The sequence below is a fragment of the Telopea speciosissima genome, unplaced genomic scaffold, assembly GCF_018873765.1.
Source record: "Telopea speciosissima isolate NSW1024214 ecotype Mountain lineage unplaced genomic scaffold, Tspe_v1 Tspe_v1.0101, whole genome shotgun sequence".
Classification (NCBI taxonomy): Eukaryota; Viridiplantae; Streptophyta; class Magnoliopsida; order Proteales; family Proteaceae; genus Telopea; species Telopea speciosissima.
In genome coordinates this window covers 1-114,274 of record NW_025317437.1, presented here as the reverse complement: position 1 = coordinate 114,274, position 114,274 = coordinate 1, and the positions used below count along the sequence as shown (strand labels likewise).

At 41.5% G+C, this 114,274-nt stretch overlaps 2 protein-coding genes across 8 annotated transcripts; one reads left to right on the top strand and one right to left on the bottom strand.

Annotated features, from left to right (window-relative positions):
- Positions 1–9,932: 9,932 nt before the first annotated feature.
- LOC122647637 (light-mediated development protein DET1-like) lies at positions 9,933–31,901 on the bottom strand. Of its 2 annotated transcripts, XM_043840991.1 has the most exons (4): positions 31,802–31,901; positions 10,481–10,908; positions 10,335–10,365; positions 10,125–10,240 (listed from the first exon to the last, which is right to left on the bottom strand). In XM_043840991.1, the coding sequence occupies exons 1-4, from the start codon at positions 31,871–31,873 to the stop codon at positions 10,202–10,204; spliced, it is 570 nt and encodes a 189-aa protein (XP_043696926.1). In that variant the 5' UTR covers positions 31,874–31,901; the 3' UTR covers positions 10,125–10,201. The 2 variants fall into 2 exon arrangements, with proteins under 2 accessions (XP_043696925.1, XP_043696926.1); XM_043840990.1 differs by having other exon boundaries at positions 9,933–10,365; positions 31,802–31,900.
- A 20,376-nt stretch (positions 31,902–52,277) lies between these two features.
- Positions 52,278–109,552, top strand: LOC122647638 (probable plastid-lipid-associated protein 10, chloroplastic). Of its 6 annotated transcripts, none has more exons than XM_043840993.1 (11): positions 52,278–52,281; positions 52,527–52,532; positions 62,744–62,923; positions 63,020–63,124; positions 63,304–63,438; positions 68,416–68,511; positions 97,369–97,449; positions 98,627–98,713; positions 108,762–108,817; positions 108,907–109,024; positions 109,498–109,552. In XM_043840993.1, the coding sequence occupies exons 3-10, from the start codon at positions 62,762–62,764 to the stop codon at positions 109,019–109,021; spliced, it is 837 nt and encodes a 278-aa protein (XP_043696928.1). In that variant the 5' UTR covers positions 52,278–52,281; positions 52,527–52,532; positions 62,744–62,761; the 3' UTR covers positions 109,022–109,024; positions 109,498–109,552. The 6 variants fall into 6 exon arrangements, with proteins under 6 accessions (XP_043696928.1, XP_043696930.1, XP_043696927.1 ...); XM_043840995.1 differs by having other exon boundaries at positions 109,473–109,517; XM_043840992.1 differs by lacking the exon at positions 109,498–109,552 and having other exon boundaries at positions 108,907–109,032.
- Positions 109,553–114,274: the final 4,722 nt, after the last annotated feature.

Here is a 114,274-nt window from a genome sequence, read left to right as displayed (position 1 = left end):
GAATTAAGATCCTCATCCAACTCCGAGGAAACAAAAGATGTATCATCACAAGCAGTGGACTCAAAAAAGTTAACATCAGCAGAGACAAAGTACTTTCGAAGAACTGGTGAATAACACCGATAACCTTTTTGACTGCGTTAATAACCCAAGAAAATACATTTAATAGCCCGGGGATCTAACTTGGACAGACCTAGAAGATGGTCACGGATAAAGCAAACACACCCAAAAATTCTAGGTGGTAAAACAAAGAGAGGTTCAATAGGAAACAAAAGAGAATGAGGAATCCCACCCTGTAACACAGAAGATGGCATACAATTTGTAAGGAAACAGGCAGTCAAGACAGCATCAGCCCAAAAGATTTTTGGTACTTTTATCTCAAAAAGAATTGAACGGGTCACTTCCATTAAATGTCTATTCTTCCATTTAGCTACACCATTTTGTTGGGGTGTATTTGAACAAGAAGACTGGTGCAACATGCCACGGTCAGCCATAAAAGAATTAAATGGAGCAGAAAAATATTCAAGGGCATTATCACTACGTAAAACACAAATATTCTTATTAAACTGAGTCTGAATTTCAGTAACAAATGCACGAAATATGGCAAACAGCTCAGAACGACTTTTCATTAAATAAATCCAGGTGACTCTAGAATAATCATCAACAAAAGTAACAAAATATTTAAATCCCATCTTAGAAGTAACAGGGCAAGGCCCCCATTCATCAGAATGCACTAAAGAAAAAGGGTACGCAGACCGTTTATTGACTCTGGGGGGGATAACTCACACGGGGAAGCTTTCCAAACTGACATGACTCACACTCTAAACTAGAAAGGGAACTAAAACGAGGATCCAACTTCTGTAAACTCTGCAAAGACGGATGGCCCAGCCGACAATGAACTTGGTGTGGAGACAAAACACTGGAATAAGCAACTGAAGGAGAGTCTTCAAGATGATACAACCCCCCCTTGCTCACGTCCCCTACCAAGCATCTTCTTCGTCATAAGATCCTGAAAAACACAGGAATCAGGATAAAAGGTCACTGAACAATTGTAGGCTTTAGTAATTTTACTAACAGAAAGCAGGTTACAAGGGAAGTCAGGTAAATGGAGAACAGAAGATAAGGACAAGGACTTAGTTGGGTTGACAGTACCCGTGCCAGTGACTTTGGCAAGGGAACCATCAGCCAATGTAACACTAGACTCTGAAGACCGAAAGGAAGAAAAATTACCTGACACACCAGACATGTGATCAGAAGCACCTGAATCAATGATCCAGGGACGAGAAGTGGAGAAACACGCAGTGGCAGGTGGAGAAACACGCAGTGGCATTACCTGCCTGGGAAAAAGTAGCCGTGGAGGAAGATGTAGAAGGCCGAGAAATCAGAAACTTTGTGAACTGAGCATAATCCTCATCAGATAACCTTACCAACTTACCCTCAGAAGGTGTAGCCGGAGACTCGGTACTAGCTGCTGAATTAGCATACTGCTGTTGCAGTAGCTTCCCATGAAGTTTCCAACAAAAGCGTTGGATGTGTCCTGGTCGACCAAAATGATTACAAGTCTTCACAGAACCAGAATTTTCACCACCATTACCACTACCACTGCCTCTTTCACCTCCACGGCCAGCTATACCACCACCACGGCCCCCATTACGTCCACCATTACCTCTCCCTTGACTAGAAGCAACAAGGGCAATCTCTCACCAGGAGCAGCTGCTGGTTCATGGGAACTATCACAAGAAACATGAAGAACGCAAGAAAAGTTTCTGCAAGTAAGGCAATTTTATCTCCTCCAAGTATAGTAGAGCGTACTGAGTCATATTCCAGGCCCAATCCTCCCAAAAATCCCATTATGGCAAGTTGTTCACGTTGATCTCGCATCTGTTTCACATCCGAACTAATGGGCAGCATGCATTTAACTCTTCAAACATTCATTTATAATCGGCAAAATATTGGGTCAACGGACGTCCCTTCCTATCAGCACGATAGAACTCCTATGACAGCTCATATATACGGGATAGATTATTTTGTCCACAATACAAAACATGTAAGTAATCCCATAACTCCTTCACAGTATCTATGTGAGTCACTAAGTCAACAATCTGTGAATCCATACTATTCAACATTTGTCCCAGAATGCGTGCATCTACAATTTCCCACGCTTCATCATCCTCTGGTTTGGCCTTTGTAAGATGTTTCTGTTGGCCACGACCAGTCAAAACAACCCACAAAAAAATTCTTCCATTGCTGGAAATTATTTACCCCTTCCAATCTCTTCTCTGTAATAGATTTGGAAGAGCCCGAAACAACCTCAGAGATAACACCTTTAGAATCTTCAGTTGGGTCAACCATTTCGATCAAGCAAACCAATGCAGAAATTCACCAACAACTATTAAAAACTGAGCAAAAGTGATGAGCCAGCAAGCAAACACGATCGCCAACAGCCAACGAAAAATTTAGAGATCGATTTTAGAACAAAAAATCGATGCAATCTCAATATCCAGCAAGGATCGATTCAGGGAAAACCTTACAAAGAACCTTCAAACCACCAAAAAGAAGAACTGAAATCGAAAAGTAATCACCTCCCAAAACCCTGAATCGATATCAAGCAATCACTACAAAATCGAGACTAGGTTCCTTTATATAATCATGAACCAGTCCCAGCAAACTCCACCAAAACGCAGCATAGGGTGCTGCAGCCCCTTCAAACTATGGTCACGAAAACCTTCAAACGTGAAGCCTTCAAAACCGCAACACTGTCTTGATCAATTTGAGAGTAATCGAGTAGGTCCTAGGATGTAGAATCGACTCCTAAGATCCTAGCTCTGATACCATGTAAATAAAACCAGATTTAATGGAGAAGATGGAGAGGAAGAAGATGAAGAAGATGAAGAAGAAGCCAAGTGGCTGTAATCCCTTAGGGAGAACTATCGAACGAAATTGTTCTCCCCTCTTCACCAATATTATTAATAATAGGGTAGAGCTAACACACAAGAGAAATTCCCAAACTGCCCTTGACTAACAACTCTCATCTCTAGTTACTATTCATGTGAACAGTGTATGCTATTGTTCATGTGAATAGTGCACGGTACTTTTCACGACACTGTTCATGTCAACAGTACCCAAAGCACATTAACAACATTAAGATACCGAAATTTCACGAAATTTCGGCTCGACGATATTTCACGAAATATACCGAAATTTCATGAAATATACCAAAATTTGGACTCTTTTCATTCCGTATGGTCATCTCGTCTCGGCAGTGTCGAGATATCCGAAATATACCGAAATATCGGTGATATATCGCGAGATTTTGAACCATGCCTGACAAAGGAGAGTATTGGGAAAATTGAGTGGGAGAACCTGAAAGAAGCGCTCCTACTGTCGTACTGCAGAGACCACTCCTTTCTGCTTTTCACTGGTCTATTACTAAGGTTAGGAAAATGGTAGATGGTAAATTCCTGAGCCATTATTTACCCATCCTCATAATTGGAGCTCACCAGAGACGGCTAAACAAATTAAGGAAGCGACAGGTGAGATGTGCGCTCTTCAGCAATTAGGATTTTCTTGTCCGCATGCTAGCTACATCCATGATCGCGTTATGGAAGCTTCCACCGAGCCGGAAGTCTATGATCTGCTCGGATTAAAATCAAGCGCTCGCACTGTCGGTTTAGCTGTATTGATAGGAGTCATGGTAGTTAGTTTCGCTTTGGGAGATTCTGTAACGGAGGTGGGAACTCACTTGTAGAGCATTTTATTAATATATTGGCATGCGTGGAAGCGCACCTACTCTCTTCTCTTTTACTTTGTTTTCGAAGGAAGTTGAAGACAATCTTGTCCATTTAGTTGAAGTACCGAACAAAGAACCACCACTGAGGCATTCAGTATTTAAGCGCGCTGTTCCTAAATTTTTTCACCTGACTTGCAGATAAAAATCGTATATCGAAATGACTTCTGGCATCACCGAAAGGATCGAAACCACAATCGTGGGCCAACAATTTTTCTAGATAGGTAGAACAATTGGAAGCAAATGGAAAAGGAACACCGAGTGGGATCAAAGAAACTAGCTGACTGATCACTAAATAGATACAAATAGGTGCAAATTCTGACATCACCATAGCCGGTCATATGGTCAGTAGCCCCTGAGTCAATTATCCATGAATCGTACCACACAGGAACTATGGCCACAAAAAGAAATATATGGGTGGTCAGACAAAGAAGAAGGCAGTTCAAAGGTCCCTGGCAAGGAGGTGGCCAAGGCTACAGATGGAGCCGGTGAAGAAGGTGAGTCCAACCGAGTCACCAGACTTCACAAGGCATAGAGAACCTCAATGAGAAAGAGATTGAAAGAAGATGAATATGATGTGCTCTAGCAGAAGGAAGACTCTATCCACGACCATAAGTATCAGCGGGACGCCCATGCAATTTCCAACACTTTTCACAGGTGTGTCATTCCTTGCCACAATAGTCACACTTTACTACAGCCCGATCAGAAGTTGGACGATCACCAGTACCACGAGAGAGTCCACCACAGGATGGAATTTGAGGACTAGTGGACAATAATGATCGTTCCTGAGAAACTGGGTGAACCATAGCATTATGACGACTGTCCTCTGATTGCACCATGGCATAAGCCTGCTCAAGTGTTGGAAAGGGATCCCGATTTAGGACATGAGCTCAAATCTGATCAAACTCAATATTTTTTTTTGGGTGAATAAATAAATTCATTACCAAAGAGGAAAGAAAGAAAAACAAGGGGCCTCAAAGGGGAGAAAGAAAAATACAGCAAGCCCAAGCCTTAGCTAAGGCTGACTGGAGCAACTAAAGATACATTGGAGACACCCTAGGAATCAACAATGAGCATGTTCCTTAGGGTGTCTACACAATGGGAGGGAGGAGCTAGCGATAACTTAGCATTAATTTCAAAAGAAATGGAATCCTAAATCTTCTGGTAAGATCGAGAATTGTTGGTCCATTTCCTGATATTGGCGTTCCATCCAAATATGGTTGAGAGTTGCACAAAAAGCCATCTCTCTAACCAAATCGCAAATAGAGGAACCAGCATAGGTCGTATCAATCCAGATCCACTCTCTAGAGAAAGGGAGAATTCTTCTGCGGGCAGGCCAGCATTTTCTCAAAATGCCTTTCCAAATGGCAGCGGCAATAGGGCAATCAAAGAAAAGGTGATTCAAGTTTTCAGCATTGTTCCAACAAACGCAGCAAGCAGAGGAGACTAAGATCTGCCGGCAGCGGAGAAAGGCCTGAGTAGGAAGACAATTGGTGAAGACCCTCCAGGCCGTGAAGCAACGATGAGGAATGTGACGCTTGAACCATAGAAGATTACGCCAAGAAACCAATGGGTCTTCCAAACGAATGAGATTCCAAGCAGCTTGAGTTGTTTGACGACCAAGTAACACAATCACCTCTTACCACAGGCCTTCTTGGAATGGATTGAAGCTCATTCCAAATAAGGTTAAAGGAGGAAGCAGAAAAGGAGGAGGGAGCCCAGCTAGCTTGATCAAGGATGTCAGCCACCAAGGAGAGTCTGTGGAAACTTGAAGCATAAATGGTTCTCGGAGTGATCAAGGGGAGAAGAATTCCTATTGGGTGCCAGTGGTCCAACCAAAGGTAGGAAGAGAGACCATCACCAGTCTTGGAGCGAATGACCTGAAGCACCAGGTGGCGGTTAGCAAGAATTTTACGCCAGACCAAAGAAGCATCCGATAAGGCTGAGGCAGTCCAAATTGAAAACACATAGACCATCTTCCCATTTTTTAAATGTAGTAGCATCAGTATCACATATAGTAAAAAAGGTCTCATAAAAATCTAACTGTTGCCACATGCTACGCAGAGTTGAATCACACTAGGCAGCATTACCAACCTTGGAATATGTGTCTTTGGCTGTCTTCCAAATTTTGGCAGCAGTGCCAAGAAGTAAATAGCCCCAGCTATGGTAGCACTAGAATCCATGGAGTTGATGAGATACGACATCACAAGAAAATTAGACGTCATCCATTTGTCTTGGGCAGGACAAGCAGCAGAGGCATAACAGCAGTGTCGGTAAGCTAGCCAAAAAGACCATGAGCACCAACGGCAAGGTAGCAAGATCTCGCCCACATCAAATAATTGATCCCATTTTATTTAATGGAGCTAGTAGGGAATGGAAGAAGACCGTGTTGATTAACTCCTTCCTGTCCGGTAGATGTTGAGGAGATCTCGGAATCACCCATGGTTGCTGGTTAGAGAAAAATTACCAATACATCAACATGGCATGGATCCGAAAGAGAACAGCAAACTCCTAGGGTCAAAAGAAAATCAGACCATGGAATGATAAAAAAATCCCCTTGGTGGGAGAAAAAAGCTCACCACCTAGGGTGAAACCGAGAGAGATGCGAGAGCGGTGGAGCCGCTAGAAGATGTGGGAGGCGAAGCCGGTGGTTGTTGTAGGTGGTGGTGGTGGCAGTGAAAGGTTTAGGTAGATGAGGCTGTGGTTGTTGGAGGTGGCGGTGGTGGTGGTGGTGGCTAAAACCGAGAAGAGAAGGGGCGGAGAGAGAGAGATGATTGGTGCTTGCGGCACAAAACCCGAGAAGGAGAAAGAGAAAGAGATGAAGGAGAGAGCCTAGAATTTTGAGACGAGAACCATTAGGGTTCGGATCCCAAAGTGGATCTCCGCCCTATTACCACGTGGAAAATTGAGAATAATGGCTTGTGACTTCACGATCACAGCCCCTCTTGATTTATAATAGACGAGAGAACATTCTAGAATACGTACAACGACAAAAATACACCTAGGACAAAAATACCCTTGAACCCATTCTACAACAGATATGGCTTGGCTTCACCACCAAAGCCTGCGGTTAGGCTTCACCACCTTGGCTGCAACTGAATCACCACAGTTCGCATACTCAACAAGAGTTTAATTGATTAAACAACCAAATTGTGGGAGGATGCTGTACCCTCTTCATTTATAAGCAATAATCATTACAACTAAATTGAAACTCTCCAATATAGTAAGAGATCTTTTACTACTAAGCAACAGTGAGAATCTAGCAACTCCCTAAAATAAAGAGTCCTACACAACAAAGAAACAATACAGTTTAGGAACTCTCTACAAAATAGAAAGTCTCAAAATAACAACTAATAAGTAAGCCTACTTGCTTACAAACAAAGGAACAGTAAATTTGAAATAAACAACTACTAAACAAAATAGAACTTGCTATTTTAGACTCCACAGAATATTGCAGTAGCAAACAAAGATCTTCCTACAGGATCCTCCACCAAAGTTGGGCCCACATATGCTAAGAATGTAGGTCGATCAACATCAGTCTCTTCTTGAAGACCTCAAATAAGCAACCATACACAGGCCCTGTTTTGCCTCTTCTCTCAGAACTGAACTACATCAGCTCTTCCTGGCTTTGAAAAAACTCATCCTCAAGCTTTAGTAAGTCAAGGGATAAGCTTGGTATGGTGCACGTCCAACTTCAGCCCGTACAAGCACTCTGACAATTCACGATAGCTAGGGATGAGGTCCTCAAGACCTGGCCCTTTCTCCTCAAGGAACTTGGGTGGAATCACAAATTATATGTTCTCCATCTCAGGATCAAATGATCAATAGCAGCTGCGAAGGGTGCATCTGTAGGAGTCTTCGGAACTGTTTCATTAACCTCCACTTCAACTATAGTGCTGGATTCCTTACTCACAACCACACTGTCCGTTGTCTTAACCTCATTTACTTCAACCACTTCAATGTAAGCCTCTACAGTAGTAACATCAAGCACCGTCTCTTCCTTGTCGTCACCGGTTGCTGGAATCTATGCAACTTTAACCTCGACTTCAGGCTCCTATTCTTTGATTGGTGCTCTCCTCTCTTCCTGTGGAGGTGTAAAGTTAAGATCAATATATAAAGCAAAGGGTAACTCTGGTATGCCCCAACTTTTGCTGAATTCGAGTCAATCAAGTATCCAGTTGCCTCAGTCTCTCCAGTATGTAGTTCAACTTGTCATAAGTGTTAGGTGATTGTAAAGGCTGTGGCTCTATGTGATTGACACGTTGAGTGAGTTGTGTCATCATCTCTATAAGGTGATCCAATTTTTCATCAGCACTAAGTGACTAAGAGGGTTGTGGATCACTGTCGGCCATAGCTCTGACACTAATTGATGAAGTTTATCAAGCAGAAAAGGAAATTAAAACACTAGAAGCCAACTAAAAACCAGAATCGCAGTGAACCTTAAGACTGAGAAATAGGGCAGAAACTGAAAGGATTAGAACTAACAAACCATAAATCTAATGGGGCTGAAATTAACATATAATAGACTAAGAGAAGTTTTTTTTTTTTTTTTTTTTTAAATATTAGACTAATAGAAGTTTTAATGAGGTAATTATGTGATTAAAATATTAGACCAAAATGATGGTTAAATTAGGAGAAACGCTTATGGACAGAAAATAGAAAGTAAAGAGAACTAACATAACTTTCAATCTATCAGTCCGACGGACACCAAGTTTGGGTCAAGTAGAGTAGAAGGGAAAGCGATTAACATAATCAAAACTCAGCCCAATCTGATGGTTAGATACTGTGAAAACAGACGGTGAACTTGACAATTACTCCTATCACCGACCTGAAACAGCAGATAAAATTTATAAGAGACGGAGGAGATTATGAGAGTAACAAAAAGGGATCATTAAGACACAAAAGAGGTTTAGAAATCACACAATAAGAGTCCAAGATAGAGAGAGAGAGAGAGAGAGAGAGAGAGAAGCAGCTGGAACGCCTGCGAAACAGTAATGGAAGAAAAAGAAAAGAAGAAGATATGGCTGGGCTTCACCACCGTGGCTGCAACTGAAATCACCAATTCACCACAGTGCACACACTCACAAGAAGTAAAGAACTTGATTGACTAACAACCAAATCGTGGGAGACAGCTGTTCCCACTTTATTTATAAGCTGTGATCATTACAACCAAATAGAAAACTCTCTAATATAGTGAGAGATCCTTCACTATTAAGCAACAATTAAAATTTAGTAACTTCCTAAAATATATAGTCCTAAACAACTAAGAAATAATAGAGTATAAGAACTCTCTACAAAATAGAAAGTCCCAAAATAACAACTACTAAGTAGCATACTTGCTCACTAACAAAGGAACTACTAACTTTGAAATAAACAACTAAAATAAAAATCTACTAACAGGATCCTCCACCAAACTTGGGATCACATATGCTAAGAAAGTAGGCTGATAGACATCAGTATCTTCTTGAAGATCTCAAATAAGCAGCCATAAGCAGGCCCTGTTTTGCCTCTTCTCTCAGGACCGAACTGCATCAAAGAATCAATCAAAAAGTTTTGCCCAGGAACACAGGATTCAAAAGAATAACATTGTTGATTAGCCACGTCTAGGTTTCCAGCTGCCCAATCATGGTGAGGTTTAACTCTTGGTAAGGTACAAAGGTATACTTTTAAGTGCCTGAAATGTGTAACAATCGAACAGAGACTTCTAGGTTTTGATCAGGTTCTCAATTGCTGTTTTCTTTATTATCCAGAAAATACAAGTTGTTGCGACTTCCTTTGCAAGAAAGATATGGGATCACAGTTTTAGAATCGCCTACTCAACTGAACATGGGATTTATTTTTTAAATAAGGGATATATAGTGGACTATACAAACCCCCAATACTACATATAGGACTACGAGAGTACATCTCACAAAGGATGCTAAGCCCAAAGGGTGCTCAATGATGAAAAAGAATCTACTCTCTAACAAGATGGGAGGAGCAACCACGCGTTTCAGGCTGATCCTGAGTCTCTTACATTCGCCGGGTATAAGTATTGAAAAATCCTTGCATCGTTTTCTCTCATGTGCCCCAAGGGAAGCCATAAGGATGCTCCTCCCAATGCATTTATGGTAGATCTAAGATTTTTTTTAAAAAAAGGGTGCTCTCACTGGCCTGAGAAAAACACTCAACCTCACTTATAAACAGTATCACAGCTAGGCAATGAGATCATAAATCCATGATATAAATGAGGACAGAGTCAGGGGGGAGAGGAAAAACAATGAATTTGACCATTCAGGTTAGAGCAATGTATTTTGAGATTGAGCACACTCTATCAAGCTATTGAAAATATATCACCAAGTGATTTACTTGCCTGAGCATGGGAATTAAGAAAAAGTTCATCATCTTCTCGGCAAAATGTCCCAATAGCTCGCACATCTACAAAGTTCCCGGAATCCCGGATTTGGAGAATATGTACAGTTTGATACCGAAGGGACACAATAGCCAGTAGATCATCATATAAGAAAACGCCCATGCTATGGGCCAAATTCACAAAATCATTGCAGAATACCTTCTCATCCAGTATGACCCCATCTTCCATTCTAATTATTACAAAGGATATCAGGAAAAAAAAAAAGTACCCTATCATGAACAGGCTAAAATACAATTTAAAGGATATCTGAAAAATTACTGATGGAATCATCTACCAAAACAAACCTCACAAGGTGAAAAGTTATCTTTTCTATAGATGGAATTCCCTGAATAGCTCCTCCAATAGCAGGTGCATCATGAACTTGTGCAGTGGAAGTTGCAAACAATCCAAACTTATTACTCTCCACATACAGAAAGAAGTCTTTGCAGATAAGCTCATTACTAGATGCGAGTGACACACAGTACAATTGAGTGAAGAAGCTCTCAAATCTCTTTGCTTTTGAGGGTAGATCACAAGAATCACAATCTTCTTCGTTGCATGAAAACGACAACCATGTTGGTCGATAGACAATCAGATCTTGATGATTCCTGCTGAAACTTATGAGGTACTGACCATCATCGGTGAACTTGCGGAACGAAAGATCTGGACATTCAATATCATATATGGTACAACTTGGGACTAAATTTTCATAGAATTGCCTAGTACAATAAACCTGTCAGCATCAAAATTATGTCTTAGGTTGGTACTGACCTGCTGCAACATGGCTGTTTATCAAATGCATGCTTATACAATGGTGCAAGAGGCAGCAACACAGAATAAGCCTAAATAAATGGACTGACATTCCAAAAGTGTTAAAAATCTGCATAATGGCAGGTAATACAATTTTTCTTCTGAACTTAGCCAGAAAAATCAAAAAATAAATGTAAAGATTTTTTTTTTTTTTTGGATGAATAAAAAAATCATTATCAACGGAGAAAAAAAGGGCGCACAACACAAACCAAAAGAAAGCCCCAGCCAACAAAAGAGAAGGCAAAGGCCTGCAAAAAGAGGGGGGAGAGCCCAAATCAATTATAATACAGTAAAAGGGAAAAAAACCCGGGCCACAACAAGCCAACCAAACCCAATCTCAATTCTCAATAAAAGCGCGCTATCCAGGAGTATAAGAATCCGAAGTGCCACAACAGAGGGCATGACCTCTTATATCCATCCTCAGAGGCATAACCTTCTCGAGGTTGGACAAAGAATAGGCTATGTAAGGCCGCTTCTTAGGAAAGGAGGGGAGCTAAAACCGCGCCGATGGTAAACAAGAAGGGGGGTATGAGGGACAATAGGCGATCAAGGAGGTAATGTAGTCCTAGATTGGTAGAAGACCAATTAGGGGCCAATAAACCAGGATCTGTCATGAACAGGTGAATCGGCTAGATCAAAAATAGATTTTTTGGTGAATTAGGGTTAGGGTTTGGTTAGGGTTAGGATTCGATGTATGGGTTAAGTCAAGTTGAAGTAGGGGAGTAAAATAGTCCTAGGTAGGACAAGTCCCACTAGGAACCAGGGGAATAGGGTAAGTAATAGGATTGGCCGAATGGGACAGATTTGGCTAATTAGGTCAAAATTTAGGGTTAGGGTTAGGTTTTCGAGCTAGAGTTTTATTTAATAAAGATGTGCAGCTTTTTAGGAGTCTATTGGTGTAGGTTTGGATGGATTTGGATAAGGTTGGAAATCTAGGGTTTCGGGTTAGAGGCCTTGTGAAAATGGACTGTTTGTGAGATCTAGGGTTTAGGGGCGGATTTTAGGAAAGGGGCTTATAGGGTTTTAATATGCAAGTTTAGGGGATCCTAATGATGTAAAGAGGTTAGGGTTTGGATAGGTTTTCAAATTCTGCTGTAGGGAGCAGAATTGAGTTGCAGGTTTAGGGTTTAATGGAGTGGGGGAATGGAGGGGTTAGAGTGAATACTAAAGGCTAGGGTTAAGGTCGAGTGTGGGAAGCAAGGCAGGGAATGAGGGCTGGAAGTAGGGTTTAAGGGTGAAGGTTAAATCTGGAACTATAAGGGAGTCCTAGTTAAGGAAGGAGTTGCAGGTTTAATGGACTTTATGGTTTGATGGAAGGAGGGGGTGTGGATTAGATCTAAGGGAAGGTAAAGGAAGGTTAGGAGGAAGAGGGGAAATAATAAAAACAATATATTAACTTACTGAATTACAGGTTCTTCAATGGCAGCTTGGAGAAACTTGATTGAAGAAGAAGGACCTCCCGATCTACAAGATGCAAGGAGTCGCCGGAGTCCACCAGCCCTAACCCTTGATATGACTCACAAGGGGTCTTGATATGACACACAAGACAGTCTCTGAAGAGAGAAGCAGCAGCAATGGCAGCAAGCATAAAGCTAATTTTTATTAATCAAATTCGTATACAATGCTAGCCTCCCTTACAAACTTATATAGAAGACTCAAAAATAGACTTAGACACTAAAAAGGAATGGCCTAACCCAATCTTTAACCTATTAGCTAACTTAAACTGACTAGGAAACTGAAATAGACTCAAAATAGAGTCCTAATGACTTAAAAACAACTTAAACTACTTAAAATAAAAGAAGATTCCCTATTAGCCAATAGGATCACTTCACTTAAATTAGACCAATTGAACCAATTGGATGCAACCAATTTAAACCGGTTCAATTAAAAACACAAAATAAAAATTAAGTATAGAACTAAAATAAACTAAGCTAAGGCTCCTACTAAAACCCTAGGCTTAGGGTGGCTTCTTCAATTTGAGGAGACTAGGATCTGCATCAACTCTCCCCGACTTAGAAACATTCATCTCCGATGAATGGGTGAAATCCATGCAACACTCTGGCAACTTGGGGCTGAGCTTATTGACATCATGAGTGGGAGTCCAAGTACCATGCTTGTGTGAAGAAACTCGTCCACGAACCTTGTGATGAGGAGGGGAAAGCAACATGTGGGCAGCAGCTTCAACACTTCCCTGGCAGAATTCTATTGAGGGTAGAACAGTGGGAATATGGTCTTTAAGTCGTGGGGCCTTCTCTTCGAAGAACCAAGGGGGCATCATAAAGTCAATGTGTTCAACCGCCATAGGGTCTTCAATATTGATAACTTTCTCATTCAGCCCCACCTCTTCAAATACAGCAACTTGCTTGTCATTGTCTCCCTGTGAAATGTTCCCAATTACCTCGTCACAATCAACCACACCATCCATGAGAACTGGAGCAATCGTATGGACACCTTGAGCACCACCATCCATATCTTCTAGGTAACATTCGTAGTCTTCATCACTATCAGGGGATAGTGCATATACACCTTGCTCATCGTGCCTTTCAGGGGTTTCCTCTGCCTTGGCAGCCACATTAACTGGTCTATGCTTTTGTGGGCATTCATTGGCATAGTGTCCAGGCTCGTTGCAGTGGAAACACTTGTAGGGTTCATTGCTGTCCATGGAAGCTTTACCTTTATGATCAGCACGTGGAGGGCCTGTAGGGCGGGAAGAACTACCAACAGAGTAGCCTGATCGAGTAGGACCAGCAGCAGAGTTTCTAACTCGATTGTGACCATTGGTAGTAGACTTGAATGCTGAAAAAGTCTTGATAGTACCCTCAGTGGACGAGTCAAATCTTCTATTTCCAGCCAATAATTCTTCAGCCTTCAATGCCTTCTCGAAACAGTCCTTGATGTCCAGAACATCAACAACTCCAATAGCCCTAACAATATCCGATCTCAATCCCAGCCGAAATCGAGATAACATCTGAGTAGCACTCTCTCTGGTATCAGTACGAGAGGAAAGAGAATCGAATTTCTGCATATACTGGGATACAGTCATAGTCCCTTGCCGAAGGGAATTGAGTTGATCTTGCATCTGAGCTCTGTAATGTCTAGGCAAATATTTCTCCTTCAAGTCATACTTCATGTCCTCCCAATTAGTAAGTGCATCACCTATGCGTTCCAAGTCTCTCTCTGTCTTTCGCCACCATTCTCGAGCAGAGCCAATTAGTTTAGTACGTGCCAATCTCATCTTTCGATCTTCAGGCAAGTCATACCAGTCAAAATAATCATCTAGGGCAGCAAGCCAATCATAGAATTTCTGTGGATCACCATGCCCATCATACTCTTTCAACTCTAGTTTGACCTTCTGTGTATCAAGCCTCCTGTTAGTAGCTTCATCTCTAGTGAAGTAGGACCTCAAGTATTCCTCAAAGTTAGGTCTTCGAGGTGCTTCAGTAGTTCTGTCCCTATCTTCTCTGTAGTCATCTATGTCATACCTACGTCGATCTCTGTAATCTCTGTCATGTCTAGAATGGTCTTTGTGGTCCCTGTGACGTCTGGGATGACCTCTATGATATTCATCCCTTCCCAGAGTTCTATGTACTTCAGAATGAACTTGGAATCTGTCTTCCTCTACATATAGAGGGTTGCTTACAAGAGGCACAGCTTGCCTTTGTTCTATTGTTGTCATTCGATTACCAAGTGCTTGCTGGTCCGTGGAAATCTTTTGCAGCATAGTCATGATTACAGCAAGGGAATCGGGTGGGGGTGGTTGTGTGGGGTCCACAGCAGGGTTGCCATGTTCTTCCATGGCTCTGATACCAATTTAATGTAGTCCTAGGTAGGACAAGTCCCACTAGGAACCAGGGGAATAGGGTAAGTAATAGGATTGACCGAATGGGACAGATTTGGCTAATTAGGTCAAAATTTAGGGTTAGGGTTAGGGTTTCGAGCTAGAGTTTTATTTGGTAAAGATGTGCAGGTTTTTAGGAGTCTATTGGTGTAGGTTTGGATGGATTTGGATAAGGTTGGAAATCTAGGGTTTCGGGTTAGAGGCCTTGTGAAAAATGGACTGTTTGTGAGATCTAGGGTTTAGAGGCGGATTTTAGGAAAGGGACTTATAGGGTTTTAATATGCAGGTTTAGGGGATCCTAATGATGTAAAGAGGTTAGGGTTTGGATAGGTTTTCAAATTCTGCTGTAGGGGGCAGAATTGAGTTGCAGGTTTAGGGTTTAATGGAATGGGGGAATGGGGGAATGGAGGGGTTAGAGTGAATACTAAAGGCTAGGGTTAAGGTCGAGTGTGCGAAGTAATGTAGGGAATGAGGGCTGGAAGTATGGTTTAAGGGTGCAGGTTAAATCTGGAACTATAAGGGAGTCCTACTTGAGGAAGGAGTTGCAGGTTTAATGGAGTTTATGGTGTGATGGAAGGAGGGGGTGTGGATTAGATCTAAGGGAAGGTAAAGGAAGGTTAGGAGGAAGAGGGGAAATAATAAAAACAGTAAATTAACTTACTGAATTGCAGGTTCTTCAATGGCAGCTCGGAGAAACTTGATTGAAGAAGAAGGACCTCCCGATCTACAAGATCCAAGGAGTCGCCGGAGTCCACCAGCCCTAACCCTTGATATGACTCACAAGGGGTCTTGATATGACACACAAGACAGTCTCTGAAGCATAGTACTATATCTCGCAATATATCGGTATCTCGGGCCTACCGAGATATCCGATATATCCGAGATATCGCGAAATATGACCGAAATATTGCATTTTTTTTGCAATATTTCGGGGGTCCATCTCGGGGGGTATTTGGCCATATCTAGGCCTGAAACTTCATGGATAGCCTTATTTGAGCTTAATAAACACATTTAAACCATAAAATTGTAAAAATGTGAATTCAAATTGGTGTTTTGGGCTTGCATCCTTGATTGACATACGGTCGCCGACCCTAATGTATAAATAATTAAATACACATAGATTAGGCAGTTAACATTTAATAATAGTATTTAACTTCATCACATATCAAATTAAAGCCAATACACATTGATGAGTGCCATGATTCTCATAAACTCCATAATATTCAATAACTCGCTTGAAGCCTTAAAGGTAATACACTAAGTGTCAAAGTTAGTAAGTCACAAGACTCGCAACTCGCAAGTCACAACTCACAAGTTCATGATCAATGAAATCACAACTTAAGTTACAAATTACAAGTGCTAAACCGCTAATAGTAGTTCTTTGTGCCTCCCCGGATCAATCCCACTCATGCCTCGCCGAATCGACGTCCATTGCTCTCCTCTCGCTTCAAGGACATATGTGGACCACGGTATAGAATCGGAGAAGAAACGAGTGTAGTCATCCACAAGTGTCACGTAAATGGAATCATCAACATACTGTAGGTAACCTATCCTAGGATATAAACTAGGGTTACCAATCGATCCAGTCCGTGAAGAAGATGATCCACTGTGATATGATGTTGGCGCCGGCGCAAGAGGCGATGGCATTGGCTGCATGTATGGCTGGTGAGGTTGGTAGCTAGGTCCACTAGGGTATGCAAAGATGTTATCTACAAAAGATGATCCAGTATGTCCCTGGGACTAGGACTGGTAGTCATAGTCCCCTACCCCACTAAACTGCCCATATGATGATGATTCATATCCATATCCACCGTAAGGTTGTGATGCACCATAATCCGATGCCAATGGAGTGGTATGTGCGAAAATTAAAATAATTATTTAAGAGCAGAAAAATAAATCCGACACCGTGAAGCCGTAGATCGGCCATTGGTGTCTAACATATATTTAATTCATTACCATCTAAGTCATATTACCCCTAATTATTTTCTATTTTAATTATAGGAAAATGAATTTTTAAAACTAGAAAATTAAAAAAAAAAAATTTCGACACCGTGAGGCTATAGATCGACCTCCGGTGTCTAACATATATTAATATCATCACCATCCAACAAAATTTGTACATAGTCTTTTCAAAAAAATAGTTTTAGAGGAATAGAATTTACCTTAAATAGTGGAAAAGGCTTGGATGATGAGCTTAAATGACCCTCAGATGAGTTTACCGGCGAAAATCCGACAACAATGTGCTTGAACAATGGCTAGAGTGTTGGATGAGAGCTTGGAAGAGTGGAAGAATAGGCAAAAGACTGAAATTCCTTAGCAAATGCAGCTCTCGGTCGAAATATGGACCGAAATCTGCGAAATATTGTATTAAAGCCCCCCTTCACGTGACACTTTAAGCCAAAATACCATATTTCGTCGATATCTCACGAGATATCGAGATATCGTCGATATCTCACGATATCTCACGAGATATCGACGAAATATGGTATTTTTTCATTTCGACCTGATTTCGCATCTCGGTAAGCTCGAGATATACGAAATTAACCGCGCGAGATTTTGAACCATGCTCTGAAGAGAGAAGCAGCAGCAATGGCAACAAGCATAAAGCTAATTTTTATTAATCAAATTCGTATACAATGCTAGCCTCCCTTACAAACTTATATAGAAGACTCAAAAATAGACTTAGACACCAAAAAGGAATGGCCTAACCCAATCCTTAACCTATTAGCTAACTTAAACTGACTAGGAAACTGAAATAGACTCAAAATAGAGTCCTAATGACTTAAAAACAACTTAAACTACTTAAAATAAAAGAAGATTCTTTACTAGCCAATAGGATATAAGAACCTCTTAGCTAATAGGATCATTTCACTTAAATTACACCAATTGAACCAATTGGATGCAACCAATTTAAACCAGTTCAATTATAAACACAAAATAAAAATTAAGTATAGAACTAAAATAAATTAAGCTAAGGCTCCTACTAAAACCCTAGGCTTAGGGTGGCTTCTTCAATTCATGGAGGCTAGGATCTGCATTAGGGAGTCTATCAGACAAAAATCTTCAATGGAGAAGAACAACAAAAAGCTTTTCAATAATCAAAATTCGTGTTCAATACTTGGCCCCCTTACAACCTTATAAGGCTTATATAAAAGACTCCAAAATAAACTCCTACACTAAAAAGAAAGGCCTAACCCAATCCTTAACCTATTAGGTAACTTAAACTGACTAGGAAAGTGAAATAACAAAGGAAATAGACTCAAAACATGGTTGGACTTATGGATTCCTTATCTAGCCCAACTTAAATAACAATTAAATAGTCACATGACCACTTAACCAAGTCACACGGTCACTTAAGTGATCACATTACCACTAACCAAATAAAAATAAATCTACTAACTAATCCCGTATGTAACCTTATTATCCATATTTTAGGCCCATAAAAGTGGCCTATTACATAGACTCATGGGATCAAAGGCCCAACATGTATATAACTAAACCCTAAACTTATTCTTAATAAAATAAGGGCCCATTTGGAAACTCTTTTGGCTTCCTTTCTCTGGAAGGGTAATGATTCTTCAAGGTTCCTTCACCCTCTTAGCTGGGCAGCTATATGTCTCCCTAAGAAGGAAGGTGGTTTGGTAATTAGAAGAATCAAAGAAGTGAATTCTGCTAGAATCATCAAGCTCATTTGGAAGATTGTCTCTAAATAGAAAAGCATCTGGGTTGACTGGATTTACTCAGGCCTCCTTTGTCAGGACTCCATCTGGACGGCTTCAGCTTCCTCTGATTCTTCTTGGGTCTAGCGCAAGATCTTAGACTCCCGCCATCTAGTTCTTCACAAAATTCACTCTGAGATTGGTGATGGTCTCACTTCCTATCTTTGGCTGGCCCACTGGCACCCAAGGGGGATCCTCATCCACCCGATAACCTCGCAAATCATTTAAGCTTCTCGTCTTCACATGCTCTCCTTGGTAGCTGACATCTTAGATCAGACTGGCTGGTCCTCTCCGGAGCTTAATCTCATCTGGAACGAGCTTCGCTCCATTTCTAGCAGGCATATGGGTAGAGGTGACTGTGTTTCTTGGCTAGGAAGCAATTCCAGTTCCTTCTCCTCTAAATCAGCTTGAGATCTTATTCGTCTGAAGGGTCAATTGGTCCCTTGAAGAAAGCTTCTTTGGTTCAAGCATCACATCCCTTGGCACTGCTCCACTGCTTGGAGGATTTTCTCCAATTGTCTTCCAACTCAGGCCTTTCTTCATCACCGCCAGATTCTTGTTTCGCCCTCTTGCTGCCTCTGTTGGAACAATGTAGAAGACACTGATCATTTCTTCTTTGAGTGTCCTACTGCAGCAGCAATTTGGAAAGGTATCTGACCAAATGCTGGCCTACCCCTAGAAGAATCCTTCCCTTCTCCCGCGAAAGGATTTGGATCGACATGACCTTTGCCAGTTCCTCTATCTGTGACACGGTTGGAAAGCTTGCTTTTTGTGCAACTCTTAACCATATTTGGATGGAGCATAATATCAAGAAATGGACCTCCAACTCTAGGTCTTATCAGCAGATTTAGGATTCCATTTCTTTTGAAATTAAGGCGAAATTATCGTCAACTCCTCCATCTTCTTGCCTTGACACCCCAAGAATAGGCTCATTGTTGTCTCCTGTAACAAATCTTGCAAGTTTGATGCAAATTGGATGCTAATTGACGTCTCCGGCAAGTTTTCCATCGAAACAAGGTAGCAAAAGCTCAAAAATCACCTCACCAGCCCCTTTCCTTGTCGAGTTCACCGGGACAGTTGAGTTTCTGGCGAGATCTCAGATCGGTCGAGATCTGCCCCTTTTAAACATTGATTTGGTCAAATCTCGGTCGAACTGAGATCTCGACCGAGTTCGTGCACTTTTGCATTTGGCCTACCATCTCGACTCGGTAAATGAAAAAACCGAGTTTTAAGTGAGGTCTCACCGAGTTCTTGAACTAGATCCTACTGTACTTCCTCATTTATGTTGATGATTTAGTAGCTACAAGGAACTCAAATGATTTAATTCGAGCTCTAATAAACATCTTACCTAAATGGTTTTCCTTGAAGGATCTTAGTGATCACCAATATTTTCTGGGTCTTAAGGTCTTGCGTACATCTTCTGGTTTGTTTTTTAGCCAACGGAAATATATCTCTGACCTCTTACAAAGCACCATTATGGCTGGTGCAAAACCTATTCACAACACCAGTAAGCTCTTCATCTTCTCTATTGGCTAAATGTGGTGTTCCTCTTAGTGAGGGAACTGAATATCGTTGGGTCGTTGGAGCACTTCAGTATTTTTAACATGACTCGCCCAGACATTGGATTTGTTGTGAAAAAGGCAGCTCAATTTATGCATTGTCCAACTGATCTGCATTGGACAGCTGCTAAACGTATCTTATGATACCTCAAGCACACTCTTACTGATGGTATTTTGTTTGATCGTTTTGGCTCTCCATCCTCGCTATCTCTTACAATCTACTCTGACATTGATTGGGCAGGTTGCCCTATTGATAGAGAATCGACTACTGGTTATAGTATTTTTCTTAGTAAACACTTAGTTTCTTGGTGTTCTCGAAAGCAGAAGACTCTCTCTCGCTCTTCAACAGAGGCTGAGTACATAGCTGTAGCTACTATTGCCACTGAGCCGCTATGGTTACAGTTCGGAATCAGAGGTGGGAGAATGATTTGACTTGTCATTAATGACAGAGGTCCTCTTATTTATAATGAGATTACAACCCTAAGAGGGCAAAAAGAGAAATATTATAAAACCCTAATATAAAGAGATGAAATACTGATCCCACGGTTCTCAACACTCCCCCTCAAGTTGCTGCAAATACATCATACATGCCCAACTTGGAGACCAATGGATGAAACACTTTACAGTTTAATCCCTTGGTGAACACATCAGCTAGCTAATTAGAAGAACTAACAAATGGGACACAAATAAGGCCTTACTCCAACAGCTCTTTAATGAGGTAGCAATCAATCTCGATGAGTTTAGTCCTGTCATGCTGAACTGGATTATGGGGAATACTGATGGCAGCCTTGTTCCCACTGTAGAGGCACATAGGAGCTTCAGTAGTAACACCCAGACCTCCCAATAATCCTTTAAGCCATATTAACTCACAATTGCCTTGAGCCATACCAGGATACTCTACCTCTATACTGCGACGGACGTACCATGGTCACCTATCCACGTCCAACTGATATGGGTATGATTCTTCCAGTTTCATCCTCGAATGACTGGCTTGATCAGGCTGATGATCTTGATGACTCTCCTCCTCCTACGCCGCCTCCGAAACCTAAAGCGAAGAAGCGCGGCCTGGACTCTCTTTGGCTTCGTTATCAGGCAGGTTGCCCTAACGTTGGCCCTCTTGGTGAAGATCGTAGACGTTATCAGTTCATCGTTGAGTATGGCAACAGCAAACCCTGTTCAGTGGGTTGTTGTTCGGCTCCTGACTCCCCGGTGACTCCCCAACCGTCCACTCCCTACTGCAAGCCAGATCTGCCACCCGCTCCTCCATCTCCACCCGGTAGAACCTCCGCTCGTACTTTAGCGGCGGCAACGCCCCATTCCATGTTTTATGGCTACCGGTTCGAAGGCATCGGCCGAGAAATTTCCCTCCTACAGTTGATTATGAGGATCGATCGCCGCCATCACAAATGGAAGATCATCCCCCCTCAATGTTCTTGACAACAATGGCCTGATGGCTCATAATTCTTGACTGTTGAAGCACGACTTAATTGGCGGTGAGAATGCTTTGGTTGAAATCGATATCTCACCCAGCTTCTCTCATATCGGGAACATCATCGCTTGCTCTCGTCGGAGCAGAAGGCGACATCCGTTACCAAAATCGCGGTTGAATCCCTCCGCTTTGAGGAGCTTATGACTATAGCTATGGCGGTGAAGGATTTAAGCTTCTTATCTTATTTACGGCGAAAAGGAAAAGCGTCTTACGGAAGAACAGCTCCGTCCAGCCCCGAGCTTCGAGCTTATCCGCTGCTAGTCCGAGCATGTTCCTGACTGCCATGCGGCCCGATTTTTCATGACTATCGGACACCACATAGCTTTCCCTACGACTATGTTGAAAGAACTCGAGATCGGCAAAGGCATCTGGCTGCACACAAAGCGAGTCCGCTAAACCAGCGGTCTCGTGGCTTCATGTACTGTCATCATCGGCCCGTTTTCCAACCTTCCCTATTAATATTGCTAAGCTTATGGTGCAACCCGGCTTCCAACCTTTACCGAGCAATCTTGAGGACCCCTGGTTTTGTCCCACAGGTTCCTCCCGGATCTAAACCATCGCCTCTTGACTACACCTCACGGTTGTCCCGGCGCTGCGCATCCAAATTCCCTTAGCAATTACTTAACCCAGTTAACCTTGGCCCCGCCGGACATTCCTGCTTTATCCCTCTCTAGGGTTTCCTCTTGTCGCTTTCTTTACTAGGACGTGGACTCCTAGTCTTCATGAAGTCCTTTGCCCATCTATCGAGACTAAGGCACCGAGATGATCCTCGGCGGCCCGAGCCTATCATCTACCTGGCTGGTGATAGTGAGAGTGAATCTTGCTCCGGCATACACCGCGCCAACAGCAGCGGCCTCGAGCCCGGCATCCCTGATGCACTCCTCCGATTCGAGCTCGAAGCCCTTTTAGCGATCGGGGACCCCCAAACAATGCCCATTTTACCTTTGGCGGTCTTCCCTTTCCGCGAAATGGCACGAGCGTATTTCCGAGTTTCATGCACAGCTCGCTGCGAAATGTTAATTGCTTTGGTGCTACGACAATCTTGTCCTCACGAGTTTTGGCCCGTTCCCATGGCGCTCGACCGAGAGTGGTTTATGGCCCTTGGTAGTTATAAATCGGCTTGATGGACTCAGATCCCCATCGATGTTTTCATCGCCCAATTATACAATGAAATGATTGGCCCTATTGAAAACAACCGCATCAAAGCTCGTGAAGAATACTTCCAGATGAAGTGCTGCTCTTTCCACAAAGCAGATCTTGCCAAACATTACACCCGCATCTTTGGACCTTCTACATCCTAAGAGGGTGGATGATCTAACATGAACATGAAGCGGGTTTTCCTCAACTCTTTCCACGAACCTTTGGGAAAAGAGGCTACAAAGGCTTTACAGCAGTTTGGTCTTCGTATTGATCAGGCCCCTATAGGACGTCTCTACCAGGAGATCCTAAGTGCCCTACAAAAGCTTTGTGATCAACAGCTCTTCTTCAAGCAATGGGAGAAGACTACCCGTAAGCTCACGAATCGTGTGGCGCCTCGTATCTCAAGATCAAATGTAAAGATAAGAATTTGCTCATGTCCTTCGAAGAAATCCCATTTCTCGAGGTCGACGGAAGCGAATTCCGTTCTAAACACGGCCGGCCTCGCCGGTTCAAATCGGACATCACGCTTGGCAACGCGACCTTACAAATTCTTCAAGCGGAAGAGTTCGAGGCCAAGAACTTCCGCGAGTGCTATGCTGCCAGCGAGCTTAGCCATTTGCTCGGACGCCCTGGCAAGCTAATGAAGCCGGCTTCGTGCATATGCTTGCCCCCTTTTCCATCCGCGGATGATCGATGCGAGACATTGAATCTCTACTGCATGAGCGATGATTTCACACGGATCTCTGTTCGTTCTTGAAAATTGGGCGAAGATCCGGACTCTTCTTCACCTATACCGAACCCGAGTCGATGGATTTGACCCCATCTACCCGATTACTTCTTTTAGCCCTCCTAAGTCACCAGTTTTGGCTATCACCAAAACCCCATTAACAATGATGCTGCTGAACGGTTGCAAAATCATGCTATAACGCCAATATGGATTCTCCAAAGAATGATCTTGCTCTCTTCTGCCCGACGGCCCGACAGATTCAGACGTATCACTCATGTCCCCTACAGTTGATCGCGACACTCATCAAACTTATTCCAGATCCTGGATCACAAAGATGTCACCTAATCTACCCACAACATCCCCGCTGCAACACCACCGCGATGCAAAAGCAACAAATCCCCGCCTTCACAAATCACTATCACCCGGGACGCATTCGCATATGGTCACCTATCCACTAACCAATGAGCATGGTACGATTCTTTCCCGGGGCCATCCTCGAACGATCGTTTGACCAGTGCTGATAGCCAAAATCGCACTTAGGAGGGCTAAAAGAAGCACTCCGTGATGGGGGTCAAACTACTCCACTCGGGTTCGATATAGCGAAGCTAGAGTCCGGATCTTCGCTCCACCTCAAGAACGACCAGAGATCTCGGTGCGAATCATCGTCTACAAGAGGTAGAGATTCAATGTCTCGTGACTGTGATCATCCGTGATGGAAAAGGGGGCAGTATGCACGTAGTCAGCTTCGCTAGCCACAGCAGCCCGAGCAAATGGCTGTAGGTTTCACGGCAGTAGTTAGCACTTCGTGAAGTTCATGCCCGAACTTCTTGGGCTTCGTCAATTTTAAGGCTCGCCCCGGAGTCCGTTAACCGAGAGGTCGGGCCGGTTAGAACGGAATTCCCGGGGACTCGAGAAATGGGATTTTTCGAAGGACAGAGCGCATTATTTTACATTCGATAGATACGCGCACACGATCCGCGAGCGGGAGTCTCCCCATTCAAGAAGAGCCTTGATCACAAAGCTTGGAGGGCATAGATCTCCCCCGCAGAGACGCCCCTAGGCCCCGATCAATACGAAGACCAAACTCGCAGAAGCCTCCAGAGCCTCTTTTCCCAAAGGTTCAGGAAAGAGTCGAGGAAAACCGCTTCACGTTCTGTTAGGATCATCCACCCTTTAGATGAGGGTACCAAAGAGCGGGGGGCCTGCAAGATCGCCAGGAAAGAGCAAAGACTTCATCCTAAGTATTTTCACGAAGCTAGCGTTTTCAATAGGAATCATTTCATCAGATAATCAGGAGAAAACATCGAGGGGATCGAGTCCATCAAGCCGACTAAACCACCAAGGGCCATAAACCACAGAGCGCATGGAACGGGCCAAAAATCACGAGGACAAGTGCGGCACCAAGAATTAACATTCGCAGCGAGCCGTAAACTCCAAATAGCTCGCGCCATTTGGAAAGGAAGACCGCCAAAGGTAAACAGTGTTCGGGGGTCCCGACCGAAAAAGGGCTTCGAGCTAACCGAGGAGGCATCACGGGAGCCGGGCCGAGGTCAGGCAGCAGCGGAGGAGCAAGATTCACCACTTCACCGCCAGAGTGGCCGCCGCCGAGGATCTCTCGGCGCCAGTCCGGCAGATAGGCAAAGGACAGAAGACTAGAGTCCACGTCCGAAAGAGCGACAGAGGAAACCCCAAGAGGGATAAAGGAAGCCAAGGCCAAGGTTAATCAAGGAAGTAATTGCGAATTGGATGCCAGCGCCGGACAACCGGAGAAGGTAGCAAGAGGCGATGGTTTAGATCTGGGAGGAACCCGGGACAAAACCAGGGGGTCCTCAAAGGCCAGAGGGTCGACACTAGCTAGCAATATTAAGGGGGTCGAAAACGGCCGGGATGACGACGGGACGGCGACCGCCGGTTTAGCGGACCGCGCGCATGCCTCAGATCGAGTTCTTCAAGCCAGGGGAAAGCACACGGGTGAGCGAAATCGGGCCATGACAGATCGTGAACATGGGACACCGGATAAGCTGAGATTGGGCTAGACTGAGTTGTTTCTTCCGTAAGACGCTTCTTTCTCGCCAAAATAAGATAAGAAGCCAGCAAATCCTTCACCGCCATAGTATAGTCATAAGCCCCAAGCGAGGGATAATCTCTTCCATTGCAGATACTCCCAACCAAAGCATTCTCACCGCTAATTGCGCCGCTTCAAAGGAATTAGAGCCATCGGCCATCCTGTCAAGAATTCGAGGGGGATGATCTTCCTTCGCGGATGGCGGGCATCCTATAATCAATCAGGAGGGAAATTCACGCCTTCGAATCTAGCCATAAAAACACGGAATGGGCGTGGCGCCAAAGCACGAAGGAGGTTACCGGAGACGGGAGGAGCAGCGGACCGGTGGCAGAGGGAGCGGACGTCAGGAGTCACCGGGAGTCGAGCCGAACAACCCACCACATGGCTGCTGCCCCTGTAATCCTTCCATCAGCGGAGAAAAAACCCGGTGATTAGATTACCTCCAAGAAATGAACAATAACCAGAGGTAAATCCTCTATCATCAATGAATCCAGCCCAATCAGCATCAGTGAAAGCTTCAAGCCGCAGGTTCCCATTGTTGGAAAAAAGACGACCTTTCCAAGGGGCACATTTCAAGTACCTCAAAATCCGCTAAACAGAATCATAATGAGATGTCCTAGGGTCATGAAGGAAGCGGCCAACAATGCCCACGGCATAGGCAATATCAAGTCTGGTGTGAGATAAATAAATCAACCGACCAACAAGCCTCTGGTATTGTTCCCTGTCAACATTATCTCCCACAGCATTGCATAACTGATGGTTGATGCTAAACTTCAATAGGAGAGTCAGCAGGCTTACAACCAAGCATACTTATTTCACTAAGGAGGTCGAGGACATATTTTCGTTGAGAAATAAAAATCCCCTTGTCAGATCTTGCAACTTTGATTCCAAGAAAATATCGTAGGGGTCCAAGACCCTTGGTTTTAAACTCAGTAGCTAACAAATCGACGAGATGGGAGATCTACGTATCACTATTCCAATTGATCACTATGTCATCCACATATACAATCAGGGCTGTGATTTGGGATCCATTTCGCTTCACAGAGTATGATCAGCTTTGCTTTGATGGTACCCAAATTTCTTCATGTCCATGAAGAATCGACCAAACCAGGCCCTAGGAGATTGTTTGAGTCCATAAAGGGATTTTTGTAACCTACATACTTTGCCAATTGTGGAGGTTAAATCAAACCCAGGAAGCAAATCCATGTAAACCTCCTCTTCAAGGTCAATATTCAATAAGGCATTTTTTACGTCTAGTTGTTGCAGGTTCCATCCTAGGTTAGCAACACATGACAGTAAAGCTCTAACCGAGTTCATCTTTGCCACAGGTGCACAGGTTTCTTGGTAGTCTATCCTGTAGGTCTAGATAAAGCCCTAGGCAATCAAACGAGTCTTGTAACTTCCAACCGCACCATCAGCCCTTTGCTTGATTGTAAACACCCACTTCCACCCAACTAATTTCTTCCCTTAGGGACGTGGAACAAGTTCCCATGTGCCATTCTTGTCCAAAATTTGCATCTCTTCTACCATGGCCGCCTTCCACTTTGGATCTTTAATGGCTTCCATCCAATCCTGTGGAACAGACACAGAAGATAAGGAAGAGACAAAAGCAAAATGGGAAGGAGAAAAGCCCACATAAGATTCAAAATGAGAAATAGGGTGTTGAGTGCAAGAACAAACACCTTTTCTTAAGGCAATGGGAAGATCATCAGTGTTATCAAATATCAATAGCAAGAGAAAAATTACGTGATGGAGAGGTCGCATTTAGGGAGGGCCCCACAATGGGTAATGGTTGGTCTCTCATGGTCTCCTTGTGCTTGGATCTATTCCGAGTATAGGTTATTACATCAAAGGGGGCAGGAACGGAATCATTCTTATTATTATTGTTACTAGGAGGCTCCCCCTGAAATGTAATGTTAGACTCCCCCTGAACTGGGATGTCAGAAATATCAGGAATATTAGCAAAAACCATAGGAGAAACAAGGCACGCTTGCTCTTCCTCAAGACTCTCCCCCAGAAAAGGAAGCGTGAAATAGGGATCCTGCTCGTGGAAAGTGACATCCATGGTAATATAGAGACGGCGAGATGGAGGGTGATAGCATTTATAACCCTTTTGAGAGGCCAAGTATCTTAGGAAAACACACTTAAAAGCACGATGATCCAACTTAGAACAAGTAAGGGAGGAGTTGTAAACAAAGAACACATAGCCAAAAACTTTGGGAGGTAGGGAAGTAGCAATGGCAAGATCAGGGAGAAAGGACAACGGTGCCTTATCGTTAAGAACACTAGAGGGAAGCCGATTACTAAGGTAGGCTGTTTAGGACAGCATCTCCCCAATAGTGTATTGGGACAAACGTGGTAAATATCAAGGCATGGGCAACATCCAGGAGATGGTGATTTTTCCTTTCAGGGATGCCATTCTGCTCTAAAGTCCTAACACAAAAAATTAGGGAGAGAATGCCATAGGAAGAGACGTACTACTGAAAAGCATGGTCAAGGTATTCAGTGCCATTATCACTGCGTAAGATCCTAACAGAGGCATTAAACTGAGTACGAAGCATAGCACGAAAAGACTTAAAGCAAGAAAAACATTAGACATATTGTGGAGGAGATAAACCCATGTGACGCGAGTATAATTATCAATAAAAATTATAAACCAGCGAAAACCATTGCGATCAATGGTAGAGGGACCCCAAACATCAAAATGAATAATAGAAAATGGAATTTTACTATTACTATCACTTGGAAAATAAGATGTTCGGGTAGGCTTAGAAAATTCGCGCATCTCACAATTAAGTTGTTCCACACCATAATGTTTAACTAAATCGGGAAACATAGAACGCAAAACATGAAAAGAGGGGTATCCCAAGCAACGATGCCAATGGAGGAAGTTGGTCAAAGTACTATCAAAACGACGGATATAAGCAGAAGAGGGAGCCAAAATGGTTGATGCAAAATCCAAATAGTAGAGACCATCACGGACCCGACCATACCCAATCGTTACACCTGTCACCAGATCCTGAAACACACAATGAGTAGAAAAGAAATGAACTGAACAATTTAACTCACTGGTTAAACGATATATGGACAATAAATTAGCACATAACTTGGGAACATGTAAAACAGAAGACTGAGAGAGATGGGAGGTACAGGATACGGAACCTTAACCCGAAATGGACGATAGGGAGCCATCGGCAACACATACCTTATCCCGCCCAGAGCAAGGAGGGTAGGTACGTAAAACCTCAGAGTTGGTAGTCATGTGATCGGTGGCCCAAGAATCAATTAACCATAAAGGACTAGCAGAAGAAATATGAAAAATAACTAACTGAGAAATGTTGAAAATAGGGGAATGAGAAGGTACCGTAGTCAACTATCACTACTTTTTTAAGGGCAACCATTTAATTCGGAGAGAAGGGTGTCGGGGCAGCAGTAGCAGGGATAGCGTCAGAAACATTAGAAAGATTGGCCTGGGAATAGGCAGTGCCAGGCTTAGCATTGTGCCCATTTTTCGAGCGCCCATGGAGCTTCCAACAAGTCTCACGCATGTGGCGAGGACTACCACAGTAATCGCACTACACTGGTACACGAGCTGTAGGACCTTTAAAGGAATTGGCAGGAAGAGGTGCAGGTGGTGTAGTGAGTAGGGCAGATTGAATCGGAGTAGTAGTAGGCAGCATAACTGTTGGGCGATGTTCTTCAGATTGAGCCATATTGTATGCCTAAAGAAGTGTGGGGAATGTATCACGCCCTAAAATCTGCACACGAACCTGATCATACTCAGGATTAAGTCCTGTCAAGAAATCATAGACCCGTTCCTTCTCCCTCTCTTTCTGGAAAGTACCAGCATCATCAGGGCTAACCATGGGAACTGGGTGATAGAAGTCTAGATGTTGCCACAGATAAGTGAGGGTAGTGTAGTATGTAATAAGAGAGAGCTACTTCTGAGTAGTGGCCCATGCTTGACGGCTGACCTAATAGATCTGAGCATAATTCCCTGCCTGGGAAGAGGTCTGGCGTACAACATCCCATAATTCCTTTGCCTACTTAAAAAGAACAAAGTTTGGACTCATAGAGGCTTCCATGGAATTAATGAGAAAAGACATCACTAGAGTATCATTAGATGACCATGTAGCAGTAGAAGTCGGATCTGTAGGCTTGGGAGATTCTCCAGTACCAAATCCCGCATAATTATTTCCGCGCAGGGTGAGAAGACAGGCGCGTGACCATGTTAGATAACTCCGGCCATTTAACTTGATAGGGCCAAGTTGAAGGGTAGTTGAATGCTCCGTGGAGGTTGAACATCCAAGAGGAGGCAAAGGGAGAGTACCCGTCGAAGTAACACTGGTATTATCGTCGCCCATGGGAACAAGCACGGGAAATTACTAACGCCGGAAAAAGTGGGCAGCAACCTAAGATAAAAGAACTGGCGGCAAAGAGGAACGGTGACTAGGCAGGTCGCAGTGGCAGCATCGAGAGAAGGCTGATGAAAGGAGGCACGGCGACAGAGGGTCGCGACGGAGATTGACACAAGGGGGTCGCGACAGTAGCACCGAGAGAAGACCGGCAGGAAGAGGCGCAGCGACGGAATATCGCGGTGGAGATTGGCATGATGACGGAGTCTTGGGGGCAGCACGGCCAAGACGAGGGGCCACGGTAGACGCGCGGTGACCTGCGGGTCATGGTGATGGCAATGCCGGCAAAAGGAGGCCAGCGGTAGGTAGCGCGGCATGTGCAACACAGGCAAGACGAGGCTAGCGGAAAATGGTGCAGCAACTTGGGTCACGGCGGCAGCGCAGCCAAGAGAGGGGCCACGAGAATGGCGCAGCGACCTGCGGGTCACGGCGGTAGGCAGTACCGGCGAGAGAGAGAGAGAGAGTCGGGCAGTAGAGAGGGAGTTACAAGGTCTGGCGGTGAGGGGGAAGACCGGGAACCAAGTGGCAACGGCAATGGAAAGTAACGCGTAGTGAGGAGGCATGGCGGAAGAGAATTTTAATGTCGCACGGTGCTGAGAACGTCTACAAGCAACGGCAGCGGTAGCAGCGGTAGAGAGAGTGATGCTGAAAACCAAAAAGATTTTCTAAGATTTTGAGCTTTGATACCAAGTTCGAAATCAGAGTTGCGAGAATGAATTGACTTGTCATTAATGACAGAGGTCCTCTTATTTATAATGAGAGTACAACCCTAAGAGGGCAAAAAGAAAAATAATATAAAACTATGGAAATAATACAAAACCCTGATATAAAGAGATAAAATATTGATCCCACGGTTCTCAACAGTTACGATCTTTGATTCAAGAACTATGTTTTCCTTCCATTGCTCCGATTATTTGGTGTGATAATATCGGAGCAAAATATCTCACAGCCAATCCCGTATTTCATTCACGGACAAAGCATATCGAAATCAACTTCCACTTTGTCTGTGATATGGCTGCCAACAAACAATTAATGGTTCGATATATCTCCACTATGGATTAATTAGCTGATATACTAACCAAGGGTTTCTCTCAAATACATTTCCATTAGCTTAAGGGCAAGCTCACTGTGGGCTCGACCCTGTTGTGCTTGAGGGGGCATGATAAGGATAGTAATGCTACACCTCAGCACACTAACCTTACCCACTTAAATACCAATCCACTTGTACAACTAACATTTTTCCGTTCACATGAGTTGGTTAGGCTGTTGAGGTTCTATATGTAAAACTATATATGTAACACCTTTTCAATGCAATAAATCAATGAGAAAATCTCTTCTTACAGTCTTCAACTCAATTGGTAAGATCTTCCTCCAAGCTAATTTATGCGGTAAGGAACAGCCTCAGTCAACTTCTAACCACCCTTCTGATACTAAATGACTAGGCAGAAAAAATATGCTTAATTTGAAGTTATAAGCATCATATTCAACACTTTTAGTGGCTCTGGCCAACGGACAACTAATGGAATGGAGGATATGCATAAAATACTAGAAAATCAGAAGAAATCACCGAATTGTTAGGATTCAGGGGTAGAGTACCGCGAATTATCATAAAGGTCAGGAATTTTTTTCGCGTTCTAGCCAAAATAATAGCATAACATGATCGACCTTTATATTCAAACCATTATTGAGACGACACTAATCCAAGAGAAGACATATCAGAGACTAGCAATAACTATTTTAATACTCCTTATATATACCAAAGATGAGTATCAAGTGTATCCATGCAAAAAACGACTGAGACAATGCATCACCTACATATAAGCCTCAAAAAAGGAGAGGGGACAACGAAAAAGAAAACCCATACACTGGTGCCGGGAGGGGGCGTGCGAATTTGGCCCTCGAAAATCCTGGAGGTGAGGTTGTTGCCCTTGAACATCAGTACCGACGCACCACACTGTTTCTTCCTCCTTGATTGGGATTGGGAAAACCAGGAGATCTGCCGTTGAGATTTACACTGAGCTAGGTCACGAGAGGTCGCCAGAGAAACAAGAGTGGATGGATCAAGTTACACAGCTGCAAAGGCAGGTTGCAATCGGTACTTAGTGCTTGGAGTTCGACCCCTCTACAGTAGAGATAACCTAGCAAGGCGCAATAGGTCAATGGGAGGGGGAGACGCTGAGTAGATCTCCAGCAAGTCTACCGGCACCAAACACAAAACCAGATCTTCTTCAACGCTTACACAGGCAGCACCACCACCACCACAAGCGCCCGCAAGACGGTAAGAATTCCAACACCTCACTCTCCGGTCTTTGATAGTTAGCGAAGCTCTGTTGATGCAGGGCAGATCAGAGAAACTCCATAGCAAACCACCTAACCGAACCAAGAAGAGAGGTCTCTTCTTATCAAAAAGACAAAAGCCAAGAAGGTCTCTCTAAAGAAGAGCAGGGCAGAGCAGATTTGAGTGTTTCACTTTTTAGCGTTGTACTCCCGTGGTTCACGAGAGTAATCACGAGAGTGGTTAGAAGGAGACCCAAGGATGTCGTGAATCAGGTGATCAGGGTTTTCGAAATCGGTATTGGTAAGATGACTAAGATCCGAATCAGGCCGGATACAGACAAAATTTATTCGTTTCCTTTCAAAAATTAAGATTTTTTTATAATTTTACCCTTGTGTACCGATCCGATATATGATCAATCGGATAAGAATTGGTATCGATCTCTATCGATATTGATACAAATTGATCGATCCAATTGATCCGATACCAATATCAATACCTCAATCCATAGTTGTGATCCCCTTTCGTGCTGTCCTCTTATTTTTTACTTTTTAATCGATGGTTTAACTATTTAAGAAACCCGTTTTTGTTTCAAAAATGTGTTTTAGCGGATTTTGGAATTGTACTTGCTCTTTGCCGTTCAATTAGTTTCAATTTAAGAGTAGACGTTTTATACAATAAAATACGAGGAAATCCTATTCAATGCATATAACACTTGAAGTAACTTGAATTAACTAACAAAAGCCACAAAAGCCACACTTAAGCCTTACCAAAAACAAAAAGCCACACTTTTTTAGACGCAAAGCGATGTGGTGAAGAGGTCTGGCCAGGCCTGCTTGAAGTATGAGGCATGTTTGTTTGACAAGGTTTTGTGGGATGAGATTTAATCACTTTTTTAAGGGTAAAGTACACGTACCCCCTATAATGCACCCAATATTCCTCGTACCCCTCTAAGCGGCTTAATATTCCACGTACCACCCTTCAATATTCCATATACCACCCCTGCTTTACACCCTAAATGCCAAATAGGTCCAATCCGTTAAATACCACCGTTAGATGCCAAAATTTTGACCATTTTACCCTTTGCTCTATTTTCTTAAATCTGAAAAAGACTTAATTACCCTCACTTATTTATTGTCCTAAACTAATTGAAAATGACTATTTTATCCTTTGTTTTATTTTTATAAATGAAAGACCTAATTGCCCTCATTTATGTATTACCTTAATCTAATTTGAAAAGACTATTTTACCCTTAAATATTTGTTCTTATAAAAACCCCAAAATATCTTCCTCAAATCATCATCTTCTTTTACATACCCACCACCACCACCACCGCCGCCACCAACACCACCACATTATTTGGTTTTGTTTGTGAAAAGGGTATTTGGTTTTGTTTGTGAAAAGGGTTCGAAGCATCAGAAGAGGCAAACGGATCTTTATCACCTCTAGTTTGCTGACCGGCCTAGTTCCCCAATTCCTCTAACAAAGGGGGGCTGAAATGACCTCTCTACCCATGCCCAAACACCCTGCCCGGGTGGGATCCACCATCCCCCTATTAGAGGAACTGGGGAACTGGGCCGATCAGCAAACTGGAGGTGATAATTTTCCAGAGGCAAACTGCTGGTTAGTTAAAGTCTCTAACGATCTATCCATCGCCAACCTCCTATGAAATGAGTATGAGCGAAGAAGCAGTGGACTACTCTCAAATTGCTTCTTCTGCTGGTCAGGATATCATCTGAGCAGAAGAGCGTTGAAGCTCAAGCAAAAGATTGACAATTTGTATGAAGTTAGTAAATCCGATACACGTGTAATACGCGTATCGAATCCCAAACCAAACCCTCGTCCCTCTCTTCGAGAACCCTTGTTCTTCTCCATCTCTTCTTCCTCTTTTTCTTAAGGTGGCTGTGATATTCTTCTGTTCTTCAGGCCGGCGATTATACCAGCAGATTGCAGCGGCAGATTGCTTAAGGGATTTCCCTTATACCCCTTCTCCTCCATTCTGCAATCTTGAATGGGAAAACCATTTCCCTTCTCCTGCGACCGTCACCTTTATCTCTTCGATTTTTTTTGGATAAAATTTTGTGGTGAATTAAGATCTTGAAATTTGATCAATATTTAGTTGAAATACTGTTATTTGATCTCTCGTTGTCATATTTGCCTGTGTCCCTCAAAAGTTTGGTTGATGATTTACTCTTGTTTCCTTGTAGTTTGGTTAAAGCAGAGAAGGAAAAATTTTAACCAAAACTGGTGGAGAGAAGTGGTGCCTTGGTAGCTTTGTTGGTAACTTTCCAGGTTCTTGGTTTGGTTTGCCTGTGGTCATTAATGATGTTTCTTCTAAGGCTCTCCGTCTTTCTCAGTCATCTGCATTTTTTACTGACATTATTAGCAAGATAGGGCCTCATTGTTAAGTAATTGCAGGTGGATCAATTAACTTCCCTAGATCAACTCGGTTAAATGATTCCCACCCCCCCTCCCCCCCAAGGCTCTCTTTGGTTAGCAGTAAAAAGAATAAAGAAAAAGAAAGTGAACCGAAAAGAACCCAGGAAGAGTATAATACTGAAGCAAAGTTTTGGGAGGTGGTGGTGGTGGTTATGTAAAAGAAGATGATGATTTGGGGAAGATGAGGGCATTTTGGGGTTTTTAGGAACAAATATTTAGGGGTAAAATAGTCTTTTCAAATTGGGTTAAGGTAATACATAAATGAGGGCAAATAGGTCTTTTCATTTATAAAAATAAAACAAAAGGTAAAATGGTCATTTTCAATTAGTTTAGGGCAACAAATAAGTGAGGGTAATTAAGTCTTTTCAGATTTAAGAAAATAGAGCAAAGGGTAAAATGGTCAAAATTTTGGCATCTAACGGTGGTATTTAACGGATTGGACCTATCTGGCATTTTAGGGTGTAAAGCAGCGGTGGTACGTGGAATATTGAAGGGTGGTACGTGGAATATTGAGCCGCTTAGGGGGGTACGAGGAATATTGGGTGCATTATAGGGGGGTAAGTGTACTTTACCCCTTTTTTAATAAATTGTAAATTATGCGTCTGTTTGGTACATAAGGGATTCGAGGTGGGAAAAAAAAATTTAGAGTGTCAATTTTCTGATACGTTGAGTTAACACATCTTTTTGGTATCAATTCAGCTGAAAAAATAAAACTTAAAAATTATAAAACCCCATAGATTAAAAAAAAAAGTGTATATTTTGATTAACAAAACCTTAAAATTTTACATTTTTGTGTGAAAAAAAGTGCATCTGTTTGTAACCAAGAAGGTTACAAACAAAATTTATAACCAGAATTTATTTGCCCCTCATATAAGAATATGTTTTACTTGAGGGTCATATAATGTAACTTCACATTGACATGTTAATTTTTTTTTTGTTCTTTCTTCCTCCATGACAGTAAAGCTCTAACCGAGTTCATCTTTGCCACAGGTGCAAAGGTTTCTTGGCAGTCTATCCCGTAGGTCTAGATAAAGCCCTAGGCTATCAAACAAGTATTGTAACTTCCAACCGTACCATCAGCCCTTTGCTCGATTGAAAACACCGACTTCCACCCAACTAATTTCTTCCCTTAGGGACGTGGAACAAATTCCCACGTACCATTCTTGTCCAAAATTTGCATCTCTTCTATGATGGCAGCCTTCCACTTTGGATCTTTAATGGCTTCCTTCCAATCCTGTGGAACAGACACAGAAGATAAGGAAGAGCCAAAAGCAAAATGGGAAGGAGAAAGGCCCTCATAAGATACAAAATGAGAAATAGGGTGTTGAGTGCATGAATGAACACCTTTTCTTAAGGCAATGGGAAGATCATCAGTGTTATCAAATATCAATAGCAAGAGAAAAATTACGTGATGGAGAGGTCGCATCTAGGGAGGGCCCCACAATGGGTAATGGTTGGTCTCTCATGGTCTCCTTGTGCTTGTATCTATTCCGAGTGTAGGTTATTACATCAAAGGGGGCAGGAATGAAACCTTTCTTATTATTATTGTTACTAGGAGGCTCCCCCTGAAATGTAATGTTAGACTCCCCCTGAACTGAGATGTTAGAAATATCAGGAATATTAGCAAAAACCATAGGAGAAACAAGGCACGCTTGCTCTTCCTTAAGACTCTCCCCCAGAAAAGGAAGCGTGAAATAGGGATCCTGCTCGTGGAAAGTGACATCCATGGTAATATAGAGACGGCGGGATGGAGGGTGATAGCATTTATAACCCTTTTGAGAGGCCGAGTATCCTAGGAAACACACTTAAAAGCACGATGATCCAACTTAGAACAAGTAAGGGAGGAGTTGTAAACAAAGCACACATAGCCAAAAACTTTGGGAGGTAGAGAAGTAGCAATGGCAGGATCAGGGAGAAAGGACAATGGTGCCTTATCGTTAAGAACACTAGAGGGAAGCCGATTAATAAGGTAGGCTGTTTAGGACAGCATCTCCCCAATAGTGTATTGGGACAAACGTGGTAAATATCAAGGCATGGGCAACATCCAGGAGATGGTGATTTTTCCTTTCAGGGATGCCATTATGCTCTAAAGTCCTAACACAGAAAATTAGGGAGAGAATGCCATAGGAAGAGAGGTACTGCTGAAAAGCATGGTCAAGATATTAAGTGCCATTATCACTGGGTAAGATCCTAACAGAGGGATTAAACTGAGTACGAAGCATAGCACGAAAAGACTTAAAGCAAGAAAAACATTAGACATATTGTGGAGGAGATAAACCCATGTGACACGAGTACAATTATCAATAAAAATTATAAACCAGCGAAAACCATTACGATCAATCGTAGAGGGACCCCAAACATCAAAATGAATAATAGAAAATGGAATTTTACTAAGACTATCACTTGGAAAATAAGATGTTCGGGTATGCTTAGAAAATTCGCACATCTCACAATTAAGTTGTTCCACACCATAATGTTTAACTAAATCGGAAAACATAGAACGCAAAACATGAAAAGAGGAGTATCCCAAGCAACGATGCCAATGGAGGAAGTTGGTCAGAGCACTATCAAAACGACGGATATAAGCAGAAGAGGGAGCCGGAATAGTTGATGCAGAATCCAAATAGTAGAGACCATCACGGACCTGACCATACCCAATCGTTACGCCTGTCACCAGATCCTGAAACACACAATGAGTAGAAAAGAAATGAACTGAACAATTTAACTCACTGGTTAAACGATAAATGGACAATAAATTAGCATATAACTTGGAACATGTAAAACAGAAGAATGGGAGAGATATGAGCTACAGGATACGGAACCTTTACCCGAAATGGAGGATAGGTACCCATCGGCAACACATACCTTATCCCGCATAGAGCAAGGAGAGTAGGTACGAAAAACCTCAGAGTTGGTAGTCATATGATCGGTAGCCCAAGAATCAATTAACCATAAAGGACTAGAAGAAGAAGTATGAAAAATACCTGATTGAGAAAGGTTGAAAATAGGGGAATGAGAAGGTCTTTTACTCAACTGTCACTCCTTTTTTCAGGGCAGCCATTTGATTCGGAAAGAAGGGTTTCGGGGCAGCAGTAGCAGGGACAACATCAGAAGCATTAGAAAGATTGACCTGGGAACAGGCAGTGCCAGGCTTAGCTTTGCACCCATTTTTCGAGCACCCATGGAGCTTCCAACAAGTCTCATGCGTGTGGCGAGGACTACCACAGTAATCGCACTGCACTGGTACACGAGCGGTAGGACCTTTAAAGGAATTGGCAGGAAGATGTGCAGGTGTTGTGGTGAGTAGGGCAGATCAAACCGGAGTAGTAATAGGCATCATAACTGTTGGGCGATGTTCTTCAGATTGAACCATATTGTATGCTTAAAGAAGTGTGGGGAATGTATCACGCCCTAAAATCTGCACACGAACCTGATCATACTCAGGATTAAGTCCTGTCAAGAAATCATAGACCCATTCCTTCTCCCTCTCTTTCTGGAAAGGACCAGCATCATCAGGGTGAACCATGGGAACTGGGTGATAGAAGTCTAGATGTTGCCACAGATAAGTGAGGGTAGTGTAGTATGCAATAAGAGAGAGCTACTTCTAAGTAGTGGCCCGTGCATGATGGCTGATCTCATAGATCTGAGCATAATTCCCTGCCTTGGAAGAGGTCTGGCATACAACATCCCATAATTCCTTAGCCTACTTAAAAAGAACAAAGTTTGGACTCATAGAGGCTTCCATGGAATTAATGAGAAAAGACATCACTAGAGTATCATTAGATGACCATGTAGCAGTAGAAGTCGGATCTGTAGGCTTGGGAGATTCTCCAGTACTAAGTCCCGCATAATTATTTCCGCGCAGGGTGAGAAGACAGGCGCGTGACCATGTTAGATAACTCCGGCCATTTAACTTGATAGGGCAAAGTTGAAGGGTAGTTGAATGCTCTGTGGAGGTTGAACATCCAAGAGGAGGCAAAGGGAGAGTACCCGTCGAAGTAACACTGGTATTACCGTCGCCCATGGGAACAAGCACGGGAAATTACTAACGCCGAAAAAAGTGGGCAGCAACCTAGGATAGAAGAGCTTGCGGGAAAGAGGAACGGTGACTAGGTAGGTCGCAGTGGCAGCGTCGAGAGAAGGCCGACGAAAGGAGGCACGGAAACAGAGGGTCGCGACGGAGATTGATACAAGGGGGTCGCGACAGTAGCACCGAGAGAAGACCGACAAGAAGAGGCACAGCGACGGAAGGTCGGGGTGGAGATCTGCATGATAATGGAGTCGTGGGGGCTGCACAGCCAAGACGAGGGGCCACGGTAGACGCGCGGTGACCTACGGGTCATGATGATGGTAATGCCGGCAAAAGGAGGCCAGCGGTATGTCACGGCCTTAGACCTTACTAAGCAACCGCGCCGGCACTTAGCACTCACTCTAGCACTAAGTCAGCCTTTCACCAACTCTAGCAAGGGACTTGGGAAGAGAACTTAGAGAACACTAGAGAGACTTTGAAAGAATGCACTCAATTACTTGAAGCTTTTAGTACAAGACTTGATAGCTTGCTTGCCTCCTCCAAATGAGGCCACCTCTATTTATAGCACTGAGCCTATAATGAATGGCTATGATATTTACATGTGTCCTCCATCCAACGGTGGAGAACCTTCTGAATAGAGTCTAGAATAATCCTAGATATTTACAAAGAATGCTCACAGAAGCTTGCTAGATCTTTCCTAAGCTACAGGTTCTTGATACTTCTAGAATGAGTCTAGCCTCTTCCGGTATGGAGAGTTCTAGACCTTGGTTCTTCCTTGGCCCCGAGGTCCATTCGATGGGCCTTGTAGTCTTAGCCTTGGGCCATAATTAGGCGGGTGTGACATTCTCCCCCCCTAAGTTGGCGGCGTCCTCGTCGCGTCCTCCTCGTGGAACCTTCGTATTTGCTCTCGAAGCGCCATAGAGAGTCCGCATGTTCCCAGCTTGCTTCGCTCTCCCAGCTCTTTCCTTGACTATAAGTACTCCCTACTAGGAGGTACTCTCGCTTCCGCACAACTCGGTGCTGCGATCATGTACTCGACCTCCTTATCGTAGGAAGTTGTGACGCTCATTGGTGCCCTCGTTGACGTTCCACGACTTGGGTCTTCCATGTCTCCATGATAAGGCTTTAGCATGCTTGCATGAAAACTGGATGGATTTTTGAGCTTAGGAGGTAGGCTCACCTCATGAGCGCCTGTACCTTCCTTAGTGATTTCAAATGGGCCCTCGTACCAGCCAAACTGAACCAGCCCCTGTGTACCTTCCGTAAGGGACTTAATTGTTGAGGTAGAAGCTTCACAAGTACCATGTCCCAACTTCAAACCTTGCTTGCCTTTGATTGTATCATGCCGGCTTCTTCATCTTCTTAGTGGCTTTGTCTAAGTATGGCTTAGCCACATCCGCCCTTCTCTGCCACTCCTTGCAAACTTGAGCAGCCGATGGGCGCTTCCCTATGTAACTGTCATCACCGATATGCTTGGCGTTAAGGGGGTTCTTGTCTTTTGTGGTAATCTCAAATGGACTTTGATTGGTTACCTCGCTCCTTTGGAGGATTGTAGGAGAATTGGCTACATGAAGCAACTTAGCCCAATCTCGTTGGTTAGCACTCACAGAAATGCCTCAAGTAAGCTCCAACAAAGCGTTGATGCGCTCAAAATCCAATCTTCCATCGGTTTGTGGATGGAAGCTTGTAGAAAGTGTAGTGCCGACCCCATCAACTTGAACAGCTCAGTCAAAACCTCCTGTGAAGCGAGGATCTCGATCGGCGATGATCGACGGCACACCCCAATACTTGACGACGTGCTTCAAGAATAGTCTTCGCCTCTTCCGCCGTGCAATCTTGGTGCCGCCACAAACGTGCCATACTTAGAAAATCTATCCACAACCACCATGATTGACCCACACCCCTCGACTTGGGTAGGGCGATGAAGTCCATGGAGACTCTCTCCCACGCTTCTCGGGTATTGGGAGTGGCTCAACAATCCCCTAGGTGGTTCTTTGCTCCGCCTTATCTTGTTGGCACACAAGACAAGTCTTCACATAGGCCTCTATGTCATCACGCATCTGAGGCCAATAGTACGCCGCTTCCAAACAATGCTCGCGTGCGCCGTTGCCTGTGACCAGCCCATTTGGTGTCGTGGCATTCCCGAACCAAATTTCTCCTCAGTTGTTCCATTTAGGAACATATAGTCTTCTCTTCTTGGCGTAGAGCAAACCATCTTGCTCCCAAAACCTCCGTGTCTTGCCTTCTTTGGCAAGTGCGAGTAAGCTCTTAGCCACCGGGTCATGTTGTAGACCTTCCTTGATCAAGCGATGAGCTCTCCTTCCCGGTTGGCTAAGGAAGCTAACTCCGCCTTTCTACTTAGCGCATCGCCCACCTCGTTGGCCTTGCCCGGCTTGTACTCGAAGACGAAGTCAAATTCCGAAGAAGTCTTGCCATCTAGCTTTGCTGGACTTAGCTTCTTCAGGTGCGAAAGTAGCTAGTAGCAACATTGTCCGCCTTCACCATGAACTTCGACCCCAACAAGTAGTGTCGCCATGTTCTTAGGCAATGCACCACCGCGGTCATTTCCTTCTGTGTGGGCCAGTGTATCGCTCATTGCTCCGTGTCATTGAAGCTTGCGGCTCTCATATGCAATGGGGTCTTTTTGCATCAATACCCCTCCAATTGCAAAGTCGGATGCATCCGTATGCACGCCTCGAATGGCTTGCCATAGTGCGCGAAAGGCAGCCCGGTTTCTCCACGACGGCCTTCTTGGATCATCGAAAGGCATCCTGGCATGTAGTCGACCATTCCCATGCCTTGTTCTTCTTTAAGAAGATCGGTGAGTGGAGCTGCCCTCTTTGAATACCCTTGAATGAACCTTTATAGTAGTTCACGCCAAGCGAAAAGACCTCGGTTCGGTAACCTTTGTAGGTGCCTCCCACTCTGTATAGCTGCGCCTTACTCTCGTCCATCCTTAGTGTTCCACCCCAATCTTATGCCCTAAGAACATCACCTCCTCTTGGGCGAAAAGAACATTTCTCCTTTTTAACATATAAGCGATTGTCTTTCAGCACCTTGAAGACAATCCTCGGATGTTGCACATGTTCCTCCAGGGTGTTACTATAGACCACGATGTCGTCTAAGTACACCACCACGAACTTGTCGAGGTAGGGATGGAAGACCTTGTTCATCAATGTGCAAAATGTGGCCGGTGCATTGGTGAGGCCAAAGGGCATAACCAAGAACTCATATGAGCCATACCGTGTGTCACACATGTAGTTTTGGCTTCATCTCCCCTCGGTGATGCGGACTTGGTAGTAGCCCGACCGCAAGTCTAGCTTAGTAAAGTACCTTGCCCCACCAAGTCTATCAAATAGATCAGCTATCAAAGGAATGGGGTATTTGTTCTTGATGGTTACCTTGTTTAGCGCCCGATAGTCGATGCATAATCGGTGACCCATCATGCTTCCGTTGAAAGAGAACTGGGCGCCATATGGAGCTTTGGACGGGCGACGACCCAAAGATCAAGTAAGTCCTTTAGTGCGCTTCCTTAGTTCCTCTAACTCGCGGGCGACATTCGATAAGGTGCCGTGGGCAGTGGCTTGGCACCGGGCTCTAACTCGATCGCATGATCCACCTCCCTCCCAGGTGGAAGTCTCTTTGCGACTACGGTGGCATGACATCCTTGAACTCCTCGGGACCTTCTCCACTGGCTTGGGCAACACCTCCGTGGGGCTATTCTCCTTTTCCTCAAGTAATGCCGCAAGGTAGGTGTCTTCCCTTTTTGACCCCTTTCTCCAACCGCATAGCCGAGAGTAGCTTGGGGCCTTCTTTGGTCCCTCAGACCGTTGTGGGACCATGCATGGTGCACCTTCTTCCATGATGCACACGGTCTTGATGAATGGCATGGGTATAGCCTTAACCCTCCTTAAGAACTCCATACCCAACACCACTAAAAATCATCCATAGGCACCACCGACAAGTCTACGGTGCCTTTCCACGTCCCCGATGCTCATCTCGACCCCTCGGCGACACCTTCAATGGGACGAGCTTGGGAGTTAACCGCCGAGCCATCCTCCCTCCTTGGACATCTTTAGTCCAAGCTTCTTTGCACTCCTCCATTGAGACAAAGTTGTGTGTGGCGCTGCAAGCCGACCGTAGCTCGCGAGGGCTTCCGTTGATGTGCACCTCCACATACATAAGCCCCTTACGAGAGGTAGTGGCCTTGACCTCCGTCGTCTTGGCCTTGATAGCAAGACCCGTTGTTGCGAGAGACCCCACGTGTGCTTCCTCTTCACCCTTCTCCAATAGGGCATTGAGAGCTTTCCTCTTGGGCAATCCCTAGCCCGGTGTGGCCCGTCGCACAAGAAGCGCTTGTCCCTGGAGTGAACTTATCCTTTGTCGACTTGCCTTACCCTCCTTGCTTGGGTAGCCTTACTACTTCCTTCCTTGGAGGGTATTTCTTGGGACCTTTCTCTCCCCCACCATTTCCTCCATTGCTCTTCTTGGCCTTAGCATTATCTTCTCTCTGAACCTCCACCAATGACTCCGGCTTCTTTGCTATGGGCCGAAGCAAGATCTTGCACGCCTCGGCTTGTAGTTCTTCGCGCCAACCCATGAGACCATCCATGAAGTCAAGAGAAGTTCTTCATCTGGCCATACTAGGGACCTCAAGCATAAGTGTTGAGAATTCCTTGACATAATCCCTAATAGACCCAATGTGTTTCAGCCTTTTAAGGCTCTTTCTAGCCAAGTAAGCAGCATTTTCTCGGGTAGAATTGCTTCTTTAATTCCTTCTTGAACTCATCCCAGGTGCTATGGTGCACGTACCTCTTTCTATGTCGGCATGCCTCCTTCGCCACCATAGAGTTGCTTTGTGTCGGTGAGGTAAAGTGTTGCGGTCCGCACCTTAGTCGCCTGTCCTCGAGCGCCATCGCCTCAAGTACCTCTCCACGTGCCGCACAAAGTTGTCGACTTCCCAGCGATCTCTCTTCCCATCAAATGGCTTGGGCTTTGGTACCTCCACCCTAGGTACCTCACGCGAGGTAGTGGCTCCCCGGCCGCGCCCTCCTACACATTGCCCAATCCGCTTGTACCTCATCGATGCGAGCATCCATCTTGGCCAATGCTTCCCATACTTGAGCCTTGAAGGCGGCAAACTCTTCCGTTGGGCGTGCACTATGGTGTTGAGAGTGGTTTGTAGGGACTCCTGAGCTCCCCCATTTGGCTCACTAGCTCCTCCTTGAGCTCCATCATGTGGCCTTTGAGCTCCTCCCCACTTTGCTCTACAACATCGAGCGCTCCTTCACCTCGGCCGTTGCTAGCTCCACCCGAGCTGGCGTGGCTCCATAGCTCCACTAACGTCCACGAGACTTGTCCTTGCCTCTTCGCCTTTCCTTGGTGGGAATGGCCTCCCTCCCACGGGCTTGCTCGCTCACCATCATGTCTAGCACTTCCGATTCGTTAGCCATGATGTCGAATCCACAAGTATCTTCCTCGCAACCAAGCTCGATACCACACTTGTCACGGCCTTAGACCTTACTAAGCAACACGGCACTTAGCACTCACTCTAGCACTAAGTCGACCTTTCACCAACTCTAGCAGGACTTGGGAAGAGAACTTAGAGAACACTAGAGAGACTTTGAAAGAATGCACTCAATTACTTGAAAGCTTTTAGTACAAGACTTGATAGCTGCTTGCCTCCTTGGCCAAATGAGGCCACCTCTATTTATAGCAACCAAGCCTATAATGAATGGCTATGATATTTACATGTGTCCTCCATCCAACGGTGGAGAACCTTCTAGAATAGAGTCTAGAATAATCCTAGATATTTACAAGAATGCTCAGAAGCTTGCTAGATCTTTCCTAGCTTCTAGAGGTTCTTCAATACTTCTAGAATGAGTCTAGCCTCTTCCAAATGGAGAGTTCTGACCTTGGTTCTTCCTTGGCCCAAGGTCCATGTCAATGGGCCTTGCAAGTCTTAGCCTTGGGCCATAATTAGGCGGGCTGTGACAGGTAGGTGGCACAACATGTGCAGCACCGGTAAGATGAGGCCAGCGAAAAATGGTGTGGTGACTTGGGTTGCGGCGGCAGAGCAGGCAAGAGAGGGGCCACGAGAATGGCACAGGGACCGGGTCACGATGGTAGGCAGCACCGATGAGAGAGAGAGAGAGAGAGAGAGAGAGAGAGAGAGCCGAGCGGTAGAGAGGGAGTTGCAGGGTCTGGCGATGAGGGGGAAGGCCGGGAACCAAGAGGTAGCGACAGTCGAAAGTAACGCGCAGTGAGGAGGAGTGGCGGAAGAGAAAATTTTAATGGCGCACGGTACTGGGAACGTCCACAATGCTAGACGGGGAGGCAAAACCTCCAAGGCGGCGGCAGCGGCGGCGGTGGTAGAGAGAGTGATGCTATAAACCAAAAAGATTTTCTAAGATTTCAAGCTCTGATACCAAGTTCGGAATCAGAGGTGAGAGAATGAATTGACTTGTCATTAATGACAGAGGTCCTCTTATTTATAATGAGAGTACAACCCTAAGAGGGCAAAAAGGAAAATAAGATAAAACGATGGAAATAATACAAAACCCTAATATAAAGAGATAAAATATTGATCCCACGGTTCTCAATAGTTACGATATTTGATTTAAGAACTATGTTTTCCTTCCTTCGCTCCGATTATTTGGTGTGATAATATCGGAGCAAAATATCTCTCAGCCAATCCCGTATTTCATTCACGGACAAAGCATATCGAAATCAACTTCCACTTTGTCAATGATATGGCTGCCAACAAACAATTGATGGTTCGATATATCTCCACTACGGATTAATTAGCTGATATACTAACCAAGGGTTTCTCTCAAATACATTTCCATTCGCTTAAGGGCAAGCTCACTGTGGGCTCGACTCTGTTGTGCTTGAGGGGGCATGATAAGGATAGTAATGCTACACCTCAGCACACTAACCTTACCCACTTAAACACCAATGCACTTGTACAACTAACATTTTTTCGTTCACATGAGTTGGTTAGGCTGTTGAGGTTCTATAGGTAAAACTATATATGTAACACCTTTTCAATACAGTAAATCAATAAGAAATCTCTTCTTACAGTCTTCAACTCAATTGGTAAGATCTTCCTCCAAGCCAATTTATGCGGTAAGGAAGAGCTTCAGTCAGCTTCTCAGCACAATGGTAATACTAAATGACTAGGCAAAAAAATATGCTTAATTTGAAGTTATAAGCATCATATTCAACACTTTTAGTGGCTCTGGCCAACAGACAACTAATGGAATGGAGGGTATGCAAAAAATACTAGAAAACCAAAAGAAATCAGTGAATTGTTAGGATTCAGGGGTAGAGTACCGCGAATTATCATAAAGGTCAGGAATAGTTTGCGTGTTCTAGCCAAAATAATAACATAACATGGTCGACCTTTATATTCAAAACATTATTCAGACGACACTAATCCAGGAGAAGACATAGTTTACACTTGTCGAGAGACCCTGATGAAGGCATATCAGAGACTAGCAATAACTACTTTAATACTCCTTCTGTATACCGAAGATGAGTATCTATAAGAAAACCTCTGAACAGTTAAAAGTAAATAAAACCTGCACCTCTTTATATTTGAGGAGTCCGGTAGTAAAAAAATAAAATCGATAGTTCCAGTGTATCCATGCAAAAAACGACTGAGACAATGCATCACCTACATATAAGCCTCAAAAAAGGAGAGGGGACAACGAAAAAGAAGACCCATACACTGGTGCCGGGAGGGGGCGTGCGAATTTGGCACTCGAAAATCCTGGAGGTGAGGTTGTTGCCTTGAACATCAGTACCGACGCAGATCCACACTATTTCTTTCTCCTTCACACTGTTTCTTCCTCCTTGATTGGGATTGGGATTGGGATAACGTTCAGGACTAGAATGAGCAATTCTCTTAAGCACTAGTGGCATTACCGACAGTGGAGTACACCACAAGCTCCAAAACATCGAACTTTTCTCTATTTCCTTGTTACTAGAGGGAATTAGCTAAAAAATAATATATATATATATATATATATAATGGGAAGACATGTGCGGTACACGTGAAAGGGTATTTCTCTCATGATCGGTTTGAAATTTAAATAAGAGTATTTGAATTAGGTGTTATTAGTTGGGGGCGTTATTCTCTGTGCCGCACCGCCCTTCAGCATGGGAAGAGGTTCTCTGCCTGGCAGCATGGTCCCTCCTTCAGCGTGGGGCCGATCATAGAACATGTGAGAGCATCAATATGGATGGGATTTTCAAATTCACAAGGGCGGGCCAATCATACAACTGCAGTTCCTGGTAAATCTAAGGCTCCTTTTATGAAAAGGGTTGTTGACATGAAAAGAGATTTCTGCATTTCAAAGTTAATGTGCATTGTTCAAATAAGGTCTTAAAGGAAAATGGGGAATTCGCTCACAGTTTTCATTTTTTATTCGATATTAACGATGTGAGTGTTGTCAGAGGTCAACGTGATAAGCTGTTTATTTAGTGATTATATTTTTCTTCTGTTTCCTTTTGCATTGGTTATAGGATACTTATGAGCCTAGATTATAATTTCAAATTCATCAACAATGTTCTCGTTTCTCGGAAGAGGAAATAGTATTGGGTATAATCGTTCTACGACTTGTTCATTCAAATCTTGAAGAGAAACACATTGTACTTTTTCCTTGAGAATTTTGTAATATTATTGATCTTGCATTAATGATTGATCTAAAATTCAAGGAACAAACTTTATTTCTGATCTGTTGTTGGACTTTTCTCTCTCCAAATGTTTGTAATTCCATGCTTTAAGACAAAAGATATGATACAAAAAAATGGGTCCATTATCTTCAATGAACCTATACAGATTCTTCTTTGCAGTTCCAACAATTCCGCATTCTATGCTTCTATCTTATGGATATTTATTCTTATGTAGTGTAAGTACCAAAAGGTTCATAATTATAAGACAATATTGTTGATCTCAAGACAAATCTCTTCAAATGCTCTCCATGAACTCCCCTCCCATCGCTTATCTCTCCCTCTTTCCAAAACTCATTTCTCCCAATTCATTCCATGCTCTCCCCTCCCTATGCTAATCTCTCTCTCTCTCTCTCTCCCCCTCCCAAGTTCCTTCTCCCTTCCAAAAACTCTCCCCCTCTTCAATCTCTCCTGTCCCTCCCAACATATGGTCACACGTGCATTTGCATAATTAGGTATGTCATTTATATATATATCATACTATTATATAAAAGCACGTAGTGGCAAATCTTTCGGTTACCTATTCTACCCTTCATTCTTATCTAAAATTTCATTCTTCAATTCTTAATCTTTATGTCATTCTTTCTTATAATTTCATAATTTTAGGTACCCTTATCCTCAATTTTTTATAATAATTCAATTTTTATAATAATTTTTTTGAGAAAATCTAAATTGATTCCTCCTATTCCACTAGAGATACCTCCACTTACCATATCTCTCTCTTTATTCTCTCTTTACTCTCCCTCTCTACGAATCCACGATCTCCTCTTTCCCTGTCTCAGTCCCTCTCACGTCTCAAAGCCCCTTCATATCACTCTCCCGCTCGACGATCTCCTCTCTCCCAATCTCCGTCCCTCTCACGTTCAAGAGGATCAACCAGGTACGTCTTCCACCATTTTCTCTTTTTCTTGGCTTCTTGATTTCTCTCTGCTATTCTTCTTTCTCTGTCTTGCACTCTCTTTCTCTTCTGCACTGTTTTTGTTTTTTTTGTGTTTTTTTTTTTTTTTGGGCTCTGGCGGAACCCTGGGCGAAAGGAACGATGTTGATCGAAGTTACAGAAAAAGAAAAATAAAGGAGAACAGTGGGAAGAATGAGCACTAGGGAATCAGATAGAGGGGACTTGTGGGGATCGAAGGGATGAGGTTTGCTGCTTTTTTTTATTTTTTATAATTTTTGTCGGTCTCAGATGGGAAAAACAAAGGGAAAGGGTTACCATGAGCTGTTGGGGAGATGAGTTGTTGCACATTACTGCAGCTTGGACGAAACCTCTATTAACCTCTTGTTGCCAGAATAGAAACTGGGAAACATATGAACCGTAATACCAGGGGAGATAATAACGTAACAGGGTAGAATCAGAAACGAAGACGGTAATACTAGGGTAGGTTTATTGTTTTTAGTTTTTCAATCTTCTTCTTATGATTCAACTCAATTGTGGACTCCATGTCAAATGCTTCTATTAATTATTTATTTTTCTCTTATTTTCTCTTTTCCTGTATCCAAAACCTTCAATTTGTTTACAAATATTGTTTTCATATTCCATCTCATTAATTTCCACTTTGTCTCCCTTTAACATTCTTTACATGAGCAGGGTGGAGCTTGTGGCTACAACAAAAGGTTTCATCAGGGATTTTAGCTTCTCAAGCTGGATTCATTCTTCAGTATTTTCTTCTGTTTTCCTAGGTTAGTTTGAGTTTGATTTCTGCATATTTGTATGCTTCTTTTCCTTATTTTTTTTAATTGAAATGTCCATGAGCTGATTTATTTTGCCGTATCTGTAGGCTTTGATGTCAGTATATTCTAGGATATTCTTTTGGAGTTTGATTTCAGTAATTTTCTACCCACGACCGTAGCTGGAATCCTGCAAAAGAAGGCTATTCAAAGTAGACCTTTCCGAGCAATATTAATAGTATCTATATATGAATTTGATCAATCCTCTTTTGGAGTTTGATTTCAGTAATTTCTGTGTCCACATTAGGATTGATCTATTCTACCAGTTTTGATTTCTGGTTAGTTCTTCTAGCAAAATGCAGCTTTAAAAACCAGAACCGAGAAAGGGAGAGAAGAGAAGAAGTGAGAGAAGAGAGGAAAGGGATAGCATATAAAATAAAAAACACCGAAAAAGATGAAGAACCGAAGCAAACTTTTTTTAAGGATTTGTAGGTAGTGTTATCAAGGTATGCTAGAATTGTAGGCACTTATTTACCAGCAGCTTTTTTTTTTAGTTTTAAGGTTTGAATTTTTTTTTGAGGGATTTTGGTTACAATTCTACCCCAAAACTTTGTTTGTGTGTGTTATCCTTATATTTTAATGATCAAGTATGGCAGACATTCAGCCTTTTGGTTAATTATGAAGGACATGTAGAAGTTTTACCTATCTTCCCGGCTGGGTAATGGGAGTATTCATCCTTACCATTGGAGTATCCAACTCTCACTTTGATTATTCATCCTTAATCATGTACACTATGATTTTTTGTTTTTTGCTCTCATTTCTATGTAGTCTCAGGTTTTATTTTTTTAAGGAATTTTGGTTACAATTCTACCCCAAAACTTGATTTGCGTGTGTTATCTTTATATTTCAAGGATCACTGAATCAACTAATGGATCAGCTTGATCATTCAGGACCAACCAAGGCTGATCAAATCCCTGTTTCATTTTGCATTTTTTAATGAAGGTAGTTTGGAGCTCAATCTGTCAATCTTTAGTGAATCTCTAAAGGTCCTGCTATTTATTGTTAAAAGTTCATTCAAATTGGCATCGGAAATAGATAGATTGGTGGGTAGGTAGATCTGTAGATATGTATTCTGTATTTCTGTGTTGTCCTGTATATCATTTTCTGTTTTACTGGTTCTTCCTCTTTTTGTCTACTTGGTAGAAGTTTATATCTGATTAAATATCTTGGGTCTTGTGTAGGCAATTGTTGCATTGAAGAAGGGTGCACATCTTCTTATGTTTGGTCGAAGAGGGAAGCCAAAATTCTGCCCATTCAGGCCATCTCCGGTATTGTCATTACAATGCTTTCTGCAGATGATAAGTTTCTATAGTTTGAGTTTACTAAATTTCATTTAGCAATTATTTCATGGGTACTAACAGTTTTGTATTTATATTAAGTAAAATCCTTTTGACCCATATAGTCTATAGAAGCATCATTTCATGAGGTATATGTATTTCATAAGAGATATTAATATACTAAATGTCATACTTTTTCTCCAATAGGTTTTTTTAATTTTATGTTTTAATTAATCCAACTCTTACTCTATTATTCTTTCTTTCCTTTTTTCTCCTCCCCACAACCAATTTGCAATGTTGAACTTCAGTAAGACTCAAATAATGAATTGACTTGTGGGAGTCATGAGCCATCTATCATGGACTCCTTTTCAACATGTGAATTAGAAGTTCTGCAATTAGAAAAAATAGTGAAAAATAACTAACAGTTTATTAACCTAATAAATTGATCATAGGCAGTAATTGAACTGTGTCAAACAAGTATTCATCAGCATAGGTGCCAAGGATGTGGTACGAGAGGTAGAGGGCAAGAGCAGCAAATTGAAATTTAATGTTGATGTTAAGGGTGGCCACATAGTGTACCTTTCTGTGTTTGTGTGTGAGCCTATCTATTTTAAGCTTCACCAAGCAATAGAATCTGAGTGATGAAAAAACACAGGGATTATCTCCATTGGTTACTCAATGTGGATTTTAACAATAGACATACTGAAGAACTCTTCAAACCCATGGCTCAATTTTTCTCGAAGCACCCTCTCTCAGGCACTTGAATTGATCCTCTCATTCTTACCGCATGAAATTTAGTTCTGAGAGGGAATGCCGTTCCTATTAAAATGATTAGGTTACTAAGTTTTTTACATTCAGGTAATTTGATTTTTATATTCAAATATTTCTATTATATTTAATATTCAAAGCTTGTAAGTGTGTACTGTGCGAAAAGAGTTCAAAGATATAATGGTAAATGACAAACAAAGGTTGACATAAGCTCTTGCAGGGTTGAAAATGTAATCCCAGTTAAACAAAGGTATGTATGCTTAACGTATTGACTTCCATTCTTCACTGATTCCAATTAAGTATGTAAAACCGATTTGGTCCAAATGTTTACATACTTAAACTTATTACTGTATTATTTAAAACCTTTTGGCATGACAACTCTTCGTTTCATGGCTTGTTCCCTTGGTTATGCAGGAATATTTTGTTTAAGCATGTCTTACGTTTTTTTGAAGCTTTTAATATGGTATTCTGGTAAGGAGGCAAGAGAATTGAAGTTGAACTCAGTTACAAACATTATCCATGGGCAGAAAATTGTAAGTAAAATAAACTTAATTTTTACCAAGTTATTCTTGAAGGATAGAATTTTCCAATCAAATGCTCTATTTGTTTACTATAAATGTTTTTTGCTACTATATTTTGTAACCAAATGTTGTAGGCAACTTTCCAGAGGCAACCCTCAACCAGAAAAGGAGTCATAGTCTTTTTCACTTGTCTATGGAAAGGATGAATGCACTCTAGATCTGGTAACCTTTTTCCTTTGTGGTTCCAATACTTGAAACTTTATTTATTTTTTTCTCATTAGACTTATTTTGTAACTACTATGAACAATCATATAATTTTATAACATTTTAAAGCTCAAACAAATACAAGTAGCAAAAACTCAATTTAAAATATTCATTGTCTGTGGAACTAATACGAGATGCTCTATAATAAGTTGAAATTACAAGATTTTGTATTATTCCTTCATATGTTTATTGTACAATTGGCCTTTGAGAATCCCCTTACAAAATGGTTATTCCATTTCTCATGGATGATTTGCTTTTCATAAAACCAAACTCATATTGCATGTTTTCTTCACTTCATTAGCTTTTGTTCATATTTGTGTTTTAATTATGATGAATCTCTAATCAATGTTCTTTGTTTTTGGCTCTGTTATTGTTTTTGACACCGTAAGTCAACACTTGGTTGAACATTAGAACTTAAAAAGAAGGGGGTGGGGCAGAGAAAAATTCTATCTTATGCTTCCTGTTTAGTTATTTACCGGATAAAGTGTGAAAGCCTCTGGTTTTTGGTCTCTCCCCTCTTTGATTTCCATTTGTTTTTGGTGTGAAGAGAGGCATTGGTTTCTGCGGTTAGTATTTTTTTCTTGAATCGCAGGGCTGAGATTTCATTGTAAGTTTGGGTTGATCGTTTTATGAGACTTTTCTTTGATTTGCCTTCTGGGTTTTTTTTTTCTTGCAACTGTAACTTTTTGACTCATGAAGTTATGGGTATCGAGTATCTTTTGTCTTGTTCTTTGGTAGTGAGTTTTGGGTTTTGCAAAGGAATGGTAATGCTTATAATTACAATAATGGCCGGGATTTGCACTACTATTTTTTCCCTCTTTGAATGAAGAATATGATGTACTGCTGTCATAATTTCCATACATGTTACTTGTTCAACAATTGACATAATCTTGCTGGCATGTCTCTCTTTTCTCTGTATTTTCTGATTCTCAATACAGATTTCCTTCAGCCAATAAGAGAAAGGGAAAGTGTTGTATTTGGTGACGGTCATTTCGTGCGAACCAGGTTTTCTTCAGCAATCAGTTTTAACCACCATGCCCATGAGACAGATACAGAGCTCCGAGCAGCACATTTTGATTAAAAACCCAAATACAGAGCACCATGAATCCAGTGAAGAAAGCTCCAAAAACTGCACAGCATGGAAAAGGCCCGCCTCGTGAGGAAACCACAAGTGCCAATCTAATCCACGACACTTCACCTCCTTCGAGGAACAGAGGTAAGAGAAGAGGAAGAGGAGGTCGAAAATCCTGTCAGGGTGGTTTGTGTTTTGGCTTTCCTTTCTTAGCATCATGATGTAATTACTTCTTCGGTCCTTAAACAATTTTCAGAAGGGAAAGAGAATATAAGGTGGTGATCAAGTTTTTTGCTGCTAAGCGAGCGGATGCTCCACAGGAAGCTCTTCAGATTCTTGACATTGTAAAGAGAGAACTCTCCTCTAAAAGGTATGATTTCATTGAATTGTGTGTCTGGTTTTACCAATCTATGGTGGCAGCCATTCTTATTTGTCCGACAATTTATGAAATTTAAAGGTATTGTCCTGTTGGGAGATCTTTCTTTTCTCCTGACATAAGAACACCACAGTGGCTTGGAGAAGGTGTGGAGTCATGGTGTAGATTTTATCAGAGTATAAGGCCTACCCAGATGATCCTGACCCTGAATATTGGTGAGTAGATCCGAATTAAATAATTTTACTGTTGATAGGAGAAAAAGATAAAATAGTGTTCTCTTTAAATTACACTTCGTTATTTGTCATCATTTTGTTTTTCTTTTTTTCCCATTATATAGATATGTCTTCAGCTGCATTTATTGAGCCTCTCCCTGTAATAGAGTTTGTCGCTCAACTTCTAGGCAAGGATGTATTGTCCAGGACATTGTCTGATTCAGATCGTGTCAAGGTATTATTTGTTTGTTCTGGTGTTGGAGGCTAATTATTAGTTTTTTCCTTTCCCTTTGGGAATTCATTTTTGGAGTTTTGTCTCTAAAATGCGTCCCAGATTAAAAAGCCCTTAGAGGAGTGAAAGTGGGTATTACTCATAGAGGAAATGTGCGGAGGAAATATCGTGTTTCAGGATTAACATCACAACCTACAAGAGAACTTGAGTAAGATGCTTTCTCTCATGATCAAATTGTGGTTTCATAATTGACCTCACCTTTCAAGATTTTTTGATATATCCATTTCTTGACCGAAGAAATTCTTTTGACGCAAATTGTGGTTTCATAATTACCTATTTGTTAGTAATTGACCCATTTTCTAGCTGAATATTCATTAATCTGAACATAATATTCATCAAATCCCTCCTGAGATATATAATGATGCAAGCTGCATCTTCTTTGTCAGATGTCCAGCAGCTGTAGACCACTTGTAAGAAAGAAGGCTGCTTTGTGTCTTCTACGCCTTTACAGAAAAAATCCTGACGTTGTGAATGTAGATGGCTGGTTAGTCTGAATTTTATGTTCTATTTCAACATGCATGTTCTCCACTCCAAGATATATTAATGGGTTCTGAATTCTGATAATTCTGTTTCTCCATATGCTTTTCCAAGTTAGATCGTATGGTGCAACTTCTGGATGAGCGTGATGTGGGAGTTTTGACATCTGTTATGAGCCTTCTTGTTGCTTCAGTGTCAAATAATCATGACGCATACTGGAGTTGTCTTCCAAAATTTGTTAAAATCTTGAAGGCTTGCTAGGAACCACGATGTCCCACAAGAGTACACTTACTATGGTATCCCATCTGCCTGCCTACAGGTGTGTGTAGTTTCTTTTTTATAATCTCTCTTTCCTGCTCTCTTGCTTGTTCACACACATTGCTAGGAACCACGATGTCCCACAAGAGTACACTTACTATGGTATCCCATCTCCCTGGCTACAGCTGTGTGTAGTTTCTTTTCTATAATCTCTCTTTCCTGCTCTCTTGCTTGTTCACACACATAGAAACATACACTCTCTGTATTTGTGACAAACAACAGTTTCATTAGGAGAAGCGAAATCGTATCAAGATAATGCAGGAGCGTCATCACAGAAGCCTTTGTGGTTCTGGTTTTTGATCAATATTCTGGTTCACAACTAAGCCCATGGTTCAAGTTCGGTTCGGATGTGGTTTTGTGAAGTATTGTCCTTCATTTCCATTCTTTCTTCTTTATTAGGTGTTGAAACCTATAAAAAGTGAGACTATAGAGTTTAGGTAAGAAGCGCACTATCCTTTTTGTCTTGAAAGAAAGTGAGTAAGCGTATACGTTAGGTAAGTAAGTGGGGTAATAAGACAGCCTTTGTTGAAAGAAAGTCAGAAAGTCCCCAATTGAACATGAGTCTGTTATAGAGTTGGACTGGGCACGAAATGGAATGGTACCCTATACTTTTGAAAGGACACAATCCTCTTAGTATGAGTCTGATAGGTATTGGTTGTTGCAACCTAATATTCAATTATTTATTGGTATACTTTCCAGTGAATCAAGAGATTCCGATGATGAAGTATACCAAGAGATTCAGAAGTTTCCTTATCATCTCACATTGCTGCTGAAAATTCTGTCCATGAATGAATAATTTGAATCAACTGTTTTACTATTCTAATTAAGTTCTGGTCTCTGTGATAAATAACAGGTCCATGATGCTGGTCACATGGTCCCAATGGATCAGCCCAAGGCTGCTTTGGATATGCTGAAGAAATGGACCCATGGGCAGCTTGCAGAGGAAGGTCAGGCGACTGACATGTGATAGTAGTGACAAGGGAGATATGATCATACACCAAGCCAATGAAAGGTCTCAGGAGACTGTTGATGCATCGGGTACATCAGAACCCGAGTCAAGTGATTGTTTTGTGGGTTCTTTTTGGTTGTGCAATGATGATTTAAACCAAAACGCCCCGACCTTTTGTGGGTTCTTTTGTATGTTCAAAGAGTTGGTATTTTGATCCAGCATAATGACACAGCAAGTATCAACGTCCATTACGTAAACATAAGGCAGTGCAAATGCAGAGGAGGTCGGTCAGAGTTCGGTCGTTTTCGTGCGCTATTGCGCTCCCAAAGGGCATTGGCACACACACACTCACACTCACTCACTCTCTCACTCTCTCTCTCTCTCTCTCACCCACTCACTCATGTGTGGATGAGAGAGACTAAAGACTGCGAAAACAGAGACAAATGTTACATGTGAAAAAGCAGTTTTGAAGTTTATTAAAGAAAACTTGGGCCATATTCAGTTGTAACTTTTGTTTCCACGATATTTCTTTTATTTTGTCTATTAGTTTATGTAAAAGTAGTTTTGAACTATTAGATTGTTCTCTATATGTGTAAGTTTGAGCCATAAGATTATTTGGGAGCATATTGTCTCTAACAGCAATGAATATTGAAAGAGAAATTGAAGGGTTTCTAGCTTTAGCATCATTCTATCATGACTGCTTTGCCTCTTCTTTTTCTTTTCTTTTTTCAAGCACAACTGCAGAAAGAGTGCAATACTGTGGTTAGGTCTCCACTGTCCTTTATTCTCTTCGGATTCATCATGAGTTTTGTGTTCCCTGAATTTAAAATTCAGCGATAAATCATTATGTGGTGTCTTATTCCTCAAGTTTCTAAAGCACATGATTGGGAAAATTGATGGAAGATACCCATGCTTTAATTTTAACCCTTGGTTTCTTCGTTCTTTGAATTTGGAGGCTGACCATGTGTCATGTGCAGTATAGAAATGTTGAAAGAAGATGGGTATTGGGTAGACATTTTGTGTGGGAGCAGACCTTAGGGTCCGATTTTTAGATTCTTGCGTGTCCAAGATTTACTATGTCTACTTCAAAATGGATAGCAAAAACAATGAAAGTAGAATATCAAGAAGAATTGTTGCAGAAAAAATCAAAAAAGAAGATGCGGGAAAGAACAAGATCATTGATTTGGAAGAATATGTAGACAACAAAAACAAGAAAATTAAAATAGAGAAGGATTATCTTTAATATATAGTTTACATGATTATGAAATTATTAGAACAATGTGTGATTTTTGGGTTGAACAGGTTCTGCTACTTGTTTCAAGCAAATTGGTATTTACAATGTTTTGGAACAATTTACTAAGTCTTTAATTCCTCTTCATTAATTTGAAAATTACAAGTAATAATGCTGCAAATTTTATACTTTCACAAGACCAAACTTTAGCAAGAAGAAAATATTATAATAAGCAACCCTCCCCCATAAAAAATCTCTTTTGGATCTACATATGGTCACACGTGCATATTTACGTGTATATATATATATATATATATATATATATATATATAGTATTACATAATAGTATTATAAAATCTAATACTAATATTAGTAATGTATATTATAATATATTAGTATTATAGTGTATTAATATACTATAATATTTGTAGTATTATAATTAATATATTTTCTACCAAAAAAAAGTATTATAATTAATATACTAAAATAACTTGGTATCCAAATTCGGTTCCTATGCTGAAACCATATCCGAACCGAACCGAGCTCAGTTCTTGCATCTCAATCCCGAATTGTAATCAAATTCCATTTGCTTTGGTTCGGTTTGGATCCGGATTCAGTTTTCAATTATAATTCGACACCATTATTCTAGATGACACAAAAAGATTACAAAACAAATAAATCCACTCATCCACCTTCGGTATTGCCATCAATAAATGAGCAAACTATCAAAAAAGAAAATAAACCCTCACAAACTCAAACAAATATGGGAAAAAGGAAAGGACTCAGTCTGGAGCATGGCTCTTTCACCCAGACACATGATGGGGCAAAAAAAATGCCCTTGTCCTATATGAAACACAGAAATCTCACTCTAGTTGATGCTTCAATTTGTACTCCCATTGGGTGTCATGCTGGTGTAGGAGCCACGCTCCTAGACAAAAAACTCTTTCCCAACAAATATATAATGAGGTCTCCTTGCATGTCCCATTATGTCCTTAATAAATGACAGTGAAGAGACCCAAGCTACAGAGACTATAGTTAAAGCTACTTCTTTATCTAGATATCAACATACTAATTTTCAAGTAGATTTGGGTTTTGTGTGGAGATATATTACAGAGAATTATTTCATAAAAAGGGAAGTAATTATTAAGCAATAAAAATCACAAGAGAACCTTCAAGGGCAAGGGTGAATGAAACAAAGACTATCCATTGGGGTATGCTAGCACCCTTTCTCTCCTCAATTCAGGAGGGATTAAAATCGTCTGCAGTGCTAAAATCTGGTAGTGCCTAGCAGTGCATCCTTTAGAGATTGACATGTGGCGTTGGAAGTTGGAAGATCGAAGGGTGGAGATTGTGTTGCATTATTTCAAATGAAAAAAAAAACCCATTTTGATGACCCGGTTTGAAACTTGTGAAATGAAATCCCAAATCCCCTACCCTCTTCCTCTCTGTCGACACCCTGCGATCTTCGAGCTTCAGATTTTGTGTAAGCCTCCGGCGACTAATCCCTTGAGGGGATGAAGAGGTAAGCTATTGTCGAAGCTTCAAATGAAACTAAAGGAGTTCTCCTCCCTCCGGTGATCTTCAAGCTTAAGACAGAACTACTCCTCCCTTCGGCGGCTTATCCTGTGTGGTTTAACTCAGATCTTGTGTTTCACAGTAGCCATCTGCTTTGCAATTGTAACCAAGTCTGCAAATAGATAAACACAAAACCGGGTTTTCACATAAGACCCAATTTTCTCTTGGAAGGCAGACATCTTCTTACATCCTAAGAACCTAGAATAGTTTGAAGATATTAGATGGCCAGGGTGAATGAAATGTCAAATGAAAACAAGTTCCTTTAAAGCAGCAAAATCCAGTTGGTCATTGCAATTGAGAAGAGACTAATAGGATTTCAAATGAAAGCAAGTTCCTTCTGCTTATTAGTGGTAATTTCCCTTCCTCATTTTCCAAGTTTTCTTGCGAAAACCCAATCAACCTTGTTTTAGTACTTCTATTGGAATGATTTGTAGACGTTGCATAGATAGGAGCTTCAATCAATTCTCTCTAAGAATTACTAGCGTGAGCTTCTTTCAATCTGGACATCTCAAATCTCGAAAGCCTGAAGCCCTAGACAATCCCATATTGTCTTATCGTGTTCGTCTTTAATGATACACATCTTCTTTTTCATGAACATTTCCAAAACCATTATAAAGCTAATTTTGATTAAAAAGTCAGCACAATCGTCTTAATTTGTCTTGATGTGTGAAGTGTATAAACCATGACTAGCAGATTTTCTTCTTGTCCCCTGAAACCAAACGTTTCTGAAGGAACTGTTCAAGGATTTTTTAACGTTCATTTTCTGATCCTGATTTTGCTGAATTTGCAGTTAATGACCCCTTTGCGATGAATACATGGGCAAAGATGTACCCAGAGAACAAGCATGTCAAATTTTGCACCCATCAAGAGAGGGAGGTGAAGAACAATGAGCAGGTTCGATAAAAGGTCCAATGATCCTCTCTCTTTGGTTTCGTTCGTCCGAATCCCCAAATCACAGGACGCAGGGCAGTATCCCCAAAATTTTGCTTTTATTGAGAGACGGAAGTTGAAGAAAATATGAAAACTAGAGCGATTTGGGGATTTCTTCTCACAGATCCAGGGCGGGTGGTGTGGAGAATGGGTTAGTTCACTGATCTGGGGCAAATAAAGGAGAGTCGTTCGATCTTCCAGCGCCACATGTCAGTCTCGAAAGGAGGCTGCAGACGATTTTAATCCCAAAACTTGCACCCGTCGAGAGAGGGAAGGTGAAGAACAATGAGCAGGTTTGATAAAAGGTCCAATGATGCTCTCTCTCTCTGGTTCCATTCGTCTGAATCCCCAAATCGTAGGACGCAGGGCAGTATCCCCAAAATTTTGCTTTCATTGAGTGAGTGAAGTTGAAGAACATTTGAAAACCAGGGCGATTTGGGGATTTCTTCTCACAGATCCGAGGCTGGTGGGGGTGGAAAACAGGTTAGTTCACTGATCTGGGGCAAATAAAGGAGATTCGTTCGATCTACTGGCCCCATGTGTCGTCTCTAAAGGGGGCACTGCCAGATTTAAGTAATGCAGATGATTTTAATCCCAAATTTTGCATCCATCGAGAGAGGGAAGGTGAAGAACAATGAACAGATTCGATAGAAGGTCCAATGATCCTTTCTCTCTGGTTTCGTTCATCTAAATAGGGCTGCAACAGGGTCGAGTTGGGTCGGGTTTTATAAAATCGTAGCCCAATCCTGAGTCCCCATATCTGGGCCCAGGCCCAACCCAACCCTAACTCAAGGCCTGGAAAATCCAACCCTGACCCGCCTTCAGGATCGGGTCGGGCTGACCCTAATTGGCCCTGATCATGGGGAGGGGTAAGGGATATGCAATGGCTAGACTTGGTCAGGGAGAAAATTATCAATTTTAAGTAAAATAACACTATAATAAAATGTTTATATTACTTGTTATCTTCATATATAATATATTATATAACAAAATGTGGGAGATATTTAAAGTTTATAATATATATTATATATCACTATATATTTTATAGTATAACTTAAAACAGGATTGGATCGCCCAGGTCGGGCTAGGCTTCGATCAAGGTCTCAACCTTGGTCCGACCTCGACCCTACCTCAAGGTTAGAAATTTCCAGTCTTGACTTGTCCCTCAGGGCCAAGATATCTCAACCCAGACCCTGTCCGGGCTTAGGGCGGGTCAGGGTGGGTTTAGGCCAACATGGCCAAACTTGCACCCCTACATTTGAATCCCCAAATTGCAAGACACAGAGCAATATCCCTAAAATTTTGCTTTCATTGAGAGAGGGAAGTAGAAGAAAATTTGCAAACCAGAGCGATCTGGGGATTTCTTTCTCATAGATCTGGGCGGATAGGGTGGAAAACGGGTTAGTACACAATCTCGAGCAAATAAAGGAGAGCCATCTTTTGGCGCCATGTGTCAATCTCTAAAGGCCCCTGCTAGGCACTACCAAGTTTTAGCACTGCAGACAATTTTAATCCTTCTCTCCTCCTCACATTAAAAGACGTCGCCGCCCTCACATTGTTCGACTGCTTCTCATCGGTGCACACCCCGAGGTCAGTTGCCCAAAGAGAACCCTCTCTCATATTTTTTTTTTGGACAAGAAACAAACAAGATATATTAACCATTGGAGTAATAGACAGATTTGTTACATTGACCATACTTAGCTAGATTCATAGCAATTTGTATACAGCTAGTATTTTTATAAATAAAGCTTATATTTAGCAGTTCCCATGGCCAAGGATGTGTGGTTGGAGATGGAAGAACATCGGTGACCTGTTGGTTTGAGCACCACAGTACTTTAATCTGCAACCCCATGCTCTTGGCGTTAGTTATACCCATTTTAATACTAGCTAGGCCCAGTTCCAAACTGTTGGTAGAAGTAATGTGTCCTGCTGCAAAAACATCAAATGACCGCCTAGTAATATTATAAAGGATCATCCTGTCAATTTCAGTCCAGGAATATGGTATCCTGCACAGATTAAAACAGGAAAATTGAGAACAGGGAAACAGTTAGAATTTTGAGACAAGAAAGCCTCATGGGGATTATTTGTTACAAACTGGGGAGAAATGAAGGGGGGGGGGGATAAATTTAGATCTGATATCCATTTGTGCACATTATTTAGAACCCAGGGAGAGTCAGGTCTGGTAGTCTTATTGACCACAAGGTTTCTTAAGATCCAAACAAAGTAACAAGTGATAATATTTTTTTCGCTAAAAGATCATTGTATTAAAGAAATTGAAAATAGATACAAAAGGAACTAAGCCCAGACACTAGCACGCAAGCTCAAGGAATCCACTGCAGGTGGATACAAAAGGAGGGGGCAGCCCCAACATCACAAAAACCGAAATCTAGGCAAACCCATGGCATCATGAGCCAGCTGATCTTCAATGTGTCTAGGAAGGGCACAGTTGGGCACTGACGCTCCTGATTTAGCCGCCTGTTTTGCCAAGAAATTCGCAATGGGAACACCAACTCGGCCATCTTAACAAGTAATAATAAACACACTAAAAAACCAGATTAAAGATTGCCTTTCCAAAGAGTGATTGTAAAGGAAAGCAATGCACATATCCATCAAGCTTAGATGCTTCAAATGTTCAGTTCTCAAGCCTAGAGGTCCAGCCGCCCAAATGTGTTTAACCCAGTCACAAGATAAAAATAGATGCCAGGAGGATACAATTTCCACAAAAAGCGTAGGAGGGATCGATCTGGAGCCATTTTGAAAGAGTGGCCTTGAGAGGGAGTCTTGCATTTAGCAAACGTCAGAAAAAAAATTTAAACTTTGGGTGGATTGTGAGTTTCCAAAAGAAGTTCCACCAAGATTTGATTAGAGGATTGGAAACAACAGAGTTAGAATTGATCTCTTTAGCAGCCAGTTTAGTCGTTAAGATGCCATTGTTGGACTTAACGCACCACCAACTATCATTGAAGGTAGAGATATTAATCAATCGAATATCAGAAGACATAGAAGCAGATAAATAATGAGATAAAAGAGTTTGGTTCCAATTAGAATTCAAGACAAATTCATCAACCTTGGTTAAATGACTTCTAGGAATTAGAGGTGTCAAGGATGCATGAAGAAGGTTTTCTGGGACAGTGGGTATCCACTTTTCAATCAAACAAAAAGGTAGATTTGCCATTACCAATTTTCTTGATAATCAATTTATCAAGAGTGGCAGAGATGCAATTGATACTATTCCATATGTATCTACGGTTAATAATACTCTACCAAATGAGTCCTCATACTTGGCTCCAGTGAGAGATATCATACTTGGGCTTACTGAGAAGATAGATAATTCAGTCTATATCTGTAATCTGTATGGATCTTACAATTCGTTCTTTTTTGTCCTTTCCACTCGCAGGGGGAGCCATCAATGAGAAGAGGCTTTCAGTAGCTACGCCTTGCTCGACGACGAAACACGCGACTCCGGGAACGTTTTTGTGTACAGCTACAGCGAGCATCGCAACTGATACGACTCCGGTGACCCACAGTGCAGTTCTAATTCTTCTTTTTAGTTCTTATTTCATCAAGTTAATCATCTCACTGCATTTGCTTTTTCATATTTTATAACACAAGTTTGAGCGCGAGAGCCAAAAACACAATCTGTTAAGAGCTATCCAAGATACGCAACGTGGCCTTGTTGCAACCTCCGATAAACGCTACTCTATCGAGGAGGCTCTGGTTCGATTCATGACTCTCTCTATTCTTTCTCCTCGTTCGCTCGTTCTCTCGGTCTGTGCGAGTGACGCTGCTAATTGTTTGTGCCTGTGTACCTCTGTGCGTGCGTGTGTGTGTTTCGGTATTGTATATTTCCATTTTTGAAGCATCGAAGTGATTTGTGGTGTTATTATCATGGGCAGGTGTGCGTGGAGGCATACGACGCCGGTTCGCCCATCGATCTGGTGAAATTAGACGGAACATGGCGGTTGCAGTATACTTCTGCTCCCGATGTCCTCGTTCTACTGGAGTCCGCTGCAAGGATTCCTTTCTTTCAGGTATTCTAATTATTTTCTTAAATTATGTAGTTATTTTAGTCCTAAATAAGTGCCATATAATGTTGCTGAAGACGCTTAGGATAATGGTAAATCGTGAATTCAGATACTTGTACGTTTTACTCGATATGGTGAAATCGAGCTTTTTGTCATCGATTATGAGATGGGAATAGGGTTCTTGCCTAATGGGATGCACACCTATGATTCAGATCACCTAGGTTAAAATTAGATTTTAGTCATACGACTGAAGTCATTTATGCTTGTGGTTAAGATATCTTTTCCTAAAGTTGTTAGTTATGTTTATTGCAATATCAACCCTCCCCTCAGCCCTCACAAGTCATAATGAACCAAAACTTTTTTCAACTTTAGCACGCTAATTAGGAAAGAGATCCTCTCCAGCGAGCATCTGATGGCTGGAGGCACTTAGGGTGCGTGCCCAGGTGCTCCCAGCCATCGGATGTCCACCGGAGGGGCTGGTGCACTGGAGAGGATCCGGGTCCATCTAATTATGTGGAAGTATCTCTAATCTTCAATAAGGTATTAAAGTTTCTTAAATGTTTTTAAAAATTCTTGCTCATATACATATATGTATGATGTCATTCATAATAACTTTGATTTTCAGTTTTAATAAATCACTTTATGTGTATGATGTCATTCATAATAACTTTGATTTTCAGTTGTAATAGATCTAATGTGATCTAGTTCTGTATGTTTTCCCAAGGTTTAAAAACCCAGAATCGGACATGGGATCTTCCTCCTTCAATTCAAATATGAATTGGACCAGAGTCGGTCAGGATTGGCCAGAACCCTAGAAATTAGAATCAGGAAGAAGATACAAAAATTCCCACAAATCTGTGATTTTTTGGAGTTTTTGATTCGAAAGACTGGTAGTGGAAGAAGATGCAAAGATTTCTACAAATATGTGATTTTTTGGAGTTTTTGATTCAAAATATTTATAGATCTTGCTACAAGAGGTAAGTTTCATTGATTTTCTGCTATTTTCTTTTGGTGAATAAAAATTTTATTTCCAAAACTCCGAAGAGGAGCAAAAGAGGGGGGGCGACTATACAAAACCACAAGCCCTAAGAAGTCGGGTTGTGAGACTGAAAAAAAGAATCATCTAGGCCCCAGGAAACAACAGTGAGCCTGTTCCTTGGGGAATCACAAACGGAACCAAGAGGGAGCATGTGAGGTCTGGAGCTGACATCAAAGAAGATGGCTTTCCAAATCATGTCGAAAGAGCGAGAGTTGGAGGTCCATCTTTGGAGATTCTTCTCCATCCAAATGTGCAAGATAACAACCCCAAACACCAGTTTGCTAGTGATATTATATCACCAAAAGTTTTGCCTGAAAAAGTCATATCCAGCCAGAGCCACTCCCGAGCGAAGGGTAGAGGTCTCCTATTGTGGGGCCAAATAGTAGCTAAGGCTTTCCTCCAAATGTTATAGGCAAGAGGGTAGGAAAAAAAAAGGTGATCAACGTCTTCAATGCCATTCTAGCAAAGGGTACAAGAGGGGGTGACAGGAATATGGTGGTGTAGGAGAAAGGCTTGGGTGGGAAGGCCGTTGTTTAGGGTTCTCCAAACATTAAAAGTATGGCGAGGATATGGCCTTTGAACTATAATAGATTGCACCAGGGGACTAAGGGGGTAAGAGGCCTAAAAAAGTCCTAAGCTGATCTAGTACTGAAGAGGTCATTAGGGGAGGGGGTCCAAAAGACCTTGTTTGAGCGGGAGGGATGGGGGTTAAGAGTGGGGAGAGAGGCCCAGACCTGGCTGAGGCATTGGGGAAAGAGGGATGGGGGGGACCAAGTACACCATGGGAGATGATAGAGGAGAGCAGGGCAGATTTAGGAATACCCGAGGAGTAGACCGAATGGGCACTGACAGAGTTGAAGAGAACTCCAGAGAGGTGCCAGGGATCAAGCCAAAGGGAGGTGGAGGTTCCATCAGCAATCACAGAGGAAGTGGCTCTAAGGGCTAAGGGGCGGAGGAGAAGGATTTTGCGCCATACCCCATAGGGGTTTGCAAGGTGGAGGACAGACCAGTTGGAGCCATTTTTTAGGAGTAGAAGTAAACTTAGTTGACCCAGATACAGTCATGCTTGGTGGAGATTTTCCAAATTAACTTAAGGATACTCGTAGTATTAGTCCCTGACTTTGCAAAGGCCTAGACCTCCTTCACATTTAGGGAGACAGATGGTAGCCCAGCTAATTATATGAAGGAATTTGAAACATTATTTTCCTTTCCAGAGGAATGCAAAGAAAAGAGATTCCATGGCTTTGATGGTGGATTTGGGGAGCCCGTAGATACCGCACCAGTAAATGTAAGAGGATTGGAGGACTGATCTAATCAGAACAATCCTGCCAGCATAGGAAAGAAGTTTGTCCTTTCAAGAGCCCCTAATTGAGTAAGCTGATGTACGACCACCATTGGTCGTAGACCCTAAAGAGTTTTGGTTTGATTGCTGCGCTAGATAAGGGGAAGACCTAAATATTTAACTGGTAAGGAACCTAGGGTGAAGCCCGTGGGGCGAAGGAGAGATTCCTTATTAGATTCAGGGATGCCTGAAAGGAAGATTTGGGATTTCAAGAGACTGATCTAAAGAACGGATAGTCTCTCGAAGAGATAAAGGGAGGACATAATGGAGGAAATGGAAGAGGGGGAGGCCTTGGAAAAGATCATGAGATCTTCCGCAAGGGTAAGATGGGTAAGCTTAAGGACTTTGCACTTAGGCAAGGGGGAGATGAGGATTTGGTCAGTTTTTTACTGGATACTTCTAGAGAGAACCTCAAGGGCAAGGGAGAAGAGGAAAGGAGAAAGAGGGCAGCCTTGGCGGATTTCAACTTTGGAGGGGAAGAATCCAGCGGGGGAGCCATTGATGATGATAGAGAAGAAAGGGGAGGAGATGCAAGAGAAAATCTAGCGGATAAAGATAGGGAGGAAAGACATCTGAGTCTTGACACCACAAATGAAGTCCCATCGCAGGAGTCGAAGGCTTTATGGATGTCGATCTTCATGAGGGCAACAGGGGAGTGGGCTTTGCGATCAAAGCCTTGAACAATTTTTGAACAAAGGAGGATGTTATCAGCTATACTTCTATTGGAGATGAAAGCCGATTGATTTGGGGTAACTAAGGAGGGGACTACCATTTGAAGTTGATTAGCCAGGATTTTGGCTATGAATTTATAAAGGAGTTTGCAGTGGGAGATAGGTCCGAAGTCAAGTAAAGAGTAAGCTCCTTCCTTTTTGAAGATGAGGTAATTGATGCGAGGGAGCTGGCTGGGGTTGAAAAAGAAGCTATGGATAGCTTTAATGAGGTCTTCTTTGATAATGTCCTAGCAAGCCGAGAAGAACCCAATACTAAACCCATCAGGACCAGGGGCCCGATTGAATTTGTGAGAGAGAACCACTTTATGGATTTCTTCTTCGGAAGGACTCAAAGAGGGACGAGGGAACAAACTTGTTAATGAGAGCCGGGGGGATGGTGGAAGGAGGAGGGGGAGGGGGGCAGAAGCTGGAAGAAAAGAAGGAGATAGCTTCCGCCTTAATATCCTGGACAGCGGAGAGGGGATTGCCATCTCGATTGAGAAGCATGGGAATAGAGTTGAGGTTGAAACAGCCTTTCAAGGATTGATGGAAATAAGCCGTATTGGAATCTCCAAGCTCAAGCCATTTGATACAGGTTTTTTTGCGGAGAAAACTCTCTTCTTGGGAGGAGAGATGAGAGAGCTCCAAGGAGAGTTTTTTCTTCTTCAGCCAGAAAACGGTTGAGCATGTCGGAGCTTTTTTGCAAAAGCAATGAGAAGGGGGGGGGGAGAAACAGTGGACCGGCTTTGAGGGCTTCCTTAGAATAGATCGACAAGTGGAGACCCTCGATGAGATGTTACCAAATGCTGCTGAATTCCAGGCTTTGAGGGCTTCCTTAGACTCCCGTAGCTTTTTTGCAAAAGCAATGAGAGAGAGGGGGGGAACAGTGGACCTGCTTGTTCCATGCCTCCCGGACAGAGGATAGAAATTGGGGGGTGGGATGTCCACATATTAAAGTATTTAAAGGGCTTTGGGCCAAAAGAGATAAAGGGTTGGATGAGAAGGTGGCAGGGAAAAAAATGAAGAAAAACGTTCTGCTATTTTACTTACTAAGGAGAAAAAATGGCAAAAAATGAAGATCTAAGATTAATCATGGCCGATTCACAAACAGGTTTCAGAAATTGGCATTAATTAAAATTGGGGTCGGTCGGTTCTGCCAATTTTGATCCGATTTCTGAAACTATGGTTTTTCCTCTCCTGCTTTTGCAAGATTGTATCTTTGCTACCGTTCTTAACTTATTAAATAGATTGTCAGGTGTTTAACTTGTCAAAGTGGTTATCAAGTGTTTTAAATTTTGTCAGTTGCATATGGCTTGATCGACCTATTTTTATCAAAGTTGGTTATATATATATATACATTTTACAATTTTCCTGCTGCTACCTCTCTTCCAAATCCTTAGACGAGAACTTGTTGCAGTAATGGCATTTGAGCTTCAACATGCCACAATCAGCTTGCTCAAATGTGTTCTATCCCTCTAGCATCATCATTGACATCCTTCAGAACATCTTTAATAAGCCGGCCTACCCATTCTGCATAGCGTTAGTCATTTTATCCAATACCATTTTCATTATCTATTTATCTGCAAATAACACAATTATTTTGGGTTCCCCAACTAAGTTCTTAGGCTTCTCCATTCTCTTACTTGGTTTTTGGCATTTCCCTTGTGTATTTTGGAGGATTACATGCCATTTGAATTTCCAAGCACTATAACTAATTTTTTCCCTTCTTGTACCGATTCTTTTGATTGTCATAAATAGATGTTTTCATACTAATGAAGTGTTTTTTGTTCCTTAAAGATATTCACTAGTATTTCAAAATTTTGTCATGTGTTGTTGTAATGTGATATTTGGTTTAAAGAGGTGCAATTCTGTATTTCCATTAAATCATGTAGGTTGGGCAAATCTACCAAACATTTGATTGCCGAGATAACTCTGATGGTGGAATTGTCCAGAATGTTGTCCGTTGGAGCATTCCAAGCTTGCTAGAGGTAGACGCCTGAACATTTGATTCCTTTATGACCTAAATTATTAAGCTTTAAATGGTATCATTCTTACTTTGAAACTGTTAAGTGTTAATAGGTGTTACCACTATTCTAAGGGTATATTTGGTAGTATGTAGTGAGTTATGGGTAAAGTTGTACTTAGTTTGTTTAAGTCACGTCCTTTATTGTATTTGCACATACATTCAATTATATAAGCAACAAAGGAGGTCTCGGTTAAACATACTGTCAAACTGACTCTCATTTTCGTCTCTTCTACCATTCGGTTCTTCTCTTCTCTCCTACTTTTCATTGCTGATCTTATAGGCTTTGATATTATTTCATGGTATTAAGAGCCTCCTTAATCTTACCCTCTTTCTTATTCAATTACTGTTTTGATTGTCCAATATGGATCTTCGCTGTTGGTTTGCAGCAACCTATGCTTTGCAGCAACCTATGCTTCATACCTAATCAATGAAGCCCTAGTTTGATTTATGGAAATAAACCAGGGTTTCCTTCCTTTATACTACATGCAACAGAACTCCATGGTTTATCTACTTACAAGTATCGAAGTACATCACAATAGCTTCTGGTGGTACTCTGTTTCTGGGCTTCATTGGCTGATTTTAAAAATCTGTCCATATTCTTGCATCCAACCAGCAGATCACTTTGAAGCTTTAGGGCATTATTGCCCCTCTTAGTTAGCACATTCGATCTCCTTTTGAGGCTGATCTAAGCCTCAAATCAATTGAAGAATTCTATCCCAACATGCTGGCAGTACCCCTGTTTTTCAGGGAATTTTGACTGATTGAGATTCATCTTATTTACGAATCTGTCCTTTGGATTCTGTTAATACTTTGGGGTTTCTTTCCCCCATCTAAAAGGCTTCTTTGACAGTGGTTTGATGTCAATCTGACACCCTGCTATATTGCTTCCTGAAATCACCCAAATTCTGCGTGTGTTTTTTCAGAATTACCTTATTTTTCTGCTGGTTATTAGTGATTCATCAAATCTGTTTGATATTGTGGGGTTTTAATCCCTTAGTTACCTACTATATTATATCTTACCAGGTTTGAGGAACCATCAGGAAAGGTTACCCTAGATAAAGGTTGACTATCTTTTCTACCCAGAGTTTTGATTCTTATTGGCTCTGCATTGTGGTTGTCTATTGGTAATTTTCTACTGGTATCTTTTGCTGGTTATATCTGGTATTTTTCATCGGTAATTGGCTGTTGGTTATATCTGGTATTTTTCGTTGGCAATTACCTTCTGGTAATATCTAGAGTTCCTCATCTCTAATGGGTGGTTCAAAACCCCATGTGGACTCTATCAATGTCCAAGTTACTTTTATTAAGCTTAATGGTGCATCCAATTATTTACTTTGGGCACAGGCTATTAGAGTTTGTATCAATGCCAAACGGAAGATGGATTATCTGGCTAAGCCACTACCTGCTACGAATTCTTCTGATTATAATGAGTGGACATCGGAAATGCCACCATATTTTGTTGTCTGTGCAATAGTATGGAGCCTTTTGTGGCTGCCAATGTGATGTTTCATACCACAGCCAAGGGTGTCAATCGGTTCAATTCCAGCTAATCGGTTTCAGTTTGGTCCAAGGAATTGCTAGTGTGAACCGAAATGAGAACCAATTAGATTCTAAGACCTTGTCCTCAAACCGAACCTGTTTGGTTTGGTTTCGGTTTGCATTTGGTTCGTTTTAGACGAATAAGGGCGTTACTATGGGCAAATCAAAAAAGGGAGGATTTGATCTGGGGAACCAATGATAATTGCAAAAAAGAACGATTTTAAGTTAAAACCCCTTGAATGACTAAACCCAGATAACGATTAATAATAACCCTTTTCCTTTGCAGGGTTGACATTCTAAATTCTACTAATTCTTGACCGTTTCCCCCCTATTATTGCTTTGAAGGTGTTTCTTGAGTTGCAGGACGGCTCATTAACTGAAGCTCTTGTTTATAGTAGATTTCCAAAGAGAATTCTCTAAGCATCTGGGTAGTTGTGGTAAAACTTGAACTTGGAGCCATGGTTGAAGTCTTGGCCGCTTTTGCTGGTGTTGATGATATTGCAGAAGCTGTAGCATTGTTGGAGTCTGGAGCACTTTGTACGTCAACTGGAGTAGTAGAAGCTAAATTGATAGCCGACTGCATCATAGATATGAACGATGAAATAAGTCTGGTCATTTACAGCCTGGAGCTTGGAGCCTGGAGGGAGATGAGAGATTCTATCTTCAGAGAGTAAGAGCTGCCTGCCTCCTAGGGTTTACTGGTTTAGACGTTGGGAGACTGGGAGTCGGGAGAAGTCTCTTAGTAAACCTAAAGACTATACAGTAAAGGGATTCGGAAAGGTCGAACTGTCGAAGAGATTAGTTATTCACTGGTTGCCCAAGTTGCCTATACATCTGGGCAAAACTGGATTAGAACGGTGTTTCAGTCGTCATCATACAACTGCCAATTGTCCTTACTGGCCATGATTCAACCACTCCTTCAAATTTCATCTCTCTGTGCTCTCTCTCTCTCTCTCTCTCTTATATATATATATATATAGGGGCGCTGTTCTCTGTGCTGCAGCGCAGGCTGCGCCCAGGCACATGGGCCTGCCACTCAGGCCCATGTATGTATGTATCTTTGCGCTCTGTACTCATGGTCAAGGTTCTGCCAACGAAAAAGTTACGGAAAAGACAAAACAGGTCCCAAAGCAGTAAACACACAACATTACACTATAAAGAAAGGCAAGCATAACGCTTGTGGAGAAATGGATGTTGGGGCCCGTCAACGTCATCAGCTTTGACGAATTTGAACCTGAAATATAATTCATTCCTCAAAATGGGGCCCAATATCAATAACCTTTGTTGACTTGCATAAACAACTAAGTAATTTGGTTTAGTGTCGGTTCAAACTGACGGTTCCTAAACTAGAACCGAAACCGAATCAAACTAACTTTAAAATCCATTTTTCATCATCAGATTTGGACCAAATACAGTCAGTTTGGTTTAGGTTTTGTTTTTCGGTTCCGGTTCCAATTTGACACCCTTAGGTGTTGGGGCTGATCTAAGAGAAAGTTACTATCTAGATGAAAATATGTCTAGGGCTTATGATATGTATGCGAAAATTTTCTCCTCCAAGCAGAATGGGAAATTTGTTGGAGACTACTACAGTTCTTTAAAGGGCATGTGGAAGGAATGCAACATATATCAACCTCTATCACTGATATTGAAGTTCTGAAGTCTTAATGTGCTGAATTCTTAGTTGCTAAGTTTTTGTCTGGTTTAGACTCTGATCTCTAACCCATCAAAAGCCAAATACTTGCAGGCGAGAAGATACGATAATGAATGAGGCTTTCTGGTGAATTCAATTTATTGTGTTTTCCTCCACCAAATCTGAATTGACTTACTCTAAGGATAACTTAGCTGTTGTTATAAATAGTGGAGGTTGTGGCCGTGAACTGGTTTTCCTAGCAAAGGTTGCTGTTCATGGAGAGGCAGAGGTCGTGGTGGTGGTTGAGGTAGAGTACAACCACCAGATCAAGCCATGCATCAGTGTATACACTATGGGAAGTTGAATCATACTGTCGATACTTGTTGGGCAAAGCATGGTAAGCCAGAGTGGGCTCAACAACTATCCGCTAACGTTGTTACTTTTGATTAGAGTTCTACAACAGTGTCACCTTATTATACCAATCTTGCTTCTATATCTGGAGGTAGTCATTACGTCTCTCAATTGCGAGATGAATTAAATCAATTATGAGAACGGTTTAGCAAATTGAGACATCTGCATCTACATCTATTGTTACCATCACTCACTCAAGTACTAGCACATTTCTTGCCCCTTCCTCCACATCATGGGTCCCTGATTTTGGTGCCACCACTCATATGATTGGTAAGTCCCATGTATTTCCTCCTTTCTAAAAATTAATTACCCTTCTAAAGTCATGCTCGTTGATGGCTCCTTTACTCACATGTCAGCTTATGGTTGTGTCTCTTTACCTTTTTCAATGTTAAAATCTGTTCATGTTCCTAACTTACCCTTAAATCTTCTTTCTATTAGTCAATTGACTAAATCATTAAATTGTTCAGTCACCTTCCATCCTACTTGTGTTTTTCAGGATCCCCAGACAAAGAAGACGATTGATGGAGGGCGTAAGAAGTATGGACTATATTACTTTGGCTGTGTTACTCTTACAATTGCTTCTGCTGCTTCTAGTGTGTCCTCTCTCTTTCAGTGGCATTACAGGTTGTGACATCTCTCCATTTCCAAACTCCAATAGATGGTTCCCAGTTGCAAGCATATCTTTGGATTTAAGTATGAAGCGTGTGAGCTTGGAGAGCATTGTTGTACCTTGTTCCCTTCTTGTGATGTCTCTTTAAGTTATTTTTCTTCTTTAATTCATTAAGATGTGTGGTGTTCGTGTCGTGTCAAGAGTCAGGTTTTTCATACTTTATTACTTTTTGTAGATGATCATTTTTGAATGACATGGTTATATTTGTTAAAGGATCGTTCTAAAGTTTTATCTATTTATTTTTTGGATGAGTAAAAAATTATATTGCAAGAAAAAAAGGAAGGAATACACAAGCCCTAGGGCCAAACAAAAGAAAAGAAAGGAGAAGGGGGGAGGGGGGAGGGGGAAGCCGGTTGCAATATAGAAGAGGGGAGGCCCCAAGAGACAATAATGAGCCTGTTCCTTGGGGTTCGTGCTGGATGATGAGGGAGGGAGGCAATCTTGGAAATTTTGTCAAAGGAGATGGCATTCCAAATCTTATCAAAAGAATGAGAGTTGGAAGTCCATCTTCTAAGATTACGCTCCATCCAGATGTGAGAGGTGGAGGCACATGGAGGCTCAAAAAACAAGCTTGCTGACAGTGTCACAAATGGAGTTACCTCCAAAAGTCATATCAATCGAAATCCATTCTCTCTGAAGGGGAAGACCTCTTCTTCTGGTTGGCCAGAAGCTAAGCAAACCTTTCTTCCAAATGGCTGCAGCAAAAGGGCAGGAGAAGAACAAGTGGTCGGCGTCTTCAAGGCCATTCCAACAAAGGTAGCAAGATGGAGCAGCATGGGTCTACGATGGATGAGAAAAGTCTGACTGGGAGGTAGTTGGAGAGGGCTCTTCAAGCTATGAAGCTCTGGCGGGTGATGTGCCTTTGAACCAAACAATCTTAAGCCAGGGAGTAACCGAGCCTTTGGGTCTGATCAAACCCCAAGCTGACTGGGACCTGAAAAGACCAGAGGGAGAGGGGAGCCAAAGAAATGTGTCACCTCTACCACAATGGCCAGGGGGGATGAGGGGGAGGGAGCTCCAGAGATCAGCAAGGGGGGAAGGGGGGAGACCAAGAGCCCCGGGAGATGATGGAGGTAACCAGAAAATCTCTGGGAAGGCTAGACGAGTATATGAGCCTGGAGGCTGGAGCTAACTAATGAAGATAGGACACCAGAAGGGTGCCACTTATCATGCCAGAGGGAGGTAGAGAGACCATCATCAATTTTGGAGGAGATGGATTCAATAGCCAAGTTCCTAATCTGGAGAATCCTACGCCAAACCCAGGAAGCATCGGAGGGAGCAGAAACAGACTAGATACTATCGTTGCGCAGTGGCCTCGCCCAAGAGATCCAAATGCCTTTCTTCTTAGAGGCTATGTTCCAGATGAGCTTTAAAGTGTCGGCAAGGTTGAAATTCTTGATTCTTCTCAACCCTAGCCCCCCTTTTGATTTAGGGAGGCAAATAGCAAACAAAGAGATGGGGCGGAGAAATCTTGAAGAATCAGAATCTTTCCAAAGGAAGGAGCACATAATGGATTGAACAACTCTAATGGTGGCCTTGGAAAGGCCAAACACACCACACCAGTAGATGTAAAAGGACTGGAGAATTGATCTGGTGAGCACAAGGTGACCTGCATAAGATAATAGTTTGCTTTCCACATTTGATTGCGCAAGAGGTTAAAGATGGGGGTGTAGTGATGGGCGAAAAGTCTGGCTGTGACGAGGGGAAGACCAAGATATTTGATAGGGAGAGAACCAGGGGAGAAGCCAGTAAGGAGCAAGAGGTGGGCTTTTAGGGGATTAGGGACTCCAACAAGGAAGATGGGGGATTTAAGGAGGTTGATACGCAAACCGGAGAGCTCATGGAAGAGATGAAGGGAGGAGGACATAATGGAAGTGATGGACAGGGGATCGGCCTTAGAGAAGATCATAAGATCGTCAACAACAGGAAGGTGGGTTAGGTTGGAGGCCTTACACTTAAGAATGGGAGTGATTAGGTGTTGGTCAGTTTTTGATTGGATGCTACGGGAGAGAACTTCAAGGGCCAAGCATAAAAGGAAGGGGGATAGGGGACAACCTTGGCGGATGCCAACAGAGGAGGAGAAGAAACCCGTTAGGCTACCGTTAACAAGTATAGAGAAATGAGGAGAGGAGATGTAGGAATGAATCCAGCTGACGAAGATTGGGGGGAAAGACATTTTGAGGAGAGTTTGGGAGATGAAGAGCCACCAGATGGAGTCAAAAGCTTTATGGATGTCGGTTTTCGTAAGGGCGGTAGGAGAGTGAGATTTGCGATTGAACCCACGGACTCTCTCTTGACAGAGAATGATGTTGTCAGCAATGCTGCGGCCAACATTGAAGGCGGATTGGTTTGGGCTAACGAGGGAATTGACCACGAGTTGGAGGCGGTTGGCGAGGATTTTTGCAACAAACTTATAGAAGAGATTGCAAAGAGAAATGGGGTGGAATTCAGCCATGGCGGAGGCACCTTCTTTCCTAGGGATGAAGCAAAGGAAGATTTGATTGATGCTTTGGATTTGGTTGGGGGAGAAGAAGCTACAGATGGCATGGGTGAGGTCGGAGCCGACGATATCTCAGCAGGTAAGGAAGAAACCCATGCTAAAACCATCAGGCCCATCGGCTTTATTGGGATGGTGGGAGCGGACGGCAGAATGGATCTCGGAGTCAGACAGGATGGCTTGGAGGGAGTCGAGGAGGTGGGGAGGGATGAACTTATTGATGGCAGCAACACTGGCGAGGATGGATCCATCTATGGAGGTGAGCAAATGGATAGTGTTTGTGATGGCTTCCTTCCAGCCATGTGGAACAAACACAAAAGAAACAAAGGCACGGTAGGAGGGAGGCAATGACTCGTAAGAGATAAAAGTTAGAAATAGGGTGTTTGGGTGATCATCAGGATCAGGAGGAGATTTATTACCAGTTGTGGGAGGCGTAGATGAACATGGTATGTTTGGGATAGTCTTTTCCTTTTGTGTAAAATAAATGATGAGATCCTTTTGTTTAGTTGCAACATCAGTCTCATCCGCTTGCTCCCCTTAAAGACGGACAATATCAATGACAAAAGGAGATGAAAGATTCTCTTTTTCTAGAGTCTCCCCCCGAAGAGAAGACTGGTAATAAGGTTCATCCTCGTGAAAAGTAATGTCCCTTGTAACAAACATAGTACTATATCTCGCGATATATCGGTATCTCGGGCCTACCGAGATATCCGAAATATCCGAGATATCGCTGAATATGACCGAAATATTGCATTTTTCTCGCAATATTTCGGGGTCCATCTCGGGGTTTTTGGCCATATCTAGGCCTGAAACTTCATGGACAGCCTTATTTAAGCTTAATAAACACATTTAAACCATAAAATTGTAAAAATGTGAATTCAAATTGGTGTTTTGGGCTTGCACTTGATTGACATACGTGCGACCCTAATGTATAAATAGTTAAATACACATAGATTAGGCAGTTAATATTTAATAATAGTATTTAACTTCATCACATATCAAGTTAAAGCCAATACACATTGATGAGTGCCATGATTCTCATAAACTCCATAATATTCAATAACTCGCTTAAAGCCTTAAAGGCAATACACTAAGTGTCAAAGTTAGTAAGTCACAAGACTCGCAACTCGCAAGTCACAACTCACAAGTTCATAGATCAATGAAATCACAACTTAAGTTACAAATTACAAGGGCTAAACTGCTAATAGTAGTTGCTGTGCCTCCCTGGATCAATCCCACTCATGCCTCGCTGGAGTCGACGTCCATTGCTCTCTGTTTGAAGGACATATGTGGACCACGGTATAGAATCGGAGAAGAAACGAGTGTAGTCATCCACAAGTGTCACGTAAATGGAATCATCAACATACTGTAGGTAACCTATCCTAGGATATAAACTAGGGTTACCAATCGATCCAGTCCGTGAAGAAGATGATCCACTGTGATATGATGTTGGCGCCGGCGCAAGAGGCGATGGCATTGGCTGCATGTATGGCTGGTGAGGTTGGTAGTTAGGTCCGCTAGGGTATGCAAAGATGTTATTTACAAAAGATGATCCAGTATGTCCCTGGGACTGGGACTGGTAGTCATAGTCCCCTACCCCACTAAACTGCCCATATGATGATCCATATCTATATCCATCGTAAGGTTGTGATGCACCATAATCCGATGCCAATGGAGTGGTATGTGCGAAAATTAAAATAATTATTTAAGAGCAGAAAAATAAATCCGACACCGTGAAGCCGTAGATCGGCCATTGGTGTCTAACATATATTTAATTCATTACCATCTAAGTCATATTACCCCTAATTATTTCCTATTTTAATTGTAGGAAAATGAATTTTTAAAACCAGAAAAAAAAAAAAAAAATACATATGGAAAAAAAATTTCGACACTGTGAGGCTATAGATTGGCCTCCGGTGTCTAACATATATTAATATCATGACCATCCAACAAAATTTGTACATAGTCTTTTCAAAAAAATAGTTTTAGAGGAATAGAATTTACCTTAAATAGTGGAAAAAAGCTTGGATGATGAGCTTAGATGACCCTCCGATGAGTTTACCGGCGAAAATCCGACAACAATGTGCTTGAACAATGGCTAGAGTGTTGGATGAGAGCTTGGAAGAGTGGAAGAATAGGCAAAAGACTGAAATTCCTTAGCAAATGCAGCTCTCGGTCGAAATATGGACCGAAATTTGCGAAATATTGTATTAAAGCCCCCCTTCACGTGACACTTTAAGCCAAAATACCATATTTCGTCGATATCTCACGAGATATCGTCGATATCTCACGATATCTCACGAGATATCGACGAAATATGGTATTTTTTCATTTCGACCTGATTTCGCATCTCGGTAAGCTCGAGATATACGAAATTAAGCGATATTTCGGCGAAATATCGAGAGATTTTGAACCATGGTAACAAACGGTTTTTTTGGAAGGAGGATGATAACCCTTATAACCTTTCTGAGAAGCAAAATACCCAAGAAAGATACACTTAAAGGCCCTTGGGTCAAGTTTGGACCAAAAGGGGGAAGAGTTGTGAGCAAAGCAGACACATCCAAAAATATGAGGAGGAAGATGAGAGGCAATAGTGGGGTCAGGGAGCTAATTGATTGGTGTCTGAAAATCAAGAGCAATAGAAGGAACCCTATTAATCAGAAATGTAACAGTAAGTAGTTAAGTACAGCACATGGAAAAATAATTCGGTTGAAACTGACGGAAACCACCGAGATATCTTGGTTTCGCATAGACGAAACAGAGTGGGAGTTCAAAAAGTTCCAGATTTCGGTTCGGATCGACTGGTTTAGATAAGTTTCGGTCAAAACTGGTCAAAACCAGTTGAACCAAACCAAACCATGTCTGAAATATGACAAGTCATAGTTGTCAAGGCAGCAAGGTGAGGCAGTGGAGGGGTGTCTAAGTGCTTAGGCGACAAGGCGCCCGCCTAGGCGACCAAGGTGCCAAGTGTTATTTTTTATTACCATCTTTTCTAACACTATTTAGTATGCTACAATATGTACCTTATATCATCAAAAATCAACATTAAGCCACATAAAGTCATCAAAAGTCAATATTAAGCCACATCAAGTCATCAAAAATCAACATAGAAATAGAAGACAACAGAACTAAAGAAGCAAGCTATTGGAAGTTTGAAACAATCAAAACATACATTTGGTTTGTATGTTCTTGGAATTGGTCATTTTCAAGTATACCTAGTCTCACATTTCGTTTATACTGTTCTTAGAGAATATGATCTTATCAATAACTAATAAACCTGCTCTTGATTTAGAGAAATGATCGTGTTCTCTAATAAATTTGATTAATCAAATGATTTTATTTTTACATGGGACTTTTTGTATTAGGTAGAGCACAAAACCAGCTTTCCAAAAAATCCAAGATTGCTTAAATCTGATTTATATTAAAGGAGTTATGTTCTGCTCAAGCGTTATATGGTGTACGTGAATGCTGTCAAAATTGGTTTGAATGAAAATATTTTTTTAGATATCAAAACAAATGAATATTTTACCGCACTTTTGGTTTTTAGTAATATTTTACCATATTAAGATTTATGGAATTTTTAGATTTGAGAAAAACCCCAACATTAAAAAGTTAAAAATTTTACCTACTGCAAAAAATCCAGTTTTTTGTTCTTGAATTGGGGGTTGACTTTTTATCCCTTTGAAAATTTAATTTTTTAACTATTTTTATTTATTGGATTCAAATAGGGGGATTTGCTTATTTATGAATAATAGTGTAAGTACATGAAATAATTCTTATTTCATTTACTTAAATGATATTTGACATAATAGGTGCTAGAACCTAGTTCGACACTAATTAAACTAGTGTAAGGCACCCTACAATAAGGCAGCAGCCGCCTAGGCACCTAGAAATCCGCCTGGACGCTTTTGCGGCACCTAGGGGACGCCTTGACAACTATGTTACTAGTTTTGATCGAAACAGAGGAAAAATCGTAGGTTTCGACATAGGGAGTGGGAGTTTTGCCTCCAAATGTGGATTTCTTCGCATATTTCCTTCGTTTGGTACATCTACAACCTATATCAACCGACATCTACCAGTGTTTGAACCTCTCTTCTTAAAGGTAATAGTGTTTTTGTGTCAAAAATCAAATTTTTTTTGTACAACACCGTTGAATACATGGTAGAATTTGTTGAATTTAATATATGTTAGCGTCCTTGGCCCGGTGACTCTACGGAGTCGGATTTTTTTGGGTAGGCCAATTATTTTTTTTTATTTTCTAATTTATAAAATCATTTCCATACAATATATTTTTGAAAAAAATATGATATATATATGATGAATGGACACCAATTTAATATATGTTAAGACACCGTTGGCCGATCTACAGCGTGGCGGAGTCAAATATTTTTTCTTCCATTTTTAATTATTTATTTAAATTATCTGTTTTTCGAAAAATAATTGCTGAAATAAAACAAATTGAAAATAAATAGGAAAAATATTCTGTTTTAGTTTTTTTTTTTGGTGAATAAGTATATATTACCAAACCCCAGGGGGGGCAGGAGGGTAAAAAAGGGGGGGGGAATATACAAAGAGAGGGGAGAGAGAAGGAAGGACAGAAGGGGGGAAAGAACCAAAATCAAGTCCTCCTTAAAAAGGAAGGGGACTGTAAAAGACTGCTATCTAGACCCCAGGTAACAACAATGTGCCTGTTCCTTGGGGAATCCATGAAAGAACGATGAGGGATAGTACAGATCTTGGAGGAAACTTTTAAGGTGATGTCTTTCCAAATCAAGTCAAAGGATCTAGATTTGGAAGTCCATCTCCTAAGATTCCTCTCCATCCAGATGTGATGCACAACAGAGCCAAAAACGAGCTTGCCAATAGTGTCGCAGATGGTGCTGCCTTTGAAGGCCTTGGTCAACCAAATACATTCTCTATCAAATGGAAGATGTCTCCTGTTGCGGTGCCAGATCGTTGAGAGGGTTTTTTTTCAAATGGTTGAAGAAAAAGGACATGCAAAGAAGAGATGGGCAATGTCCTCAAAACCGTTCCAGCAAAAAGCGCAAAAGGGATGGGTGGGGATGTTACGATGTAGGAGAAAGGCTTGGGTTGGGAGGCAAAGGTTAAACGATCTCCATGCTGTGAGGCTGTGGTGAGGGATGAAGCCTTTGAACCAGACTAGGTTGTGCCAGGGAACGGGGGTGTTGGGGTTACGGACAAAATTCCAAGCTGATTTAGTGGTAAAACGGCTAGAGGGGGAGGGGAGCCAAATTGCCTTATCCGCAAGAGCAGTGGGGGAGAGGTGGAGGGGGGGAAGGGTAGGCCATATCTGGGATAGGACGATGGGGAGTGGAGAAGGAGGGGACCAGGAACCAAGAGAGATGATGGAGGACAGGGGGCAGATTTGGGGATGCCCGAGGAATAGACTGCTCTAGCTCCAAAGACATTGTAGAGGATGCCTAAGGGGTGTCAGGGGTCAAGCCAAAGAGAGTTAGAGGAGCTGTTGACAATTGCCGTGGAGGTGGCTCTAAGCGCAAGAGGCCGAAGAAGAAGGATCTTCGGCCAAACCTAAGACGAGTCAGAGAGGATGGGAGCAGTCCAAATGGAATCATTCTTGAGGAGATGAGAGTAGACCCAGATGGAATTGTGCTTGGAAGAGATTTTCCAGATAAGCTTAAGGATTCCTGCAGTGTTAGAGTCCAGAATGCGGCAAATGCCTAAGCCCCCTTCCGCCTTAGGGGGATAGACGGTTTTCTAGCTAATTGGATGTAGGAATTTGGAGGTTTCTTTCCCTTTCCAAAGGAAAGCACTGAAGAGTTTCTCCAAGGCTTTGATGGTGGCTTTAGGAATGCCGAAGTTGCCACACCAGTAAGTGTAAGAAGATTGAAGAACTGATCTAATGCATTCAAGCCTACTCGCATAGGATAAGAGTCTGCCTTTCCAAAGATGGAGGGGCTTGCGGATATTATCAAGCATGGGGTTACAATGATGGCTGGAAAGCCTGGCAGGGATGAGAGGCAGGCCAAGGTATTTGATGGGAAGGGGACCAATAAAGAAGCCAGTGAGACGCTGGAGGGTGTCTTTATCTGACTCAGAGACCCTCGCAAGGAATATTTTGGATTTGAGGAGGTTGATGCGGAGACCGGAGAGGTCTTCAAAGAGGCGGAGGGAGGACAAGATGGCAGAAATAGAAGAGGGGGAGGCCTTCGAGAAGATCATCAAATCATCAGCAAAGGCCAGGTGGGTAAGGTTGATGTGCTTGCATTTGGGAATGGGGGAGATGAGGTGGAGATCTGTTTGGGATTGAAGGCTCCTAGAAAGGACTTCTAAGGCTGGATTCAGTTTTAGTTTTAAAAAAGTAAGAAATGGTTTAAGATTGTAGAATCTGTTTTCAGCTGGATTTGATTAGTAATGTTATGTTCTTTAATTAATTAATGTGAATTAGTTATTAAAATAATGTTAAAAAAGCAAAAAATTTCATAATTTGGGAGAAATTTAGAATATGTTTTGTTGTTGTATATGAGTCATATTTGTAGTGTTATTGTTAATAATCAATGTTAAAAAACTCATTTCGGTCGAAATATTACATTTTTTCTGTATGGTTTCGGTAGATCGTTTCGATGGGTTTTAGGCCAAGTTAAGGCCTAAAATTGAAACCCTATTTTAGGCTATATAAACACATGTAAATGTTCAAATTGCAAAAATAGTCACCCAAAGTGGTGTTTTGGATTTGCACCATTGATTGGTAGTAGACGGTCGAATCCTAATGTATAACTTAGTTAATTACACATACGCATTGTTTAAGATTTTAAGTACTAGAGGAAATAATAAATTAATAATTAATAAACAATTTAAACGAGTAAATTCACTTGGAAACATAAAGTGAATGACTCATAACTTAAGTCATAATATTAAGTACAATAAGTCAATAACAACTTAACAAGATGATATCAATATCCCAAATTCCCAATATAAGTCAAGTAGTCATCAAGTGATTCAAATGTTTACAAAATTCTAATAAAAATTAGTCCGCCGTCCAGAATCGACCCCACTCATAGTCCGATGGAGCTGACGTGCATTGTTCTCCGGCTGTAGGACATAAATAGTTGTTGTAAATTCACCTAGAGGGGGGGTGAATAGGTGAAAGTAGTGGAATATAAAAGCTTGTGTGAAATTAAAAAAATGTTATTAAAATAAAGCAAATAAATTACAATAATAACACCAAGATTTATAGTGGTTTGGCTAATACTTGCTGACGCCCACTCCTCTCACCTGAGAGAGAATTCCACTTAAATCAAATCTTGAGTATGAGCAAGAGAACTCGTACAAATCTTGATTAAGAGCAAGAGAACTCATCTAATCTTGATTGAGAGCAAGAGGACTCAACTACTCTTGATTGAGAGCAAGAGGACTCACACAACCAACTACTCTTGATTCCGAGCAAGAGGACTCAAACTACCATTTAAAATAAAGGATACTAAAGATTGGAATTACCTCAACTTTAGTAGTGTTTGCTACCTTTCAACTTGAAGCTTAATGCAAAGTGTGATGAAGGAGCTAGTGAGGGAATGTGCTTGAATGCTTGATGAAGAATGCACACTTCAATGCTTTGGATGATCAAGTAGTAATGCTTTTTGATGCCTTTGATTAGCTTTTATTAATTGTGTTAGTTTAGCTTAAATAAGCTTACCTATTTATAGGCAAAGGTGCTTAAAGCATCCAAGAATCATTGCTAATTTCGGATACAAATCTGTCCTGATCCGGTATGCCATTTCCCAATTCGGTATGCCTGATTAAGGAATCTATCCATTGACCAATGGCTAATTCATAATGGTCAAAAGCCAATTCGGTATGCTGGATCATCATTCGGTATGTTGGATTGTGATTCGGTATGCCGGATCATAATTCAGAGCATTCCGTTTGCTCTCTGTGAGCAAAACCCTGAGATTGTGTTTTGCAAGAAAAATGGAATTCAGCATGCCGGATCTGGATTCGGTATGCTGAATCAGCTGTTTTGTTGAACAAGTGTAAGTCCTTGGTTGGACTGACTTGGGTCGATTCCATTGGATAGGTCCGGGCCAATTTCTTTGGTTTTAGTCCATGTGGGAAGAGTTTAAAACAACCTCCTAGGGTCACACTACATGTATGTATGCGTGAGTGTGTGTGATACATTGATTGTGACTTTAACACATGATTTAACAATATAGCACAATTCTAAGTCTTCAATCTTCTTCAAGTCTTGAACTTCACTTCTTTACATGAATGTCTTCAAAGCGAGTTCCTCTAACTTGTCTTGATCTTTGTCTTCAAAACTTTTTCTTCATTCTTCATGATTCTTTGATGTCTTGAAAGATTGGACAAGGTTCAATTTGCTTTGAGCATCAATCTCTTGAATTGAGTGCTCCCCCTCACTTGGTGCTATGCTCTTATCTAAACATCTTAAACAAGAGTTAGTACAATTCGGTTTATTTGTTATCATCAAAACATATATATCATCATGATAGATGATTGGAGTTTATGTATGAGGACTTTTCCTCAACAGTTGTCAAAGCGGCAAAGCGACCCAAGACACTAGAGGGATGCCTAGGCGCTTAGGCGTAAAGGCTCCCGCCTAGGCATCACCTAGGCGACCAAGGCACCCCCAAGTGTTATTTTTTATTTCCTCCTTCTCTAATATTATTTAGTGTGCTACAATATATACCTTATATAATCAAAAATCAACATTAAGCCTCCTCAAGTCATCAAAAAATCAACATTAAGCCACATTAAGTCACATGAAGTCATAAAAAATCAACGTAAAACTAGAAGACAACAGAACTGAAGAAGCAAGCTATTGGAAGTTGAAACAATCAAACATACATTTGGTTTATACTGTTCTTGAAAATATGATCTTTTCTATAAGTAATTAAATTGTTCTCGATTTAAAGAAATGTTTTTGTTCTCTATGAAGTTTGACTAGTTAGATGATTTTATTTTTACATGAGACTTTTAGTGTTAGGCAAAACACAAAACCAGCTTTCCACCATCTTACGCTACTCCCTCCAGCCCGCAGGCCTCTCGCCTTCCTTCTTTTCTCTGGCGGGAGGCTTTCCCCTTCCTTGCCGTTATTTTTTACCCACCCTTAATGGTGAGTTGACTCCCACCAAGGTTTTTTTTTTTTTTTTTTTTTAAATCTTCCTTCCTTATGTTCTGAATTGTTGGGGGATTTTTTTGTAGATTTCTTTTACCAGCCACTATACCTAACAATTTAGAGATCACTTCTGCTTCCTCTGTTTCCGATGGTTCATCGCAATGTGACTTCATTCCGTTTTCGGTGAACACCATCAAGTTAAATGGTAGCAATTATCTTATGTGGTCTCGTTCATGTTTGTTTGCTATTGGTTCCCGTGGCCTCTCTGGCTACATCACGGGTACTACGGTCAGGACTACCGAGACTGGTTCTGCACAAGATCGCTGGATGAATTTTAATTTCTTGGTCATGTTGTATCTAGTTAATTCCATGGACCAAGAAATTGCTGGGCATTATCTTCTTCTTGATTTGGCTGCAAAAATATGGAAGATAGCCAAAGATATACTTATTCTCAGGTTGGGAATGCTGCCCAATGTTATGAACTCCGTCAAAAGATCCACTCTACCAAACAGATGTAGTTGACCCTCTCTCAGTATTACAATACTATAAGTATGATGTGGCAGCAGTTAGATTTTCTGGGCACCTTCACTGCAACCACTGATGTTGATGCCACGGCCTACTGCAAGTGGGAGGATGGTTTACGAGTTTTTGATTTCTTGGCTGGCCTGAATATTGAGTTTGATCATATCTGGGCCAACATTTTGAATCGGGATCCTCTCCCAACTCTTGAATAGGCCTTTGCGATTCTTTCGGATGAAGAAAGTCGGCGTGCAACCATGGTTCATCCTGTTACTCAGAAGCGCTCAGCCCTTATTGTTGGTTCGCAGTCTTCCCATGGAGGTTCTTCTCATTCTGCTGGTACTGATCGGACATCTGTTGATCGCCCTCCCATTAAATGTGATTACTGTGGGAAGGAATGGCATACCAAGAACCGATGTTGGAAGCTTCATGGTCGCCCAGCAGATACTCGTGGGCTTGGGAGGGGTGGTTCAAATCGGTCCAGTAGTACCCGTGCTCAGCAGGCAACGACTGAGGAACAACTTGATCCTTCTCTTTCCCAAGTTATGGCGGATTTGCAAAATCTTCAGGATATGGTGAATCGCTTGGACACTTCTTCTTCAGCATCTGTATCTCCTTCCATGGCTGCCTCGGCTCTGTATCTGCCTACCCATCCCAATACACCTTCTTCCACAGGTATTTCATTTGGTGGGAACTGCACCTCAGTCATGCCCAATTCTTGGGTAATTGACTCAGGGGCAACCGACCATATGACAGATTGTTCATCCTTTTTTTCCACATATTTTCCTCTATCTGGTCATAGTAAGGTTCGTGTTGCTGATGGGTCTCTTTCTCCTATCTCGTGGAAGGGATCTGTGCAGTGCACTTCCTCTCTTAGCCTTTCATCTGTGTTACATGTTCCGAAGTTTACTATTAATTTGTTTTCCATTAGTAGTCTAACTAAGGATTTAAACTGTATAGTAACTTTTTTTCCAACCCATTGTTTATTTCAGGACTTGGCAACAGACAGTACGATTGCATGTGGTAAAGTGGTTGATGGTCTGTACATGCTTGACAATTCCCGAGCAGCTTTGACGTCTCAGCTTGCATCTTCTGATTTTGATTCTGTATTTTTTGAGTTGAATAATTGGCATCGTCGTTTGGGCCATCCCCCGATTGGTGTTTTATCTGATTTATTTCTTAGTTTAGTGAAACGGTGTAATAAACACAATTTTTCTTGTGATGCTTGCACTTTGGCAAAGCAAACTAGAAGCATTTTTCCCATTTTTTATTATAGAAGATTGAGTCCTTTTGGTTTGATACATTCTGATGTGTGGGACCCTACCCGTTGTGTCTCTACCTTTGGATTTCGATGGTTTGTCATTTTTATTGACTGTTTTAGCCAGACGACTTGGGTGTATTTGATGCACAGTAAAAGTATTGTCTTCACTTATTTCACTTTATTTCATAAAATGGTCGAGAGACGGTTCGATGCCAAGGTCAAGATTCCTCGGTCAGATAATGGAAAGGAGTATATGGGTGGTGCCTTTCGCTCATATTTGGACAACCATGGTATCATTCATCAAATTTCTTGTGTTGACACTCCCGTTCAAAATGGAGTGGCTGAATGCAAGAACCGACATCTTTTGGAGGTTGCTCATTCTCTTATGTTTACTATGGCTGTCCCTCCTCGTTTCTGGGGTGATGCTGTCCTTACAGCTACATATCTTATCAATCGGCTTCCCTCCTGTGTTTTAGGTGGTCACAGCCCCTTGGATCTGCCGTGTGGGAAGTCCACTTGTGTTGTTTCTCCCAAGGTCTTTGGCTGTGTCGTGTTTGCAAGAAATCACCATGTACACGGAAAATTTGATCCCAAGGGATTGCGATGCATATTTCTCGGTTATTCAGCTACCTAGAAGGGGTATAAATGCTATCATCCTCCTATCTGAAAGGTGTTTGTCACTATGGATGTGGAGTTCTGAGAGTCTGAGGCTTACTTTAAACAGCCGGTACCTCTACAGGGGGAGATTATAAGTGGTGAAGAGGTCCCGTTGATTGCTCCTCTAGACATTGAGATACCTACCATAAAGGATGTTTCTGTTGAACTAGAAGATGGAGTTACAAGTCAAGAACAAGAAGTGGGACAGCTTGAGCAGTACCAACAAACCAATGGGGAGAATAATATGCAGACTTACAGTCGAGGACCTGATTTTCCTTTGGATGGCCCTCGGTACAAAGAGACCACCACCACTGATCCTACCATAGTACTATATCTCGCGATATATCGGTATCTTGGGCCTACCGAGATATCCGAAATATCCGAGATATCGCGAAATATGCCCGAGATATTGCATTTTTTCTGCAATATTTCGGGGGTCCATCTCGGGGGGTATTTGGCCATATCTAGGCTTGAAACTTCATGGACAGCCTTATTTAAGCTTAATAAACACATTTAAACCATAAAATTGTAAAAATGTGAATTCAAATTGGTGTTTTGGGCTTGCACCGTTGATTGACATACGGTCGCCGACCCTAATGTATAAATAGTTAAATACACATGGATTAATGAAATCACAACTTAAGTTACAAATTACAAGTGCTAAACTGCTAATAGTAGTTACTGTGCCTCCCTGGATCAATCCCACTCATGCCTCGCTGGAGTCGACGTCCATTGCTCTCTGTTTGAAGGACATATGTGGACCACGGTATAGAATCGGAGAAGAAACGAGTGTAGTTATCCACAAGTGTTGAGTAAATGGAATCATCAACATACTGTAGGTAACCTATCTTAGGATATAAACTAGGGTTACCAATCGATCCAGTCCGTGAAGAAGATGATCCACTATGATATGATGTTGGCGCCGGCGCAAGAGGCGATGGCATTGGCTGCATGTATGGCTGGTGAGGTTGGTAGCTAGGTCCGCTAGGGTATGCAAAGATGTTATCTACAAAAGATGATCCAGTATGTCCCTGGGACTGGGACTGGTAGTCATAGTCCCCTACCCCACTAAACTGCCCATATGATGATGATCCATATCCATATCCACCGTAAGGTTGTGATGCACCATAATCCGATGCCAATGGAGTGGCATGTGCGTCAAAAGATGGGGCACGCCAATGTCCAGTCGGTCCTCCCTCCCTATCACCCATACTCAAACCACCAACAGAGCTAGATAGGTTATCAATGTCCATGTGATCAGGTTGCAACTGTGTTTGTCGACCCCTACGCTTCCTGTTGTATGTATGTAGGGGGCCTCTCGAGGGTGGGGGTGCGGGGGCACGTGCTCCGTGGTCCGTATCTTGTGTGGCATGATCAAACTGTGTCTCTCCAGTGAATCGGAGTGGCTCTACAGGTGCCGTATCCTGGGCCTCCTGGCCTACCACATAACGCTCTCGCATGCTGTCAAATTCTTCACCAAAGATCACCACCACCAACATCACCACCACCAAGATTACCACCACCAAGATCACCATCACCACCACCAAAGATCACCATCATCACCATCATCATCATCATCATTTGAGGACTTAGACCAGTCTTCATCATCAGCAACATTGCCACCAGTGGGCTGGAATGGTATGGGTGAGGCTTCCCTTGCATGTATCTGACCCTCGTCGCCCATATACTCGTCCACATCGGCACCAATCTCGGAAGCTATCATGGGGTCGGGCCTACCTCCCTCCTCATCCAACACTGGCTCACCTCTATCCCTCACCCAATCCACAATAGGGTCCTCATCGTCTGAGTCAACTTGAAAGATGTCAGCTAGATCAATGGTGCCCCTCTGTCCCACATGTCCCATGCGTATGTGTTGCAGTTTCAGCCTCAAGTTGTAGTGCACATACACCATGTCAGATAAACGTTGAGACCCCAATCTATTGCGCCTCTTGGAGTGGATGAGTGCAAAGGTACTCCAGTTCCTCTCACAACCAGATGCAAAACATGTTTGGGCAAGGACTTTAATTGCTATTCTTCTTAAGTTTTCAGCCGATTCCCCATACAACACCCACCATTCAGCTGCATTACAAGTTTACAACAAAAAAGACATGTGTCAAATGCTGTTTCAACTTTCAACTTTCAAATTTCAATACATATGTAATTTAAAACTTAAAAGAATTACCAGCATCACCACGTGCTCTGCCTTGTATCGCAGCCTCAGTTCCAAAACTTCCCAATGCATCCCTAAATACCTTGATCTACACCCATGTGGAAAATTAATAAGTACTTCTTCACTACTGATTTGAAAGCATGAATAAGTTGAGTTTCCAAATGAACTCACTTCATTGTTGCAAATTGCTTGTAGTGCACCATCTGGCTCCAACTTCTTCACTACTTGTTTCACGAGCATCAATAAGTTGAGTTTCCAACCCAAGCCTATTGTTATATTGATACTTAGGGTTCAAGTAGTATGCTGAAATATGACATATAGAATAGAGGTATTGTCAAATGCATAGGTAATTAGTAAATAATAATACTATGAATTAGTAAACATAAAACAAATTTACTCACCGACCTTATGCGGTGGATGCATAAGTTGATTCTCCTGAGCATTTATGATATCTAAGAAGTGTTTGCTCTGCGAGGAGCCACACTATAGACACTATCTTTCATCAAGTCTATTGCGGCATATAGGACTGGCATGGTTGGGCCCTTCGAGCGGAGTCGACAACGTGTAGAACTTTAACTCATCGGCTCTAAAACTTTCACCACTTTGCTTAGTTTGGTCCAGAAGTCCTCGGATGACATCGTTGTTTGTGCTTCCCTCCCATTTGCGCCTTGGAACCCTTCCATTCAAACCACTCCTCAGAAGTAAACATGCTTCTCAACCCGGCCTTCTTTGTCTCAATGCTTTTGAGAGCAATGTAGTTGGTGGCAAATCTTGTGATGCCAGGCCTAACCAAGTTACCCCCACATTTTTCCCTCAATAGATTGAGTGCATAGGAGTGGTTGTATACAAAGTTGGTGACTTGTCTTGCACTTTCAACCACAGTCTTCCAACTTTAACTTTCCCATATCTTTTAGCATTAAGTTAATGCAATGGGCTGCACAAGGAGTCCAGAAGAGCCGGTACTTACTATTGTTCATCATCTTCTCACCGGCCAGCTTGAAGTTACTTCCATTGTCCGTTACAATCTGGACAACATTCTCAATACCCACATCTTTTTCCACTACTTCCTTTAACAATCTGTAAATATATTTTGCATCCTTTATCTCTTTGGATGCATCCACGATTGAGGAACACTTGTCCTCCCATCACAATAAACCATGAAATTGATGATGGACTTTCTTGTAGGCCCACCCATCCATCCGCCATTATAGTCACCCCATATGTCTCCCACATATTCCTCATCTCACTAATGTACTCATCAATCTCACTCTTTTGTTGAGGTAGATAAACATTCATTACCTCATATGGGGTGGGGCCCTTGAATCCTGGGCCAGCCTCTGCAATGGTATCTATCATGGTATCATAATGGGGGCCTTGTGCAGTGTTTGCTGGGATGGTATGGTATAACATCCACTTAGCTATTGATTCTTTAACCAATCCCTTCATCCCCTTCCATGCTCCTTTGATTCTGGGTTGACTGCTTCCTTTCTTCTTATGCAATTTAGGATCAGATGTTGATGGTGGTACTGGTACTGGTAGAGGTGTTGGGGTTGCCCTCACACTTTGTGATCTTTTAAAAGGATTCAAAGTTCTAGGACCTCCAGAACTACCAGCTCCTCCACTACCCCCTACTCTTTGTCTTTGCTGATCATCTTGAAAACTTACTCTGCTCCTTGAAACAGTCCGCCTAATATCCCTAGCCTCCTCTGCTGTTTGTATGTCATCAGGTACTGCCATGTCATCATCATCATTATCATCATCATCATTATCATCATCATCATCATTGTATCGTCTTCCTCCTCCCATTGAACTCCTCACTGTATCCTCAAGTTGTTCTCTTATCCTTTGCTTGTCAGCCTTCCTCTTCTTTCTTCCCCTCAAACTATCACCAATCTCCCTGGTTACTTAAGTAGGGACCATATGACAACCTACAACATCTTTAGATCCTCCAGTCAGATTTTGTTTAAGTCTACTGGACCCACCTCCCATAAATTGCATGTGACAATAATTACATATAGATTTTCTCTTATCCCCATCAATGGGAGTACCATGTAACCATGCAATGTCACCCCTATGCTGGCTGGCTGGTCTCTCTTGTTCCCTCTGTTCTCTTTGTTCCCTCCGCCTCTTTTGTTGACTACTTTCCCCCACCTTTTGCTTGCCCTTCGCACGTTGTCTATCACGATCCGCCATAATGATACTTGTTTACTGCAATGTAAGTAACACAAATAATTAAAAAACTTAATGTAGATGCACTTCAATTGACACTTTTAGATTACTAATACACTTGTATAGTTATTTAATATTTTTCCCCTAACCCTTATATTTTTCACATAATTAAAACCAATTTTTTATATATAATGTTAATATAAGTATTGACCTAACACAACAAAACCAAAAATTAGTAAACATAATATACATGTAATGCATCTCAAAACATATAGAAATGACTTTCATATTTTTTCATTATTTTTTAAACTTAAAACTCATATTTTTCCTTATTTATTTCTGTTTTTTTTATTTTTTATATATTTTTCTTAATTTTCGAAAATTAAAAGAATTATTTAAGAGCAGAAAAATAAATCCGACACTGTGAAGCCGTAGATCGGCCATTGGTGTCTAACATATATTTAATTCATTACCATCTAAGTCATATTACCCCTAATTATTTCCTATTTTAGTTGTAGGAAAATGAATTTTTAAAACCAGAAAAAAAATAAAAAAAATACATATGGGAAAAAAATTTCGACACCGTGAGGCTGTAGATCGGCCTCCGGTGTCTAACATATATTAATATCATCAACATCCAACAACATTTGTACAAAATTTTTTTAAAAAAAATAGTTTTAGAGAAATAGAATTTACCTTAAATAATGAAAATAGGCTTGGATGATGAGCTTAGATGACCCTCCGACGTCTTCCCGGCGACAAGGAGCTTCAACAATGCTTGGATGAGGCTTGGAAGGGAGGAAGAAGAGAGAAAATTTGAATTTCAGCAGCTCTCGGTCGAAATATCGACCAAGAGCTGCGAAATATGGAATTATAAGGCTCTTAATGTGACACTATTTGTCACTTTTACAATATCTCGCGATATATCGTGAGATCTCGCGATATATCGTGAGATCCACGATATATCGACGAGATATTGTATTTTTATGTTTCGGAAGTGTTTCGTATCTCGGACATATCGAGATTCACGAAATATGGCGATATATCGCCGATATTTCGCGAGATTTTATACCATGGATCCTACACAATCGGCATCTGTTCCTGCTCGAAGTCTTCCTCCTAGTCATATTTTTGGTAAGCCTCCTCTTGATCCCAGTCTTGATTTATCCATTGCTGTTCGAAAACCAAAGAGCAGTTGCATACTTCACCTTATTTCCAAATTTGTGTCATACAACTCACTAACTCCTGCTTTCCATGCTTTCGTGTCTTCTTGATCCTCTGTTTCCATCCCTAACAATTGGCAGGAAGCAATAGTCGAACAGAAATGGAAGGATGCGATGAATGAAGAAATGCATGCCCTTGAGAAGAATCAGACCTGGGATTTGGTGAGTCCTCCACTAGGAAAGAAACCTGTTGGTTGTAAATGGGTCTTTGTTGTGAAGCACAAGGCAAATGACTCAGTGGAAAGATACAAAGCAAGACTAGTTGCCAAAGGATTTATTCAAACCCAAAGGATTGGCTATCAAGAGACTTTTGCTCCTGTAGTGAAGATGAATACTGTACGGATTATCATTTCTTGTGTTGTAAATCAAGGATGGGAACTCCAACAACTTGACCTGAAGAATGCTTTCCTGCATGGAGACTTGGAAGAAGATGTTTATATGGAGATACCTCTTGGTTTTACTTCTTCAAAGACTCAAGGAAAGGTATGTAAGTTGAAGAAGGCCCTATATGGTCTGAAGCAGTCACCAAGGGCTTGGTTTGGCCGATTCCATAAGGCTATGGTTGCTTATGGGTATAAGCAGGGCAATGCTGATCATACATTGTTTGTTAAAAGGATGGGACAGCAAGTGACAATGTTGATTGTCTATGTTGATGACATAGTAATCACAGGCAGTGATGCACAGGAAATCCAGAAGCTGAAGACTTATTTGGGCACCAAATTTGAATTCAAAGATTTGGGTAGATTAAAGTATTTCTTAGGGATTGAGGTTGCCTATTCAGCTAAGGGCATATCTCTTTATCAAAGGAAATATACCTTGGATTTATTGAGTGAAATAGGGATGCTTGGGTGTAAACTAGTAGATACCCCTCTTAAGTCCAACACACATTTGAAGAGTAAGGAAGGTGACCCAGTGGACAAGGGTAGTTATCAGAGGTTAGCTGGCCGATTAATATACCTCTCACATACGTGACCAGATATCACATTTGCTGTGAATCTTGTCAGTCAATACATGCATGATCCTCTCTCTTCTTACTTGGAAGCAACATACTGAATACTCCGTTACCTCAAGTCATCTCCTGGAAAGGGAGTCTTGTTTTCTCCACATAACCACCTCCGAATAGAAGCATACACTGAAGCAGATTGGGTTGGCAGTCATGATGATAGAAAGTCCACATCCGGGTATTCCACATTTGTTGGAGGAAACCTAACTACTTGGAGAAGCAAAAAACAAGCTGTTGTGGCTCGATCTAGTGTTGAAGTTGAGTTCCGAGCTATGGCACAGGATATTTGTGAAATCCTTTGCCTCACGGGGCTTCTTCAAGATTTGGGGATGAATGCTGATCTTCCAATGCGACTCTATTGCAACAACAAGTCCGCAATCAACATTGCTCACAACCCATTACAACATGATCGTACCAAACATGTTGAGATTGACCGGCACTTTATCAAAGAGAAATTGGAACAGGGAATAATTTGTATTCCGTTTATCTAGTCTGGAGAACAGCTGGCTGATATCCTTACCAAAGGAATCAGTAGTAAGTTATTTTTCCTATAATTAGCAAGTTGGGCATGTTTGATATGTATGCTCCAACTTGAGGGGGAGTGTTGTAATATGGGTTCAAGGGTACAATAGTCATAAGGGTATTTCTATCCTTGTACTCATTCTAGAATGTTCTTCTCTTTATTATAAGTAAAGATGGCTGTAGTCACTCTGACTCAAGCCAGTATTCACGAAATTCTACAAGTATATTTTGTCCCATTGTCACTACGGAGAACTTGGGCATTGAACTGAGCTTGGATCAACTTGTGGAAGGACTGGAAACAAGAGAAAGCTTCGGGTTTATACCGAAGAAGTTAGACCCAGGTTAATCTAATACAGTTATCAATCAAAGTGATAAACCATTTGCACCCACCTCGAGCAATTGGCCGAGAAGGACCCCATATGCCAGAGTGAATAATAGAGAAAGGAATCAAACTTCTATTATCACTAGAAAAATAAGTGTACAGTGTGTGCTTAGTAAGTTCACAGATATCATAATTAAAATGGTCCAAGTTACATTGCTCCAATAAAGAGGGAAACAAACGACGTAAAATATAAAAGGAAGGATGACAGAGACGATGATGCCAGTGATGGAGCTGTGGAGAGCATTGTTTTTGCGGGTAATATGAGCTGAAATTGGAGAGGGAGCAGTAGTAAGACCTGGTTCCAAGTAGTAAAGACCATCTTTCACTCTATCATATTCAATCGTTGCCCCCGTTGCTAGGTCCTGAAAAACACAGTGAGGAAAAAAAGTTAACAGAACAATTAAGATGAGTAGTAAGACGGTGAATGGAAAACAAGTCAGCACATAGATTGGGAACATGTAAGACAAAAGAGAGAAATACTAAGAGTGCAGGAGATACCCTTTCCAGTAATAGAAGAAAGTGAACCATCAGCGACTCCAATATTGTCCTTGCCCGAACAAGGGTTATAAGAGGCAAACAAGTCCGAGGAGTTGGTCATATGATCCGAGGCTCCAAAATCAATTAGCCATGAAGAATTAGTCTGAGAGGACACACGAAAAATACCTGATTGGGCTAAATGGAAGTAGGGGATGGAGAGGAAGCTGTGGTAGAAGAGGCAGAACCAAGTTGGGTATGTTGGAGCTGAGGCACAAGTTGTTTTGCAGACATAGAATAACTACTAGGAATGACCTCAAGAATTTTAGTTTAGTGAGCCTGAGCCTGAGGGCAAGTAGAACCAGCTTTTCCTCCTTTCTTGCCTCCCTTGGGACGGTCATGTACTTTCCAGCAAGTCTCCCTAGTGTGACGAGGGCGGCCACATTAGTCACATTGTATTGGAGCACAAGTAGAACTAGTCTTATTGACTGAACCAACATCCTCCACAGGTAAAGAAGTTTGTGGTGTAGTTACAAGAGCAGACTAAGGAGCTGCAATAGGAGGCATCATGGCAGATCAACGGTGATCCTCATGCTGAACAATTTGTAGGCTTCAAGTAGAATAGCGAAGGTACTCCTGTTGAGAATTTGAATCTGTATCTGATCATACCCAAGATTAAGGCCAGTGATGAAAGCATAAACATTTCTCGTTCCTTTGCAAATGTAGTAGTATCAGTAGGGCTAGTCGTGGTAACAAGATGATAGAAATCCAACTGTTGCCACAAGGTCGTCAGGGCAGAATACTAGGTAGACACAGAGAGGTCCTTCTGTTTAGTTTCTTGAACATGGCGACAAATTTCATATAGTTGGGCATCATTGTTGGCTTGACCATAAGTGTACTTCGCAGCATCCCATAACTCCTTGGCTGAGTTGAAGAGGACAAAGGTGGAACTTATTGATGATTCCATCGAGTTCAACAAGAACGATGTGATCAAGGCATCATTCATTCATTCGTTAACCAATTGTCCTTAGCCAGAGATTCAGTGGGCATAGGTGCGTCACCATTAATGTATCCCAAAAAATTATTACCACTAATGGTAAGAAGGCAGGCATGGAACCATGCTAAGTAATTTGTTCCATTCAACTTAGTGGGGTCAGGTTGGAGAGTAGGAAGCTGGTGAGGAGCAATAGGGTGACTCAAATTACCGCTCACAGTAGCACCAGATATACTAGATCCTTCCATTAAAATCAACCAAAGCACTATAGGTGAAGAAGTTACTCACTACAAGTAGCAGCAGTAGCACAAAAGAAACTGTAAAGAGGCCGACATGGTCCGGGCAAGGCGGCAGTGAGCTAGGAGACCTAGATGAGGCATGTCAGTATTTTTGTGGACCTAGACAAATTGGCAAAGAGCCATGGAAAATTGGGCAGAGGCGGTAAAGCCACTAGATGAGCTAGGCGAAAGCAGCAGTGGTCACTGGGTCCAAGTGGAGGCAACAGGGGCCACTTAAAGGGCTGGCGCAAAGTGGTAAGACCAGGCGGAGGCTTGGAGGAGCCAAGCGGAGCTGGCAGAGGTGTGAGAATGGTAGGCGGGAGCCTGGGAATCATGTGACTAGGGCCTGATGCCTTGGAGAGGCTGCAATAAGGGTGAGAGGCCCTTTGCGGAGCCTAGGACGGCCAGGCAATAGGGTGGGAGGCCCTGGAATCACACGGTAAGGGCGGAAGGCCCTGGAGAGACCAGCAGCAGAGGGGATTGGCTCTGGCGGAACCTGGAAAGACTAGGCGGCAGGGGCAAGAGGCCCTGACAATCAGCAGCAAGGGACGGACGCCCTTGGTTTAGTGTGATAGGGGTTGGAGCCTTTGGTTTCGCGCAAATGGGCATGAGCATGGTCCTAGCGGTGGTAGTGGAGCGACCATTGGAGCCAGAAAGATAGTGGTGGAGATCGGTAGCGGTGGTCAGTGACTGTCATACATGGTACGACATGTATTTGGACATGTTCAGTCAACCATGTTTGACGTGGTGAGGCCGGAGCCTCGAGAACAGTGGTGGAGCTCTACTGACGGCGGCGGCAAAGGAGATGAAAACCAAAAAATATTATTTAGGATTTCTCGCTTTGATACCAAGTTAAGAGAAAGAGAGAAAAGAAAGAATGATTTGGCTTGTCAAGAAGACATAGGCCACCACTTTATTTATAATTAGAGAACATTACAAATATGGGAGTAAATCCTAGCATAATCACATGTGCACAATGAACCTGGACACTCTAGTGTATCTGGGTCCGGGTCGCGGGTCAACGGGTCATTCTTCAACAGATTATCTTGTCATATTGCTCGAAATTTGGAAGGACTTTACTCATAGTTGATTCTTATGAGTATGAGTTTCTTTGTAGAAGGATTTGAAAACCTTGTCCTCTTTGAATAACAATGTAATTGCCATTTTTGAAGAGTATTTCATAGCTTCCATGGCCTTCTTTATTGCTATTACTCATGTTTCTCTTATCTACCCATCTTTGTTGTGTTCTATTTATTGCTCATTGCTAGTGGATTGTCCTGAACACTTCACCCTTTTTGGGATTTGTAGGAGCAGGAAGGTGCAACCCTGCTTGTTTCTGCAAAATTTTTTGTTGTTTCTAAGCGCAACATTTACCTGCAGTTTGAAGAGGTTGGTTGGTCTGTTTTTATTGGATTGTTTCCTTTTGTTACACACTAGCAAAATTGCACATGCAAATGTACATGTGGGCATTTGTTAGGTGGCTGAGAGGGAAAATGTCTGGAACAATTTAAATGCATTCCAATTATTTGAACCATTTCTTTTAGATTTCAATTAGATGATAATTAACTTGATTTGCTAAATGTCTCAATTAACATACTTATGGCCATGGTTTAAGATCTCAGTCGAAACTTGCATTATCGATCGAAATTGGAACCTGGTCGCCTAGGCGGGCGCCTTGCCGCCTTATTGGTGTCACCTTGATTTTAGACCCTCTCCGCCATGGTCGCTTTGCCGCCTTCATGACTATGGTTTTGACATGGTTTGACTGATATTGGTTGAACCAAGCACTTGACAAGCTTGTGTTTTGGTATGCTGGATCCCACATTTGGATGGAGCGGAATCTCCGAAGATGGACTTCCAACTCTCGCTCTATTGACATGATTTGGAAAACCATCTTCTTCGATGTTAGCTCTAAACTCCACATGATTCCTCATAGAACTCTAGTACACAACATCATTTAGCGTACAAAACAAATTTAGGTCAAAACCACAAGTAACATTTTGGGTGAGTTTTTTTTTTCTGGTGTGAAACAAATCCATAGATTAGGTTTAAATGTCAAAAAAAGACAGCACAGAAAAAACAGGACAAATAAACACTTTCTTGGCCTCGAAACTAAGGTTTCAACTTGGCCCAGCAAAAAATACCAGGTTTCGACCGGGTTTCAGTCGAAACCTGCTATATCTCGTTTTCGGACCCTCAAAACCGAGATGTCGACCCTTGCTTATGGCTATATTATGAATCATACATGATATCAATTCAAGCATATAATAAATTAAGATTAACAAAATAGAAAACAATCATTAGTTCAACAATACAACTAATGTGAAATTCAGATATCCTAGTCATTTCTATTTGTTTCAGTAAATGAAATAATATAGCAATAACTATTGCAAAAGGTTAAAAATCCCTAGTCAGGAGGGGGTGAAAAATGGATGCTTGTTAACCCAACAAGCAAGGGTCTGGCAGACCATATATGGTTTGACCCACAGAGAGGGCCAACCCCTACATTTATTGGCTCTGTATTTCTGGGGACTTAGTATTCACAAATGCATTTTCTGTTTGGCAGGTAGCTATTCAAAATATTAACATCAGTGAGGAGCTACAAGCTGTGATAGCTCCAGCAATCCTACCACGAACTTTTCAGAGTCTTCAGGTATATTGACAACCCAAATCCCCAGTTTAAAATTCTTTGGGTATCTCTATGTATATACTGTTCTGGCTGCTTATAGTATTGGAGTTTTTTTTTCTTGGAACTTTTTTGTCATTTTAATAGCTGAAGTGGTAATTGATATTCTAAAAGCGAAAAAAAACCAATAAGATAGCTTAAGTAGCTTTGGACCTGCTTATTTCCTATCTGACTTCTCATCGGTTTTTTATTGTTTTTTTTTTTTTTGGTATTTTTGGACATTTCTATTTTCAATTGCAAGTGTTTGTTGATTCAAAAAGCAAGAAAAGGACCAATAAGGCAGCACAGTTCGGGACCTGTTTCTTGTATTGTGTTTTTTTCTTTCTTTGTTTTTTTGTTTGGTTTGGGGGGTGTGGGGAGAGGTAATTTATTAAATAAGTAAAGAATACAGACGTACAAACCTACCTGTTTTACACACACACACACACACACCACATAGAAAGCGATGGTCCTATTCATATCAAGTCCAGCTTATCTTGCATGACCTTCCTCAAAATAAGGTCAGCCCGGGAGTTATTTTTCCTACTGGTATACTTGGTATCACAAGTCTTGAACAACTTAGTCAGATCACGCATAGCAAACAAAATATACATAATGTCCCAATGCCAGATTGCAATATCTTGGTTTGTGATGTAGTCTGCTATAGCCTTTGCATCAACCCAAACTTCCAACCTTCCAACACGAAGATGTATAACCTGCTGCATCCCTTGCTTCAAGGCTGCTGTTTCTGCTGCTTGAGCTGAAAGAGTGCACGTTCAGCCACATTTTACTGACTTGAAACGTGCATTAGAAGATCGTGATATCCATCCAGTGGATCCCTCATAGTTGATTCCTTATGGGCTCCGTCTTGATTGAGTACAATCATGCCCTGTTGTGGTGAAGCCATTGTGTAGTCATGCATTCTTCATATCTAGAAGTGTTGCTCCCACCATCTTGGCGTTGCTGCGCATATTTGATTAAATAAATATGTGATACCAAAAGATTTGGCATTAAATGGTTTCAATAAGCAGGCAATCCAATTGTACACATAAGGAAGCAGCAATTTTGATACGTGAGCACTTATAATAGAAGTATGATTCTGCTCAATTAAGCAATCACAAATTCTATCTTACAGATTTTGCAGAATTTGTCTGACTGGCTGACAAGTCAACTCTTAATTTCTGCCCGGACTCTTCTTTCCTTTATATCTTTTTAATTTTTGGTGAAATAAACTATGCAGAGGAATTTTTTGCCAATTTTTGGTTATGCATGTTTGTTCTATCCACTTACCATAGTGGGTTATTGACCTTGTCATATCTGTTCTAGTTGGATGGCATTGTAAACTCGAGTATGCCTTTTCTCAACTAAATAGGCACAGATTCTTTTTACCCATCAACTCAATGATGCATGTATCATAATACAATTAATATGGAGCGGGAAGCGGGAATCGAATCCGCATCGTTAGCTTGGAAGGCTAGGGGTTGTAGTCGACTTTGATTCATTAGAGGAAAGGGGTTTGGTCATTCTATTAGAGCAAAGGTGTTTGCTGCCAAGCTGTGTGCCCCCCTGAGCCAATGCGGGGGCCAATGGAGCACTCGCACGGGCATCCAAGGGGAGGGTTGGGGTGGTCATTTCACTGCCCCATGTGTAAGGGCGTAGGGGGAATGCTGCCGGGCAGCATTCTTTTTGTCTTGAATTAATTATGACAATGGAATAAAATAAGCTGAGTGTAGCGGAGATGAGGATGTTGAGATGGATGTGTGGCAAAACTAGGAAGGGTAAAATAAGGAATGATCATATTAGAGCTGATTTGGGCGTTGCTCCGATTCAAGATACGCTTCGAGAATGTCATTTGAGGTGACATGGCCATGTTCAACGGAGGCCTTCGGATGCTACCGTTCGGAGTGACTGGATTCAAATTGAATGTACTTAAAGAACTAGGGGCATGTAACAACCTGACCTCAGACAGGGTAAAAGGTACTGCCCTCACGGGCGTTGATCAAATGATCTTTTATATACCTCAATTTATTATCACAACTCCCATATAACATAACATACACAACGGAAGACTTACTAATTGGAGTTGGATATACTTCATAGTTCGAAAGAGTATTTACAAATAAACAGGAACACTAGTGGCAGATAATAGCATTCATTATCCAAAAATTATTTCATTTCCGTTACATTTCTCTTACTTCTTGCACATATCCTATATATTCTTACAAACTCAAGTATATTAGCAACCCTCAACGGCTACTCAGCCTTGTCTCTCAAGTTTATGCACCTGATGCACAAACATCCATTTGTATCTGGTTCAGTATATACACAATCTCCTACCTTCTCATCTGTAAAATCAACATTTAAAATGGGGTGAGCTAAAAGCCCAGTGAGGAGAATCATGCTATATAATTAACCATACTTATAACGTATAAGGATATTCTTATACTTGAACAATTATAAGCATCATATCTGAAGTAAAACCTAAGTTTGGTCATCTTGGTGTCCTGCCGATGTACAAAATAATCTAAGGTTTTGCTGGCCATCCACAATCGTCTATTCTACTCTTGATTTTAGTCGTCAAAGCACTAGGAAGGAACAATGTGAATGTGATCGATGAATCCCCCAGATACACGATCTACTCCCTTGTCCCAGTCACTGAAACATGGGGGAGGATCATGCAATAGTAGATCACCCGTATAAGTTACTGTCTCTATCTCTAGTTATTGGTCTACTCATTATTCTAGTCACCAAAGCAGTGGGGAGGATTATAACCAGTCGTATCGCGTATTACGTATTACATCTTCCCTCATCCAGTACCTAATCCCCTACAAAGGAATGGCAGTCACAAGGGTTCTACATTCATTTCATACAAACATATCATGCTACATTCTTATAATTTCACTTGTTCATGTTCAGTCTTTGCATTCATTCATTCATCCGTATCTGATTTCATTCATATACATGTTCATTTCTATTCTAAGGCATCACAATCTGTTATATAACATATTAAATCAGCAGGTCTTATAATATAACTCATTTCATTTGATAAATACAGAACAATATTCATTTCTTCACATAATACATTCATACATATACTACTGTACAATTATCATGTATCAACAAACATGTTTCATTCACATACTCATTATGTCATACTTCGTACAGTCAATAATCTGTAACATAACATTATATAGATACCAATGTATCGTTCAATACACATGATCCACTCTCCTCTTCTTAATAAATTAAGTGTCCGCATACAGAAGGACTAGTGTATAAGCTTTCCTCTTGAACCTGATCTAACACCTCAGCAGAATCCCAATTCCTCATTCTTCAATTCAGAATTCCAGCAACCAAAATCCCCCCTAATCCCTTTATAATTTGAATTCCAGTTGATTCAGTTCAGCTTCTTCCTCCTACTTCCTTCTTCTTATTGCTTTTCTTCTTTTCTTTCAATTCCTTCTTCCAAATCTTGATTCAGCTATACAGTCGATCAAATCTCATCAAGTATAGTAGCAAAACAGTATCCCAAACTCAATTCCTTATCTTCTTCTCCTTCTCTTTTCCTACCTTCCCTTCTTTCTTTCCTTTCTTTCCCTTTCTCTTTCTTTTGCTTTACTATTTAGTACCTAAGCAAACCCACGGTTGAGGGTTTTCTAACTCCTAGCCCATAGCTGCTTCACCTACTTACTTACAAGCTGCTCACAAGTTGTTGCACTTCAAGTGCCACCTCCTCCTTCCTCAGCCATGTGGCTGGCTAAGTATTGCCACCACCATCTCTCATACAAATGGTGGCTGTTTAGACTTAGTCAAAGAAAGTGGCTAACCCTTGATAACACCTAACCTCTATGTCATGTGGCAATTACCATGCCATCACCTCATCCTCTCCATGCCCCATGAGTTAAGATTTAGGTTAAGAGAGCAAGTAGAAAAAAAAGGAAGATGATGGAGGAAGAAGGAGAAGAAGAAGAGAAGAAGAAGGAGAGAATGTTTCGGTTGTTAAGTTGTGTTGGAGATTATCCCTCCACACCTATATTACTCAAATATAAAATCCTGACATATTACATCCAACCTCCCTAGGGAGGTAAAAGGTAAAAAGAGAGAAAAATATGAACTTACATAATAAGGAAACTAGTTAAGATCTAGTTCCAGAAATACCCCTAGGACATGAGAACTAATAGCTCTTAACACTCCCCCTCAAGATGGAGAATAAATATCATGCATTCCCAGCTTGCATAGAAGAGTACCAAACTGAAGAGAGGCAAGGGCCTTGGTGAAGATGTCAGCTAGTTGATCACCAGTCTTAACAAAAGGAGTGCAAATACAACCAGAGTCAATCTTCTCCTTGATGAAGTGTCGATCCACTTCAATGTGCTTGGTTCTGTTATGTTGTACATGATTGTGGGCAATACTTATGGCAACCTTGTTGTCACAGTAGACCCTCATAGGACCTTTAGTGTCAAAACCCAATTCCTGAACAAGTCTTTTCAACCATATGAGTTCACACACTCCATGAGCCATAGCTCTAAATTCTGCCTCGGCACTGGATCTAGCTACAACCGGCTGTTTTTTGCTCCATGTAACCAAGTTACCTCCCACAAAGGTACAATAGCCGGAGGTAGACCTCATGTTTGTGATGGATCCAGCCCAATCAGCATCAGTAAAACCTTCCACTCTCAGGTGGTTGTGCCTGGCATGCAACAATCCTTTCCCTGGGCAGGATTTTAAATATCTAAGAATACAATACACAGCATCTAAGTGACCACTCTTGGGGGCATGCATAAATTGGCTCACTACTTCCACTGCATAGGAGATATCTAGGCGTATCATAGAAAGGTAAATAAGCTTCCCAACTAGCCTCTGGTATTTTCCCGCATCAACAAGAGGAGAACCACAATCTTCTCCTAGTTTGTGATTTTGCTCAATAGGAGAAATTGCTGGTTTACAACCTAACATCCCTGTCTCTGTCAGCAAATCAAGCACAAACTTTCGTTGACATATGTTGATTCCTTTCTTGGTCCTTGAAACTTCAATGCCTAAGAAATACTTCAAGGGGCCCAGATCTTTGATTTCAAATTGTTTAGCCAAGTAGCTTTTCAGTTTATCTATCTCAGCCATATCATCTCCAATGACTACAATATCATCAACATAGACAATGAGAGCTGTGATGGTACCATTGCCCCGCTTGGTAAAGAGAGTGTGATTTGCTTGACTCTGGGAATATCCACTTTGAAAAATAGCTTGTCGAAAGCGCTCAAACCATGCCTTTGGAGATTGTTTGAGTCCATATAGTGCATTCTTGAGGAGGCACACCTTCCCTTCAGCTGAGGGTATTTTGAAGCCCGGTGGGGGTTGCATGTACACTTCCTCTTCCAAGTCACCATGAAGAAATGCATTCTTCAAATCTAACTGATATAATGGCCAATCTTTATTGGCAGCCAAGCACAACTCTTATGTCTCCTGATAGTCAATCCCATAAACTTGGCTGTACCCCTTGGCTACTAACCTTGCTTTATATCTCTCAACATTACCATCAGATTTATACTTGATTGTATAGACCCATCTACATCCAACTGGGACACGTCCCTTGGGAAGATCTACCAACCGCCAAGTGTCATTCTTCTCAAGAGCCATCATCTCCTCAGACATAGCTTGTCTCCACTTTGAGTCGGACATAGCATCAGTAACATTCCTGGGAATAGAAGCTGTAGAGAGAGCAGTAATAAAGGCAATACTTGTAGAAGAAAGAGCATCATAGGAGACAAACTGGGCTATAGGATTAGTACAAGCTCTTTTCCCCTTTCTAACAGCAATAGGAAGGTTTAAATCAGATGGAGCAGAAGGAATGTCACCTGATTGAGGAGGATGAATCTCAGGATGTGGATCTGGATCCAAAGAGGACTCTTGGTAGGTCTGCTTTTCTCTGTTATGCAAGCCTTCACCCTTTTTTTAGGTAATGTGGTAATCCTTCTCCTTACTAGAACTACTCTCAACCACCAATTCTGTATTCACACCTAATTGATCACCAATATTACCCACATCCACAGTCTCCACAGTCTTGTTGTGTTCCAATATCAAACATAAAAGGGGAGATAGGGAGAGGAGAGTGAACGTAATCAGCAGCCTGTTCACTTCCACAATGCTCCCCCTGAAAAGGATGCTGAGAAGGAGCAAAGAAAGGAATATATTCAAGGAAGATGACATCCTTGGAGATAATGCACCGACGAGAAGAAGGGTGATAGCACTTGTAACCCTTGGTAGTAGAAGAATACCCTAGGAAGAGACACTTGAGGGCTTTAGGATCAAGTTTAGTGCGAGCAGATTTGTTAAGATGCATATAACAAACACAACCAAAGACTCTAGGAGGAAGACAGAAAGCAAAAACCTTGGGAGATAAAATGTCCAAGGGAGATTTGAAATCAAGAAGCTTAGCAGGCATGCGATTGATAAGAAAAGAGGCAGTGAGAAGAGCAGCAGACCAGCAGGTCTTGGGGACATTCATGCCAAACAAGAGACTACGGGTGACCTCCAATAAATGGCGATTTTTCCTCTCAGCAACCCCATTTTGTTGGGGTGTGTCAACACACACTAGCTAATGGATAATGCCATTATTAGAAAAGAAGGTTTGGAGGCCACCAAACATGTATTCTCCCCCTTTATTGGACCGAACAATTTTGATCCGAGTGTCAAACTGAGTAAGAATCATCTGATAAAAGGTTTTAAATGCATCACAATCCTCACTCTTATGCTTCATAAGAACAGTCCAAGTAGCACGAGAAAAATCATCAATAAATGACATAAAGTAACGATAGCCAAATAAGGAGGTAGTACGAGAAGATCCCCAAACATCAGTGTGCACAATATGAAAGGGAACAACATTTCTATTACCATGATATGGAGAAGAGGAACGACAATGTTTGGCAAACATACACGGTTCACATTGAAAAACATGAGGAGAAGCAACAGAAGAAAATAAGTGAGGCAATTGTTTCCTCATTACAACAAAAGATGGATGGCCAAGACGTCGGTGCCATAACATAACAGACTCCACAGAACTACTATCATCACGTCCACACACAGAGTACTGAGCTGTGGTAAAAAAAGGGTCAAAGAGATAAAGGCCTTGCTCCTCACGTCCACTGCCAATAATCCTCTTCGTCACCAAATCTTGAAAAAGACAATGAGAAGGATAAAAGGTGACACAACAATTCAGATATTTAGTCAAATGACTCACAGATAAAAGATTAAGAGTAAGGTTAGGGACTTGAAGAACAGAAGTAAGGGAAATAGATGGTGTAACAGGGATACTGCCCTTACCAGAGATGGAGGAAAGGGAACCATCGGCTACCCTAACCTTGTCCTTACCAGAACAAATGGTATAGGAATCATAATAATGGGACGTACCAGTCATGTGGTCGGTGGCACCAGAATCAATGACCTAAGATTGGGCTGCAGTAGAAGCTGAGGTGGAGACCTGTAAGGCTGAGGATGAGGAAGAACTGGCCACTGTGGGTGCAGGAGATGTGCTCAGCTGTGACATAACCCTGCGAAACACTGCATCTGCCAAAGTGGAGTCATCCTGTGGAGCCTCTGTCTCAGTCATCACAGAATGTGCTCTAGCTCCCCCCCCTCTACGGCCACCACGACCACGAGTGCCAGGAGGGCGACCATGAAGAGACCAACACCTAGTCTTGGTGTGTCCTGTCCTCCCACAATGATCACATTTAAACCTGTCGTGACCAACTGCACTGGCACCAATTGGCTCCACTGCTCTATCTTCTGTACGGTTAGGCCCTTGGCCTCTACCACCTCCACTGGTGTCTCGAAAGGAACTCATATTGAGGGCTGACCGCTCAAGAGATGATGGAACAGGTGTTGGTGCCATAGCAGGACGCCGAGTCTCCTCACTCTGTAAGTAACTACAGACCTTACTAAGAGATGGAAAGGGAAACTGGCCTAAGATCTGAAGCCTAATTGGCTCATAGTCAGGATTCAAACCACCAAGTAATGAGAAGACATGCTCCTTTTCAAGAGTTCGATGTACCTTGGCTTCATCCTCGGGGTTAGTCAATTGAAGGTCCCTATAGTGGTCATACTCCTCCAAAAGATCAAGAAAAGCACTGTAGTACTTAGAAATGGTCCTGTCACCCTGTCTCATTGAGTTAATTTTCTGGTGGAGCTGATAAACCTTGGCAGAGTCACCCACTCTGTCAAAGGTCGGGCGACATTGTCCCGCATTGCCTTGGCGTTTCTTTTCTTATGAACCTTCTCCCAATCTCGGGTTTCATGGAGAAGATTAACCAGGTCATAACTGTAGAGTTTTCTGTTTCCAATTTCTCATAAGTAGGTGAACTAGGCTCTGGGGCTTTAATCTCACCTGTAATATACCCAAGCTTCCCTTTGCTTCGAAGGGAAAGCTTCACAGAGTGTGACCAGTCCAAGTAATTAGTGCCATCAAGCTGCACAAAGGAAATCTGTAGGTGGGTGCTCTGATAAACCAACCGAGGAGCTGTTGGATTGGGCTGTGAATCAGCCGAACCAAGGCCAGATGTTGCTGAATCAACCATAGTATAAGGAAAAGAACACTTGACCATAAACAAGAGTACCAACAGCAAGTGGGGAGTACACACTCAACCCAAGAAATGATTCCAACACAGAAAACAAAGAAATCCCAGCAAGACGAAAAGTAGTATAAGCTGGAACAGCCTTTACCCAAACAATTTCCAAGCAACAAAAAGCACTTAATACTGTTGCAAGACTTCAAACAAGATGTCCATAATTATTCTCGACTAAGAGGGGAGCCTATTGTACTCAAGATGCGAGAAAAAGGACCAAATATCAATCTCAGCTTTACCTGGGCAGAAACAGAGGTCACACAAGAATGAGTTATGCTCCAACCAGCTTCATATCCATCAAGTGCAAGCATCAGAGGCATAAATAAGACTCAGATACGATCTTAAAGAGCTACTCCATGATCCAAACACAGCCCGAGAGAAGGAGATACAAGGCTTGCAGCAGGAACCTGGCGGAAAACCTAGATTAGGCTGGGTGAGCTCCAAAACTTCATAAGGGCTTCAATGTAGCTCAAGGAACAGCATCAATCACTTGGATAGGTTGAAAAGAACCTATTTCAGACTCCTTCAACCAGCAGTTTACATAAGAGCCTCTGCCTTAGAATCCCTTATGTTCTCGGATTCCAAAGAGAGGAAAAAAATAGGGACAAGTAGGATGGATACGACTCTCAAACCCTTGGCTTTGATACCAAGTTAAGATTTAGGTTAAGAGAGCAAGTAGAAAAAAAGGGAAGATGATGGAGGAAGAAGGAGAAGAAGAAGAGAAGAAGAAGGAGAGAATGTTTCGGTTGTTAAGTTATGTGTTGGAGATTATCCCTCCACACCTATATTACTCAAATATAAACTCCTGACATATTACATCCAACCTCCCTAGCGAGGTAAAAGGTAAAAAGAGAGAAAAAGAAGAACTTACATAATAAGGAAACTAGTTAAGATCTAGTTTCAGAAATACCCCTAGGACATGAGAACTAATAACTCTTAACACCATGTGGCAGTCCTTAAGTAGGACACATGGTCCAATCATGCTAAACCACCTCTAATCCCTCATTAACCCCCCTAATAAATAAGATTAACTTAATTAATCATACTAATCAAATACTAATCAATATTTAATCACTAAGATTAATACAAGCATGCCACCTCGTGATTGCACTATTCATCACAAATAAATAAAACAATTCAATAGACATTAAAATAAATGTGGGGGCAGGGCAGGCCTAAAATGACCTTAGGAGAAGTGGTGAGGAAAGGCATGCATAGCTTAGGCCTTGTTTCATGTATGACCTCAAATAGAGCTGATTGGAGGGCAAAGATACATGTAGCCGACCCGTTCTGTTCTTTCTCTTTCCACTTTTTTATTAATCTTTTGTCTTTGCAAGGATCCATGTAGCTGACCCCATTTAGTTGGGATAAGGCTTAGTTGTTGAATTTCTCTCATCAGAATTATGAACACCTATCTGCAGATTTTGCAGTTCATCCGGGGATTTAGAGCTCAAGTTCCCTTGAGAAGCTCGAAGAGGTAATTCTGTTCTATCTAGTGTTGTACATGAATTCCTAGAAAAAAGATGTGAGCAATGAACTTTGATCTGGGGCTGCATTGAGTTGCAGGCAATCGGTTGGAGGATTGTATTACCTTTCGTATTTGGATGGTAATATGCTTCTTGGCCGTGCTGTTGGAGGTGGAGGTGTATTTGTGTTCACCAAAGCTCAACCTTTGACATGATCATGACCAGGTTCATCTATGGTATTAGTTTATAGAGTAAAGTTAAAATTTATCCCATCCAATACATTTACCTGAGTTCAAGAGTCCACAGCAATACATTCACCTGCCTTACTTTCTTGACATTGTTTAATAATTGCAAAGAAAATTTATGATCTTTAATTGTTTACAGCCATTCATTCAGGTGACTCACTTCCTAGCTTTCTGAATTTTGACTTTTCAATGCTAGGAAAATTTCTAATGTTTAATTGTGCATGTGTGTGACTCTGCATGTATCTTTGTTTGTGTGTGTATCATTTGGGTCTGGTTGGATAAATCTGAACACAAACTGTTTGATAAAGTTGGAAAGAGTGACCTAACACAATAACTGATAACTAACCCACAGACCTCTTTAAAGAGTTTATTCAAATTTTTATTTATAAATAATAAAGTATATTTTGATATACATTTTCACAGTTAGTTTTCTTAACTTTATTTTTAGCCACGATTAGTTGCTGCCTTGGGGAGGTTGATATATAGTGGGGTATAGTGGGGATTTATTGTTTGTCGCTTCAAAGTTGACATCAGTGTCCTTTTGAATGTTCATATTTGTCTTTCATATTTGTTCTTGCTTTCGCCTAAACTTACACAGTTAACTGTGTCGAATCCATACTCTATTTTAAAATAGTTGGATCAAAGGATCAGGTCAGGTTAGGTTTTTCCCATTCTGCATTTGAGCAACACTCGATGATCTTTGAGCAATAAGGAATTCATTGCCTGCTGATTCCTTTTCATGGATTTGCCCAAATTTGTGCTAATTAAAGTGTTTTGCATTTATAATATCTTGGTGCTTGCAAACCAAAGCCTACTAGACTCTCCCAAGTGCCAACTGAACTGGCTAATGTACATTGCGTGCTTTTGAAATCGTTGCCATCGGTAGTACACTTTGTTCAATGAGTGTTAACCATCTTGTATTTTTTAGTCATTCATATGTCCTCTGTTAGTCTTAATGTTCCTTGTGCATGAAATATTTTGTGGCTATTGTACCCTTCAAATACCATAACCTAATGAATGATGCCCATTATTGGCGGATGCCAAACCAAACAAATATAACAGCTCAATTGTGTGTTTCTCTACCGCTAATGTATTACTCTGATCATATAGTGATGGTTCATGAAATATTTATTTCATTACCGATCTTTAGCATCAGGCGTGAAGGCCCAATACTTTTATGGGCTTCCCATGGTCTTCCAGATTTGCAGATGGGATGATATCTTAGAAGCTGGTTAGCAGGGGAAAAAATTATAGTTACTTGACACTGTTAAATTTTCGTATTGACTAAACTTGTAGAAGGAAAGTGAAACTATCTCTTAACTTCTGAAAGCAATTTAGTTGGAATTTGTATTTAAAAAAACCACAAAATATTAATCATTTAATACACAAAAAAAAAATAATTCTGGTTATTTCAATAATTTTATTCTTGGTTCTTTTAGTTCTTTTTATGTGAGCTGGGATTAAGTACTGAGTGCAGATTTCCTTCCAGGTGGCAGCCTCTTGGCATCTAACTTTGTCGGCATGCATATGCCATCATTTGTTCACATGCTGAATTGCTCACATATTTGACTTCACATGTCATGTCATCTTAATGCTTTGAAAATTCTCACGGTGTGGGTTGGTTTTTTTATTTTTATTTTTTTGGCTTTTCTTTTTATGGTGGTATAAATAGTCTTAGAGCCAAGGATTGGAAATAGGTCAATTTATCAAACACATGATAGATAAGGTCTTCTTTGTCAGGTATCTGTTATACAATTTAGATCCCTTAGATCATACAAAAAAGTGATATTTGTAAAAGAAACACTAAGACACTAAGCATTCTCTAAAACTAGCACCGCTTCAACCGGAAGATGGAGAGATGTGCCTTGGAGAAATTGAATTGCATCCATGTTATCAAATTCTACTTGAAGATGAGTGATGCCTAAAGAAAGTTTTTGAGATGGCCGTTCTGATTACCAACACCTCACCATGAAGAGTTGATCCGAAGTGGTGTGGTACTGAGAGGGCCCGAGTCGTCCTCACCACATCCTCCCTAATTATCAAACCTATTCCTCCCTTGTTGCATCCTTGCTTTAGGGATACATCACAATTCACCTTTATAAACCAGAGAGGAGTGATCTACTGAACCCATGTGAGGGAGCAGGGGATAGGGATGTAGATGGATAATCGAAATCTGAATCCGAATTTGCATTCATATCCGTTTAGGGACATCTATATTCGTTTAGAGGTATCCCGAAAATAATCATAATACTTTGATTAAAATTCGTCCAAAAAAAAATCCAAATACTTAACTATTGGAGAAGTGGTAAGAAAGGATATGCATGTGGTAGGGCTCGATCCTAGTATGAGCGCAGATAGAGTTGTTTGGAAAACAAAGACCTGTGTAGCTGATCCCTTGTAGGGGAATGTTCTTGGGATGTTGTTTTGATTATTGCTTTGAGTTTTCCTTTACTATTTTCTATTAGTCTTCCTTTTACTTCTTTTACTGTCATAGCCTCTATCGGATCCATGTAACCGACCACATTTAGTTGGGATAAAGTTATGGTTGTTGTTGTTGTTGTTGTAGTAATGATTTTGAGGGTTTTTGAAGATTGAACGGGTTCTAGAATATGATGAAATGGGCAGTCTTATGCGAGGCAGTCAGCCTTTTGGGCAGCCTTGTGCACGACATTGTTGCCATGCGGATTTGGGCTTTACAATTTTAATACATCAATTGTCGATTATCTTAAATTGGGGGAATATTATTTGCGCGGCACATCCTATTTGACTCTAGTGAAATTGGTTTGACTTATCCAGACATTGGATGGATAGAGGACATTGAAAGTTATATACAGACAAAATTTGCGATCTATCTCAATCATATAACCCTCCATTTAATGGACTATTTTTGTTATTTTCAGTTATCAAATCAATAGAGGGTTTTTAACAATTGAATATACAAGAAACCATTGCTATTGATTTTTCGTTAGATTCCAAAGCCAAACTCATGCATGTGTTATTATCAAGTGAACCTCTTGTAAATAATGTAAGTAAATAGGTGGTTTCACTGGGAAAGAACTAAAGATATGAGGTCTGATAAAGTTGTGAATATAAATAAAAGGGCAAATTTCATGGACATCCCCTCTAAGTATTCAATATGTCACCGACACCCTAAACTTTGAAAAAATATCAGAGGTTGCTTTTATTTTATGATTATATTTCAATTTAGTCCACTTTGTTAGGCTTTTGTAGTTTAGTTGCTGTTAGATTTTTGATAATGATCAAATTACCCTTAAGAAAGGACAAACTTACCATAATAACTTTAAGGGTAAAACCCCCAATTTACCCATGAACAAACTATACATTCATCGTCCGTTTTAGAGCATTCTTAGCTCACCTTTTCCCATTTTTTATCCTTTTCTAGTGTAACGAATTGCATTGGCGATAGAAATGGGTAGATCTGTCGATTACCCCACTTAACGAGCGATCTTTATCATCCAGTACTCTTGACCGTAGACATCATGTTCAAAATATTGAGTACATACAAAATGAATAAGATTTACAATGAGAAAGATTAACAATAAGAAATTACAGCATGAGATTAACTGCATTACTTAAAAAATAATAGATTACCTGTTACACTAGTTTACGATCAAAACTAAGAAATGTTAAAATATGGACATATGGTAATTCTTAATTAGAGTGTCACTGTCCAACAAAGTACAATTGATTTTGGAAGGAATGGTTCCTTCTGACAATCTTTCCTCCCCGCTCCCTATTGATGAATCCGACCAGCAACCCCTGATTTGTGTACTACCCCACCTGGCTCTGTCAGAGAACATGATCCCCAATATTATTTTAGGGTTTGATTTGAGTCTACAGTTTCAGTATTGTTTCAGGTTACGCTAGGTTATCAATGTCTTGTGTTCAAACATAGTTTTGAACTGTTTAATTCATTTGGCTAATTAAACTTGAGTCTAGGCACTGCAAAGGTTTCAAATTTCAATTTCAACTAGGGATTCCAACCCTTGTTGAAACCGAAATATAACGCTGAAATCTACAAATTAAGCACGAAATTTGGTCCATTTCATAGTTTAACTCGAAATGACCATTTTGGTGGCCAAATTATGGAATTTTTCCTTGAAACTTTTGTAGTGCCTATTAAGCATTTTACACATGTTTCAATCATTAGATTGGGGGGAAAATCCCAAAGTGGTAGTTTGGCAGCAAGAGACGACTCATTATTTGGCCCCCACCTACACCTCTCTATCCTCAACACAAATTGAATCAAAGGAGGAGGGGAAGAACCCACTAAAAGAAGGCTGCTACATCACAAACTCAAATCAGGTTAATCCCATATCAGCAGCTTTCCAGTTACTGAATTCCCTACAAAGAGAATCTCAAAGAAAATAACAACTTCCAAAGCTGTACTGCCCAATGGACTGGCTGCAAGTAGATCTTTAATTTCCCATTGGAAGCTAGCCACAAGCTCCAAATAACCGCTTCTAGACTGACAGATGATAATTTCTTCTCCCTTCTGCTGATCCCTAAAATACACCAGCCTTTCAGAAGATCAGGAAATGGGTCCAGAGCATACCTACAAAGTAAAAAAAATTCCCGTGTCCCCCACTCCATAGTTTCAAATAAATGAGGTTGATTAGAGGAATTCAATAGAACTGTAGAACTTTATTATGGTTGCCTAGAACTGTATCATTGTCTTGCGTACTCAAGAAGTTGAAGAAGGTTGTTCAATGTCTCAGTGGCTAGTTTTCTGTTTTCATAATCTGAATATAAACCAAAAATAACTGACATTTGGAGAGGTTTGGGTTTGCCATATGGTTACTAATTGGACATACATTTTAGATATTATATGGTACATACATCATTTGTTTGGCATTTGTTGTCAGTTACATTCATGCTTCTATGGCCCATTTCTGTATTAATTGTGTTCATCAGTTTTTTGAAGGATTAGTCTTTGTTTTCTGCGCGGTGCTTTATTTTTTATTCTGGAATATTGATTTCTGAAAATTTTTGTGATATTGTGTGTACTTTTTATGTATTGATTCTGCAGATGCCATTGCTTCCTGGTATGGTCGATGGCCTTGGCCAACAACTTCTCCAACGAAGACAGATGTATGCTCATCCAATATCAAAGTTAAGAATGTTGATGATCTGTCGTATGGCAAAACCTTTGGGAAATAAGAAACAAGAAACAAACAAGGAGTGGAGCGCCTAAGTAGCAAG

Bases quoted from the DNA above. Each gene is read 5' to 3' on its own strand.
- LOC122647637 (XM_043840990.1), bottom strand. From the start codon at position 31,873: ATGTTCAAGGGCAACAACCTCACCTCCAGGATTTTCGAGGGCCAAATT. The intron at 10,909-31,801 runs GTATGGGTTTTC...TGATGCTGACAG, and splicing joins CGCCCCCTCCCGGCACCAGT to GTTTATTGTACTAGGCAATT. The intron at 10,366-10,480 runs GTTTGTTTTGGT...TGTAATAATTAG, and splicing joins ATAACTTTTCACCTTGTGAG to AATGGAAGATGGGGTCATAC.
- LOC122647638 (XM_043840993.1), top strand. From the start codon at position 62,762: ATGGATCTTACAATTCGTTCTTTTTTGTCCTTTCCACTCGCAGGGGGA. The intron at 63,439-68,415 runs GTATTCTAATTA...TAAATCATGTAG, and splicing joins CAAGGATTCCTTTCTTTCAG to GTTGGGCAAATCTACCAAAC. The intron at 108,818-108,906 runs GTAATTCTGTTC...ATTGAGTTGCAG, and splicing joins CCCTTGAGAAGCTCGAAGAG to GCAATCGGTTGGAGGATTGT.